At 47.8% G+C, this 144,179-nt stretch overlaps 1 protein-coding gene and 1 pseudogene across 3 annotated transcripts; both read right to left on the bottom strand.

Moving 5' to 3' along the window:
- Positions 1-77,802: 77,802 nt before the first annotated feature.
- Positions 77,803-137,702, bottom strand: LOC119964478 (transmembrane protein 275). 3 transcript variants are annotated; one of them, XM_038794025.1, is made up of 2 exons: positions 137,429-137,702; positions 77,803-79,927 (listed from the first exon to the last, which is right to left on the bottom strand). In XM_038794025.1, the coding sequence occupies exon 2, from the start codon at positions 79,850-79,852 to the stop codon at positions 79,298-79,300; it is 555 nt and encodes a 184-aa protein (XP_038649953.1). In that variant the 5' UTR covers positions 79,853-79,927; positions 137,429-137,702; the 3' UTR covers positions 77,803-79,297. The 3 variants fall into 3 exon arrangements, with proteins under 3 accessions (XP_038649953.1, XP_038649954.1, XP_038649952.1); XM_038794026.1 differs by lacking the exon at positions 137,429-137,702 and adding an exon at positions 137,005-137,120; XM_038794024.1 differs by lacking the exon at positions 137,429-137,702 and adding an exon at positions 100,360-100,434.
- LOC119965525 lies at positions 124,081-124,242 on the bottom strand (annotated as a pseudogene).
- Positions 137,703-144,179: the final 6,477 nt, after the last annotated feature.

The following is a 144,179-nucleotide window of genomic DNA, read 5'->3' as shown; positions in this document are numbered from 1 at the left end:
AAAGTACTTTGGGCAGAATTTTACAGTCACATGCCTGATGACAACAGCTGGGGCTGACCAACCTCCCTCAGGCAGCTGAACGCAAACAACATAGTCTGGAGCCAGCGCAGGCAGATCCTCATACGTGGCATGAGCATCATACATGATCTGTTGCTGGTCCCTGGATCGCTGCACTTTCTGCAGCACCGTGAGGTGGTCAAGGTCTGGGACATGGATGGCTGGAACAGTCGTCCTCAGGTTGCAGTTCATGAGCAACTGCGCCAGAGACAAACCAGTCGACAAGAGGTGTTGCCCTGTATGCCAATAGCGCCAGGTTGAAATCCGAGGCTGAGTCTGCAGCCTTGCACAGCAACCGCTTGACAATATGGACCCCTTTCTCTGCCTTCCCGTTTGATTGCGGGTAATGGGGACTGGATGTGATGTGACTAAAGTGGTAGGATCATGCAAAGTCGGACCACTCTTGGCTGTAGAAACATGGACCATTGTCACTCATTACCATGAATGGCATCCCGTGCCTGGCAAACATCTCTTTGCAGGCTTTGATGAAGGACTTGGACGTGAGGTCCGACAGTTTCACCACTTCCGGGTAGCTGGAGAAGTAGTCAACCAGGAGCATGTAATCACGCCCATTGGCGCGAAATAGGTCTATCCCCACCTTGGACCACGGAGAGGTCACGATCTCGTGCTGTTGCACCATTTCCTTGGGCTGAGCTGATTGAAACTTCTGCCATGTTGTGCAGTTGAGGACCTTGTTGGCAATGTCCTGGCTGATGCCAGGCCAGTAAACTGCCTGCTGAGCTCTGCGTCGACATTGCTCGAACCCCAGGTGACCCTCATGGATCTGTCTGAGCACCATGGTTTGCATGCTTTGGGGAATGATGATTCTATCTAGTTTAAGAAGGATCCCCTCAACAACCATCAGCTCGTCCTTAACGTTGAAGAACTGGGGGCACTGCCCCTTTTGCCAGCCATGGGCGAGGTGCTTCATCACGCGCTGCAGTAGGGGATCTTTGGCAGTTTCTTCGCGTATTTGGACAACTCATTCATCATTGGCTGGGAGGTTGCTGGCACACAACTGCACCTGTGCTTCAATGTGGCAAATGAAGTTGCCCTGTTCCCACGGCGTGGTGACGGATCGGGATAGAGCATCCGCGATGATCAACTCCTTACCCGGTGTGTAGACGAGTTCGAAGTCATATCGGCGGAGACGAAGAAGAATTCGCTGCAGCCGAGGTGTCATGTCATTTAAATCCTTCTGGATTATGTGGACTAAAGACCTGTGGTCTATTTCCACCGTGAACTTTGGCAGGCCATATACGTAGTCATGAAACTTGACTATTCCTATCAGGAGACTCAAGCACTCCTTTTCGATCTGGGCATACCGTTGTTCGGTCGGAGTTATGGAGGTGTATGCCACTGGAGCCCAGAACAAGGAGTTGTCTCCCTGGAGGAGCACCGCCACAATGCCGTCCTGGCTTGCGTCTGTGGATATCTTGGTATCCTTGATTGGGTCAAAGAATGCCAGTACTGGGCTGTGGTGAGCTTCGCCTTCAGCTCAAGCCACTCCGCTTGATGTGCGGGAAGCCACTGGAACACTGTCGACTTTTTTATGAGATGCCGGAGGGCTGTGGTGTGGGATACCATGTTGGGAATGAATTTCCCGAGAAAATTCACCATTCGGAGGAAACAGGGGACCGCCTTTTTGACATCTGGGGTCTTCATGGCATTGATTGCCAGCACCTTGTCAGCGTCAGGTTGCACAACCTGCTGTGAAATGTGGTCACCCAGAAACTTGATAGTGGACCAACCAAATGAGCATTTGGCCCTGTTGAGCTGGAGGCCGTTTTCATGAATCCTATGGAAAACTTGTTTGAGGCGAGCGATGTGATCCTCGAGCGTTGTGGACCAGATGATCATGTCGTCCACATAGACTCGCACTTCCTCGATGCCCTCCATCATTTGCTCCATTATGCGATGAAATACTTCGGAAGCTGATATGATACCAAAAGACATGCGGTTGTAGCGATACCTGCTGAATGGAGTGTTAAACGTGCACAGCTTCCGACTGGACTCGTCCAGCTGTATCTGCCAGAACCCACGGGAGGTGTCCAGCTTGGTAAAGAATTTGGAATGAGCCATCTCACGGGTTAACTCTTCACGCTTTGGGATCGGGTAGTGTTCTCGCATTATGTTGCGATTCAGCTCTTTGGGATCAATGCAAATGCGGAGTTCACCAGAGGGCTTCTTGACGCAGACCATGGAGCTGACCCAGTCTGTTGGTTCCGTGACCTTTGAGATGATACCCTGGTCTTGGAGCTCCCGTAGCTGTGTTTTCAGACGATCCTTGAGAGGAGCCGGCACCCGGCGTGGTGCATGGATGACTGGGATGGCATTCGGTTTGAGCAATATCTTGTAACAATATTCCATCAACCACGTTGTGGTATTGCATGAGAATGTCGTCTATCTAAGCCTGGAGATTTACATTGGGCAAGAAAATCGCCGGTGTCGAGGACATGGCATTGAAGTGATGAACCAGATTTAGGAGTTTGCATGCGCGAGCACCAAGCAGGGATGCCTTGTCAGGCCGGACGATCTCGAATTGTAACATCGCTTTGATTGCCTTGTGAGATACACCTAGCTGACACGATCCACTGGCAGCTATGGCATTGCCATTGTAGTCAAGGAGCTGGCAGGCTGGTGGAAGAATGGTAGGTTGGTCTTGGATGCTGTCGAGGTCCGACTGCGATATGAGGTTTGCAGATGCGACAGTGTCCAATTTAAATCGATGCGAGACTGGTTAACCGTGATGACAGCACACCACTCGTCGTCAGGATCCACACTGAGGATTGAAAGGCAGTTTGCAGGCGCGGTGGAAGCCAGCACGTGCGTGGTGATTATGCGCACCCGATATGGAGACTCGAGGCAGTCAGCATCGGGGTCCATTGGGCTGTCGGGAGCCGAATCCTGTATGCCTTGTTGTACGCAGCGGACACATCTGCGATGCAGCTGGCATCGCTGGCTGTTAGTTGGTGTAGCGGACCTGCACAAGGCCCCGTAATGCCCTGGCTTTCCACACTGTAGACATCGCCTTCCTTTGGCTAGACATTGCCACTTTAAATGGGCGGAGCCACAATTTGAACACGTCATGACGCTGACGTCAGCATGTTCTGTGCACCATCACGCATGCGCAGGTCGGCCGACATGCGCACATACGCATCGGGGTCTTCGGCCTCGTCTTCCACCTGGTCGTGGCGCACATGCGTAGGGACCCGGGAAAAGCACGCGAAACGGCCACGCTCCTCAATGCTCAGGCCTTGCATTTTTGCGATGGCCTGCACCCTTTCTGCCTCGTGGGAGGCTAGTTTTGCATTTTCTGCCGCCCTGATGCGGTGTAACGATTTCTGGCATGCTCATGGACAACACACGTTTCGATGGCGACGGAGAGGGTCAACTGTTTGATTTTGAGTAGCTGCTCCCGCAGAGAGTCGGACTGGACCCCGAAAACGATCTGATCCCGGATCATGGAATTAGCCGTCGAGTCATAATTACATGACTGCGCTAGGATGCCGAGATGGGCCAAGAAGGACTGAAAAGGTTCATCCTTACCCTGAAGCTTCTGTTGGAAGATGTACCGTTCAAAGCTCTCATTCACCTCAATGTCGCAGTGGTTGTCGAATTTCAGCAGAACCGTCTTGAACTTCGTCTTGTCTTCGCCATCGGCAAACGTGAGCAAGTTATAGATGTGGATGGCGTGGTCCCCTGCAGGCGACAGGAACAGCGCAATCTTTCTGGCATCCGATGCTGCCTCGAGGTCGGAGGCCTCGATATATAGGAGGAACTTCTGTTTGAAGACTTTCCAGTTGGCGCCGAGGTTGCCGGAGATCCGGAGTTGCGGAGCCGGCTGGATCTTTTCCATGCCGCTGGATGGCTGCGTGCTGGTCATTGCAGATTCACTCGAGGTAGGTTTGTTACAGTTAATAGCTCCCCGGTACCAGGATGTGTTATCTGTGTTGGTCTAACATCGACTGCAACTGGATGCAGTGAAATGAGAAACAGGCTTCCAACACAGGAGATGGTCCAACACTGTTTTATTGAACCTGCTGAATTCTGTACATAATCTGCTGTGGGTTGACACTCTATTAACCTAACTGATAACCTCCTACTGGATTGACCAGACTAGCTCTCTGCCACATGGTGATGATGTTCACTGGCTTGTACACTGTGACATCTCCTTAGCCGTGTCCTGTGAGAGAGGGAGAGCCTTAATGCCCTGTGGGCTTTATAGTGGTGGTGTCCTGTCTGGTGATTGGTTGTTTTGTGTCATGTGTGTTCATTGGTTATCCTGTGTGTCAATCACTGCCTGTCATGATATACATGAGCGGATATTATGACAGCCTTTACACAGAAAATGAGAATATTCAGAAAGATGAGAAGTGACTCTCTCCTAGTGCTTTGTAATCCTGTACATGGTTGAGTGTATAAATAAACATTATTTTGAAAAAGGAACTGTGCCTCCAGCCAGATCTCTTGGTAAGAGTAAGACATCGGAGGGGGTGGAAGTGGTATGGGGGGGTTGGGCACTGCGGTGGCGGACATCAGCGGAATTGGTGGGGGACCGGTCACAGGGTGGCGGACATGTGAACATTGGGGAGGGTTTGGATATAGGGGTAAGGTGGATATGGACATTGGGGAGTGGAGGGGTCAGACATGGGGGGCTGGAATGCTCGAACATGAGGGGGGTTGGGGAGTCAGTCAGTGTGGGATGTCAGACATCAGGGGGTGGGGGCTTGGAAATGGGGGTGGGGAGAGTTGGGCATGAGGGGGTTGAGACAGCCAGACATTGGGCAGTAAGACACTGGGGAGGATGGGGGTCAGACATGGGAATTGGGGAGGTCAAGCATGGGACTGGTGGGGGCTTGGACTTTGTGGAGTGGGGAGTTGAACATGAGGGGTGGAGTGTCTGACATGGAGGGGTTGAACATTGGAGATGGGGGCGGGACTCTCTGAACCTGAGGCTAAGTGTTGACGCCATTGTAAAAGCTGTCGTGTTTCTTGATGGCATCAACATCGCCTCAGGAGCAGCAATTCTGACCCCTTCAGGGGGCCAACACAGCACTGGAGCAACCAACGCTGCTCCAGCTGTCGATCCCCGTCGTCAGATGGGCGCTGCAGGTCTGCACATGTGCAGTGGATCCGGGGCCAATGCGTGCATGAGCAGTGGCTCTCTTCTCCGCTCCGGCCCCGATACAACATGGCGTAAGGCTACAGGGGCCGGCACGGAACAAAAGAGGCTCCCTGCCCAGAGGCCGGCCCGCTGATCGGTAGGCCCCGATCACGGGCCAGGCCACAGCGAAGGCCATCCCCGGGGTCGGAACCCAATCCCCCACCAATAGGCCGCCCCCAGATGCATCCATGCCGAGGTCTCGCCGGGTAAAAGCAGGTGTGGACGGCGCCGGTGGGACTCGGCACTTTTAGCGTGGCCGCTTGGCCCATCCTGGGCTGAGAATCGTCGGGGAAACCCGTAGAGCGGCCTACGACCGGCGCTGCACCGACTGCACCAGCACCAATGGCGCCGATTCTCCTCTTTCCAGAGAATCGGCGAACCGGTGTTGGGGCGGCGTGGCGCGATTCAGGTTGGTCCCGGCCGGGCCCCGGGATAAATGAATCCCGCCCGGGGGGGTTTGACATTTGGGGGATGGGAGCTTGGATAATCGGTGGGGGAGTGAGGGTGGAACATTGAAAGGGGTGGGAAGGTACGAAGGTATCAGACATTGAGGGGGTATATTGGTGGGGGCCGGGCCTTGGGAGGATGTGGCGAGGTTGGGCATCGGGTGGGTATGGACGTTGGATCTCGTTGGCAGTTGCACGTCGAGTCAGGGGTCCAATCTTGTTGGGTGGGACATGGGGAGGGGTCTCAGGTCGAGTTGGGGGAGAGTTGTGGGAGGATTGGGTCTATGGGTTTAGACTTGGTCGTGTCGAGTCCAGGTGAGTGTGTCTAGTCGAGTCAGGCTGGTGGAGAGGTCAGGTCGGGTCAGGTCGAGGGGTGGTATCTAATTGGTTTGGGTCGGGTCAGAGGGTTAAGTCAACGGGGAGGGGAATGGGAAATACCCTGCGTAGGTGTTTAGTGTGGAACGGTGGGGAGTCCCCTGTGGGGTCAGGAGTGTTGGTGTGAGGGGTGGGGGGGGGGTGTGGGTGCATCCTGTGAGAGGATCAATCTGGGCATTTAAAATAGTTACACTGAATTTAGAAGTAATTTTATTTCTTATAACTTTTCCTGAAGAACTATCAGAGGAACAATTGTTTTTTTTTAAAAAAGCAACATTTTATTAAGGCATTTATGGTTTTATAATAACAAAAGACACAAGTGCAGATATAAACATAATTCAAAGCGTAAAACACCCCTCCATCTCCCACAGTTCTCAGCTAAGCTAGACCGACGTAATAATAATAATAAACACTTATTATCACCAGTAGGCTTCAATGAAGTTACTGTGAAAAGCCTGGAGTCACCACATTCCGCCGCCTTTTCGGGGAGGCCGGTACGGGAATTGAACCCGTGTTGCTAGCATTCTTCTGCATTACAAGCCAGCTTTTGAGCCCACTGTGCTAAACCAGCCCCTACGTAGTCTAACTCCCTCCCCCCTACGCCCCCCCCCCCCCCCCCCCCCACCCCCCCCCCCCCCCCGCTCCCTAAACCCCCCCCCCCTTTATTGAATCTGCTGACGGATCCATTTTCTCCGAAGAAGTCGATAAACGGCTGCCCCACCGAACAAACCCGAATGATGAACCTGGGCGAACTTGATTTTCTCAAGCCTGAGAAACCCAGCCATGTCACTAACCCATACCCCTGTTTTCGAGGGCTTCGAGTACTTCCACGCTAGTACAATCTCTCTCTGGGCTACCAAGGAGGGAAAGGCCAAAACACCAGTCTCTCTCGCCCCCTGGACTAGAGGTACAATTGTGAAGCCATCAGAAGTTAGCAATTTAAAATCACTTTATCAGGTAGTTCCCAGAGCAAGGTGAATTTCATGCTTCTGGACAATTGCATTGAAAATTCTGACCTGGGAACCTCTGTGAAGGATTCACCAGTGCACCTTTCGCATAATCTTTGGCATTCCCCTCAACTCTGACACTGGGGAACCCGTAGGTTTTGGCCCAGTGTGCCATTCAAAAAAAAACCTGTGTTTGCAAAGCAAAAAGAAAAATCTTTCAAAGGAAGCTCTATACAAGAAGGACAGGAAGCAGGCAACCAGGAAATCACTTTTTTCAGTGTAACCAAAGAGAACAAAAGCTAATACTGGAGCGTTGACATTGAAGTCAATGGACATCTTGCAGAATTTGAACTGGATACAGGAGCATGAGTCTCAGTTCTGTTTGATAGAGTTAAGCGACGGCAACAGATCACACTGAAAACTTCATCAATCAAACTTCAAGATCCAGGAGGAATGAAGCTAAAGTGAAAAGTTAGCTTGATGCAACATTAAGGCAGAGACAGAACAATGTCTGAGATATGTCATTTTGAACCAGAAATGTTTCTTGTTAAACAGGAAAATTTATGTATGAACATCATCCTTAAAGTTGAAGAGGTCAACGACCAAGAAGGAGACAATAAATTTAGAAGAGAATTTCCAAAAATGCGTACCACATCACGCTAAAGGCAGATGCAAAACCCAAATGCCTGTTTGCACCCAGGAAGGTCCCACAACCACTCCTAAATTGAAGATTGAGGCGATGCTTCAACATGATTGGCAGGACTGGAAAATCCCAGCCGTGGTCTCCAACTGTGTCACCTGTGTCATTCACAGACAGGAGCAGAAAGAGCCATTCTGCCCTCATCTTTCCTCTGAAGAGGATGGTTTTCCATGCACAGCATTTTGGGTGTTGTCGTCTATGACAATGGGCCACAATTTGCTAACGAGTGTTCCTAATCCTTTACAGCATCGCATGGATTTGTCCACATCACAAGTTTGCCGAAGTACCCACGGGCCAATGGAGATACCAAGAATCAGGGACATATCATTAAAGACCACTTTAGAAGAAAACAAAACTGTTGAGTTAGCTCTACTCAGTTACTTCTCTACCCAATTACAGAATGGCTTTGCCCCATGTAACATTTTGGGACTTGTGCCTGAGCTATGGAATGATGTAAGTAGCAGGGATGTATTTCCTACTCAGTTTTCAGTGCCCTGCCACCCTGTAAATCATGTCCTTTATTTATGGCGTTTTTAGATCCATAGCTAGTTGGCAAATAAATGCCATCTCTAAACTCAAACAGACCATTGTTCGCAACAAACTACCTAGCTTTCAGGATAACAGCGACCACAACACCACACAACCCTGCCATGGCAACCTCTGCAAGATATACCGGATCATCGAAATGGATACTACCGTCACACTTGAGAACACCACCCACCAGGTACGCGGTACATACTCGTGCGACTCGGCCAACGTTGTCTACCTCATACGCTGCAGGAAAAGATGTCCCTAGGCGTGATAAATTGGCGAAACCATGCAGACGCTGCAGCAACAGGTGAATGGACACCACGTAACAATCGCCAGGCAGTAGTGTTCCCTTCCAGTCGGGGAACACTTCAGCAATCAAGAACATTCAACCTCCGACCTTCAGATGAACATTCTCCAAAGCGGCCTTCAAGACACACGACAACTTGGAATTGCTGAGCAGAAACTGGGAGCCAAGTTCCACACGCATGAGCATGGCCTCAACTGGGATCTCGGGTTCATGTCATTTTGTTACATGTAACCCCCAGGTTTGCAGAATCCGACTAACTATCCTGGCTTGAGACAATTCACACCTCGATTACTTGTGATTATCCTTCACTCCACTCGTACTGTTTGTACCTGTAAAGATTTGTTTACCTGTAAAGACTCACATTCCAACCATTCTTCGCATTCCAATCTGTAATTTTAGTGACCGTTAAGGGGCATCTTGACAAATACATGAATAGGATGGGAATAGAGGGATACGGACCCCGGAAGGGTAGAAGATTTTAGTTCAGACAGGCAGCATGGTCGGCACAGGCTTGGAGGGCCGAAGGGCCTGTTCCTGTGCTGTACCTATCTTTGTTCTAATGAACTTGCAATTGTATCTCTGCCTATATATGCTGCATTTATGAGGCTGCCTCCACTTCACCTGATGAAGGAGCAGCGCTCCACAAGCTTGTGATTTCAAGTAAACTTGTTAGACTTTAATCTGGTGTTGTGAAACTTCTTACAAATAAATTGGCAGATATTGCCCATATTGTCCATTGAGTTTGCAGCCGACATGTTTATCTCAGAATTCTATATTTGTGAGACCTGACAGGAAAGAGTGGCTGACTCTAACCTAGCTCTCAGTGCATTGAGGTTACTGTGCCTAGTTACGGTCCATTTGAGTAATTGGCAAAAACTGACTGCAAAATGCTGTTCTTGTGATGGTGTGAATGCGTCTCTAATTCACTTGTCTCTCAGTCCGGAAGAAACAATCTCGAACATGTCCGTACTTCAGAATATTCTTTATTACGATCGGGGCCGCTCTCTAGGTATTCCGGAGAACCACCTCGGAGAGTGCCAAAGTATTGCTCAAAACATCCTTTTTTTATATGTATTATTAGGGGGTTGTCCCTTACATTCACTTGAGCTTGCCCCCATTACAAAGCATAAATTTGTTATTGCCATAGTTCCAATACATGATATTACAGACTTTGGGGTTATCTATTGGCACATGAGTACGTAGCAGTCTTAGCTTAAACAGCAGGTGTTAGCCATAGCTGCAAGCGGCTCCCACATTTCATATTCTGTCATCCGGCCATCTTCCTTGTTTCTCAAGGCTATTCTGCTTACAGTCATGAGTCCCTTATCTCAAGTTAATTCTCCTTCAATGGCTTCAATAACAAGCTCCTCCACTTGTGATTTTCCACTAATGTACCCCATTCATTCTGGCTCTTTACATAGAACGATACAGCGCAGTACAGGCCCTTCGGCCCTCGATGTTGCACCGACATGGAAAAAAAAACTAAAGGATCTTAACCCTTGCTTCACATCCTCAGTGGCAGCGAATGGGCATGGTCCACAGCTCAAATTTAAAAGAATGTGCACACTTAAAGGGCCAGTGATTTCAGATGCTTTCCGTCTCTATCAAGTTTGAGAATTAATTTTAAATGTATGTTACCCTTTACCAAGGCTACAGGATATGTTTGGGACAGTTCAAAGGAACCATGCTGTTGTTTGTAATAGGTGTGAGAAGGGTTACCTACTCAGCATTTCAGGGAAATTTCCCAAAAGACAGCGGCGTACAATGTTTGTCAGAAGATGGCACAGACTCAACAGTCCATGAGTGTCATCTGTTATACACTGGGAACCCCCAGCATCTGAGAAATGCTCAGTGCTCCATCAAGCTGATACCTCCTTTCCACAGGGAATATGATGAACCTATTGTGTAAACCCATAGAAATAAAAGTTGTTTTTTTCCAAGCATGTGTCAACAGTAGGGGGGCGTTGTCGACCATCAGGGCCGGGGGGAGGCAGGAGGGGAGGGGTGCAGAGGGGGTGGGGGAGGTGGTGGTGGGGTTAAGTCAGTTTTCAAAGGGGGTGGAGTTAGTCGCACGCCTTAGCGAACCTTCATGGTTGTGAGCCCCTTGGGGTAAAGTGGTTTGGTGGCTGGTGTATGGGCAGCCCTTCTCATGTCCTCCTTGTTGAGCTGGTGGCGCTGTCACCTCGAAGGGATTGCTCTTCCAGGGTGACAGCTGGAAAATGTGTGCGAGCAGGTGAATCCACAGAGTCAGCACTGGGGGTGACTGTAGGGTCCCTGGCTGTGGTCCCGTGAGATGCCAGGCTCCATGAGTAGAGTGGGGAACTCTGAAAAGGGGCGGTTCTCAGCTTCATGAGGGCTGAAGACCCTCACACGGTAAGTGGGGGGGGGGGGGGGGGGGAGAGTGCAGTCAGAATGAAACTCCACACTCAGGCTGCACTTTGCAGCCTGAGGACTTGAGCTATATAGAAACGTAAGGCCACTGGTTATGGAGGCCAGGCTGTCAGGGATTATGTGTGGGTGGCTGACTGTTCAAGTTGGAAGCTTCATTTAATCCACAGCCCATGAGAGCTGGAGGAAATGAAGGTCCCCTGTAAGGATGAAGCTGACTGTAAATTGCATCCCCCTCCACCCCCTCTGCACCCCCCACCCTGCTCCTGCCCCCCCCCCCCCCCCCCCCCCCCCCTCCCCGGCCCTGATGGTGGACAACGCCCCCCACTGTTGGCACATGCTTGGAAAAAAACAACTTTTATTTTTATAGGTTTACACAATAGGTTCATCATATTTACATTTATCAGTGTGCTCCGCCTGCCACTAAAGGAAGCCATTGCCCAGTTAGCTCCCTGACCCTCCCTTGGTGGATCGATTATGCTAATTTGGTCAGCATTGCAATGCATGAATGTGCCACTGATTGGCACATTTGGGACAAAATCTGCTAATACATAATCCTTTGGAAGCTTAACCCCTGAGCAGTGAACTCCAAGGCTGATACTCACGTCTCCAGAACAGAGGTGACAGGGATGTTGGCATTTTGATAAATGTGCTCATCAATCACCCCATTTCGGACATAACGGTGGTTTATTCCTCAGGTAGGTAAGAACACGGGTCCATTGAATATATTCAATTACCCTCAATCCTCACCCTTGGGTGCGGGGGTGGGGAGGGGAGGGGGAGGGTGACGCGGTCCACTGAGGCTCCCGAGGGTCACAGCCTTTCATTCAGGTAGAGTTGAGAGGGGCAGCTGTGGGGAAGTGGCTATTGTGTGACAGGGGATGGAGTGAGGCTCACTGTAAAGTTACTCACACCGGGGTTGCACACAGGCTGATATCCCAGATCCTGAGAGGGTTGTGGACCAGGGCATTGTCAGGACTCCTCATCCCTCACTTTGATATTCTCTTCCTTTCAGTTTTGGATTCGAGAGAATCATGCAGATGGTCGAATTGGCAATTCTTTTGATTGTGATCAAGCAGCAGCAGTGACATCAACGTATTGCTGCACATGGCCTGTAACAGCATCCTTCAGAGTAAGGGGAGGCAGGGCCTGTTGATCTTTGGGAGCAGAGCCTCAGAGGAGACACGACCTGCCAAAGGTATACCACTATAGAACTGCTCACCTCCAAATGTCAGAGGTCCAGTGCTGGGAAGACTGTGTCGGTCCCAAGGAATAGTGGACTGCCTATGCTAGGTGATGCAAGAGTTGGCACTACATGGACTCGGAGGTCACCCATTGCCTGCCACTCTGAACCTCCATGCCAGCAGCTCATTTCAGGGCTGCACAGGTGAACACCCAGTCTGCTGCACACAAATGTCTAAGGGAGATCTCAGATGTGCTATTAGCAAGAGCCCACATGTATATCAACTTTGACTGGGACCACGTGAGCCAGACACCAGGGCCATGAGCTTTGCCTGCATTGCCGGCATGCCCCAATGCAGGGTGTTATCGACTGCACCAATGTGGCCTTGCGTTCCCCATGGCAACATGGGGTGTCATTTGTGAATCACAAAGGATACCTCCATCACTGTCCAGATCGTCTGTGACCACCAGGTGCATATTATGCAGATGTGTGCCCACTTCCGAGGGAGCATCCATGATAATTACATCTTAGGATGCTTATTGATCCCAGCCATGTTTGAGGGAGAGCAGCAGCTGGAGGGATGGTTCCTCTGGGACAAAGGCTCCCCACCCAGGAGGTGGCTGATGATGCCAGTGCGGAGCCACAAATACCCACTGAGACATCACTACAATGAGGCTCACGCACCAACACGTGCATTGGTCAAGTAGGTGACAAGTCTGCTCAAGATACCTGGACCATTCAGGGGGAGCCCTCCAAGCATGCATCATGCATCAGAGTGAATGGCTGCGCTGTGCACAACCTGGCACTGCAGCGGGGCGAGCAGCTGGACCAGGAGGATATTGAGGAAATCCACATATCCTCGTATGAGGAGGAGGTCAAAGAGGGCAGCAAGGGGCAACCTGCAGAGGAGATGGAGGAAGGGCCTCGGGCAATGGCCAGGCTCCGCATGAGGTGCAGGGCTATGGATGCCCTCGTAGCCTCTCAGTTTGGGGGCGACCTCTTCCACCATGGGTTCTGACATCCTCTCACTGTGGTACCTGTGGAAGGTCATCATAATGATCAGAACATCCATGGGCAAGGCGCTAAAGAGAGTGCCTGCATGCTGCAGGACAATGGTGATGATTTGCAGCCAGGACAGAGTGATGCTCCTGTTATTCCCTGCAAAATGTCTGACTCCTGCCTGCGAGAGAGCTGAATGTGACCTGTCACTGAATGGGGTGCTCTAGGGGCTCAGATAGGCTGATTGACACATGTCAGCTGCTACTGCCACAACTGAGGTCAGGGGTCCCAGTGCGTTCCTCTACCTACAGATGAGGTGGATAGACTCTTTCACGTTTTCAGCCTATTGCATTCTCATAACTGGAGAATGCTGGCAGATATGAGAGGACTAACGTTGGTGTTGGGGGTGGGAATGATCCTTCCATGGATGGGGGGTTGGCGAGGGGAACGGAGGAGGCCTTCAACAGTAGTGGCATGTCTTTACTGCACCGCCAGTGTGGGAGGTGGGAGAGACAGCGCTGCCGTTCTCACACTGCACAGGGATTAAACACTGAGTTTGTGCAGGGGTTTGCAGAGCGAGGTGCCGTGACATGACATCATGGAGGTTCCTTGGGGGTGAACAAAGTGATTTTTAATACTATTAAAATGGTGACGTATCTCTACTAGAGCGTAGGTTCACTCATTCCCACTCGGTGCCTTTGAATCTGTTAGTGCGTGTTCTCAGAGCTTTGTGTGTCCTGCCCAATGGAACAAGTTGGAAGAGTGAGTAAGCTGGGTGGGAGAGTGTAATAAGTCCACAGAGGCAGAAGTCCCTTCACCAGAATCCCTTTTATTAACAAAACCACCAGCCGCTCAACCAGGTGCATTCAGCTTGCTGTCTACACTGGGAGTGTAGAGGATCTGACACTCCCTGTAAAAAGGGGTTCCCTGATTGGCCCACTGATCAGGGAACTCATATTCCAATTGGCCAATCTGAAAGGCCTGCTCTAAGTCATTACAGAGGGGTCTTTGATTATGCTGCCCACTTTCCCAAGGCAGAGGGAGGTGTAGATAGAGTCAACGGATGGGAGGCAGGTTCATGTGATGGACAGGGCGGTGTTCACGACTCTCTGAAGTTTCTTTCGGTCTTGGGCCAAGCAGTTGCCATACCAGGCTGTGATGTAGTGAGATAGGATGCTATCTATGGTGCACCTGTAAAAGCTGGTAAGAGTCAGCATGGGCATGCCAAATTTCCTTAGTTTCCTGAGAAAGTATAGGCGCTATTGTGCTTTCTTGGTGGTAGCATCGACGTGGACAGATTTTTAGTGCTGTGCACACTTAGGAATTTGAAGCTGTCAACCATCTCCACCTCGGCCCCATTGATATAGACAGGGGTGTGTACAATACTTTGCTTCCTGAAGTGAATGACCAGCTCTCTAGTTTTGCTGGCATTGAGGACGAGATTGTTGTTGTTACACCAATCCACTAGGTTATCTATCTCCCTTCTGTATTCTGTGACAGGGCAGATTATTTACCGGGGGGATCATGAGGGGTGGGGTGGGGGGGTGGGGGGGGGGGGGGGGGGGATGGAGGTGACGAACAACATGACAAGTGTTGGGACCCTGTGAGGTGGCCAGGAGAGGGATCACCGTGGAGGTGTGATGGGTGTGTGAAGGGGGGCAGCGAGAGACATGAGGAGGCAGACTTACCCTGGCTGCACGAAGAAAGTCACATTCATCTTCTTTCAGCAGGGTACCCCCATCCACTTATGAGCAAGCTGACACTCACTATCATGGCCACAGCCTCCCAAGCAGGGTTGGTGACCTTGCTTGGCAGATGTCTGGTCGGTTGCAGGTAGACAATATCATAACCATGCTCGACACCGTCCAGACGTTTGGTGAGGGCTTGCTCCATGAATCATGGTGGTGTTTCCTGGCAGGCAACCCCCTGACTGGACCTGAAACAAGTACAAGGCACTGCTGGGTAAGGTGTTTAAAAGGAGCACCCCACTGATTATAGAGATTAAGTTTTACCGGAGCAAGTGAATCAGAGGCAAACTGCGATGAGCTTGGCGTAAAACACGTGGACAAAAATGTTTTTTTTCTGAACTGGTTGAATATACGGAGCACTTTGAAAAATTATCAGGAAATGATGCACTAAATTCCTGACTGCAACAGAAGACTCCATTAATTCCGAAAGATGTCCAGCTTCAATACCCAGAGCTGCCCAGATCTGGAGATCCCAGCTGGGGTGAGCTAAAAATGTAAACATTTCTGAACAAAACAAATGCTGAAAAAATGTAAATACTGCAGTGGGTCAGAAATTGCCCTTTAAATCGCAGTCCAAGAAAATCAATCCCTGAGTCAGCGGCTGAAAACGGAACAACTGAGCTTTCTTCAAAGAAAGAAAAAAAATAATTAAAAATTAATCAAGACTGTGGAGGCAGCTTTCCAAACCGGTAAAAGCCAGGATTTGACACTCGCAAAACCCGAGAACATTACGTCAAAGCAAGGAAGCCTCTAGCCTGTTGATTCAGGCAGCCATTGTTGAAAAAAATCTAAATGCTGAGATCCCCAAAACTTGGCAAGAACAGGGAAACCCTTTGTGTCAAAGTAGACGGCAATGTCACCTCAGATTTTCAGAAAACTCTTAAAGCTGAACCTGCAATTAAAAAATTTAAGCTATGGTTGAGAATCCACTCTTCCAGATTAATTTAGACTTACCCAGGGCCCAGATCAATCATAAAATAGGAGGCTGTGGAGAAGGAGATTCCTTCGATCTATAGTTTGCCTCAGACCTGGATCAAAAGACAAGTTCACACACCACTTTATTCAACATCACTCAATAGGCCTGATAGTCGATGATACAACAGTTGCAAAATTTGATGAAGTTCCAAATTCCTTTACGACTTATTTTAACATCAAGAGTAACAGAATCCTCGGAAGGGCTGCATTTAATAAACCTGCCCAGCCATCAGGAGGACCTGTTGACTCCTCTATCACTGAGCCCTTCAAAATGGCCGAACGTTGTGATTTTGGAATCTGAGGTGATCAGGAATAGCATAGTTGTAGGTGTGCTGGGTCACGCACCCTCAGACCTGTTTCAAGCAAATGAAGATCTAACCTTGAGAAAGCCATCCAGATTGTCAGGCAATCTGAAACCTATTTGCAGCACAGATCCACATTCAGGGCAGAAATCAAACCATCGTACAAAGTAAACCCAATTGTCTTGTCAGTTAGGCAGCACAGGAATAAGTACACCTCAGGTCAAGGGAAACAGTACCCTAACCAACACGTAGAGCGACCATGCCAGCACTGTGGAGCAAAGGCATGCTCAATGTCCTGTAACTTCAGCCCAATGCTTTCATTGTAACCAAATAGGACACTTTGGGAAGCTGTCAAAACACACAGAACATCCCAAGAGGATTCATGAGGGCAATTCAGCACACAAAAAGGACACACAACCTCTTGGGTGAGGTCAAAGCTGGTCATGGGAGCCAGTGTTACCATCCTATTGGACAAATAACCATGGCCAAGGAACCTCTCTCTAAGAGTAGCAGACAGACCACTGTATCGGCATGATTCTGGAACTACTAAGGTCTAGCGGCAACCAAATCTTTGAACTGATGTACGGCACCCGTAACCAATCTTTTTCTCTCTTAAGCAGAGATGCCTGCATAGCCCTGAGACACTTCAAAATGGCAAATGATATCAAGGTAACCCTGTCGTAAATTGTACAGGAGTAAAGTTCTGAGAGCTCAAACAGGAAAGTATCCTGTCTGGGATTCAGCTCTGAACTGTCTTCTCCCTTTGCAGAGCAGGTTTGTCCATCTTCATGCCAGAACCCCCCCCCCATTGGTCAGATCAGTCAGCCACTCAGATGGCTACCACGCCACCGCGAGTAGATGACAATCAAGTGAGGAACCAGCAGCGAGAAGAGCTTCAATCGCTGCCTCTGATCCCAGTTGGAGAGATAAACCCTGAGATCACATAGCAGACGCTGCAACTCCAGCCAGAATGACAGTGCCACAAATGATGCTGGAACCAAATCGCAGCCATCTATTGATTGGCAGCACACCACACATCCAAAGGTAAAAGTGAGCTTACTATCAAGTCGCACACTCACAACAGGAAGTTCCGTCATCTGTCCAACCATGCTTCACGGCGGGTCGCAAGAAGGAAGAAGGTGAAAAAACATGACAGAGCTGAGCCCAGAGTTTGTCCACACTGTAAAGAATGGGAGAAACCAATTGCCATCTATCACTATAATTGAGGAATCACCAAAGAATAATTCAATGCCAAAGAACGGAAAAAGAGGATGAAAAGGCACTCAGCTGCCAGAATAACTTACAATTCAAAAAAATTAACCTTCAGCGACTGATTCTACTAATCTTCTGACAGTAGTAAGGATCAGATATAGAAGGGTTATAAGGCCTCCAGACAACCTGAACCTGTGAACTCAGACTTGAGGGGAGAAGATGGGGTAGTTATGATGTACATATTTGGGATAACTTGTAAATGCACCAGATGACGATCTTGGGGTAGGTGTAGTATAAATGGATAATGTGGAACTCAGTGCAGTATCGTCCATGTAAGAGAACACATGACCCTCACCTAGGGGCCTGTGTAGCGTTAGGCAGAGCTGTGTGTAGAAGCAAGCATGGAGACAACTCCTAACTTGGATCTTTCCTGTACCTATTTATACACCTTCTAATACTTAATACAGATTGTCCATGACTTTACAGTGTTTGGGTGACAATGAGCAGCACTTGCGTCTTTTATAAATTGACATCCTATTTCGACTTTACAGCTTCGGTTTTACTTTACAATGCATGTTCACATGTGCGCATCGACATTCTGCCCTGCCCATCTGTGTGACTTGACAATGTGACTCCAACCACCGTACCATCTTTATTAAGTCGAACTGCCTTTTTTAGGTTGGAAACAAGTATTTTGTTCTTTTAATCCGCTTGTAAGCCAATGTCAGGTTTTATTTTGGCACAACCATCATGTCATCACTCAATGCATCACCGAATATGCTAATGCACTCTCAACCTCGCAAGGTTAAACAAACAACTGACAGTGATCGATGGCTTCAATATATCTCCCACACCAACCAAGGGACTTGTGCTAAGGTGTTCAGACATTACCTGCCGCCTCAGCGATTTGACAGGGCAAGAGTTGAGAACATTTAACACTGCGAGGCAGTGATGAGTGATTTCCAGCCTTGGTTTTCAGGAACCAATTGTGTCATGAGTCCGAGGACTCCCTATAAATAATTACTGATGAACTACCTAAGACTGTGAGCACCTTAATAAGAAGGTGAACTCCAGCTAACACCTTACAAAAAGCTACTTAAGTCTTCACAGGTCAAAAGTGAAATGATGTAACCTCACCAAAGACGTGTTATTTTCTCAACAAAACAGGGCAGCATGGTGGCACAGTGGATTAGCACTGCTGCCTCATGGCACCGAGGTCCCAGATTCAATCGCGGCTCTGGGTCACTGTCTGTGTGGAGTTTGCACATTCTCCCTGTGTTTGTGTGGGTTTCGCCCCCACAACCCAAAGATGTGCAAGTTAGGTGGATTGAATACACTAAATTGCCCCTTAATTGGAGAAAAATGAATTGGGTACACTAAAAAAATTTTTTTTTAATTTTCTCAATGAAACGTTAAACTAAAGGAAGGTTATTTTGGCAGGAAGCAAAATGAAAGTAGCAATGAAACAGTCTCATTTTATTTCTTATCTTCCCATTCCAATCCTGCATCTGTGTTTTCAACTCTTCACCAGCTGTTTCCCTCTCACCTTATTTTTTTAATCTTTATCTTCTACTTGCATTTATTTTCCTTAATCCTGGTGTGTTTCATCTATGTAATTTTCCCTTCCATTTTTTGGAATTTGCTTTAATTTTAGTTTGCGTTTCCCTATTTTCTGTGCAAGATCTTTCCTGCCAGTGAAAACTGGACACAGGGAAGAAGGAATAATTCAAGAACTAAAGCAGGTAGACAAGAGGCACAACCACTTGTGGACTGCTGGCCTCACTTATGCGAGAGCGGCAAATGGCTGATGACTGGGAGAGACCAGCAAAATAGACCTGAATGTCATGCTGCAATGCTGGCATCAAACCTCAGGCCATTCCTGGGGGAAACTATCAGGAGGGAACTGAGCCGGGGGGGGGGGGGGGGGGGGGGGGCAGCAGTGTTCCTAGGAACTACACTCCTCCTCCTCCTAACTTCCCATTCTGCTAAGTATTAATTATAAAACTTATCTTTTTGGTAATGTCACAACCAGACTCTGGGAGACTTTGATAGAAGAATGCTGGAAACCATGTTGTTGTAAACCAATGAACATTTATTGATGATTTACATTATTTACAGAGATGGACTTTAGCAGGATTCCATTAGGACCTTCTTCACTCAGGTTCCCGTTGCGTGTGATGTGACATCACCGATTTTGCACACTAGCCGGTTTAGCTCAGTTGGCTGGATAGCTGCTTCGTCATGCTGAGTGAGGCCAATAGCACGGGTTCAAATGAAGCCCCACTTTCTCAACCTTGCCTCTCACCTGAGTTGTGGTGATTCTCGGGTTGAATCATCACCAGTCAGCTCTGTCCCTTAAGAGGAAAACAGCCTATGGTCATCTGGGACTATGGCGACTTTACTTTAATTAGCGTGGTAGTTATTAAGCCTTTACACTACCATGGCCTTAAGTGGTCTCTTCAATAACCATTGGTCAGGACATATGCAATCGGGTTAAGCTGAATGTTGCTGGTCTTTCATTGACTTCTGGACGGAGTTTTTAAACACATGTTAGGCTCCTAAGTACATATTCTTGAGGTTTAATGGTTGTTGTCGGCATGTAGGCCTTGGATTATATTTCACCTTTATTGATAGAGCGGGCTATGCATTTCCAATGCAGAATGTGTGCTGGCTGCGGACATTGGATTGCATTTTATGATGCAAAATGTGCACAGAGCAATAGAATGTCCAGACTAAATACCCGTACCATCAATTTTAACACCAGATTTTGGTGATTGGGTGCAATATTAGTTTTTCAATTGGAGCCAGAGTGACTGGATTAAAATTCTCCTCCTTCACAATTATAATATTCCAAAGTAAAAGCAGATAAAGTGACAGTATAATATAAATGTAATTTAACTCTGATTTTTAATCTGACTTTGAGAATACAGGAATGTCTGGTGCGGGAAAATCTAAGTCTCCGGCTTGTGCTGTTGGGTGTTAATACTAGCTTTATAGTGCAGCACAGAGAAAAAAGACTTTACTCCACATCTGCTCTTTACTCCACATCTTTGCTTGATCTTACACATTTTTACTTGATCTTACTGTGGAGCATTACATGTAGAAAAATGTCCCACTTATTAATATTCACATCCCTTACTCAAAAAATGTGCGATTACCTCAAACAATCCTCAGGCCTGGTGTTCATAAATTCATCAGATATAGGAGCAGAATTAGGCTATTTGACCCATCAGGTAACCCATCATTTGATCTCCCCTCATTCTTCTAAACTCCAAAGAGTATAGGCCTAAGTTGATCAATCTCTCTTCATGTTGCAGCATGTGTTTACCCAGACCTAGGATCTCAGTTAATTGGGAAAGCAACCTCATTATACACAGACAAATAATAACAATAATATGGATATAATTTAATCATCAAAATAATATTTACTGAATAGGAATAAATGCTGTTTGGTATATGGCTTGGTGTGTTGTGGACGCTGTGCGACCCTTGCCTCCAATCTGAAAATGAATTTCTTACATAAATGAAACTTTCAGTAGCTGGATACTTGGGCTGTCGTTGCTTAGCAACTCTAGTTGTCAGGGCCATGGTTTAATTGTTTGTTATCTTTTATTTAATCCGGTGGGAATAGCTGATTTGTAACTTCTGGACTTTCAGATGCTACTATTGCAGATTGCCACAGAATGTGCAGACGGCACTCCATGTAGAAAGTTGTGTGTAACCTAAGTCACCGCCAACAAGGACATCCAACAAAGGTCGTTTATTCTTGAGCTGAACAGCTAGATACAACAGTTGGGCTCTGCCCGCGGTCCCAGGGATAACTCCCACCCTCCCACCACATGACCTCATTGGTAGCCACATCATCATGTTCTCACACGAACACTCAGTCTACATCATCCCCGTTTAGTTAGACACCCAGTGGCGTGCGGTGTAACATTATGTACAATAGGTAACTATATACAGATCATTGTGTGACATACAATTAAACAAACTGACAATGCACAACAAGTTACATATATATATATATATATATATTCAGGCACAGATTAAGCTGCAGCAACTAGAGCATAGCCCACTGTGTCTCCTTTTCCCTCACCCTGCCACTTTCTGTTGAAAATAAATACTGAAATTTGAAAGTCATTTCTAAGCTAAATGGTAATAGTCATGGAATCTTGTGTTCGGCCTGCTCAGGTGTCCTGAACATGTGATTACACTGGTTGGTGTTGTTGTCGTCTTTCCGTAGCCAGTATCCTCACTGTTCACAGCATAGGATGTTTCCTCTGTCTGTTCGTCAGGTGCAGGATTAGTTGAGTTGGTCTCTATCGGCGTCTGCATGTCCGCTGGTGCAGGAGGCTGGTGCCATAGGCCGGAAAACTGAAGTGCTATATTATCTGTTGGTGCTGATTCTACTACTTGCAGAAGATTGTGTACGTAATGAGCACTGTCTGATGTTACCATGCAACGGTTCGGTTGTGGGGCATGACTGTGCACTAGTTATGACCATGTGCGGTCTGAATCCTAACTGTCTGACTTGGTCTTGAAGGGCAGAGTCTGTGGGCATCTCGATCATAGCACATTTTCAATCTCCATTGTAGGAGGGCAGGATTCACATTGGTTCAGGTTTAGGTTGCAGCAGAGCCTTTGCAGTAATAATCGTGATCTTGGTGTGCCTGGAAAAAAGTAATTGTGCTGGCAGGGGCAGGCCCTGTCATGGTAGATTTCGCAGGCCGAGGAGTTCAGCATAATAGTCTGTGTGATCTTGTGCACATTTCTCCAGAAGGTTTTTGGCTGAGCAAACTACCCGTTCCACCAAACTGACTGTGGATATAGGGGGCTGCTTGTCATATACTCAAAGTGCCACGTGAGTGCAAATTTGTGAAATTCAGCGGAGATGAATTGGTGAGCGTTGTCTGTCATGAGTCTCTGGGGATGTTGCGTGTGACAAAAACTTGATGATGACTCTTTTACTCATCATGTTTGGCAGGTAGTCGAGGTTGAACCACCCGGAATCCAAATCAACTAAGATTAAATTAGTCTACCATTCATTCCACTCGCAGATGTCAGGTGCTGCGAAAGACCATAGGAGTTCTGGGACCTTGTGTGAGTGCAATGTTCCTTTGTTTTATGTTTTGTTTTATGTGACGCGAGTGTATTGCACAGTGCGCATCTGGAGATTTCCTTTTCCATGTCTGTGTTCATGTAAGGTCAGTGCAGTACAGTACAGTGATTCCTTGGTCCTGTATCTGGTTGTTTCCATAAGAACATAAGAACTAGGAGCAGGAGTAGGCCATCTGGCCCCTCGAGCCTGCTCCGCCATTCAATGAGATCATGGCTGACCTTTTGTGGACTCAGCTCAACTTTCTGGCCCGAACACCATAACCCTTAATCCCTTTATTCTTCAAAAAACGATGTACTTTCTGTGTCTGCTACTGGAATAACAGCCCCGTGTGCAAAACAAATGACTCATCGCCAGGTGCGTACTCAGAGACAATGGACTATTAACAAACTTTGCCCAAGGTCTGGATGCCATTAAAAAATCCCTGCTCTGCCCAGCTAGTCACAAACTGAAGAATTAGCAACAACAAGAAAAGGCTGTACATTACAAACTACTAACCATTTATGGCATGGACTGAGATAACGGAGGACTAATTAGTTGCATGTAATGAATTGTGACGTGAATAAAGGTGATTAGTGTATATAAATGAGATTACAAACTGATTTCGCTTCCAAATTTGTATATTGATCTGCGTGAACCTTAGCTCAAGTGAGAAAGAGTACTGTCCAAAGGCTGCGGAGCCTCAGGCCTTTCTCCCAGAATTCTGATATAATAAACTGCTTCTTTACTCATCCAAAGGCCTTCGTGTGAATATTTTCACCTCTAACAATTGGTTTAGTCTGGCAGGAGGTTGCTGAGCCGAACGCCGATCGAGCCGGTGGACAAGGCGAGTAGTCAACCTGGACAGTCAGAAGTTAGAGTCACGCGGCGAGACGGACGGACAGTGAGGTAACATCCAACGAATCTGGTATCAAGGCCAAGTGAGTAAAAGACTCAGTTTAAAATTTCTTATTTAGTTTTATTAGTCTGCTATACCATTTACTTTCGTACTAATCAGCTGCTCGAGGACCCATGCTGAGCCTGAATTAAGGGGGCAATTGAGCTCTCACCTGAAGGTCAGAGTTAGTTGGGAATCCGAGATGCACAGACTGTTGAGTGTTAACGGTCGCGGAACTTGCTGTGACACAGTGAGCAGCCAGGACCGCCACCCTCCGGGAGTGGATGATAGGTAAAAGCCTCTGAGCACCGTCGCCTAGCACATCGGATACGCGGGTGATAGAGACGACGTGGTTAACACATCATGGAAAAGAAAAGAGAAGCACAAGGCCACTTTTCTGGGGGCCCCCCGGGATCCATGAGTCTGGTGTACGGACAAGAGCAAAATACTCTGGTACAAAAAAAACAATGATCAGAGATGGGTGGGATCCCAACGCAGCTCCTGTAGAACAAAGAAACTGGTGGGATATGGCAAAAAAAAAGGCAGGAGTCATCTTAGTTCACCAGTTCGAAGAACAAATGACAGAAATTAAGTGCACCCCCGTGCAGCGTCACGCTAATAATGTGAATGACAGATATAAAGCCTTCACACCATTTGAAAAATAGGCTATTTTAAAGGAATTGAGTTCTCACTCGCCCATATTCACACCAAATCATTTTAAGCATAGAAATAAAGCGAGACAAGATAGTGGCAGTACAGATTGTACAAACCGGCAAAAGAATCACAGGAAACTGTTACAATTATGCCTAACGACTGTAGGGTGAAGAGTAAAGTAAATATAATATTAAGGTTAGAAACTTAACAATGGTTTCTTGTCTAGAAGAACTTCAGATTGTTTCAAATTTGCGAGATCGGATTTCAGTTTGAGATTAAGCCATTCAAGCCGTCCAGATAAACTTGACAGTAATTCAATTAATTTGAAAAAAAAACCAAATAAAAACTAGTAAGATCTCTTTCAAACACCTGTTAAATGGCGAACATTGAAGATTGAAATCAGTTTAAAGAACAAGAAAGAAATTTGAGTAACATTAAAGGAAAGAATAAATAAAGTTTGAGATCACTTATATGACAAAATGGCATAATTCCAAGTTCTCCACCCATTCTCCACCCCCTTAGGTTCTGTACAAAATTTAATCATTTCAGCAAGCAGGTCATCTGAAAAAAAAATATTCGTCTCTAAGAATAGCTAATGCCCATAAAATCAATCAGTGGAAATTGAATTAAATGGAATAAAACCGATAAAGTTTTATGATGAAGTAGAATGGAAGATCTTAGTCAGTATTTTAATTAAACAATTGTGAAATTGCTGTCTCTTTGAGAATCTGTAGCCATGAGAGAGGGCTAACAGTTAACTCTGATATTTGCGAGCTGTGAGCATGTGTGTGTTTGGTCTGTGAATGTTCACATATCTCTGCTGAGATTTATCTTCTGAGAAGTAACCTTGAGTTTATAATTTGGAACTTTAGAATAGGAACCAGAAGGATTTTTACCTAACTAATTTTGGTTAAAGCACTGAAGTGCTAGGTTTCCTTTGTGAGTGTGGTGATATTTGTTTGTCGTCTGACATTGTGATTTAAAGATCATAGTTTGAGTGTAATTAACAGACTTTTCTTTTCAAAGGTTATCATTGACATTACCAGGGTAATTTTGATACACGAGGAATTTTAATCAGGGTACAAAATCACATATGTAAGAATAAGAAAATATTAGTTTTATGGTGTTCACTGGAAGTTAGGATAGTTGATATACATATGACCAATCCGGTGTTGGATTAGTTCCGGGTTACAACTTCCCTGACACAACGCAGATGTATTAATTCTGAGATTGCAGAATTAAGTGTAAAGGACAGATGGGTAAATAAAATATGTCCATGATTATGCTTCTTGTTTGAACAAAAGAAGGGTGGTGACAAAATGACGTCTGGTAGAGAACTCTAACTCCACCCCTTTTCAAAACAGCAGAGAATTGACCCGTGCCTGTTAATGCCTGGATCTGGTATGTCTCTCTTATGGGGCCCCTGAATTGGATTCAGTTGAATTGGTTTTTGGAGCGGGCGAGGAGCCGTATTAGGGGTTTGCCCCTGTCCACACTCTGAGCTGTGGCTTTGTAATTCTGATAAAGTAATTTAAAAAAACAGCTGAAGATGTAATTTTAATTGGAACTTACAAATTTTGAGTTTTGAATTGTCTGATATATTCAGATTAGTTAACCCACTCTGTCCCAGGCAGAATGGATCTTTTGTGTTTTACTTTATGAGTGACTGCAAGTGGAACAATATTTGTAGTAGCTTCAGGAATTTGAGATAGTTGAGTTATTGTAAACTGGCTAATTAAACAAGCACAAGCACATCAGGGTCGGGTTCAAGCGCAACAGAATCAGGCGTGTAACCACAAGGAAAAAAGATATGAAAAGGTTGTAAAATATGAGAACTACTAACCCCTGAATAACAGACGTGTTCGGCCCATACAGGAAAAGCTTCATACAGACAACACCTAACACGTGGTAACGACCAGGACACTTTTACACTTTTCCTTTAAATTTTTAGGTTAAACATTCAAAAAAGGCTGGAATGACAGCAGCAGCTGTGGGGACTCGTGATGGCTCTTGAGATCTCAGAACAACTACAAGCACATAAGAGTGCAGGAACATCACTGATTTCACAATGGACACAGGATGAACATAGCTATATGAACTATGGTGCTTTATACACTTTTATTGATGGGATGTCATCCCAGCAGCCAGAGACTGAAACAATGTCAGAACTTATTTTAATGCGTGGCTGCAGCTACATTCGGGGAAAGATAGCAGATGCGTATACAAATTGTGTCTGTACTTCTCACGGGCTGAAATAAATATGTATAGTGTTTTAAGTAAGGTTGTTATGAAGCAGGCTGCCAATGACACGGGTGCCACTAGATTTTGAGGGCATGACAACCTACACAGGGTTAGAAGAGGCATAATCAATTATGCAGTGACATGACTGAACACATAAACTTCTATGGTAAAGTCACGAGACATACAAAGGTTAAATGCAAAGGTGGAACTTACAGGAATAAGGAAGAGAATGTTAGAGAAAGCAGAGAAAGGTCTAGCCAGCTTGGGAGAAGAGGGCCTGGATATACAATTGAATAGGACAACAGTGTTAGGTACACACACTAGGACATTCAACAATAATTAACAAACTCATCGACTAAGAAACGGAGAAAACCGGAAGGCTCTGACAGGGGTAGCTAAGCCACAAACTTGATCTGATAAAAAGGGAAGAGGTGGGTGCATGATTGAATAGACAGTCCGCAACTGGCTAAGCTGGCCAAATGACAAGGGACTCTGGACAACCATACTCTGAAGAGAGTAACCAGAATATACTCAGCGATCCCCGACTGCACAATGGATGAGATAATGGTGGTACAGATGGTCCTGATGATCCCTATCATCACACCGGACTCAGGGCCATTCCCTCACAACCAACTGGAGTACATTGGAATCGTACGGGCTAACACCTCCCTCATGTACTATCTCACCGAGACCTCTGCTATACACTGGAATAATATATGGGATCTCCCTCACGGGGTGTAAAGAGAGAGAGGACATTACTATGTGCCCCTACCCGGTAGGACAGGGAGAGTTGGACAAATGTTGGTTAATCAGAACTCATGGTTGTGTGATTACACCTGCCCCCATGCATTTAATGTTTACGGAGGAAAAGGAAAATACTGCATCTCCACCACCGTAACCTCCTATCGCTATAACTTTTGTACCCCTGAGGCCCACCACTATAGGCCAAGCAAGGATCATTTGAGAGAGGATTATAAAGAGCCAGAGATGGTCCCACATCTTGCAGAAACTTCGAGGGAATGAAGAATGATCGGTCAATCAGTTAAGCTTTACCACCAGTTATCGGGAAAAAAAAAATCATGCTTTGAAAAAAACCCACAGAGGAACTACTTCAGCGTGAAAGTTGGTGGCAGAGAGTGTGGGACTGTTAGATGAGCTTACTTGAAAACTGCTATGAATAATAACATTAATGAAAGACAGCAGAGTTAGTCAGGGAGGCAGGAATGATTGATATCAAGGCATTAAATGTGACATACATTGGCTCATTTGAGGGGTGATCTTTGAATCACATGCCCTGTGTACGTACGGAACATCTGGGAGGTTACATGCCCCAAAGGCCATATTAAAACGCACCCTGCAGTCCTCATATCGAACCATTGTGGTCATTTGGGATTCAGTAAACATCTTCCATGACCAAAAGGAGGGGATGTTGGTGAGAAAATTCTCTCTCTCACATTATATGATTGTGGGACATGTTGGTGGGAAATCCTGCTTTTTACAATATATAACTAATTCTTAACGATGTTGCAAATTGTATCTCACTCTGCAGTTTGATGTACCTTCTGTGTCTGCTACTGGAATAACAGCCCCGTGTGCAAAACAAATGGCTCATCGCCAGGTGTGTACTCAGAGACAATGGACTATTAACAAACTTTGCCCAAGGTCTGGATGCCTTAAGATATCCCTGCTCTGCCCAGCTAGTCACAAACTGAAGAATTAGCAACAACAGGAAAAGGCTGTACATTACAAACTACTAACCATTTATGGCATGGACTGAGATAACGGAGGACTAATTAGTTGTGTGTAATGAATTGTGACGCGAATAAAGGTGATTGCCTGTATGTAAATGAGATTACAAACTGATTTTGCTTTCGAATCTGCATATTAACCCGTGTGAACCTTAGCTCAAATGAGAAAGAGTACTGAGCAAAGGTTGCGGAGCCTCAAACCTTTCTCCCAGAAGTCTGATATAATAAACTGCTTCTTTACTCATCCAAAGGCCTTTGTGGGAATATTTTCACCTCTACCACTCTCCTCGTAATCCAACCCCTTCAACTCTGGGATTAACCTAGTGAATCTCGTCTGCAGACCCTCCAGCGCCAGTACGTCCTTTCTCAGGTAAGGAGACCAAAACTGAACACAATACTCCAGGTGTGGCCTCACTAACACCTGATACAGTTGCAGAATAAACTCCCTAGTCTTAAACTCCATCCCTCTAGCAATGAAGGACAAAACTCCATTGCCTTCTTAATGACCTGTTGCACCTGTAAAACCAACTTTTTGCGACTCATGCACTAGCACTCCCAGGTCTCTCTGCACAGCAGCATTCTTTAATATTTTATTATTTAAATAATAATCCCTTTTGCTGTTATTCCTAGCAAAATGGATAACTTCACATTTGTCAACATTGTATTCCATCTGTCAGACCCTAGCTCATTCACTTAACCTATCCAAATCCCTCTGTAGACTTCTGGTATCCTCTGCACTTTTTGCTTTACCACTCATTTTAGTGTCGTCTGCAAACTTGGACATATTACACTTGGTCCCAACACCAAATCATCTATGTAAATTGTGAACAATTGTGGGCCCAACACTGATCCCTGAGGGACACCACTAGCTACTGATTGCCAACCAGAGAAACACCAATTAATCACCACGCTTTGCTTTCTATTAATTAACCAATCCTCTATCCATGCTACTACTTTACCCTTAATGCCATGCATCTTTATCTTATGCAGCAACCTTTTGCGTGGCACCTTGTCAAAAGCTTTCTGGAAGTCCATATATACCACATCCATTGGCTCCCCGTTATCTACCGCACTGGTAATGTCCTCAAATAATTCCACTAAATTAGTTAGGTACGACCTGCCCTCTATGAACCCATGCTGCGTCTGCCCAATGGGACAATTTCCATCCAGATGCCTCGCTATTTCTTCCTCGATGATAGATTCCAGCATCTTCCCTACTACCAAAGCTAAGCTCACTGGCCTATAATTTCCTATTTATCTTTAGCCCCATTAGCTTGCCCATCACTACCGCCTTAGTGATAACAATTACCTCAAGGTCCTCACCTGTCATAGCCTCATTTCTATCAGTCACTGGCATGTTATTTGTGTCTTCCACTGCGAAGACCGACCCAAAAAACCTGTTCAGTTCCTCAGCCATTTCCTCCTCTCCCATTATTAAATCTCCTTTCTCATCCTCTAATGGACCAATATTTACCTTAGCCACTCTTTTTTGTTTTATATAATTGTAGAAACTTTTACTATCTGTTTTTATATTCTGAGCAAGTTTACTCTCATAATCTATCTTACTCTTCTTTATAGCTTTTTTAGTAGCTTTCTGTTGCCCCCTAAAGATTTCCCAGTCCTCTAGTCTCCCACTAATCTTTGCCACTTTGTATGCTTTTTTTCCTTCAATTTGATACTCTCCCTTATTTCCTTAGATATCCACAGTCGATTTTCCCTCTTTCTACCATCCTTCCTTTTTGTTGGTATAAACCTTTGCTGAGCACTGTGAAAAATCACTTGGAATGTTCTCCACTGTTCCTCAACTGTTTCACTATAAAGGCTTTGCTCCCAGTCTACCTTAGCTAGCTCGTCTCTCATCCTATTGTAATCTCCCTTGTTTAAGCACAAAACACTAGTGTTTGATTTTACCTTCTCACCCTCCATCTGTATTTTAAATTCCACCATATTGTGATCGCTCGTTCCTAACTATGAGATCATTAATAAATCCTGTCTCATTACACAGGACCAGATCTAGGACCGCTTGTTCCCTTGTAGGTTCCATTACATACTGTTCTAGGAAACTATCGCGGATACGTTCTACAAACTCCTCATTAAGCCTGCCTTGACCGACCTGGTTAAACTAATCGATATGTAGCTTAAAATTCCCCATGATAACTGCTGTACCATTTCTACATGCATCATGGGGTGCCATCTGGGGTGCTTTGTGGCAGTTGTGTGTTGTGCCTCCAGAAGGCAGTCGGGATGTCAAATCGCTGACCACACAGTATTAGTCCATCCTGTCTGATCAGCTCATCTCTGATGGTGAAGAATGTGCAGAGCATGTGAGGAAGCTCCCTTGAGGATTCTGGTCAGTTCCTCATGATGATATATTGCAGTTCCTGCATGTGATGTCCGCCTGTAAGGGCTGTTTGAGGTTCTGAACTCAACAAGCCTTGGCAGCACCTCTATTGTCATGATGTCTATGTCTTTCTTATGATCCACCTGGTGTGCAGTGGGTAAGAAGGTTCTGGAGATGGCATCAACCAAGTACAGCTCCTTGCCACGCTTGAGGGGCTGATTTAGCACAGTGGGTTAAACAGCTGGCTTGTACCTGCCTCCCCGAACAGGTGCCTGAATGTGGCGACTAGGGGCTTTTCACAGTATCTTTAGTGAAGCCTACTTATGAGAATAAGCAATTATTATATTATTATTTTATAGATTATATTATATTATTATATTATATTATTATTATGTAGATGATGCTGAGGTTGTAGCATTGTAATTTTAGCATCATGCATTGCAGTTGTGCAGATGCAGTGTGGAGAGGTTTTTTGATCATAGATTATAGAATTTACAGTGCAGAAGGAGGCCATTCAGTCCATCGTGTCTACACCAGTCCCTGAAACAGCACCCTACTTAAACCCGCATCTCCACCCTATCCCCGTAACCCAGCAACCCTACCTATAGGTATGAGTGGCTGATGATCTGGTTTCAACAGTTGCAGGAGGACCATATACGAAGTCATGAAATTTCTGACAGGCGAAGACTAAAGCAAGAAATTCCCTGTCAACCCATGCGTAATGTATCTTCGTGTCACTGAGAGTCCTTAATGCAAAAGTATTGGCCTGCCATTCTGGATGCAGACTGCTCCAGGTCCGTACTGGGAGGGGTCTGCTGATATGACTACAGGTCCTCGAATGGCCAAATATTGTAGCACACGTGGGGTTGCGAGCACTTGTTTGAGTCTGTTGAAGACCACTGTGGGTGATGTTGCCAGCATCATTCTGCGTGCTAGTGGAGGAGTTGACAAAGAGGTCCAGTGACTTGAATATAACATGGGATTAACTTAGAAAGACAATTGGTCATACCAAGAAAGCACTGTAAAGGGTGCTTGTCCAGGGGAATGGCCATCCATCATTAGCCACTGTTTTACCTGGATCGGGCTTTACACCACTGGCTGTGAGGAAATGGACCATGTAACGAACCTGGTTAACCCTGAATTTGCATTTCGTAGAGCTAAGCATTAAAATATGGCTCTGATTCTGTCAAGGACAAGACAATGACGTGCATCAGGATCTTGCATAGTATGACCCCAAACAAGGATGTCATCAACAATGATCTTGCAAGGCTGGCCTGCAACACAGAAAACCTTATTGGCCGTCCCATAGGGGATAAGAAGAAAATGATATCTGCCAACCAGAGACATGAAGGTGGTTAGTTCTGAGGACTCCTCATCGGGCGGGATCTACCGGAACCCACATTCAACATCCAGGATGCTGAATACCTTGCCATTTGGCATGTCTGCTATCATCTGTTTCACTGTTTTCACCAGGTGATGTGGTCTGAGCCGCACTTTGTTCAGGTGCACCTGGTCACTACATATCCTGACCATGCAGCCCTTTTTTTATTGTGACCACCATTGCTGAAACCCATTCCGTGGCTTCGTCTGTAGGGGTTATGACACCTAGTGCTGTCATCCAATCCAGCATATTGACTACTTTCTGCTTCATGGCGACTGGTACTCTTCTTGGAGTACAGACTCCAGGTGGTACTGAATCATCTAATCTCATGTGATATACAACTGATAGCTTGCCAATGATGTCACAGTTAAAGAGGTGTCTAAATGTTATAATCTCTGGGGCTTGGAGTTGTAGAGAATGCACTTCTGGACCAAGTTGAGTGAGCCCCAATGCAATGTTGTCCGAGCAGTGGCTTTACCTTCTAGTCCACTATATTGAACTTGAAATTTCCCTGTGTGCAGTGGAGGGTTGTTGCACCTGTGGTGTGGATTTTCTGAACATCATAAGCCACGAGATGTGCTTGGGTGCTGGGATCTGGTGCTGCATATGGGTCTATTTCTCATAACCTTTGGCTGGATAGTACATTATCCTTCGCTGCAATGTCAACCTTGACTTTAAGTCTGCTGTTACTGTTATTTATGTTGAGGGTGGTGAATATCTCTTTCCTGAGACAGTGTCAATACTATTGCAATAGAGTGTTCTTGTAGTTGCTGTAGCTTTAGTTCTTTGGTTTAACTCCCAATTCATTCACCTTACTGATTCTCCTACCCCTGGAGGATTGAACAGCTGCCATGTTGCTGATGGCAGGGGAGGGTTGCTGTCATCTGGATCTGCAACAGTTTGCAAAATAGTTCAATTTCCCACATTTGTTGCAACTTTTACCATATGCAAAGCAGGCTGTTCTGCTCAGTGGGTGCTGGCCGCTGCAGATGGAGCAGGTGCCCCCTCTACTGCAAATGCCTTGGTTTCCCACCTAAAATCTCGGCTTAATTTTTCTGATTAGTCATTTAATATACAGATATTGATGGCTGCTTGTAACGTTCAGTCTTTTTCTTGCAGCAGCTGCTTGTAGACTGGATCATTATACATTCCACAAACTACTCGATCCTCATTAGTTTTTCAATGCATGTTCCGAATGCACATTTCGTTGCCAATGTTTTTAGGGCGGCCAGGTAAGATTGTATGGATACATCTGCTCTTCGGTTCATTGAATTGAATGCATTTCTATAAAGGATTTTTGTTTTTTAACCAGGAGCCGGATGTTCTCAAACTGTTACAGGATTATCTCAGGGACTTAATTTTCCTCCTCTGTCTGGAAAACAAACAACTCACATTTTTCGACGGCCTTGAGACCTATGAGGTTTAATAGGGTAAAAGCTGGTCCTTTTTCAACTTGTCAGAGAGTGCAACATCGCAGTGAAAAGCCTCTCCTTCTGAAACTTATCCCAATGATCCACAATATTTTCACCAAAGGAGAGTGATACGGCAATGTACTTGTGCCATGCTGCCAACTCCTGAAACCACGTAGAATGAAATGAAATGAAAAATGAAATGAAAATCACTTATTGTCACGAGTAGGCTTCAAATGAAGTTACTGTGAAAAGCCCCTCGTCGCCACATTCTGGCGCCTGTCCGGGGAGGCTGGTACGGGAATCGAACCGTGCTGCTGGCCTGCTTGGTCTGCTTTAAAAGCCAGCGATTTAGCTGAGTGAGCTAAACCAGCCCCAGATAAAGAACAACATCAAAGGGCTCGTCCGGGATTTGAACCTGGGATCTCTCACATTTTCATGCAGCACAAACCCCGAAGTGAGAATCTTACCCCTAGACCAACGAGCCGGTTGTGGGTTTCATGTTTTGGGTTTCCTAAAGCACCTAAACAACATCAATGTTGTGGGTTTCCTAAAGCACCAACAACTTCCAATAAAGATATTTTATTCCTGAGTTCAACAGCTATGTACAACAATTGTGCCCACACATGACCTCTTTTGTTACCCCATTATCACATTCTCATGTGACGACCCGATCTACACTAAGATGACAGAAAAATGCGAACACAAAATTGTTCCCAATGAGGCGGGAAATCATGCAACCCATTTTAAATACTGTGGGCTGTATTTTTGATAAGAGCATCTGGGAGATATTTTGAAGCGATTTATATGTGGTACAGATGACTATCTGAAGATTTATCGTTCAAGATTCTCTTGCATGCATCTTTATTCAAGCATGGAAACAGGAACCTATCCACCTCCAGTTGACACTTTGAAAACAATATACTTTAATATGAGATTCAGTGCTCGTCTCTGCAAAACAATAGTACTGTAAAAATAGGCACATTATTTAAATCCTCAGGTTGAATGGAACCTAAATGAAGAATACCTTCCCAAAGTTGGTGGGCAAAGCATCTTTCTGACAATTGGTTTGCGTCCTTCTTATGCTTAAGAATTCCAGGTATCTGAGAGACAGAAATTTAAACTAGTTTCATCTCAGATTGTTAATTAAGAGCGTTGTGCACAATGCACAGGGACCTGTTGTTTGGACCACAACTTGTTTTGAGGGCAGAGAATATTGATGGGCTGGGAAGTGGAGAATTGTAGGAACATTCAGAAATGATGTACAGGGACTGTGGAGTGAAGCCCAGCAAGAAGCACCTGGGAGGACAGGAAATAGAAGACCGACTCGGTGGGGAGTAGAGAACTGTTAGGGAGCTAAGCCTGGATGCACGATGGTACCAGTGATTTGATCACCATAGCAAAGCAGCAATTTGCGAAAGATGGAGAATAACACATTGGAATGGGGTCTGCAATGAGTGGAGCATTGTCCAGATGGCGCAGAAAGGGTACAGAATTTAAAAATGAAAAACCTTTGGATTTCAACTGAGCTGCCCATTTTGTTGAGTTAGGAACACAGTAACCTCAGTATATACAGCTGCTGGAGAGATACTACTTTTCTTCCCCAATCTGATTTTTCAGTTAAAAGGCAAATTCTGAAAGAAAAAAATACTCAGAAAATTAGGATATGTCTTGAAGCAAAATAATGTTTTTCGGTGATTCACAGACAACTTGCTGTTCACAGAACATAATAATAATCTTTCGTAGTGTCACAAGTAGGCTTACGCTGCAATGACGTTACAGTCAAAATCCCCCACTCGCCACACTCCGGCGCCTGTTCGGTTATACAGAAGGAGAATTCAGAATGTCCAATTCACCTAACCAGCATGTCTTTCGGGAGGAAACCGGAGCACCCGGAGGATACCGACGCAGATGTGGGGAGAATGTGCAGACTCCGCACATACGGTGTCCCAAGCCGGGAATTGAAGCCAGGTCCCTGGCCCCTTCCCATTGATCCTCTCTCTCCTTATCCAGCACCAAACTCAACAAATGATGGCAGATTTAAGTACATGATGGCAATGCCTCACACAGTGGCCCGGGAATGCACTGAAATCTTTAGTCCGCCAGTGCAGAAAGCAGGGACAGTCTTCACTCAGGAAAGGCCCCTATACATTTGAAGAATGCAGAGAAATCAAACACCAGGCTCCAAAGCAAAGAGTAGGCCTGTCCACTGGGCAATTGTCAAAGGCAGTTCTACCGTACAATTGATCCTTTTATGGGCAAATTGTAGTAGGCTTATTCCAGAATTTAGTCTTTTTGCAAATTTATTTTAATATGTATATATTCAGATAGATCAGAAGGGTTACCTTTGAGTGGATAAAAGAGGGGCCGGTAAATGGGAAAAAGAAACAAAGTAATGATGAAGCAAAAATGATAAATTGGAGCAGGCAAAAAGGGATGAACAAAATGTCGACTCAGATAAACTTGCAAGAGTCAGAATTGAGAAACTAAAAAGAATAATTGAAGGACAAATGAGAGTATTTCTTGAACTGAATCTTGACTTCAGCCAGTGCATGAGAAGGAACTGTTATACCAGGGTTTGGCATTATTAGAAGATTTAGGACAAAGCAATAGAAGGAGAGTATTACTAATTGAAGAAAAGATTCATTGTAAGTTTGAGTCAATGTTTTGGACCTTTAGTTTCTATGAATCACTGCCTGGGTATGAGGCATTTGCTATTTACAGTTTAAGCAGAATCACAAGTGACACAGTAAAATGGTACTTAACAAGTTCCAGGCGAGCGACCACATGGAAGCGATGACTGAAGGAAAAACTCAGGCTTATTTTACTTGCTATGTTCCAACTCCTACTCCCCGAAGGGTCTCCTGCGCCCGGCCCGTAATTGGACCAGGGGTATTTATGTCCCATGAGGCCTTTGGCTTAAGGGTGTATCTCCGCCCCCTCATCTAGAGAGATCATACTCAGGTAAGGCCACAGGTTTTCTGATGTTGCTGGCACTTGTGGCCTCCAGTCAGGTTATAACAGTGGTAGTCACATTCAACACAGGCTCCAGACTCTCCGATTGATTGGGGAGCTATCTCTTGCTCTTTCCTTGTTGTTGACCGTAGTCTCTCTTCTCTTCTCTTGGTTGCAAGCCAAGGGTCTCAAGACTCTTCTTCTTAAGCCTGTTTTGGGTCTATCCTTGTGTCATATTAGGCGTCTGATTAGTTTGCACTTGAGCAGGATGAAATCTCATTTAGCCAACCTGGTTAGTTTACAGTTACTTCATTATTGATCTGATTAGTTTACCATTGTTTCATAATTATTCATTACTGTCTTGTTAACTTACGTGTCCCCCGTCCACGATGTGTTTTTTAGTGAGCAGGAGACCCTTCAGCTAATTTGATTAACATAGCACAGCTCCTTGTCTTTGCAATTGCCTAATTATACAGGGCAGCAGACAAGATGTGTGGTGATTGTAGATCTGAGTAGATGCAATACAACTGAGCAAGCACTAGAGGGAGCACGGGAGAGTTATAAATACACTGGGACAGGAAGTGAGGACACACTTCACGGAAGGGAGAACTCGTAGCAGGACACAGACACAGGCAGGCAGCATTTGAGGCAGCCGTAAGTTAAGCTCTGAAGAGAGAACAAATTCACAATAAAGCATCTTCTCCATTTTGAGACTACGAGCTTTATTAAGACACGAGGAACAACACATGGTACCAAGAGTGACTTCAGACGCTTACTGCAGGACAACTCAGCTGCAGACACAGAAAGAACAAAATGGCATGGAAATCTCCTACTGGACATTGGACTTGGAAGACATCGCTTATTCAAGGATGTGGCTTGGAACCCCGCCTCAGCTGGACACGACCGGCAATGTAAGAAATGTCTGGAAAATATTTAAACAAATGTTCGATTTTTATATCATAGCTAATGATGTAGCAGCAGCCTCAGACGAAATTAAAATAGCAATGCTCATCGCAGGACATGAAGCTAGGAAAGTATATAATGGATTTAAATACTCAACAGATGAAGACAGCAACAACTTACAAACAATACTAAACAAATTTGAAGAGTACTGTAAGGAATTTGAACAGCACGGTATGCTCAGAGGCCAAACTGCACAGAGACTGAGTGATGAAAACTCTACAAACAGAAAGGCTTCAGTCAAGAAATCGCGAGTGAAAAGTACAGATCAAAAAGAAGAAATAACTTGAATTTTTCACGAAGCCAAAACGCTGAAATCCAGTCCAGATTGAAAGGAAATGGTAACTTACAACTTTCAGAAAGAAGGAACGCTGAAATCCGCGATAAAATGGTGTCGGAGCACATTTTACAGTCTCTGGAGGACAAAGAACGTAAGTCTGCATCTGCACATGCGCAGGAAACAGTAGCCGTGCATGTGCAGTTACAATCACCCGTTTTGCGTTCTGCGCATGCGCAAGCCACGCATGCGCAGTCTCAAAACATTTTGGTCGCGGATCATTATGCGCATGCGCAAGCCGCGCATGCGCAGTGGACACAAAACCGCACAGTAAAGGTAGGCCGATTTGTGCATGCGCAATTCATTCCTACGCATGACGTCACGAGCGTCATGACGTCTGAGCATCCGGACCACGCCTACTTAAAAGGGAAATGCCCGATAATTGAAAACAAGATACTTAAAGCTGTAAAACCAAATTTTCTTGCCTCAGAAGACAAAAAAAACGCCTGAACTTAAACCAGCAGTTGAAAACAACTCGCACAACACCCTGGAAAAAGCAGTCTGCACCACCCAAAGTGAAGAGAACAAAAAGAAATCCGAAACAAAAAAAGATGATTTGTTTTTCGAAGAATACTACTCAGACATGGCTGAGTTATTCGGATATGCTGATCACAGCATCAGCGACACGGTCGCAAAGCTCAACACGAATCTACTCGTGGTAGATGAATACAACACCATGGTGCCATGGCAGATCGTCGATACATTGGATGACAACAATACCCAAGACAACGCCACACAGGGAGCACAGAAAGACTCCAGAGAGAGAGCGATGACAGGCTCCACAGTGAGAGTGATGAAAGACTCCAAAAGGGAAGCAAGCAAACACTCCCTGGCGAACACCATGCATGAACAAGACCATGAAGGTCAACCCGCCGTATCTGAGCAACCGCAAGCAGACTATGAAAGTCTACCAAGCTCACATAAACAAGAAGAAGACAATGTACATCTACCCACTGCATGCGAAAACAGTGACAAAGTGATCACACTCGACATACAGGAGGTACAGGATCACAGCGAGACTGACAGTTCTCAGCTTGTCTGTACAGAAGTACAGAGTAGGGCCACCCAAGAGTCCAGTGAGACCACGCCAATAGAAACCATCCAGATTTTGACTCCAGAAGAGGAGCACCAAGAGTCCAGTGAGACCACGCCAATAGAAACCATGCAGAGTTTGACTCCAGAAGAGGAGCACCAAGAGTCCAGTGAGACCACATCAACAGAAACCATGAAGATTTTGACTCCAGAAGAGGAGCGCCAAGAGTCCAGAGAGACCACGTCAATTGAAATCATGAAGATTTTGACTCCGGAAGAGGAGCACCAAGAGTCCAGAGAGACCGTGTCAAATGAAATCGTGAAGAATTTGACTCCAGAAGAGGAGCACCAAGAAAGCAAAGACGACGAATCAAATCCACCACAAATGACTGATGTCACCAGCATCAATGCAACATCAGATCAGCCTCACCATTCTCAAGACGAAACGTTCAATGCAACAGATTCCACAAAGGACACTCGCACCAATAACTGTGACAATGACTCAAATTATCCACACGGGACACTCATTGAGCATAACAAGAAAAACAAAAGCCACAAGAAGCACAGCAGAAACGAGAACAACAACAGCAAGAACAAAAGCAACATGAAGCGTGATAAGAACAACAAAAATCGCAAGAAGCACTGCAGAAACAAGAACAACAACAGCACCAACAAAAACTACAAGCACAATGACAAAAACTACAAAAAGAACAACAAAACCAACAAGAAGCATAACAAAGATAGTGACAACAACAAAGACAGAAACGACAAAAAGAGCAACAAGAATGGCAACGAAAACAACAAAGACAGGAACGACAGAAACAACAGCAATGAATCAACGACTTGTACAAAATGGTACAACTCTGCACATGAAGGACAATGCCACAGCACACTGCAAAGCAATGACAGACTACAAACATGCCATGAGATGACAACGAATCGCACAAACTCACATCTGCTCCAGAACAAGCAAGCACACCAGCTTTCAAGGCAGATGACATACTAAATCTATACCACAAGCACAGAAAAAAAGTCCATGTCAGTCAAAATCAGTGGTTCGACCATGCAAACACCATGGGATGACGTATTGGTTACTTAAAATAACAAGAACACCAATAACATTCACAACGGAATTGCAATATCAATATCACCTCGTCAACAACAACAAAAGAAAAAAAAACTCAGTGAACAAATTCATCAAATTTGGACTCATAAATGTTTTTGTTAAGAGTGGACTCATAAATATAAATTGGCTTTGTAAAATATGCAATAGCACCATCACTTGTATGGATACACATATCATAAGTAACTGTTTTGTACAATTTTCTTTAACCATGTACAGAAAATATGTAAAGAAAAAAAGGGGGATGGGGTGATTGTAGATCTGAGTAGATGCAATACAACTGAGCAAGCACTAGAGGGAGCATGGGAGAGCTATAAATACACCAGGACAGGAAATGAGGACACACTTCACGGAAGGCAGAACTCGTAGCAGGACACAGACACAGGCAGGCAGCATTTGAGGTAGCCGTAAATTAAGCTCTGAAGAGAGAATGAATTCACAATAAAGCATCTTCTCCACCTTTGAGACTATGAGCTTTATTAAGACACGAGGAACAATACAACATGCTTATTCATGTTTCCAATCAGCCAAAAGTCAGAATATTCCCTGACACAAACTCTTACAACAGGCTGACATTTTCTTTCCACTGTTCCCTCATACATTGGAATCTTACATTACTTAACAATCATGTCTCGCTTCTCGGCATTTTCCAAATTCATAATTCCATTATGTATCTACCTATTCCCCACCTCCCTACCTGTTCTCCATATCCCTTTAACCCTTTTTTGTATCAGAAAAATATCTATCTGCTTCTTGAAACCAGTTAATGACTCAGATTTCACCGCAATATAGGGTGGCGGGTTCCACAAATTGAGTATTGAGAATATACTGAGAATGTAGAAAGTGCACTCAATACATTCATATTCTGCTTGTAGAAGTCAATATTTTTCCCTCTTCTGGACTGTGATAGAAAGATTCAACAACGCTCGTTAAGAAAACATAACAAGACTTTATTTACGAACAGACTGCAGTTTATGGCTGAAAGTTGAGGTCGGAGAGCAGGGAGTATCTCTGCTGATTCCTACTCAAGTCCGCGCTTTCACAGAGAATCAGCTCAATCTTTATACATTATCATTATTAAGATTGCGTGACAACAGTTTAGTCAGGAATTCGATTGGAAATAGAAACGGGAGCAATGTCATAAAACAGACCTTTTTTGTCACATCACTCATACCATTATCTTGTCCTTGGCGGGAACATTGAAAGGTCGGAGGAGATTTATTTCTTCCTGAACTTATCTTGTTTTATTCCTACGGCCCTGGGTTATGACGAGTTAGTTTTATCAGGAGTTGCCAAGGTCCGGTATTTTGGAATGGCTTGACCTTCTCTGATCTTATTCAGACTTCAAGTTATGCAGAGTTGGCCTTATCAGTCTTACAGTCTGAAATGGTTAGGGCAGCTTTTCTTACATTGTATCAAACATTTTGACCGGTCTTCCCATTGACCAGTTTTCCCATCATGCCATTACTTAATTTGTACCATATCACATGCTAATACCTGTGAGACATATTTTTCTTTAAGCTTTAAGCTCCAGTGCTTGGACTTCCTTTTATATCTTCCTATGCTATACAAATGATGTACATACAGGAAAAAAGTATAGAACACTTTCATGCTTCAGTCAGGTCCTGCCAAACTTGCAATATCAACTATTGTGGCCCTGGACCTGTAGTTGCATACCTTGGGCTGAATTCTCCGCAGCCTGATGCCGAAATTGCGGCTAGCGCCGGAGCAGAGAATCCAGGATGACGCCGTAATTGGGCCCGGTGCTGGTTTGGCGATTCTCCGGGCACTGAAAGCCGGGATCACGCCACGCCGCCGGGGGACCATTGCCAGAGGCCCGCTCAGCAATCCTCTGCTCCCGATCGGCTGAGTTCCCGACGGCATGGAACTAACCTGCTATTGCCGGTCAGGATGCTCGCGTGGCGGCTGCGGACTCAGTCTGCGGCCACCCTGGTCAGGGTAGGGTGGATTGGAGACTAGGGGGGGGGCTTTATAGGCGGCCAGGGATTTAATGTGCAGGGTTTGAGTGTCAATTGGGGGGTCTCTTTCCTCGGTCTGAGTCGGTGAAGGAGCACGGCGCGGCCACTGGAGGCCGCCGCTGTGCGCATTCACGGCCTCTGACACGGAAGTGCGGGGGCCTGTATCTGCAGCAAAAGAGGCGAGATTCACTCCGGGCCCCAGCTAGCCCACTTTTTTCTAGGAATTTCTGGAGTAAAACTCCATCATTTTTATGCCGGCATGGGCCATAATCTGAACAATAGAGAACCCAGCCCTGAATCATTAGAAATATCGCAAGTAATAATGGGCAGATCAAAGACTATAATCTCCTCTGCCTTTTCACCAGTACAGTCATGGTACTGGGGCCAAACAACAGCAGAAAATGAGCCAGGAATGATAATCCTGGATCCTTGTCCTTGTCGGATAATCCGCTGCAAAAGACAGCAGCTGCTAGAAACACCAAGCCACTATTATGTGGGTGTATTAGACTGGTGGGATAATGATTTAATTTGTCATTTACATTGTCCATCATTTTCATCCTAGCATCCTGGATGTTGAGAATGCCAGATTATTACAACATTGAATGTTACCTTCTGGTGAACAATGGAATTGGAGCAAGGTTTCACACACTTTTCACCGAGATGGACCATACAAACATGCACCTCCTAACCGCACAAGCGGTTGATAGGGACACAGCTGAAACCCCAATCAATGCCAACCATCGGTATACAATTACCCATTGAGCATCGTTAAATGAGGCACAACACATCAGGTAGTTCCAATGGATGAAACAAGAATCAAACCAACGAAGGGTTCATCGAAGCAGAATTGCAGACGGTTAAATTCGACCAACTTCTCAAAATCGATGCATGTTTTGAGCCCTCCTCCACCACCCCCCTTAAACCCCAGGCAGCTTTCCCCTTTAAGCTGCTGCAGTAGCCCTGCCCACAACAGCAGCAGCCAGTTCATATCCCTTTGGTCGATGATAAGCAGCCAGGTTCAGAGAGATACACTGTTAACAACACATGGAAAGAATATTCAATGAAAAAATAAAATTTGTCAGCGTTAGATTAGCTAATTATACCACTATAAGTCCCGCTTTCCCACACATCTGGTGGCATTGCCATCAAATATGGAAGAAGTCCAATAGCTAGATCCAAGAGGTCTTTTTTTTAAATAAACTTAGAGTACCCAATTATTTTTATTTTTTCCAATTACATTTTTTCCATGCAATTTGGCATGTCCAATCCACCTAACCTGCACATCTTTGGGTTGTGGGGGTGAAACCCACGCAGACACGGGGAGAATGTGCAAACTCCACACGGACAGTGACCCAGGGCTGGGATTCGAACCCTGGTCCTCAGCACCGCAGTCCCAATGCTAACCAGTGCAACACATGCTGCCCCAAGAGATAGGTTTCAAGGAGTATCCTAAAAGTGGAAAGACTGATCGAGAGACGGAGATGTTTCAGGAGGGAATTATGGCACAAGCAGCTGAAGGCCTGCCTGCCATTGGGCAGCAATTAAAATTAAGCTATTCAGGCGATCAGAATTGCAGGAGTGTAGATACCCTTTAGTTTGTGGGACTGGAGGAGATTAGAGAGGGAGGGATATGAAAATTTTAAATAAACCTTAACTTGGGGTCAGTTTAGATCAGCGATTACGGTGCTGATGGGTGTACGACCTTTGGTGCAAGTTAGGACAGGGTGACCAGAATTTTGGATGACCGCAAGTTTATGTGTGTAAAAAATGGGAAGCCAGCCAGGAGTCCATGAGAATAGTCAAGTCCAGAGGTACTAAAAGCATAAAGTCTGGTAATGGTGACTTGCCACAGACAGTATCACAGTGAAGCAGTCTGGGAACCGTGTCCTGCCACAGTCAGAGTCGCAATCTGCGAAAGGTGTCATGTCGCAGTCAGCGTCGGTAGCACGGAGACAAGTGGTGGCTTTCTGAGGTGATGCCACAGTTCAAAAGGTGACATGGAACCAACGGGAGCTGCTGATTGATGAGTAAGTCCTGGTGGGTATTTCAATACTCTGTTAAATTGTGTTTATTTCAGCAAGGAGGGGGACATATTTGATTTGTTTTAAGTCTTCTAAAGTTGTAAATTTAAAGGGTTTAGTATGGCAGGAGAGCTCAAAGCCATGGTATGCTCATCCTGCTCCATGTGGGAGGCCGGGAACATTTCTAGTGCCCTGGGCCATCATGTGTGCGGGAACTATGTCCAGCTGCAGCTTCTGGAAATATCAGAGCTGGACCAGTGACTGGGGACACTGTGGAGCAGCCACACCCCCAGTTTGAGAGCATAGTGGATAGGATGTGTCGAGAGGTGGTCACGCCGCAGCTGAAAGGACTTGAGGAAGGAAGGGAATGGGTGACCACCCGGCATTCCGAGAGAAACAAGCAGGTAGTTCAGGAGTCCCCTGGGGTCCCGCTCACAAATCGGTATTTTACTTTGGAGGCTGGTTCCTCCAGGGAGTGCAGACAGAGCCAAGCTTCTGGTACCTTAAGCAACCTATCATTACAGGAGGAGAGGAAGCGAGAAAGGGCAATAGTAATAGGGGATTTAATAGTCAGGAGAACAGATAGGCGCTACTGTGGCCATCAACATGACTCCAGGATGGTGCGTTGCCTCCCTGGTGCCAGGGTCCAGAATGTCACTGAACGGCTGCAGGGCATTCTGAAGGGGAAGGGTGATAACGCATGGTACATATTGGTACCAATGGTATAGGTAGAAAGAGGGAAGATCTTGCATCAAGTATTCAGGGAGCTAAGCAGTAGAGTAAAAAGAAGGACCTCTGGATTCCTCCCAGTGCCACATGCTAGTGAGCACAGAAATAGGAGAGTAGCGCAGATGAATGTGTGGCTTAAGGGTTGGTGCAGGAGGGAGAGTTTGCTAATGCTGTTGGGAGGAGTTTAAAATTATTTGGCAGGGGGAGGGGCACAACTGATATCAGAATAGTGACACAACATAATACAGTAAACCAATCAAGCCAGAGGGAGTACAGTGTATTAAGTTTCAAGGGAGTAAGGCAAGGCTGGATGGCCTCTACTTTAATTCCAGGAGTATTACAGATAAAATGGGTGAGTTAAAGGTGAGGATTGATAAGTGAAATTGTGATACAATAGACATCACGGAGAGGAAGGGACAGAATCAGCAGTTCAGCACCCTGGGATTTAGAATCTTCAGGTGAGACAGAGGAAGGGGTAAAAGAGAAGGAGGCATTGTACTATTAGTTAAGGAGTTAGTTACTGCATGAAGGAGTGATGATGTCATGGAGGGGGCATTGAATAAAACTTTGTTGGTAGAGTTTAGGAATAAAAAAGGGACAGCCACATTGCTATGTGTCTATTATAGACCCCCAGTAGTCAGTGGGAAATTGAGGAACGGGTTCCTTCGGCAATTAGGAAGGCTAATGCAATTAATTGATGAATAAGGGCTTCAGGGGTTATGGGGAGAAGGCAGGAGAATGGAGATCAGAAAAATATCAGCCATGATTGAATGGCGGAGCAGGCTTGATTGGCCAAGTGGCCTAATTCTGCTCCTATGTCTTTACATCTTATAGTCTTATAAGTTTAGCATTCACGTCAAGAGGGCTAGAATACAAGAGCAGGGATGTACTTCTGAGGTTGTATAAAGCTCTGGTCAGACCCCATTGTAAGCAGTTTTGGGCCCCATATCTAAGGAAGAATGTTCTGGCCTTAGAAAGGGTCCAGAGGAGGTTTCCAAGAATTATCTTTGGAATGAAGAGTTTGTCATATGAGGGGCAGTTGAGGACTCTGGGTCTGTACTAGTTGGAGTTTAGAAGGATGAGGGGGGCGGGGAGGGGGGGGGGGGATCTTACTGAAAGATAAGGATACTGAGTGGCCTGGATTGAGTGGGTGTGGAGAGGATGTTTCCATAGTAGGAAAAACTAGAACCTGAGGCCACAGCCTCAGACTTAAGGGACGATCCTTTGAAACAGAGAGAGGAGGAATTTCTTCCGCCAGAGGGTGGTGAGTCTGTGGAATTCTTTGCTATAGAAGGCTGCGGGGGCCAAATCACTGAGTGTCTTTAAGACAGAGATAGAAAAGTTCTTGATTGATAAGGGGTTCAGGGGTTATGGGAAGAAGGCAGGAGAATGGTGGAGCAGACTCAATGGACCGAATGGCCTAATTCTACTCCTATGTCTTAAATATGAGCACAATTCGCTGAGGTGTGTAAAAATAATGACAATAGGGTAATTATATCAGGTGATTTCAACTTTTCAAACATTAATTAGGATAGTTATAATGTTAAGGGCTTAGATGGAGTGTTTTTAAAAAAATGTATACTTTTTAGGTCAATATGTAAAGCGTCTAACAATGGATGGCACAGTGCTGGACATAATTTTGGGGACGGATATCTGACAGGTGGTTGGGTTGATAGTGGGGTGCATTTTAGTGATAACAACCACAACATGGTACAATTTAAGCTGCTTATGGACAAAGAAATAGACAAGCGCCAATTGCATTGGGAGAGAGCAGATTTTAGTAAAATAAGGCAGGATCTGGTCAACAGCTGGGAACAGCTACTTGTGCAGATTGAAGTCACCCATAATTACATAGGTTCCTTTATTGCATGTGTCTCTAATTTCCTGCTTCATACCATTCCCAACATCACCGCTACAGTTTGGGGTCTATATACAACATCCACTAAAATCTTTAGTATATTGGTGTTTTTCAGCTGTACCCATACAGATTTCACATCGTCAGAGCCAATATCTTTTCCCACTATTGCACTAAGTTCCTCTTTAATCAACAAAGCAACACCCAGCTTTTTCTTTTTTGTCTGTCCTTCTAAATACTGAATACCCTTGGATGTTCAATTTCTATCCCTGGTCATCTTGCAGCCATGTCTCTGTTATCCCGATTATATCCTACCCATTTACATCTATTTGTGTGATTAACTCATCCACTTCATAGTGAATGGTCCATGCATTAAGGCACAAAACTTTATGGCTTGTCTCTTTACCATTCATTCTTTTGTTCATTTTCGTGTTTTCCCCTCCTCTGGCTCCTAGCAAGGTTCCCATCTCCTGTCATTTTAGTTAAAACCCTCCCCAACCACTCTCGCAAATACTCCCCCTCAGACATCAGTGCCAGTCCTGCCCAGCTGTAACCTGTTCCATTTGTATTGGTCCCACCTCCTCATGAAAGTGTCTCAATGTCCCAGGAATCTGAAACCCCCTCCATTACACCATCTCTTCAGTCATGTATTCACCTGATGTATTTTGCTACTTCTACTCTGACTAGCACGTAGCACGGGTAGTAATCCTGAGGTCACTACCTTTGAGGACCGACTTTACAACTTACTACTGAACTCCCTAATTCGGCTTTCAGGATCTCATCCCTTCTTTTATCAACGCCAATGGTTTCAGAAACTCCCGGCTCCACTCTCAGTGTCGCTCATTCTCGTGCTCTTTTATCCTCCTGCATCCACTGTCAGTCTAATTTTTCTCGCACTCTTTTATCTCATGGCTCATTCTTTCTTGCACTTTTTTACCCTCCCGGCTTTGCTCTCAGTTTCTCTCTTTATCGCACTCTTTCATTGTCCCGGCTTTGCTCTGAGTCTTGCTCTTTTTCGTGCTCTTTTATCCTCCCGGCCCTGCTTTCAGTGTTGCTCTTGCGTTCCTTCAACTAAATTAACAACAAACATTTAATTCAAGTGTATCAGTTGTTACACTAACAAACATTAGTATTCATAGCCTCACTTCAAAAGTGCTGTAACCACTTGTCGCTGTCAATCAAACTGTGAAATTGCAAGCACCAAATTGTAATAATGGATGGTTGTAAAAGCAGTAATGCACCACAAATCCAATAATGGAAATCTTCAGGTTTATGTCAACAGAGTGAAAGAAAGGAAATCTTTTTTTTACTTACTCCAAACATTATTATCAAAGATTTAAATCGCTGGACTTGATATTTTAAGAGCTCCCTTTGGCAGATCCCTTTGATTGGTGCTTCTAACAATTTTGATACTGTTTTGGACAGGAATTTCAAATTCCAATTAGCTGATGGAGTTTATGTGCCTTTTGCACAGGGCATCTTTTCTACCCTAAAGTGCCTTGGGACCAGATTCAAATGGGTACCTTACTTTTCCAAAAGGACACTCTGGCTATCTAAACAGATCCATCAAGTTCAGACCAGCTTTTATCTGGACCATTCTAAGCGTTTCACACTTCCAGTCAACCAAAACCCCACTTCAGTGGTGGCAGCTAATGATTTAAATGGCCAGCATGGACAATGCGCATGCAAAATGCATCCACCCTCTTTCCCATCCCCATATAAATGGGAAATACTGGAATCGGGGCTTGGGCTTCTGAATTTTGGGCATTGCTGCTAATTTTGCCCATTATAGCAAAAATCTGATAATAACAATAATCTTTATTGTCACAAGTAGGCTTACATTAACACTGCAATAAAGTTACACAGGGAGAATTAAGAATGTCCAATTCATCGAACAGCATGTCTTTCGGGACTTGAAACCCACGTAGACACAATGAGAACATGCAGACTCCACACAAACAGTGACCCAAGCCGGGAATCGAACCAGGGACTCTGGAGCTATGAAGCAACAGTGCTAACCACTGTGCTACCATGCTGCCCACTAGGCTTCAGTCTGATCATTTAGAGACACTGGAGGGGTTCAAAGAAGTGGTGGTGATGTAAATATATGTAGAACCTAACATGTTTTTGAATGATATCGTCGTGGGGCAGCACGAAGAAGGGAAATACGAGAGAGCCAGGAATAGATCCTTGGGAGATCCCAAAGAATGGAAATGAGAAGAGCAGCCATTGCAGGTGATTCTGTTGCTGCAATTCAATAAACAATAGTGAAAGAATCCCAACCAGCTTGGTCATAGAGGGAAAGGTTGCAACAAGAAGATTTTTCATTGCTTTTAGCATTGCAGTGCTGTGAAGAACCTAAATTAAAGCTGTTTGTGAGAATGATAGTACAGCGTTAAAGTTACCATACGCATTTGTCACTGAACAATGAGGAAGCTCCGTTGAAGATAATTCTTGTTCATTTCCTCTTCTTTCATCTCTTTCTCCAAAATCCTTTCTCGTTTCCTCGAGTATTTTGCCTCTTTTTCTTTATTTTTCTTATTAAAGTACCTTAAGATCTCAGCGACCTGGTCTAGACATTTGGAAAGATTCAGAGCCTTGACGGGCATCTTTTATCTCAGACCGTTATTAGATAAAATCGGCAATGAATGATTTTTTGAAATGAACTCAGAAATTGTGCACCTCAAATCCCGTTTGTTGCTACAGTAACCAATTTACAAATACAGTATTTCCTTCTATTATAAAACATTGACTATGATTTATCTACTTTAATGTTACCAATATCCTTGATGGTTCCTAAAATAAAATATCACTCTTCAGTGAATGTATTGTTTTATATCTTGTATTGCCTGAGTCTAGTTGAATATTCCTTTTTGAGGAAAACTTACTGTGACTGATTGTCCCCTTGTACCTTCCTTATATTACATATTACCAGAATGGCAGGCACCGCCGGCCTGATTTGAGCTCTGTGCTAGTGGTTGGGTTTTAAATTAATTAAAATCTCCACCATAATCCCAACTAATAGCAGTAAGGGAGTCGTCAATGGGTGACTAAGTCCTATCCCTAGATTCCTCTTCCATTCAATCAGGGAAATGTGTTCATAACATCCCAGCCCCCAACAAACTATCAGAGAAATGAATGTCTCAGATTGATATTACTTTCACCCTTAAACACTATCAAAGCAGATGACTTAGGCTCATAAATCCTTCCTCCTGCACATAAGGAATATTTGCTACTGACTCTGCCAAACATTTTGTGACCAAGAGATTTCCGAATCAACACAGCATTAGCAGGTGACCATGTCACTCTATTTACATTTTTAAAAATTATTTCATGGGATATGGGCATCGCTGGCTAGGCCAGCATTTATTGTCCATCCCTAATTATCCTTGAGAAAATGATGGTGAGATACCATCTTGAACTGCTGCAGTCCTTTTGGTGTCGATACACCCACAGTGCTGTTAGAGAGTGTGATGAACGGTATTAATAACTGCCGTAAACGGTACCTGACCTTTAATACCTTGCCCCTTTAAGAGGCTTGGAACCCTGGGGGACTCCGCCTCTGGCTACGCCCCCAGGAAACGGTATATAGGATAAGGCTCCATGTGGTGAGCATACTTTTCTCGGATGCTGTTCTGTTCTCTGTAGATTAAAGCCTTTTAATTACCGACCTCGCTCTCGCGTCTTAATTGAGGGTGCCTCAGAGAGGGAGGTCCAGGATTTTAACCCAGTGACAGGGAAGGAACAGTGATGTAGTTCCAAGTCTGGATGCTGTGTGACGTGGAGGGAAATTTGAAGGTGCCCTTGTCCTTGTAAGTGGTACACTCAGCAGAGTGTCAAAGCTAACTTGGTGAGTTGCTGCAGTGTATCTTATACATGGTACACACTGCTGCCACTGTGCATCGGTTGTGGGGGAAGTGGATTGCTCTGTCCTGGGTGCTGTCGACCTTCTTGAGTGTTGTTAGAGCTGCACCCATTCTACCCAACTGGAGAGTACGCCATCACACTCCTGACTTGTGCATTGTGGATGGTGGACAGGCTTTGGGAAGCCAGAAGGTAAGTTACTCACCTCAGGATTCTTGGCCTCTGACCTGTGCTTGTAGCCACATCGCAGGTGGTTATTGGAGTAAAGGGGTGGGGAAGAAGTCCTGGCAGTCTGGTGCTTAGGCAGCCTCTCACAACCATCTCTGAGATTACAAATTCCAAAGGAATTATCAGCTTCCTTGGGAAAGGGCCAAAGAGACCTGTAAGCAAATGACAGTCTTTAAGAGTTTCAGCCAGACAGGATTGGTGGCAATGGCTGCCAGTGAGCACCTTAGGGCACTTGCAAAAAGATCTTGGGTCCATGAATTTCTGTCTCCAATTGTTTAACTCAATGTTCCAGTGCAACATTCACATGTCTCAAGTTGCAGAAGCTAAGAAATGATGATGTTCTGATATTTTATGTCCCAAAGATGCAAGAGTAGGAAGTACAGTCTTTTCCAAACGTTCCGCCCCACAAAATCAAGCGATGATGCATTTGCATTTCAACAGGGTTTTTCTCTTCAGGCACTACCTCAATTTAAACATGATTAAACTGTGTTTCCAACTGCTGCCTGCCCTGGCACACTTCCAACTCTTGTCAATTGTTTGTAAATCAACTAACGTGAACATCTTCAGCTGGATCTTGGTAGGATTCCCAGCTCTGGTGGAATTCCTTTGGGACACAGTGGAGGAGCAGAGGGATGTTTTAGCATAGTAAAATGGCTGCAGTAAGATTCTGGTGCCCACTGAAAAGGAGCATAGCCCAAAAGATATTTTTTAAGTTTCAGTAATTTCACCCTGACCAGCATAGTCAATCACACCTTGAGTGATTGTATTAGACTAAGAGGTCCTTTTAAATTGGAACCTCCCCTTTCCCAAAAGAATCCCAGGCATCAGGAACACTGTAATATTTCTGGTACCAGTGTTGGTACCAATGGTAGGAAAAACATTTTCTATGGCATATTACCTGTGTATGTTTTGAAAATGTCCAGCCATATTAGATTTGATACATTCTACACACATTCACGTACTGCCTGATCTGCCTTCACCAGCTGGAGTTTCAGTGAAGATGCTCCAGAAGAATGTCCCAGCTTGCACGTTTTGCCATCAGTGGCTAGCCGCTTTGCACTCATGTTAAGCTACTGAGAAGCATGGAATCCCAAGCAAAGTGAGCCCATCCTCCTGTGCTCAAGGAGTCTTTCTGTCATTCACTCCAGTTACAAGACAGAAACTGGCGCTCCATTAATGCTATAATTATAATGTTATATTAACAATGTTGTACTATAATTGCAGCATCATTGCCTGTGAAGCACAGATGCGCGAAAAGGAGCATAGCCCAAAAGATATTTTTTAAGTTTCAGTAATTTCACCCTGACCAGCATAGTCAATCACACCTTGAGTGATTGTATTAGACTAAGAGGTCCTTTTAAATTGGAACCTCCCCTTTCCCAAAAGAATCCCAGGCATCAGGAACACTGTAATATTTCTGGTACCAGTGTTGGTACCAATGGTAGGAAAAACATTTTCTATGGCATATTACCTGTGTATGTTTTGAAAATGTCCAGCCATATTAGATTTGATACATTCTACACACATTCACGTACTGCCTGATCTGCCTTCACCAGCTGGAGTTTCAGTGAAGATGCTCCAGAAGAATGTCCCAGCTTGCACGTTTTGCCATCAGTGGCTAGCCGCTTTGCACTCATGTTAAGCTACTGAGAAGCATGGAATCCCAAGCAAAGTGAGCCCATCCTCCTGTGCTCAAGGAGTCTTTCTGTCATTCACTCCAGTTACAAGACAGAAACTGGCGCTCCATTAATGCTATAATTATAATGTTATATTAACAATGTTGTACTATAATTGCAGCATCATTGCCTGTGAAGCACAGATGCGCGGAGAAAAATCTGTCAGACTTAATCATGTTTCCAGCCCTCTCTCATCCCCTTTCCCTTCTAATTGGCATCAGCCTTCATTTCTGATTTTGAAGTTAGGATATTGCAGCTAATCCTGAGGAGGCAGTGGCCCAGTGGTATTGTCACTGGACTAATAATCCAGAGACCTAGGGTAATGCTCTGGGGATCTGGATTTGAATCTCACAATATGGTGAAATTTGAATTCAGAAAAATCTGAGATTAAAAGTCTACCGATGATATATGCGGGCTGATATGCTGTGCTGTTGCATGGCCCCTTTGAGAGTTGAGTCGTGATAGTCGGTGACGTCATTGGCCACTTTCCGGGCTTAGAGTCAGTCTAGGCCAGGCCTCTGTACAGTTAACAAAGATCTAATAAATCTCTGTTGGTTATTGTGTTCATCCCCCGTGCTTCAGCATTTCCACTAATTTATCCTGCAAGTACCAGACACAATAACCATGAAACCTTGTCGATTGTCGTTAAAAACCCAGCCGGTTCACTAAGAGCCTTCAGGGAAATCATGAGACTCCAGGGGCGAAATTCTCCGGCCCCCAGCAGGGTCGGAGAATCGCCTGGGGCCACCTAAAATCCCTCCCCCGCCGTGGCAGAGATTCTCCGCCACCCGGGAAGTGACGGCGGCGGAATCTCGCCACTCTGATCGGAGAGGCCCCGGCCCGGATGGGCCGAAGTCCCGCCGCTGGGAGGCCTCTCCCGCCGCCGAGGTTTAAACCACCTCTGGAACGGCGGGCTCAGCGGCGTGAGCAGGCCCCCGGGGTCCTGGGGGGGGGGGGGGGGGGGCGGGGGGCGATCGAACCCCGGGGGGTGCCCCCACGGTGGCCTGGCCCGCGATCGGGGCCCCGACTCAGACTCCGGGCCAGTGCCCTGGCTGCACTATTTTCCTCCCCGTCCGCCACGGCCTCCGCCACGGCGGAAGTGGAAAAGAACCCCACATCGCGCATGCGCCGGCAGTGACGTCAGCGGCCAGCTGCCGCTGACGTCACTGTCGGCGCATGAGCGGACCGGCGAAAGCCTTTCGGCCAGCCCCGCTGCCGGGGGCGCCGGTCTTTTGCGCCGGTCTTCTGGTGCCAACCGCTCCGGCGCGGGGCTGGCCCCCAAAGGTGGGGAGAATTCCCCACCTTTGGGGAGGCCCGACCCCTGAGTGGTTGGCGCCACTCCCCTACTCCGGGACCCTCCGTCACGCCGGGTAGGGGAGAATGCCGCCCCAGATCCAGCATTGTGGTTGACTCTTAAATGCCCTATGAAATGGCCTAGCAAGCCAGCCAGTTCAAGGGCAATTAGGGATGGGCAACAAGTGCTGGTCGAGCCCGCGACGTCTGCATCTCATAAATTTAATAAAACTAATTGGCCGTGATTCTCCGCTCCCCAGGCCGGGTGGGACCGCTCTGGCATTTTGCGACACGCCGCTCGGAGAATCGCGGGTCGCTGTTTTTCACGGCAACCCGCGATTCTCCGGCCCGGATGGGCCGAGCGGCCTGACGTTCCCGACCTGTTCACGCCGGCGGCAACCACACCTGGTCGCGAAAGGTAAGTTTGGGGCCTGTGGGGGGTGGAGAGGGGATCGAGCACCACGGCCGTGCTCGGGAGGGGACTGGCCCGCGATCGGTGCCCACCGATCGTCGGGCCGGTGTCTCTAAGAGATGCACTCTTTCCCCTCTGCCACCCCGCAAGATCATGCCGCTACGTCTTGCGGGGCAGCGGAGGGGAAGACGGCAACCGTGCATGGCCGGCCAACCTGCGCATGCGCGGCTGACGTCACGAAGGCACCGCCGGCCACGTCATTATCGGCGCGCCGCCTTGACGCCAGCGTCAAGGCCCGGTGGCCGACTTTCACGAAATGCCACTCCTAGCCCCCCGACAGCGTCGGCCGTTGCGGAGAATTCCGCCCATTGTCTCTTATCCAATTAAGTGACAACCTTATTTACTGATGATTATATCAATAAAGTGACTATCTAGTTATTCAGAAAATAACATTGACCTTTGCTTCTCAAGAGTAAATGAAGCCTTTTATCAAGTTCCGTAACAAGCAACTATCAGCTAGAATCAGGAATTCTGATTAACACCTAACCTGTAGATAGTACAACAGAGATGCTATTATCAGAGCAATCGGCAGCCCTGTTCATGGATTAATGAAACAGCTGCTGCATGCAATGGTAAAATGTGGTTTTGTTTCGTTTCATACTTTTCAGGATGAGAAATTCCCTTGAGAAGAAATGGCAAAGACCTCAGAAATGGAGATAATCTGTGATGTAAATTTCAGGAGAAAGCGCATAAATCTAGGAGAATTCGACCAGTCATCAATTGATTTATGGCATGGTTGGACCTTAAGACGAGGAATGAAAAATATAATCATCCAGGCAGCCCGAAAATTTGTCTTTGCCAAATTAGAAAGTGCATGTGTTACAACATGGAACTAGAAATTCACAGACAACAAATAGGCTGGTTGATGCACTAACCTCATTATATTTTCCTCCATTTTTTGCTTCAAGTATTTGTCCATTTTCCCTTGTCTCTGCCTCAACTAATGCCTACAGCAAATCTTTCTAACAGTTCTCCATGAAGAGATTTCTCAGAAGCTCTCACAGCTTAATACATTTTCTTCTGCTGGGAAGTTTAATTTAGCTTTCAAAGATGATTCAATGTGAGACATCACATTGAGCAGGAATTGTTAATTCAATGCAGCTTCAAAAGGTTCAGAGAGTGACGAATTTCACAGGCAATTTTAAAATCCAAACACCAAAAGAATACAGGAATTACGAAATGAGGACGTTTAAAAAAATTGAAACATATTGCCAATTTAAATTATAATATTAACAGCAAGCATTCAATGCATTACTTATCAATAAAGAAACCATTGCAGAGAACCAGCTGTGCACTATATATTTCAGCTTCAGTACTCGCCAAATCAGGGGGCCTCGTGAAGCAGTGATTAGTTGTCCCTGTCTATGAGCCAGAGGCTTTAGGTTCGAGTCCCACCCTAGGACTTGATGGCCAAAGAAGGTGCATTCACAACGTGGTCAACAGGTTGAATGTGAACCTGCAAAATAATTCCAGCACGCCAATGGCTGACGGTAAGATTTATGGGAGAGACTCTTGGTCAGACATGTTTGATGCAGAATGGTGTCCATCAAGCTATAAGCCTCTGGGAACAGGCTAGTGACTTGTTCCAGGAAAAACCTCTCTGTGGGAACAAAGGATAATTTGCCTTGTGCACCACTATGTTCAGGAAGAGAAACAACTCTCCAAATCCCACGCAAACCATGTATAAAAGTATTTTAAAAATTGATACAGGACATTTCCCATTTGTGAAGTGTGTCATTGATTCATTTGTGTCTTTACAGAAGTCAGCACTATGTCAAAAATAATTTTTATGGCAATTCATTTATAGTTTTACTGCCTATTTTTTCATTTTGTAGTGCAGGACTTGAATACTGCTGACAAAGGAGATTTTGGTGAAGCTTTTCGTGCCTCACTCATCAGGTCAATCGCATGAATTTACCAATGACAGGAGAAGCAACAACTTTATACTGTATGAGAAGGGTTGTTCGGTAAGTGGGCTCTGATTGGCAGGGGCATTGCCAAGGGGAATGCACCAATTAATGGCGACTGACAGTTAACTGCCAAGCACTGTTTGAAAATTCAAACCAGGCAGCTTGGCTTTGATTAGTCAAGGCATTACGCTGAGGAGTGAACCAGCGAATGGCCAACACTTATTTTAGCTGAAAGAGGCACAATAGGCTGGATTCTCCACTCCCTGAAGTCGAAATCGCGTTTGGCGACGAGGCAGAGAATCCGTTTTGACGGCAATATCGGGGTGGTGCCAGTTTTCGGATTTTCCGCCCCCGAAAAGCAGCGTACTCCAGGAGTACGCTGTGCCAAGTATCCACAGCCTCAAGCCATTGCTTGAGGCCCGCCCTGCGATGCTCCGTCCCCGACCGGCCGAGTTCTCGACGGTGTGGGACTCTCATGGTTTCACCGTCGTGAACGTAGCACGGCGGCTGTGGACTCAGTTTGGCGGCGCCACAGTCGGGGAAGGGCCGATCCGTGGGCGGGGGGGGGGGCTTTACAGAGGTCTGGGGGCACTGTGAGAGGGCGGTCCAGTGTGCGCATGCGTTGCCACGGAACCGGAAATGCTCAGGGCAGTATTGGCAGCTACAGCCGCGAGCTCTATGCTGTCTCCCTGCTAGCCCCCAGCAAAATTGGGAACTGGTGGCCGTTTTTCACCAGTCTTCCTGCTGTAAAACACCACCGTTTTCACACCGGCATGGGGACCTAGTCTCCCAAACGGAGAAGCCAGCCCAATGTGTGTACACGTTCTTTCTGACTACAAAAAGCTATGCAGCTTCCAGTACATGAAAATGTGCCACAATGTGAGTCTGTCTGACAATCTTTGATTGGTTGCTAGTATCATTTTTAGCACACTGAGGGTTAGTCAGCAAATGTTGTCCAATTGCAGAATCATATCTAATGTCGGGCACTGTGTTTTGAGTTTTGCAAGCATGGGCTGCTTGAGTATGGTCTGAACCTTGCCCATAACGATAATATAATAATAATCTTTATTGTCACAAGTAGGCTTAGATTAACACTTCTATGAAGTTACTGTGAAAAGCCCCTAGTCCCCATATTCCGGCACCTTTTTGGGTACACAGAGGGAGAATTTAGAATATCCAAATGACCTAACAGCACGTCTTTCGGGACTTGTGGGAGCACCTGAAGGAATCTTATACAGACACATGGAGAACGTGCAGACTCCGCACAGACAGTGACTCAAGCCGGGAATCGAACCTGGAACCCTGGAGCTGTGAAGCAACAGTGCTTCCCACAGTGCTACCTTGCTGCCCATTGTGAACAGCGGAAGGGACATGCTGTTTTATATGATCCGTCAGTCATTGGGATGTATGGTCTACAGACCTACCACTACACGGGCACTGAAATTCATACACCACGTTACTCGTTTGTTTGATAGGCAGAACATCTTTTTGGCTTGATGGCAGCACCCTGTTAGTGACTAAAAATACGTACTTTGCTGCTGCAAAGTAGAACGTGAAACAACTAGTTTCACCTGTTGCTCGAATGTTTGAGATATCTTACTCTTACCGGGTAATCTAAGGTAGACTGGGCACTTTTCAGGGCAAAAGGGGACAGCCTTAGGCCCGTCCATGAGTTCATGTGACATACAGTGCGACATTCACTGCTTCATTCCTCAAAGCAACTTTCAGTAATAAATTAATCCCAACTTTGGAAAAGCATCCCCTGCTGTGTTTTTCACAGGCACCATACATTTCTGTGGCTGTTTTCCAAAGAATGATTGAAATATCTTTTCTTCATTTTAATGGTCTAATCATGTGCCTCATGCCCAAAGGGAACAAAATAGAGAGTGCCAGAGTTGGCGACAATTTATGAGATCAGCTATCATGCCATCAGACTGGGTTATATTCAAAATGGAGGTCCAGAGGTGAAGGACCAATATTCTAACACACTGTACAATCCAATCACGGTGACAGGAAGAGAGAGATGTCTTTATGTTCATGTGTTCTGAACTTTAAAGGTATTGCAAAGATGAAAATTGACGAAACCATCCAGTCATTCTTCTGTCTTGTAGAACATAGAACATAGAACAGTACAGCACAGAACAGGCCCTTCGGCCCTCGATGTTGTGCCGTGCAATGATCACCCTACTCAAGCCCACGTATCCACCCTATACCCGTAACCCAACAATCCCCCCATTAACCTTACACTACGGGCAATTTAGCATGGCCAATCCACCTAACCCGCACATCTTTGGACTGTGGGAGGAAACCGGAGCACCCGGAGGAAACCCACGCACACACGGGGAGGACGTGCAGACTCCACACAGACAGTGACCCAGCCGGGAATCGAACCTGGGACCCTGGAGCTGTGAAGCATTTATGCTAACCACCATGCTACCGTGCTGCCCCAAAAAGAAATTCCAGGAACATTTGTTTTTCTGCACAACTTGTTTGAATATTAATAACAATACATTGTTGCGCATTCCACTGTGGAGCACAGTCTGACGTACACCTCTGAAATACCCTTATGGATTAATCAACCTTCTGATGAATTACAGGCACATGAAAGGCAAATTTGAATACATTTGCTTCAAACTTTTATCACAAAATGCATTGAAAATACAACATCAAAGTGAGAATATTGGAGTGAAACAGTGTGATTATTACAGCTAAATACTCAGACTATGTCAAGTAGTTAAAAAATGCTTATGATGATGTAACTGGAGGAGTGATTAAACGCCACATTGATGTCACAGAAAATAATTATTACCGCATCCTTCCTGCAGGGATAATGAATAATGCTGGGGTATAATTAAACCCCTTCGTTTCACTAACAGAAAGACAGTGAAGGTAATGTTAAATTTTGTTGCTGGCAGCTTGTTGCACACAGTTTAGTTTTCCATTGTAGTCAACTTCTAGCTGATATGGCACCACCTTCTTGTCAGATGAGGATAAAAATTTTAATTATCCAAAGTTAACCTGAAACGCTTTATCATTGATACTTTTCTGTCATGGTGAATAACTTCAATAATTTTTATCACTCTCTTAAATATCTTTTGAAGATATTGAGGATAAAATTCAACCTTGGCAGAGGTGCAAAGTGGCCCGTGCCAAATCGAGTGCCTGTGAAAAAGTCAACTTAATATCCCTTTCCATTAAATCATTTGGCAAATTGAAATACCAGGGTGAACAGGAAGGAGTGAAGGGAAGGTGCCAAGCTTAATGGGAGGGGAATGTAAAAAGTGCCAACTTGAATAGGGTTGGAGGAAGACAACCAGGTCAAACTGAGGGTCAGAGGGATTCTCATTTTAATGGTTTAAAGGAGGTGGGATTCCCCATTAGCCGACGCCAAAATTGGAAAAGGCAATTGGGCGGAGAACCGGTTCTGTCGCCAAAATCGCGGCAGGCACCAATTTGACGCCAAATTGTAATGCTCCAGCACCTCGACAGTGGCGTCAATGCGTTCTGGAACACATGTACAGTAGACATTTGCATATCATTAGCAGGCCCAGTCCGGTATTCTCCGGGGCCTCCGCGATTCTCTGCCTCCAATGGGCTGAGTTCACTTGTGCTTTTACAAATTGTAAAACCGGTGTGGCAGCTGCTGAGGGAGAGAAGCGGGGTAGAGAAAGTGCCCAACATCGCCATTGTTTACTGACAGTTGCGCCGCTGGCTGGGGGCTTTTCCCAGGGCCGAGGGGGAGGAGCGGAGGTGGCCAGGAGGTGGGCTGTGGGGTCGGTTGGGACGAGCATTGCCGCAGCTGGCAAGTCAGCCATGCAGCTGCGCACACTGCTAACAGCCCACTTTGAACTTAGTTCCACGCGTTGTATAGGTGTCCCTTCCGGGCCACTCCCCCCCCCCCCCTCACCCCCCCCCCCCCCCCCCACCACCCCCCCCCTCCCCCCCCCGAGCCCCCGAGGGTCCCTCTGGCCCCAACCAACCCATCAATTATATGGGCGCAATCGAACACAACCAGTGCCATCTTGTTAGTTGGGATGAATGTGTGTGGGCAGTGCAATGCATATGTGCGGCCGCAGCTTGTCAGCCTCCTGAGTGTCAATACGGACCCAGAGAATCCTGCACCGTTTTTCTTTGGAATCAATTGTGTTCCATGTGGTGTCAATGCTAGCCCCTCAATAGTAGCGGAAGCGGTCCAGTTGTGACGCACGTTTTTCTGTCGTGAAAGTCCTCGTATTCTGCGTTGGTGTCTAGTCTCAGAAACGGAGAATCCCGCTCAAGGTGTTTGACAGGACAATGGTGGAGAAGGAGCAGAGTGCCTGTATGAATATTTGATGTTTAGAGGGAATGGAGGACGAGAGGTGAAACAAAGATAGGATAAAATTTGAATGGGTGCTATCTCTCAATGAACCGAGTACATGGATTGGGGGAGTGACTATTGAGTTCATTTTCGGTGGAATGATGGGCTAGTTGGTCTGTTGAAAACCCACCTGGTACATTTTTATTTTCCTTTCCTGACTTAGGATGGTACGGTGAGGGAAAATCCAGAACTTAGCCAAAGGCAAGAAAGGAAAGAAAAATAAAAAGTGAGGCTTATCATAGAACCAAAAGAGTCATACAGCAACAATGGAAGCCATGAGGCCCACTGTACATGGGCTGGCTATTTAGTCGGGCCATCCAGTTAATCCTACTTCCCTGCTCTTTCCCCAAAGCCCTTTAAATAGTCTCCCTCACGGCTGTTTCTCTACCTCAACCTCGCTTTTCTTCTCCATTCTTCTGTTGGGAAAGCTACTTTGCCTCCTGATAAATTAGTTTGGAGTTGAACTATCCCACTTCTCTGCCTTCTTCCTATGCTACCTTGGGTCCCTGTCTGTGCAGAGTCTGCATGTTCTCCCCATGTCTGCGTGGTTTTCCTCCAGGTGCTCCGGTTTCCTCCCACAAGTCCCAAAAGACGTGCTTGTTAGGTGAATTGGACATTCTGAATTCTCCCTCAGTGTATCCAAACAGGTGCCAAGCGTGGCAACTGGGAGATTTTCACAGTAACTTCATTGCAGTGTTAATGTAAGTCTACTTGAGACACTAAGAAAGATTATTATATCTCTTCTTTCAGGCTATTAGTAGAGACAGAATGTTCCTCTCTGCCCCAGTCGGTTAAGTAACTTCATCTTGTTTTGGCCTTGGCTCAATATAAGGGCTAACTTTATGATACTAATCCAAAGGGGCAGCAGGGTAGCATGGTGGTTAGCATAAATGCTTCACAGCTACAGGGTCCCAGGTTCGATTCCCGGCTGGGTCACTGTCTGTGTGGAGTCTGCACGTCCTCCCCCTGTGTGTGTGGGTTTCCTCGGGGTGCTCCGGTTTCCTCCCACAGTCCAAAGATGTGCGGGTTAGGTGGATTGGCCATGCTAAATTGCCCGTAGTGTCCTAATAAAAGTAAGGTTAAGGGGGGGGTGTTGTTGGGTTACGGGTATAGGGTGGATACGTGGGTTTGAGTAGGGTGATCATGGCTCAGCACAACATTGAGGGCCGAAGGGCCTGTTCTGTGCTGTACTGTTCTATGTTCTATGTTCTAAAGCGGTGGGACAGGCAGAAGCAGTTCAAATTGTAATTTTTTTGATACCTTTTTGTGCATTTAACGTACAGTATGAGTTATATCAATGCTTCTTTGTTATGGAGCCACCTGTAAATGCCCCTGTAATAACTATTTGGATTGGATTTGTTTATTGTCACGTGTACCGAGGTACTGTGAAAAGTATTTTTCTGCAAGCAGCTCAACAGATCATTCAGTACATGGAAGAAAAGGGAATTAAACAGTTCAAGAAAATACATGAAAATACACAATAGGGCAACGCAAGATATACAATGTAATAAGCATTGGCATCGGTTGAAGCATACAGGGTGTAGTGTTAATGAGGTCAGTCAATAAGAGGGTCATTTAGGAGTCTGGTGACAGTGGGGAAGAAGCTGTTTTTGAGTCTGTTCGTGCGTGTTCTCAGACTTCTGAATCTCCTGCCCGATGGAAGAAGTTGGAAAAGTGAGTAAGCCGGGTGGGAGGGATCCTTGATTATGCTGCCCGCTTTCCCCCGGCAGCAGGAGGTGTAGATGGAATCAATGGATAGGAGGCAGGTTCATGTGATGGACTGGGCGGTATTCACGACTCTCTGAAGTTCCTTGCGGTCCTGGGCCGAGCAATTGCCATACCAGGCTGTGATGCAGCCCAATAGGATGCTTTCTATAGTGCATCTGTAAAAGTTGGTAAGGGTTAATGTGGACATGCCGAATTTCCTTAGTTTCCTGAGGAAGTATAGGCGCCGTTGTGCTTTTTTGGTGATAGCGTCGACGTTAGTGGACCAGGATAGATTTTTGGTGATGTGCACCCCTAGAAATTTGAAACTGCTCACCATTTTTATAAGATGATTAGGGGAATAGATAGAGTAGACAGTCAGAGACTTTTCCCCCAGGTGGAACACACCATTACAAGGGGACATAAATTTAAGATAAATTGTGGAAGATATAGAGGGGATGTCAGAGGTAGGTTCTTTACCCAGAGAGTAGTGGGGGCATGGAATGCACTGCCTGTGGAAGTAGTTGAGTCGGAAAAGTTATGGACCTTCAAGCGGCTATTGGATAGGTACATGGATTAGGGTAGAATAATGGAGTGTAGGTTAACTTCTTAAGGGCAGCACGGTAGCATTGTGGATAGCACAATTGCTTCACAGCTCCAGGGTCCCAAGTTCGATTTTGACTTGGGTCACTGTCCGTGTGGAGTCTGCACATCCTCCCCGTGACTGCGTGGGTTTCCTCCGGGTACTCCGGTTTCCTCCCACAGTCCAAAGATGTGCAGGTTGGGTGGATTGGCCATGAAAGATTGTCCAAAATTCTATGATTAACCTAGGACAAAAGTTCGGCGCAACATCGTGGGCCGAAGGGCCTGTTCTGTGCTGTATTTCTCTATCTATCTATCTATCTATCTCCACCTCGGCTCCATTGATGCTGACAGGGGTGTGTACAGTAGTTTGCTTCCTGAAGTCGATGACCAGCTCTTTAGATTTTGCTGGCATTGAGGGAGAGATTGTTGTCGTTACACCACTCTACTAGGTTCTCTATCTCCCTCCTGTATTCGGACTCGTCGTTATTCAAGATCCGGCCCACTATGGTCGTATCGTCAGCAAACTTGTAGATGGAGTTGGAATCAAGTTTTGCCACGCAGTCGTGTGTGTACAGGGAGTAGAGTAGGGGGCTAAGTACGCAGCCTTGCGGGGCACCGGTATTGAGGACTATTGTGGAGGAGGTGTTGGTGTTCATTCTTACTGACTGTGGTTTGTCAGAAAGTCAGGGATCCAGTTGCAGAGTGGAGAGCCAAGTCCTAGGTTTTGGAGCTTTGATATGAGCTTGGCTGGAATTATGGTGTTGAAGGCGGAGCTGTAGTCAATAAATAGGAGTCTGATGTAGGAGTCCTTGTTTTCGAGATGCTCTAGGGATGAGTGTAGGGCCAGGGAGATGGCGTCTGATGTGGACCGGTTGCGACGGTATGCGAATTGAAGTGGGTCAAGGCGTTCCGGGGGTATGGAGGTGATGCGCTTCATGATCAGCCTCTCGAAGCACTTCATTACAACTGATGTCAGGGCCACCGGGCGGTAGTCATTGAGGCATTTTGCCTGGTTCTTCTTTGGTACCGGTATGATGGTGGTCTTCTTGAAGCAGGTGGGGACCTCGGAGTGGAGTAGGGATAGGTTAAAGATATCTGTGAATACCTCTGCCAGCTGGTATGCGCAGGCTCTGAGTGCACGACCAGGGATCCCGTCCGGGCCCATCGCCTTCCATGGGTTCACTTTCAGGAAGGCCGATCTGACTTCGGAAACTGTGATGGTGGGTATGGGTGAATTATGGGCTGCTGGGGCATTCGACAGCGGATTGTTGGTTACCTGCTCGAACCGAGCATAGAATGCATTAAGTTAATCGGGGAGGGGTGCGCTGCTGCCAGAGATACTGCTCTGCTTTGCTTTGTAGCCCGTTATGTTGTTTAGTCCTTGCCAAAACCGGCGAGAGTCTGTCTGTGACTCTAGCTTAGTTTGATATTTTCTCTTGGCATCTCGGATGGCTTTGCGGAGGTCGTAGCTGGATTTCTTGTATAGGATAGGGTCGTCTGCCTTGAACGCCTCAGATCTGTCTTTCAGTAGGGAGTCAATCTCCCGGTTGAGCCATGGTTTCCGGTTGGGGAATGTACGTACTGCTTTCTTTGGCACGCAGTCGTCCACACATTTGCTGATGAAGTCTGTGACGGTGGTGGCATACTCATTTAAGTTAGTCGCTGAGTTCTTAAATATGGACCAATCCACTGTCTCTAAGCAGTCACGTAAGAGCTCTTCTGTCTCCTCGGACCAGCACTGCACAACCTTCTTAGCTGGATTCTCCCACTTGAGTTTCTGCTTGTAAGCCGGGAGAAGGAGCACAGTCTTATGGTCTGATTTCCCAAAGTGCGGTCGGGGGGTGGAATGGTAGGCGCCCTTGATTTTTGAGTAGCAGTGGTCAAGAGTGTTGTCGCCCCTGGTGGGGCAGGAGATGTGCTGGTGGAATTTTGGCAGAACACTCTTGAGGTTGGCTTTGTTGAAGTCTCCGGCCACAATGAACAAGGCCTCCGGGTGTTCTGTTTCATAGTTGTTTATGACTGTACAGCTCATCCAGCGCCTTCCTCACTTCTGCCTGGGGTGGGATGTAGACCGCTGTGATAATGGCTGAAGTGAACTCACGTGGAAGATAGTATGGGCGGCACTTTACGGTCAAGTATTCCAGGTCTGGGGAGCAGTAGGTCGCCAGGGTCGCCACATCCAAGCACCAGGTGTATTAACATTAACTGCTTGAGCAATCAGAAAACCTTTTGGGATTTTGAAGCATTTTTATTTTCTAAGTTATCTTGAATTATTGTATTGTACAGTTTTTTGAATAAATATTGCAGAAATATTCAATGTACCACCTTTAAAAGGAACATAGGAACAGGAGTCAGCCATTTAGCCTCATGAACATGCTCCACCATTCAATTAGTATTAGGCCAAAGCTGATCTCCATTTACACAACTTTGCACCATATCCCTTGATTCCCTTAACTAACAAATGTCGATGTCTTAAACCTCCAATTGCCCCATCATCAACAATCTTTCGTGGGAGAAAATTACCAACATCTCTAAAACACTGTGTGATAAAATACCCTCTGATTTCCATCATAAATTAATTAGTTTTATTTTAAGATTATTTCCTCTCTTTGTTGCTTTTCTCCACCAAAGAAATATTTCTTGGCTTCTACCTAAAAAGATAAATCGTGTTTTACTAATTTGCTAGAGTTCTTTGAAGATGTAACACGCCAAGTGGATAATGGGGATCCTGTAGATGTAGTATATCTGGACTTCTGGAGGGCATTTGATAAGGCGCTGTATAGAGTATAATACACAAGGTTAGATTGCATGGAGTTAGGGGTACTTTATTAGCTTGGATAGAGGAATGATTAACCACAGAAGGCAAGGTCTGGGATAAATGGGTCTTTTTCTGGATGACAAGATGTAATTAGTGGAGTGCCACAACTATTTCCAATCTATATTAATGACTTGGATGCAGAGATAGAGGGCGGAATTCTCCACTTCCACAATAAATCGAGAAGGCCGTTGTGAACTCGGCTGAGTTTCACGACGGCCTCGGAGGCCGCTCCTCACACCTAATTCACCCCCACCCGGGGGGCTAGGAGTGGCGCTCCGTAAATCTTGGCCGCCGGGCCTTGGCGCTTGCATCAAGGCGGCGCGCCGAGAATGACGCAATGGCGGCGACTATGTGCCATCAGCCGCGCATTCGCAGGTTGGCCGGCTCCAACCCACGCATGCGTGGCTGACGTCACGATGGCTGATGTACCAACCCACGCATGCGCGGTTGCCTTCTTCCCCTCCACTGCCCCGCAAGACGTGGCGGCTTGATCTTGCGGGGCGGCAGAGGGGAAAGAGTGCGTCGTTTTGAGACACCGGCCCAACGATTGGTGGGCACCGATCGCGGGCCAGTCCCCTCCCGAGCACGGCCGTGGTGCGCACTCCCCTCTCCGCACCCCACAAGCGTCAAACGAGCATTTGGCGCCCATGTTCACGACGGCAGCGACCTGGTGTGGTTGCCGCCATCGTGAACCGGTCGGGAATGGCAGGCCGCTCGGCCCATCCGGGCCGGAGAAACGCCGGTCGCCGTGAAAAACGGCGACCGGCAATTCTTCCTACCGGGTGGGTGGGAGAATCGCGGGGGGCGCCAAGGGGGCGTGTCGTGAGTCGTCCGGCCCTCCCACGATTCTCCCACCCAGCGTGGGGAGCAGAGAATTCCGCCCAGAAGGTACTGTGGCCAAATTTGTAGATTACACTAAAATAGCTGGGACAATAAGTTGCAATGAGGAAATAAGACATGAATAGGTTAGGTGAGTGGGCCAAAATTTGGTAGAAGAAGTTTAATGTGGATAAGTGTTTGACTGCCTTGGTTGAAAAATACAAAGGCAATTTATTATCAAAATGGAGAGAAACATCAGAGTGCTTTGGTGCAGAGGCATGTGGGTCCTCGTGCATGAATTGGAGAAAACTAGCATGCAGGTACAGAGGTAATAAGGAAGGCATGTGGAATTGCTCCCTTTATAGCTAAAGAAATAGAGTATAAAAGTAGGGAAGTGTTGCTCCAACTGTACACGGCATTGATGGGATGGCACCTGGTGTACTGTGTACCGTTTTGGACCCCTTACTTCAGGCTGGATATAGTTGCACTGGAAGCAGTTCAGAGGAGGTTCACTAGATTCATTCAAGAGATGAAGGGTTTGTGTTATGAAGAGAGATTGAGCAGTTTCGGACTATCCTCTCGAATTTGGAAGATTGAGAAGAGATCTAATTGAGGTATATAAGATGATAAAAGGTATTGACAAAGTAGACCTAGAGCAGGTGTTTCCACTTGTTGGGCAATCTACAAAGAGAGGTCGTAGTTTTAAGATAAGGGGTAGCAGATTAGGCCTTTGATCTGTGGCCATTTATTGGGCATACCCTACATTACACATAGTAATGGTCTTCCTAATTCTATCAACTCAAATGCTCATTTAGTCATTTTTGCTATTCATTTGTGATGGTGTAAAATGAATGGCCGTAAGTGACCAGCCTTTTATATATTATTTCAATTGGAGATATGAAAGGTGTTAAACAGGCTGCCAACTCACTATCATTCATTCAACATCATATAAAGCCGTGATCTGCCCCAATAACTTTTATAAGTAGAACATTTCAAAGTGTTGCGCGCTAAACATATTTTTACTATTTTATTGCTGAGAATTGTCGTCCATTATGAACCACAATTTAATATATGATTATTAATCGTTCTAACGCATCACTTTATCATTATTTTCATATCTTATTTCCCTTACTGGCACTGTATGATCTATCATTATCTTATTATCATATTCATTCGTATAATCCTCTGATGAGTTAGCTTTGGTTCACTTCAGCTACATGAGGTGCACGCTGAGAAAAAAATAACACATTTTAGCCAGTTTGCCATTAAACTGTTGAGATGGTTTGATTCATTAAAAAGCATTACTTGAATGTGTTATAGATTAGATGAAGGTTTAAAGTCATGTTGTCCTGCAAATATGGCATGACTGAGTACTGGCATTGACAAATAACAAAATGTACACTTATACTTAAATGAAGACTGGTCTTTTTAGGAAAGCACACATGTTCCTTCCCATTATTTCTATGGAATTCTTTACTTAGCAATCTTTATAGCACACTTACCATAATTTTAAGATATTAAAGTGAATTACAGAATGTATTTTATAATGAATAATAATTCACCCTGGACACATTATAAACACTTCCAGACTCCCCTTGTTAGTGGACGTATGTGAGTGAATTTTGGACAGATTGTTGCAGTTTTCTTTATACTTCGATCCCATGCTCCTGATCTGCAGGCACCCAGTGCAGAGAGGGGTGAGGGAGGAGGAGGACCTCCTCGTGAACCTGCTTCTGGGCCTGGCCAAACTCGCATTAAGGCCTTCCATTCCCGATCGGCACAATGGGGATTGGTATGCCTTATTCACCCTCCTATTCATATTTTGGTTTGATGTTTTAAGTTTCATTTGTAATTTTTTGTTCAAGGCAGTATCCCTTTAACGGCCTGCCCCTTTAAATTTTCCCTCAGTATATTAAATTTAGTTCAATTGGTTATCTGTTTAACTCAAAATAGGAGCAGGCAAGCTAAGGGAGAGGGTAGAGCTGCCATGGGGCAGTAAGTTCAGGTATCTACAGGTTAGGGACTTTGCATGAAAGGTCTGGAAGGGGTTCCCTAGATAAAGTATGAGTTAAGGGGCTCAGAGGGAAGTTTGAGAAAAGGTGGGGGATGTTTGTGACCGTGTTTGAGGAGCTGTTTGTCGCAGGGGGGTTGGGGGGGGGGGGGGGGGGGGGGGGGGGGGGTTGATGGGGAGGGGGGTGATAAAGGAGAAAAATCTGTACAAGCTGTATAGTTGATTGTTGGGAAGAATGTTTCCCGGGGTGTTTATTTGTTGTAACCTACTTTGATACAAGTTTGAATAAAATACGTTTAAAAAAGCAAAATAGGAGCAGGCAGAATTCACCTTAAAACAGTCGTGTTCAGCCCCGATGGCAGGCGGGAGCTCAAGGATGCCCAGTATGCGTTGGACTACCGCCTGAGTGTACCCCTGCTCGGGCGGAATTTCACATTCGCCGCAAGCACCAAACTCCTCCTCAGGAGCCAGCACTCCACAGCCCGAGCTCCTCACAGATAGCCCTTTCTCACTGCACGGAGGGGTTTCCTGTATGGGCTGGCACATTCTTCACTTCCTTGCCCTCTCCCACATCCCGGACATGCCTTGTTACCATCTGGTGGTGGAGGTCCTCAGTGCAGATCCTCCTGATCTATGGGCAGCCGGTGCAGAGAGGGGAGGGGAAGGAGGAGGACCTACCCATGAACCTGCTCTTGGACCTGACCTAACTTGCCGGAAACAGGTCCAGGCATTGGGCGACCAAGGGGGGTCATCCGACCCAACTGCCTGCCCCTATTCCATGGCTATATTTATGACCGAGTGTCCCTAGAGATACAGCACAGGGTGTCTACTGGCACCATTAAGGCCTACTTTGCATGATGGGCACCGTGAGGCTGGGGTGCCTTATTGATCCCCTCAACCACATTTTGCTTTAATGTTTCAAATTTGCTTTGTGATTTGGCTTTTGCTAATGCAGTGCCCCTTTAAGGGACTGTCTCTTTAATTTGTCCCTCAGTTCATTTGATTTAGTTTACTTGGTTATTTCAAAAATAGGAGCAGGCAGGTTCCTTGCATTGGGCCATTCCTGCCTTCAACATAATCGGGGACAGTTTTCCCAATACTGGGAATTTGATACGGGTACCACGGCCTGCCTGCCATTGTATCCTCTCTGACGAGCTCAATTAAGTTCCTCCATAGCGTGGAGCAATGAAATTCTTGGGACCAAAATTCCTCAAGCTGTAATCCCAGTAGTTAAAGTCGGCTTCTGGTCACCAGTCCTAGTGGTCATCTAGTGCTGACTCTGCTGAGGTTTTAGGAGTTAGTGGAAGGGTGTCTCAGTTATGCAGGAGAATCCTTGTGGAAATTATCAGTGCCTGAACCAGATATAAGGGTAAACCTACCCATACTTTGTCCATGTCTCGGCCACCTATAGTCTCCGCCATCTCTCAGTTATAAACATTCTTGTTTTTGTTTTATCAATATCACTATGATTGAAATGCTGTTGTTCCTCCTGAGTTCTAAGTACTCGGTTCTCCCTCTCAATATCTCTACTGTTAGAATCAATGTTAATTTGATTGTCTCCTAATCTAATTCTTTATTTTGATCTCAAAACTGTGGAGCTGCTTTCTTCCCTGATTATTTCATGTTTCCTGCAGTCTTCAGCTTATTAAAATTCAACATAGTTTTCACTCTTCCCGGGTTAATAGTGTCCATAAAACCATAAGTCCATATTGTTTTGTTACCTGTGTGGTCGGTAACATGTGCTACTCAAACCTTGGTTAGTGATGAGGTCTTCTGAATCTCGATGAAGACTCGAACTCGTCCAGTAGTAACAAAAGGTTTATTGAGTAACTATTACAATAATTGCATGAGTTCTTTACTTTAACTTTGACACTAGCGATAAGGTTAACAAGATCTAACTACAGGTAACTATACGTAACTCCAGTAGTCATCTGAACAAGTCTGCTATTGCCCTGGTCACAGTGCACCCAAGAGAAAGAGCGAGACCCAATGTGGTTGTCTTTTAATATCCCTGTTGGTCCGGCCCTCTAGTCATCATGTGGTGCTACTAATTACACATATAGAGATCACTACATCCCCATTTTTTTCATGTTACATATTTTCTGTATGTTGTAAAGAAAATTGAACAAACATAATGGATGCAGTTTGCAAATGCATTACATAAATCAATGAGTTAGTCCGTCAAATGTGAATACATTTAGTCTTAAGTTTTTTTTTCACTTGCGTGAAATAGGTAGACAAATGATGTTATGTACAAGTTGTGATGATCTTGATGATTATACAAAGCCAATTAATATTTGAGTCCAACCTTAATTTAAAAAATTGTGAGTCCAAACTTTATGAGTTTGTTCGGTTGAGTTGCTTTCTTCTTCTGTTGTTGAAGTGGTGATGTTGATGTCGTAATTTCCTTGTGAACGTCGTCAGTGTTCTTGTGTTTAAGTGACCATCAAGTTATCATGAGGTGTTCGAATGGTCGAATCACTTTGTTGTCTGATTTCGACTTTCTATTTTTTTTTCTATACTTGTGGTAACGATTCTGCGTGACACCGTTGTCTGACCTGGACTTTTTCATGTGCTTACGGTATTGATTCTGTATGTTATTTTTGTCATCTGGCCTGGACTTTTTCTTGTGCTTGCGGTATTGATCTAGTGTGCCGTCTGCCTTGAAAGCTTGCTTGTTCTGGAGCAGATGTGAATTTGTGAGATTCTTTGTCATGCCATGGCATGTTTGTAGTCTTGTCATTGTTTTGTAGTGTGCTGTGACATTGTCCTTCATGTGCACAGTTGTACCATGTTGTACTGGTCGTTGTTTCATTGTCATTGTTTCTGTCGTGTCCGTCTTTCTTGTTTTTGTTGTCGTTGTTTTTAACATTTCTGTCTTGGTCGTTTACGTTGTCGTTCTTGATGTTGTTGTTCTTGTTGTTTCTGTTTTTGTTATGCTTCTTGGTGGTTTTGTTCTTGTAGTTTTTGTTGTTGTGCTTGTAGTTTGATGTTGCTGTTGTTCTTGTTTCTGCAGCGCTTCTTGTTGTTGTTGCTCTTGTTGTACTGCCTGTTGTTTTCGTTGTTGCTGTTGCTGTTCTTGTTTCTGCTGTGCTTCTTGCGGTTTTTGTTGTTCCTGTTGCACTCAATGAGTGATGCGTGTGGATGATGTCAGTCATTGTCACAGTTATTAGTCAGTGTCCTTTGTGGTATCTGTTACTTTGAGCATTTCGTCTTGAGAATTGTGAGAATGATCTGATGTTGCATTGATGTCGGTGACATCAGTCATTTGTGGTGGATTTGATTCCTCTTCTTTGCTTCCTTGGTACTCCTCTTCTAGAGTCATTTCTGGTTCACTTGAATCATCATTGATTTCTTCGTGCTCCTCTTCTGGAGTTATTGCTGGTTCATTTGAATCACCTTTGGTTTCTTGGTGCTCCTCTTCTGGAGTCAACATTTTCAAGATTTCTATTGACGTGGTCTCTCTGGACTCTTGGTGCTCCTCTTCTAGAGTAAAAATCTTCATGATTTAATTTGACGTGGTCTCTCTGGACTCATGAGTAGCCCTCCTCTGATTGTTGAGTGCTTCTGTGCAGATGAGCTGAGATCTGTCAGTCTCGCTGTGATCCTGCACCTCCTGTGTGGGAATTGTGATTTCTTCATCACTTGTCTCACATACAATTGGTCGACATTCAGTGTCTTCTTCTGGTGGCTCAAATAAGCTGGGTAGACTTCTTCTTGTTGGTTAAATGAGCTGGGTTCTGGTGGCTCAAATAAGCTGGGTCGACTGTCATAGTCTTTGTTGTTCACATGAGCCTGGTAGATTTTCGTAGTCTTCTTCATGCATGGCGTTCACCATGGAGTGTTTGCTTGCGTCCATTCTAGAGTCTGTCACTGACTGTGGAGGCTTGCGTCAGTCTCTTTGTGGAGGCTTGTGTCGATCTCTCTGTGGAGTCTGTCATCGTTCTCTCTGTGGAGTCTTTCATCGCTCTCTTTGCGGAGTCCTTCATCGCGCTCTCTGCGGAGTCTGTCCTCGCGCTCTCTGTGGAGTCTGTCATCGCTCTCTCTGTGGAGTCGTGCAGTGTTCTCACTGGAGAGTCTATCTGTGCTCTCTGTGTGGCGTCGTCTTCTTTTTTTTTTTCTTTTTTTTTCTATGCTCCGCAACTAGGCCTAACCACATTTGCAGCCCTGAACTCAACCTCCGTCCTGTCCTGCTCCCCTATCTCTCCAGCCAAAGTGAGTGAGGGCGGGCCTTCGGCATCACTCTTATATGTCCCCGTGCTGCCCCCTGGTGGTACTTCCATTTCCCATCAGCCCCTTCTGTACACACTCAGGCGAGGATCACTACACCCGCCTCCTGAAGTCAATCGAATAACTCATCAGATGCTTCAAATGTTCTTTCCATGTCTGACTAAAAATCACCAGATTTGCTGTCATCCAATGTATCGCCGATCTGCCATGGCATCATGATATTGGAATCATCTACTATGAGTAGATTCGTATTGAGCTTTGCAACCGTGTTGCTGATGCTGTGATCAGCATATCCGAATAACTCCGCCATGTTTGAGAAGTATTGTGTGTATTGTTTCAGAATTGTTATTGTTCTCTTCATGTTCAATGAACAGATCATCTTCTTGGGTTTCGGATTTGTCCTTGTGCTCTTCACTTTGGGTGGTGCAGCTGCTTGTTCCAGAGTGTTGTGAAAGTTATTTTCAACTGCTGGTAGAAGTTCAGGCACTGCTCTGTCTTTTAAGGTAAGAAAATTGGGTTCTGCAGCTTTACATTTCTTTTTGTTCATTTCTGTGCATTTCCCTTTTAAGTGGGTGTGGTTGGGTCCTCTGACATCATGGCGCTCGTGACGTCATGCGTAGGAATTGATTGCGCATGTGCAATCCGACTTTCCTTTACTGTGCACTCTTTTCGCATTTTTGCCGTTTTTTTTCTTTTTGAGAAGTGCGCATGTGCATACTGGCCGGAATGCTCTCGCTCAACGTGGCTGCCAATCAAAAAGTGCTGTTGCATCGAGTGAGATCCTGCCTCTACCTCGTGGTGTGTGTTCGCGCCATTTTTACCGATTTTGTTTTCTAGATACTGATTCTGTGTTTGTTAAGACTCACAGTATTGATTTGGATTTTGTTCATAAGCAAGACATTTTTGTATAGCAGTTTCTAGAGTTAGATACCAATCTTGTGAAAGTTCTTCCTTCAAATTTTTGTCAGATAGTCCATAAATTAATTGATCCATTATCATAGTGTCACTGAAATCAGCATAATCATAGCTTGTGGTATTAACTTGAGATTTGTAATAAAATCAGTGATGAGCCCTCCGTTTCTCTGGCATTTATGACAAGAGTTAAATCTTTCCAGCATCTCATCAGAATGACTCTTACAGTATTCATCAAATTTTTTGAGTATTACTTCTAATTTGGTCTTGTCTTCACCTTCTAAGTAATTAAAGAATTATAGATTTCTCTAGCTTCATGTCCCTCCTATTGAGAGTGGTAATGCTATTTTTGTTGTGCCAGAGACCGTGCTTAGATCATTAGCTGCGATAAATATTTGGAATGCCTGTTCAAATCTTTTCCAGTTATAACTTAAATTACCAGTTGTTTCCAGTTGCCCGAGAGGTCCAATGAGTCCAATAGTTAGTCGTCGAGGATCCATTTGCTGCGGAGTCTTCCACAGTCGAATACCCGGTCTGAATTTTCTTTCTTTTTGTCTAACCTAATCTAACTAGTTCTGTTAAAGCCAAAACACCTGGTACCATGTTTTGTTACCTGTGTGGTAGGTAACATGTGCTACTCAAACCTTGGTTAGTGATGAGGTCTTCTGAATCTCGGTGAAGAAGACTCAAACTCGTCCAGTAGTAACAAAAGGTTTATTGAGTAACTATTACAATAATTACATGAGTTCTTTACTTTAACTTTGATACTAGTGATAAGGTTAAAAAGATCTAACTACGGTAACTATACTTAACTCCACTAGCCATCTGAACTAGTCTGCTATTGCCCTGGTCAAAGTGCACCCAATAGAGAAAGCGAGACCCAATGTGGTTGCCCTTTTATACCCCTGTTGATCCGGCCCTCTCGTGATCAAGTGGTGCTACTGATTATACATTAACCCCTTGTGTACATGCACATATAGAGATCACTACACAAAAGACATAGAGCACAATTAGGTCACTCGGCCCATCGAGTCTGCTCCGCCATTCAATCATGTCTGATATTTTTCTCATCCCCATTCTCCTGCCTTCTCCCCATAGGTGGATTGGCCATGGTAAATTGCCCTTAGTGTCCAAAAAAATAAGGTTAATGGGGGGGGGGGGGGGGGGGGGGGGTTGTTAGGTTACTGGTATAGGGTGGATACGTTGGCCTGAGTAGGGTGATCATTGCTCGGCACAACATCGAGGGCCGAAGGGCCTGTTCTGTGCTGTACTGTTCTAATTCTAATTCTAATAACCCCTGATCCCCTTATTGATCAAAAACCTATCTATCTCTGTCTTAAAGACACTCTGTGATTTGGCCTCCACAGCCTTCTGCGGCAAAGAGTTGCACAGATTCTCCATCCTCTGGCTGAAGAAATTCCTCCTCATCTCTGTTTTAAATTGCCGTCCCTTTAGTCTGAGATTGTGTCCTCTGCTTCTAGTTTTCCCTACAAGTGGAAACATCCTCTCCACTCTATCCAGGCCTCGCAGTATCCTATGAGTTTCAATAAGATCCCCCCTCATCCTTCTAAACTCCAACGAGTACAAACCCAGAGTCCTCAACCATTCCTCATACGACAAGCTCTTCATTGTGAACCTCCTCTGGACCCTTTCCAAGGCCAGCACATCCTTCCTTAGATACGGAGCCCAAAACTGCTCATAATACTCCAAAATGCGGTCTGACCTGAGCCTTATATAGCCTCAGGAGTACATCCCCTAGTCTTGTATTCTAACCTCTCAACATGAATGCTAACATTGCATTTGCCTTCTCAACTGCTGACTGAACCTGCACGTTAACCTTAAGAGAATCATGAACAAGGGCTCCCAAGTCCCTTTGTGTTTCTGATTTCCTAAGCGTTTCCCCATTCAGAAAATAGTCTATGCCTCCATTTCTCCTTCCAAAGTGCATAACCTCACACTTTTCCACATTGCATTCCATCTGCCACTTCTTTGCTCACTCTCCTAGCCTGTCCAAGTCCTTCTGCAGCTCCCCTGCTTCCTCAATACTACCTGGCCCTCTACAGATCTTTGTATCATCTGCAAACGGAGCAACAGTGCTTTCAGTTCCTTCTTCCAGATCGTTAATGTGTGTTGTGAAAAGTTGTGGTCCCAGCACCGACCCCTGAGGCACACCACTAGTCACCGGCTGCCATCCTGAAAAAGACCCCTTAATCCCCACTCTCTGCCTTCTGCCAGTCAGCCAATCCTCTATCCATGCCAGGATCTTAATCTTAACACAATGGGCTCTTAACTTATTTAACAGTCTCCTATACGGCACCTTGTCAAAGACCTTTTGGAAATCTAAATAAATCACGTCCACTGGTTCTCATTTGTCTAACTTCCTTGTTACTTCCTCAAAGAACTTTAACAGATTTGTCAGACGTGACCTCCCCTTGACGAAGCCGTGCTGGCTTAGTCCTATTTTATCATGCACTTCCAAGTGTTCCGCGACCTCATCTTTAATAATGGACTCTAAACTCTTACCAATGACCGAAGTCAGAGTAACTGGCCTAGAATTTCCCATCTTCTGCCTCCCTCCCTTCTTAAACGAACTACACTTCTCTTGGTCTCTCAACCATTGCAATATTAACATTTGCAACTTTATTTACCTTTCTTTGCTATTTTCAATGTTACCCAGATGAAAAATCACAGTCTCCTACATGAGATCTTCTGCAGCCCAGAATTGTACACTCTTTGACTGCCCCTCACCGTCACAGAGAATTGCAGGTGTCATATTCCTGAATGGATCGTGCATGCCAGGTTTGTTCAACTATGCCCCAGTACCTTTGGGTTTCTGATGCTCCCATTGTTAATGACTGAGCGTTAAGCAGGAGCACTGCCTTTTTAATACTTCTGCTCTTTGATGTGATGACCAGAGAACCTTTCCATTATTAACAACCACTTTTCAAAGTAGCACTGTTACTTACCATAGCTTATCAAATGTAAATAATAGATTTTAATAGGGTCCTAGCACCCAACCCACCTAGAACATAGAACATAGAACAGTACAGCACAGAACAGGCCCTTCGGCCCTCGATGTTGTGCCGAGCAATGATCACCCTACTTAAACCCACGTAACCCGTATACCCGTAACCCAACAATCCCCCCATTAACCTTACACTACGGGCAATTTAGCATGGCCAATCCACCTAACCCGCACATCTTTGGACTGTGGGAGGAAACCGGAGCACCCGGAGGAAACCCACGCACACACGGGGAGGACGTGCAGACTCCACACAGACAGTGACCCAGCCGGGAATTGAACCTGGAACCCTGGAGCTGTGAAGCATTGATGCTAACCACCATACTACCGTGAGGCCCCTTTTAAAAAAGGAACCCCAACCAGAACTGTTTATATGTATCATCAAACAGTTTAGAACATAGAACATAGAACAGTACAGCACAGAACAGGCCCTTCAGCCCTCGATGTTGTGCCGAGCAATGATCACCCTACTTAAACCCATATACCCGTAACCCAACAATCCCCCCATTAACCTTACACTACGGGCAATTTAGCATGGCCAATCCACCTAACCCGCACATCTTTGGACTGTGGGAGGAAACCGGAGCACCCGGAGGAAACCCACACACACACAGGGAGGACGTGCAGACTCCACACAGACAGTGACCCAGCCGGGAATCGAACCTGGGACCCTGGAGCTGTGAAGCATTGATGCTAACCACCATGCTACCGTGAGGCCCTGTTACAAAAAAATGTATGTCTAGATGTTCTTTACAGATACAATAAAACATTTATTTGAAATAGATTCTGTGTTGACAAATACAATGGATAGATACATCTTATACAATGACAAGATTGGAAAGATTGCTGACAGAAGTAGTTAAACAAAACAGAACTTCTCAGCACTTTCAAACCACCCCTTCCTTTCAATAATAAATACATCATTCATAATTATAAATTAAAGGCTGAATGGCAATGGCTAATGCCTATTACTTCTCTTACTTCACCATTCCAATTACTTTGCAGCATTGTTATATCACAGGATTACTGCAGGCAATGACATACATAGGGTGGAATTTTCCCCAAATTGCACAGTGTTGGATCTGGCAAGAAAAACTCTGTGAAACTCATCGGTTTCACGGCCACTTTTCCTCACCTGTTTTAATCGCACACTGCGCAATTTCAAAGTCCTGGCGAGGATCGCAGAGCTCACTGAAGGGGCTGGGCCTAAACAGCCTGGCAATGCCGTGATTCTGAGATTGGGACACCATTTTTAAATGGCACCCCAAACTCAAAGTTACATTTACCCCCTCACCCCCACAGAGATTGGGATGTTCCCCCCCCCAAAGCATCGTGGCACCCCGCCTCCACTACAACATTGACATAAGGGCACATCCCACTCCCCCCCCCCCCCCTATTTCAGTCATTAGTGGTCTCTCTTACCCCCTTGCAGTCATCGGGCTGGTTTAGTGTTAATCTGAACCTACCAATCAGAATCTTATTGGAACCTGCATTTGAATGTTTTAAGTTCAGAATCTAGCGGCCTCCAACGTGAGGATCAATCCTGCTGATTCAGTAATGTGGATTCAGACAGATCATCACACCAGTGAACAAGGATCAGTACTGTATTGAATAATTGAAATATTTTTAATTTTTCTGTTGATTTTAATCACTTACAGTTGTTGGGGCGATAGGTGGCATGGAGCCAGAGTGGTTAACATTGCTGCCTCACAGCACCAGGGACCCTGGGTCAATTCCAGCCTTGGGTGACTGTCTGTGTGGAGTTTGCATGTTCCCCCTGTGTCTGCATGGATTTCCTCCAGGTATTCCAGTTAGCTCCCGCAGTCCAAAGATCTGCAGGTTAAGTGCATTGGCCATGATAAATTACCCCCGACTGTCCAAAGATGTGCAGGTTAGGTGGGACTATGGGGATAGGGTGGGGGTATGGGCCTAGCTATGGTGCTCTTCTACAGGGTTGGTGCAGACTCGATGGGCTGAATGGTCTCCTAGCACCCAACTGTAAGGATTCAATGGATTCAAAAAGGGAACCCCCAATGGAGGAGGGCTACACCCCTGCTGGTGTCCATTTGTCACTTCCCACTTGGCACTGTCCACTTGGTTATGCCAAGGGGCAAAGCCCAAACTTAGCCATCCAACCCCCGGGCCTCCAGCCACCTCTGCTTTTCACAACCAGCAGTGATTTGTTCAGGCGTGACATCACGCCACAAGTGGGTCGACTACGTCGTGTGCAGATGTGACGACATCAATCCCTTTAATTGTATTAAACTTTATATATAATAATGGAAATCGGATTCATGGCCTCACCGGGCGCGAACCTGATCACATCACCAGCGGTGGGGGGAGGGGCCGGCAGGGGAGCGGGAGGGGAGATCTCAAACTCGTTTTGAGCCTTTTGTGAGATTTAGTGACCATAACGGGATTTGTGCCTGTGGCAAACCCTAACCCTAATCCTAACGGGTCAGCTACATCACGGCTATAGTTCCCATTCCCTCAGAGTGCCTCCTCCAAAGAACTCTGGCTGCTTTTATTATCCCAATGAGGCTAAGGAGGAGACGTGAACAAAGCAAATGTATAGTCACATTCCTCCTGCCCTCAATGTTTCCTTCCTTGCTGAGGTGATTTAATCACTTCAGCACTAGGGGAACATTTATACAGTGCATAAACCGAGGAAGGGGTTCGAAATGAAAATTGAAGCATACAGGGAGAAGTGGGTTTTGACAAAATATGTATCTGTCTACAAAGTTAATCTTCTCACAATATCGTATTAAATTAGTTACCTCTGAATTAAAATAAACGATTCCTGTACTTGTCCCAAATTATTTTTGGGGGGTAGGGGTAGAAAAATGCACATCTGGTGACAAAAATTTGTACTTTTGGCATACATAGTTTATGGTCCATACATTGCTCAAGCAATAAGTTGGACCTTATCAACAGGTCACTTGTAATTTGCAGATATGCTTGCGGCTGTCTCATGATTTGGGACGTGTTGAGGTTAGTCAGAGGGTGCTTTTGTTTTCAAATTTCAAAATTCTGCTTAACAAGAAGCATTTTTACTGAATCGCTTCTGGCCTGTGTGCATTTCACTCTCAGAAGACAGCAGGAGACTAGAAATGTCACTGTTCAAATAAAATAAATTGTAAAAATGGAGGCGACTGCAGTTCACACAGAAAGGTGGGTTGATACGTTCTGTAGCGTAGGTTGTTCAAACTTAGACGTGAGTTGCTGCTGGTGGAAGGTTCAAGAGGCATGGCCATGACATCGTACAGTAAGGGTAGCATTGAACTCAGAGCTCAGGCCAGTTCTATGATGATGTGCCCAAGTCCCGGGGAAGGTTCAGTTGTATCGCCTCAGCGCCAGCTGTATACTTGACTCCAGTGTTGTTGCCATCCATTGTAAAGAGTTTGCATGTCTTTGAGTTTTCATGGACTGGGGTGGACTTCTTAGAAGACACTGGTGAGTTTGTGGGGCTGAGCTGGACTGCAGTCGTGTCTTGCACTGTGTGCTCACTAGTCTCAATCTCAAATGTGGCGTGACCTGGTTTGATAATGCCAATATTGGAGCCAGGTTTGGACTTCCTTTGGCCATGGGCTGGAGGTCTCCGACTGCAGATGCAGCAGGCTGCAAAGAAGGTGAAGGCAACCACCAGCAAGATGGGGCCAATGATGATGGGGGGATTGTTCACTGGCAAGAAGGTGCCAAATGCAAAGGCTCCCACGAGAGTTATGTTAATCCCTGCCAACATGATGCAGAGGCCACAGGCACAACAAAGAGCTGGAGATGGAAGGCCCTGAGGCCTTGTCTTCTTCTGCCCGGGCTTCTGAGGTACAGCAGTGTTAGTTTTCTCGGTGAACATCATGCTTTCAATCAGGCAGGGTGTGCTAAACCATTCCCACTCAAAGCCGCACGTTAGAATGGCATTTAATTCCCTTAGCTGTGAAAACAGAAAGCATATACATCAGCTAATTAACAGATTCAGGCACATCTCAATGATGAAAAGTTCAATTTGCAATCATTGCATACAGGGTATAAGTTGTTAATCCATGTTTATAAAGTGTTTCTTCAAAAGTAAAAAATAAAGTTCTATGACGCAAAAGGAGTAGGGAATATAATTTAATTTTAAGTACTTGAGGGACACTGGCAGGAGGTGGATATTTACTGAAGGAACTTGTGATGAAAGACCATGTACCCAAAATCATGCACCAAAGCTTGATATGCAAGCACAAAATTTCAACGATTGACTGCATGTACAGAATTGTACAAACAGCAAATTTTACAAATCAGTACAATTGTACGTACATACAACTAGATCTCCAAAGGCATTGTTCAAACAGATTAAGAGGATTTCTTTTTGTTCTGGATTAATGTGGTTGTTGATTTATGGGGAATGAATACGGTTAAGTTGCATTTCTATTGCAAAGAATTCTGAAACTTAAAAAAAAAATTTTTTTAGAGTACACAATTCATTTTTTCCAATTAAGGGGCAATTTAGGGTGGCCAATACACCTACCCTGCACATCTTTGGGGAGAATGTGAAAACTCTACATGGATAGTGACCCAGAGCCGGGATCAAATCTGGGACCTCGGCGCCATGAGGCAGCAGTGCTAACCCACTGCGCCACCGTGCTGCCCCAAATTCTGAAACTATTAACACAACGGGCGAAATTCTCCGACCCCACGCAGGGTTGGAGAATCGGCCGGCAGCGGCGTTAATCCTGCTCCCGCCGGGTTTTTTATTCTCCGACCGGCCAAAAACCGGCGTTGTGCAAATCCCGCCGGCAGCCTCTGAAAACAGCTGGCGCCGGCGGGATTTCATTATATTTTTCTTTCACCAAATCTCCGGCCTGGATGGGCCGAAGTCCCGCCGACGTGGCCATGGGTCACGTCGGCGAAAAACAGAGCAGCTTTAAAACGGTGTCAACCATTGATGATGGTTGACGCCGTTCAGTGTCCGAGGGCGAGTGCGGGGGGGGGGTTGCGGCGTTGGGGGGGGGGGTTGTGGCATTGGGGGGGGTACGACGTTGGGAGGGGGTTGCGGTGTTGGGGGGGTTGCGGCGTTGGGGGGGGGTTGCGGCGTTGGGGGGGGTTGCGGCATTGGGGGGGTGTTGCGGCGTTGGGGGGGGTTGCGGCGTTGGGGGGGTTGCGGCGCTGGGGGGGGGGGGGGGGGGGGGGGGGTGGTGGGGGAGGGGGGTAGGGGTGGTGGGGGAGGGGGGTAGGTGCGGTGCGGGGGTAGGGGCGTTGGAGGGGGGAGGGGTGGGTGGGGGGGGTTTGGGGGGCAGCGGCGTGCAGAGAGGGGGGGGCGACGGATGCCCGGGGCCAACACACCGTCACCCCCCCTCTGCACACCGCTGCCCCCTACCCCAACCACCCCCCCCTCACCACCCCTACCTCCCTCCAACGCCCCTACCCCCCTCACCACCCCTACCCCCAACCACCCCTACCCCCTCCAACGCCCCTACCCCCTCACCACCCCTACCCCCTCCCCACCACCCCTACCCCCCTCCAACGCCGCCCCCCCATCTCTCGCAATGCCGCAACCTCCCACCCTCAACGCCGCAACCCCCCACCCTCTCAACGCCGCAGCCCCCCCTCGCAACGCCGCAACCCCCCCTCAACCCCCATCATCGCCGCAACCCCCCACCCTCAATGCCGCAACCCCCACCCTCTCAACGCCGCAACCCCCCCTCACAACGCCGCAACCCCCCCCACTCAACCCCCCCTCATCGCCGCAATCCCCCACCCTCTCACGCCGCAACCCCCCACCCTCAACGCCGCAACCCCCCACCCTCTCAACGCTGCAACCCCCCCTCGCAATGCCGCAACCCCCCCCCCACTCAACCCCCCCTCATCGCCGCAACCCCCCACCCTCTCAACGCCGGGTTCCCCCCCCCTCAACGCAAGGTCCCCCCCCCTCTCCTCTCAATGCCGGTACACACACCCCCTCCCCCTCCCTCTGAAGGCCGGTACCCACACCCCCCCTCCCTCTGAAGGCCGGTACCCACACCCCCCCTCCCTCTGAAGGCCGGTACCCACATCTCCCTCCCTCTGAAGACCGGTACCCACACCCCCCTCCCTCTGAAGGCCGGTACCCATACACCCCCCCTCCCTCTGAAGGCCGGTACCCATACACCCCCCCCTCCCTCTGAAGGCCGGTACCAACACCCCCTCCCTCCCTCTGAAGACCGGTACCCACACCCCCCTCCCTCTGAAGGCCGGTACCCACACACCCCACTCCCTCTGAAGGCCAGTACACACCCCCCCCCTCCCTCTGAAGGCCGGTACCCACACCCCCCTCCCTCTGAAGGCCGGTACCCACACACCACCACCCCCTCCCTCTGAAGGCCGGTACCAACACCCCCTCCCTCCCTCTGAAGGCCGGTACCCACACCCCCCTCCCTCTGAAGGCCGGTACCCACACACCCCCCCTCCCTCTGAAGGCCAGTACACCCCCCCTCCCTCTGAAGGCCGGTACCCACACCCCCCCCCCTCCCTCTGAAGGCCGGTACCCACACACCCCCCTCCCTCTGAAGGCCGGTACCCACACCCCCCCCTCTCTCCTTCTCCCCCCCTTCCTTCCTCCTCCTCCCCTTCCTTCCTCCTCCCCCCCCCCCCCTCCTTCCTCCTCCCCCCCTTCTTTCCTTCCTCCGTTAGTGGGGGGGGCGGCGTTAGTGGGGGGGGGGGGTGCGGTGTTAGTGGGGGGGGTGCGGCGTTGAGAGAGGGGGGTACCGGTGTTGAGGGGGGGTTGCGGCATTGAGAGGGGGGGTACCGGCGTTGAGGGGGGGGTTGCGGCGTTGAGATGGGGGGTACCGGCATTGAGAGAGAGGGGGGCGGCGTTGGAGGGGGGTAGGGGTGGCGGGGAGGGGGGTAGGGGTGGGGAGGGGGGTAGGGGCGTTGGAGGGGGTAGGGGTGGTGAGGGGGTAGGGGTGGTGAGGGGGGGTAGGGGCGTTGGAGGGGGGTAGGGGTGGTGAGGGGGGGTTGGGGTAGGGGGCAGCGGCGTGCAGGGGGGGGCGACGGTGTGTTGGCCCCGGCCATCCGTCGCCCCCCCCCTGCACGCCGCTGCCCCCTACCCCAAACCCCCCCCTCACCACCCCTACCCCCTCCAACGCCGCCCCCCTCTCTCAACGCCGGTACCCCCCTCTCCTCTCAACGCAGGTACCCCCCCTCCTCTCCTCTCAACTCAACGCCGCAACCCCCTCCCTCCCTCCTCTCAACTCAACGCCGCAAACCCCTCCCTCCCTCCTCTCAACTCAATGCCGCAACCCCCCTCCCCCCCTCTCCTCTCAACGCAGGTAACCCCCTTCTCCCCTCTCCTCTCAACTCAACGCCGCAACCCCCCCTCCTCTCCTCTCAACCCAACGCCGTAACCCCCCCCCTCCTCTCCTCTCAACTCAACGCCGTAACCCCCTCCCCCCTTCTCCTCTCAACGCAGGTAACCCCCTTCTCCCCTCTCCTCTCCTCTCAACGCCGCAACCACCCCCTCCCTACCTCTCCCTCCCTCCCTCCCTCTCCCCCTCTCCCTCCCTCCCTCCCCCCCTCTCAACTCCGCAACCCCCCCCCCCACAAACGCCGGGTCTCTCTTTCTCCTCCCCCCCCAAAGGCCGGGTCTCTCTTTCTCCTCCCCCCCCCCAAACGCCGAGTCTCTCTCTTCTCCCCCCCCCACCCCAAATGCCGGGTCTCTCTCTTCTCACCCCCCCCCCCCAACGCCGGGTCTCTCTTCCTCCGCCCCCCCCCCAAATGCCGGGTCTCTCTTCCTCCTCCCCCCCCCCCCCCCCCGCCGGGTCTCTCTTCCTCCTCCCCCCCCTCCCCCCCCAACGCCGGGTCTCTCTTCCTCCTCCCTCACCCCCCCCCCCAACGCCGGGTCTCTCTTCCTCCCCCCCCCCCCCCAACGCCGGGTCTCTCTTCCTCCTCCCTCCCCCCCCCCCACCCCGGTCCCTCTTCCTCCCCCCTCCCCCCCCCCAAACGCCGGGTCTCTCTTCCTCCCCCCCCCCCCCAACGCCGGGTCTGTCTTCCTCCCCCCCCCCCCCGCAACGCCGGGTCTCTCCTCCTCTCCCCCCCCCAACGCCGGGTCTCTCCTCCTCTTCCCCCCCCCCCAACGCCGGGTCTCTCTTCCTCCTCCCCCCCCAACGCCGGTCTCTCTGCCTCCTCCCCCCCCCCCCAACGCCGGGTCTCTCCTCCTCTCCCCCCCCCAACGCCGGGTCTCTCCTCCTCGCCCCCCCCCCAACGCCGGGTCTCTCTTCCTCGCTCTCCCCCCCCCCCCCAACGCCGGGTCTCTCTTTCCTCCTCTCCCCCCCCCCCCAATGCCGGGTCTCTCCTCCTCTCCCCCCCCCCCCAACGCCGGGTCTCTCCTCCTCCCCCCCCCCCCCACCCCCACCCCCGTCGTCTTTCTCTCCCCACCACACAAACGCCGGGACTCGCCACTTCCGCAGCGGGTGAAACTGACGCGTATCGCGTCAGTCCGCTGCTGGCCCTTTCGGGAACGGAGATTACCGGCTTAAAAGAAGGCCCTGACGCCGGAGTCAGCCGCACCGCTTTTTCCCGCCAGAAATGGGCGTCACGTCAGTCCGCGGAGAATTTCGCCCCATATTGCCATTCCACACAAAGACAAGGGAAAACAAAAAGTTAAGACACAAGCTGGAACCTCAGAAGCAAATACAGAAGGCATATTATGATCTGTACAACCAAGAGTCTTAAACCGTCTTAAGCGATGTTGTCAGGATTGAGGATCCTGATGGATGGTCTAGAAAAGCTACTGTACTACGAGAAGCAGGTCTAAGATCATACACTGTAATGACAGAACAAGGACAGATTTTGAGAAGAAATCGTCAGGCACTATTGAAAACAAAAGAACCTGCTTAAGAACGGCAAGATGATGGTGTTAGTGAAGACATCTATTAACCTGAACCAACACAAACTTTGGAAGAGTCAGACTTGAATATACAGAACGACAATCAAAACAGTGACACAACCTTATCAGATGTTCAAAGTAGTAACACAGGTTCACCAAGCATACCAAAGTTGAGAAGGTCGACAAGGATAATAAAGAAACGAGAGTGGCTGAATCTGTGATTGGACAATAAAATTTGTGAATTTTGTAAATTACATTGTTATTCATATCATGTATATTGTTTGCAGAAATGATGTGCAATATGTTTTAAAAATGTCAAGGAAAGGGGATGTAATGATATGCAGTAACAGTGAATTTAAAAAATAAATAAATTTAGAGTACCCAATTTATTTTTTCCAATTAAAGGGCAATTTAGCGTGTTCAATCCACCTAGCCTGCACATCTTTGGGTTGTGGGGGGGAAACCCACGCAAGCACGGGGAGAATGTGCAAACTCCACACGGCCAGTGACCCAGAGCCGGGATCGAACCTGGGACCTCGGCACCGTTAGGCTGCAGGGCTAACCCACTGCGCCACCATGCTGCCCATGTAACAGTGAATATAACAGTGTATATAACGGTGTATATGGCCTTCGACCACTAATAATAATAATCGTTATTAGTGTCACAAGTAAGCAATGAAGTTACTGTGAAAATCCCCCTAGTCGTCACACTCCGGCGCCTGTTCGGGTACACTGAGGGAGAACTCAGAATATACAAATTACCTATCAGCGCATCTTTCAGACTTGTGGGAGGAAACCGAAGCACCCGGATGAAACTCACGCAGACACAGGGAGAACGTTCAGACTCCGTGCAGACAGTGACCCGAGTTAGGAATTGAACCTTGGACTCTGGCACTGTGAAGCAACAGTGCTAACCACTATGCTACCGTGCTGTCCACTTGAGAAGGGGAGACTTCTAGTAATATTAGGAGTTTGCAGAATGTAATTATGACACTGTCAGGGAGTGAGTACCAGAGGTGATAGTGTCCATGGACATGGAGAAGGCCTTTGATGGGGTAGAGTGGAGGTCTCTGTTTGAGATTTGGGAGGTTTGCGTTTGGGCCGAGGTTTGCGGCATGTGTCCGGTTGTTGTACCCGCCCCCAATGGCAAGTGTGAAACGAATGAGACGAACAAGGGGTATTTTGGGTTGAACAGGGGAATGAGGTTGGGGTACCCGCTGTTGCCGCTGTTGTTTGTGTTGGTGATTGAGCCCTTGGCGATGGTACTTCAGGCCTGGATTGAATGGAGGAGGTTTGTCAGGGGGTGCAGGGAGAACCGGGTGCCGTTGTACGCCAATGACCTATTATTCGTGTCGGACCCGTTGGAAAGCATGGGCTTACTGGAGAGGTTTGATGCTTTATCGGGTTATAAATTGAATGTGGGGAAAAGTGAGGTGCTTCCAGTGAATGCGTGGGACGGGGATTGAACTTGGGACTCTGTCAGTTAAGGTGGTGAGGGAGTGGTTTCGGTACCTGGGGATCCAGATGACGGATGAGTAGGCCATAATGCATAGGTGGAGCCTGACGGGGTTGGTGAAGGAGAACAAGGAGACCTTAAAAGGTGGGGTACGCTGCACCTGACATTGACAGGAAGGGTGCAGGTTGTGAAGGTGAAAGTGCTGCCAAAATTTCTGTTTGTGTTTCAGTCCCTCCCGAATTTCTCCCCAAGGGCTTTTTGGGGAGGGTGGGTGCGCAGGGAGGGTGCCAAGGGTGAAGAGGGCATTGTTGCAAATGCAGAGGCTGAAGAGGGGTTAGAGGTCTCGAACTTGTTGCATTTTTATTGGCCAGCGAATGTGGAGAAGGTGAGATGATGCTGGGAGAGGGAGGGGGTGCACTGGGCAGGTAAGAGGAGGCATCTTGTAAAGGTACCAGCCTGGGGTCTCTGGTGAATGCCCCGTGTCAGCTTGCTCAGGGGAAGCATACGAGTGGAGGAGTCGTCTATAAAAATCAGGAACCAGCTGAAGAGGCACTTTAAACTGGGTCACATGTCAATGTTGACGCCATTGTGTGGAAATCATAGGTTCATACCAGGGGGGATGGATGGGAGGTACAGGCGGTGGAGAGAGAAGGGTTGGTGTGGGTTGTGTTTTTGGAGGGAAGGTTTGCTGGGCTAGAGGAGCTGCGGGTGAGGTTTCCAAGAGGGAGTGAATTTAGGTAATGACAGGTGCAGGACTTGGCGCATTAGCAGCTGCCTTCGTTACCTCAGATACGGGAATATACTCTTCTGGAGAAATTGCTGCTTCCGGATGAATGGAGGATGGCAAGATTGGGGATATGGATGTATTGTTATGTTACTTTGAGTAACATAAGCCGCTACTTGCTGTAAGGGCTGTCGAAGAATACTCCAGACTTCGAAGTACGTTGAATGTATTTATTGATCAATTGACAAAGCTCCTAAATGAGTTCTACACTCTACTGACCTGACTCAAGTAACACAGTAAACTTGACTAGCTATATAGACTGACTCTAAACCACATGTGGCGGCGTGACGGTGATACTTGCAACACACATCCTGCTGTCTAGGTTTCTGCCAGAGAAAGGGGCTGAGGGCCTGTGTGTCTTATGTTTTATAGTCGCCATGTGATGCCCTCTTGTGGTGATGCCACTGCTGGGTGTTCTGATTAACCATTGGTTGTGTCTGGTTCTGATTACCCATTGGTTACATGTCTACGCATCATTACAATGGCTGGGTGGGAGAGCAGGGAAAAACAGTAGTGAAAAGGATCAAGCGAAAGTGAGAGGAGGAGTTAGGGAGGGAGATAGGATGGGGAATTTGGTGCAATGCGGCGAGTGAACACTCAACCTCCTGCACAACAATGGGCTTGATACAATTTGAGGTGGTGCACAGGGTCCACATGATTCAGGCTCGGATGAGTGTTTTTTTTTCAGGGCTAGCAGCAGACGGGTGTGAGAAGTGTGGGAGGGGGCCGACGAATCATGCTCATATGTTCTGGGGAGGGTGTGTGAGGAGTTGGAGAACTTTTGGGAGGCTGTGTTCGGGACTCTTCAGAGAATTGCAGGGGTTGTGCTGAAGCGGGACCCTGTGGTGGTGATCTTTGAGGTGTCGGAGGTGCCGGAGCTACTGGAGGGGAGATGGGCCAATATTGTGGCCTTTGCCTCTCTGATTGTCTGGTGATGGATGGTTTTGAATTGGAGGTTAGCTGGGCCCTGGGGGTCGCAGCACGGCTGGGGGATCTGTAAGAATTTCTCAGGTTGGAGAAAATCAAGTTTGCCTGAAGGTGGTCAGATGAGGGCTTTGAGGTACAGTGGATGCCGTTCATGGTTATATTTGAACATAAGAACATAAGAACTAGGAGCAGGAATAGGCCATCTGGCCCCTCAAGCCTGCTCTGCCATTCAATGAGATCATGGCTGATCTTTTGTGGACTCAGCTCCACTTTCCAGCCCGAACACCATAACCCTTAATCCCTTTATTCTTCAAAAAACTATCTATCTTTATCTTAAAAACATTTAATGAAGGAGCCTCAACTGCTTCACTGAGCAAGGAATTCCATAGATTCACAACCCTTTGGGTGAAGAGGTTCCTCCTAAACTCAGTCCTAAATCTACTTCCCCTTATTTTGAGGCTATGCCCCCTAGTTCTGCTTTCACCCACCAGTGGAAACAACCTGCCCGCATCTATCCTATCTATTCCCTTCATAATTTTATATGTTTCTATAAAATCCCCCCCCCCCCCCCCCCCCCCCCCATCCTTCTAAATTCCAATGAGTACAGTCCCAGTCTACTCAACCTCTCATAATCCAACTCCTTCAGCTCTGGGATTAATCTAGTGAATCTCCTCTGCACATCCTCCAGCGCTAGTACGTCCTTTCTCAGGTAAGGAGACCAAAACTGAACACAGTATTCCAGGTGTGGCCTCACTAACACCTAATACAATTGCAGCATAACTTCCCTCATTTTAAATTCCATCCCTCTAGCAATGAAGGACAAAACTCCATTTGCCTTCTTAATCACTTGTTGCACCTGTAAACCATCTTTTTGCGACTCATGCACTAGCACACCCAGGTCTCTCTGCACAGCAGCATGTTTTAATATTTTATCATTTAAATAATAATCCCGTTTGCTGTTATTCCTACAAAAATGAAGAACCTCACATTTTTCAACATTGTATTCCATCTGCCAGACTCTAGCCCATTCACTTAACCTATCCAAATCCCTCTGCAGACTTCCGGTATCCTCTGCACTTTTTGCTTTACCACTCATCTTTGTGTTGTCTGCAAACTTGGACACATTGTCCTTGGTCCCCAACTCCAAATCATCTATGTAAATTGTGAACAATTGTGGGCCCAACACTGATCCCTGAGGGACACCACTAGCTACTGATTGCCAACCAGAGAAACACCCATTGATCCCCACTCTTTGCTTTCTATTAATTAACCAATCCTCTATCCATGCTACTACTTTACCCTTAATGCCATGCACCTTTATCTTATGCAACAACCTTTTGTGTGGCACCTTGTCAAAGGCTTTCTGGAAATCCAGATATACCACATCTATTGGCTCCCCGTTATCTACCGCACTGATAATGTCCTCAAAAATTTCCACTAAATTAGTTAGGCACGACCTGCCTTTTGCGTCTGCCCAATGGGACAATTTCTATCCAGATGCCTCGCTATTTCTTCCTTGATGATTGATTCCAGCATCTTCCCTACTACCGAAGTTAAGCTCACTGGCCTATAATTACCCGCTTTCTGCCTACCTCCTTTTTCAAACTGTGGTGTCACGTTTGCTAATTTCCAATCCGCTGGGACCACCCCAGAGTCTAGTGAATTTTGGTAAATTATCACTAGTGCATTTGCAATTTCCCGAGCCATCTCTTTTAGTACTCTGGGATGCATTCCATCAGGGCCAGGAGACTTGTCTACCTTTAGCCCCATTAGCTTGCCCATCACTACCTCCTTAGTGATAACAATCATCTCAAGGTCCTCACCTGTCATAGCCTCATTTCGATCAGTCACTGGCATATTATTTGTGTTTTCCACTGTGACCCAAAAAACCTGTTCAGTTCCTCAGCCATTTCCGCCTCTCCCGTTATTAAATCTCCCTTCTCATCCTCTAAAGGACCAATATTTACCTGAGCCACTCTTTTTTGTTTTATATAGTTGTAGAAACTTTTACTGTCTGTTTTTATATTCTGAGCAAGTTTACTCTCATAATCTATCTTACTCTTCTTTATAGCTTTTTTAGTAGCTTTCTGTTTCCCCTAAAGATTTCTCAGTCCTCTAGTCTCCCACTAATCTTTGCCACTTTGTATGCTTTTTCCTTCAATTCCTTAGATATCCACGGTCGATTTTCTCTCTTTCTACTGTCCTTCCTTTTGTTGGTATAAACCTTTGCTGAGCACTGTGAAAAATCGCTTGGAAGGTTCTCCACTGTTCCTCAACTGTTTCACCATAAAGTCGTTGCTCCCAGTCTACCTTAGCTAGCACTTCTCTCATCCCATTGTAATCTCCTTTGTTTAAGCACAAAACACTAGAACATAGAACAGTACAGCACAGAACAGGCCCTTCGGCCCTCGATGTTGTGCCGAGCAATGATCACCCTCCTCAAACCCACGTACCCACGTACTAGTGTTTAATTTTACCTTCTCATCCCCCATCTGTATTTTAAATTCCACCATGTTGTGATCACTCCTTCCAAGAGGATCCCTAACTATGATATCATTAATACATCCTGTCTCATTACACAGGACAAGATCTAGGACCACTTGTTCCTCATAGGTTACATTACATACTGTTCCAGGAAACTATCACGGGTACATTCTATAAACTCCTCCTCAAGGCTGCCTTGACCGACCTGGTTAAACCAATCGACATGTAGATTAAAATCCCCCATGACAACTGCTGTACCATTTCTACATGCATCAGTTATTTCTTTGTTTATTGCCTGCCCCACCATAATGTTACTATTTGGTGGCTTATAGACTACTCCTATCAGTGATTTTTTTTGCCTTACTATTCCTGATTTCCACCCAAATGGATTCAACCTTATCCTCCATAGCACCGATGTCATCCCTTACTATTGCCCGGTTGTCATCCTTAAATAACAGAGGTACACCACCTCCCTTACCATCCACTCTGTTCTTCCGAATAGTTTGATACCCTTGAATATTTAACTCCCAGTCTTGACCATCCTTTAACCATGTTTCAGTAATGGCCACTAAATCATAGTCATTCACGATGATTTGCGCCATCAACTCATTTACCTTATTCCGAATACTACGAGCTTTCAGGTAAAGTACACTTATGTTGGCTTTTATACCTCTGTTTTAAATCTTAACACCTCGATCAGTAACCTCTCCTAAGTTATATTTCCTCTTAACTTTTCTCCTAATTTTCCTTGTCGTTGAACCCATATCTTCATATAACAACCTGCAGTGTCGCTTATCATTTATGTCTTTACTTCCCGTTTTATTCCTTTTAGTTTACTGCCCTATTCACTGAGCTCCCCTCAATCACTGTACCTTGTACTGTCGCCCTTTTTGATTTTTGACTATGGCTTCTCTGCCTTACACTTTCCCCCTTACTGCCTTTTGTTTCTGTCCCTGTTTTACTATCTATCAACTTCCTGCTTGGTTCACATCCCCCGCCACATTAGTTTAAACCCTCCCCAACAGCTCGATCAAACACCCCCCCAAGGATTTTGGTTCCAGTCCTGCTCGGGTGCAGTCCAGTTTGTACTGGTCCCACCTCCTCCAGAACCGGTCCCAATGCCCCAGGAATTTGAATCCCTCCCTCTTGCACCATCTCTCGAGCCACACATTCATCCTATCTATCCTGACATTCCTACTCTGACTAGCTCGTGGCACTGGTAGCAATCCTGAGATTACTACCTTTGAGGTCCTACTTTTTAGTTTAACTCCTAACTCCCTGAATTCAGATTGTAGGCCCTCGTCCCATTTTTTACCTATATCGTTGGTGCCTATGTGCACCACGACAGCTGGCTGTTCACCCTCCCACCCCGCAGAATGTCCTGCAGCCGCTCCAAAATATCCTTGACCCTTACACAAGGGAAGCAACATACCATCCTGCAGTCTCAATTGTGTCCACAGAACTGCCTGTCTATTTCCCTTACGATTGAGTCCCCTATCACTGTAGCCCTGCCATTCTTCTTCCTGCCCTGCTGCGCAGCAGAGCCAGCCACGATGGCATGAACCTGCTGCTGCCTTCCCCTGGTGAGCCATCTCTCTCAACAGTATCCAAAGCGGTATATCTGTTTTGCAGGGAGATGACCGCAGGGGACACCTGCACTGCCATCCTACTCTTGCTCTGTCTTTTGGTCACCCATTTTCTATCTCCCTCAGTAATGTTCACCTGCGGTGTGACCAACTCGCTAAACGTTCTATCCACGACGTCCTCAGCATCGCGGATGCTCCAAACTGAGTCCATCCGCAGCTCCAGAGCTGTCAAGCGGTCTAACAGGAGTGCAATTGGACACACTTCTTGCACGTGAAGGAGCCAGGGACAGTGGACGTGTCCCTGAGCTCCCACATCGCACACGAGGAGCATGACATGGGTCTGGGATCTCCTGCCATGTCTTTAACCTTCGGTTAACTTATACAATTACAATTCCCAAGAAAATAAAAAAATATATAAATATACCAATGAAAAGAAAAAGAAAAAAGAAAAAAGAAAGAAAGAAAGAAAAATAGCTTTGAGGAGCTATTTGTCATGGCGGGGGGGGGGGGGGGGGGGGGGCAAATTAATAGGGGGAAAATGTACAAACTGTACACTTTGATTGGATGTTAAGCTTGTGTTATTTTGTTGACAGTGTTTGGAATAAAATCCTTTACAAAATAGACATAGACGCGTATTTATTACCCACAGCAGCAGAAGATAGAGAGGTTATTGTGCGTCTGTACCAATGCTTGATGTTAAGCTCCTCACTCTTGCTTTCAAATCTCTCATGCCTCGGCCTACCCTGTGAGGGAAATCATTTCCAGCCAGCAATTCCTGCCTACACCCTCAATTCTTATTACCCCAGAAGGCATTCTTTTGCCATACTTCCTTCACTATGCTTTCATCATGCTCTTTACCATGTAGAATCCTCTTTCAAAACTATTTCCCTTTGCTTCCTCTTATTGTCTTGTCCAACCCGGCATGGTGATTGTCACATTAAGGTCAGCCTGACTGAGTAAGGGTCACATGGTCTGAACAATCAAAGAACATCTAGCATGGGGATCTCTCTGAAGCAACATTGTAAATAAAGTTTGTTTGTTAAACTTAAGAAGCCTCCGGCACTAGATCTGCACTCCATATTCATTCAAAGAACAAAGAACAAAGAAACGTACATCACTGGAACAGGCCCTTCGGCCCTCCAAGCCTGCGCGACTATGCTGCCCGTCTAAACTAAAATCTTCTACACTTTACGGGGTACGTATCCCTCTATTCCCATCCTATTCATGTATTTGTCAAGATGCCCTTTAAACGTCACTATCGTCCCTGCTTCCAACCACCTCCTCCGGCAGCGAGTTCCAGGCATCCACTACCCTCTGTGTAAAAAACTTGCCTTGTACGTCTCCTCTAAACCTTGCCCCTCGCACCTTAAACCTATGCCCCCTAGTAATTGACCCCTCTACCCTAGGAAAAAGCCTCTGACTAACCACTCTGTCTATGCCCCTCATCATTTTGTGGACCTCTGTCAGGTCGCCCCTCAACTTCCTTCATTCCAGTGAGAACAAACCGAGTTTATTCAACCTCTCCTCATAGCTAATGCCCTCCATACCAGGCAACATCCTGATAAATCTCTTCTGCACCCTCTCTAAAGCCTCCACATCCTTCTGGTAGTGTAACAACCAGAATTGAACACTATACAAATTAAGGTTCTATACAGCTGCAACATAACTTGCTAATTTTTATACTCAATGTCCCAGTCAATGAAGACAATCATGCCGTATGCCTTCTTGACTACCTTCTCCACCTGTGTTGCCCCTTTCAGTGACCTGTGGACCTGTACACCTAGATCCCTCTGACTATCAATATTGTTGAGGGTTCTACCATTCATTGTATATTCCCTACCTGCATTAGACCTTCCGAAATGCATTACCTCACATTTGTCGGATTAAACGCCATCTGCCATCTCTCTGCCTAAGTCTCCAAATGATCTAAAACCTGCTGTATCCTCTGACAGTCCTCATCGCTATCCACAATTCCGCCAATCTTTGTGTCGTCTGCAAACTTACTAATCAGACCTGTTACATTTTCCTCCAAATCATTTGTATATACTACAAACAGCAAAGGTCCCAGCACTGAGCCCTGCGGAACACCAATACATTGGAAAGCCCTCCAATCAGAAAAGCACCCTTCCATTGCTACTCTCTGCCTTCTATGACCTAGCCAGTTCTGTATCCACCTTGCCAGCTCACCCCTGATCCCGTGTGACTTCACCTTTTGTACCAGTCTGCCATGAGAGACCTTATCAAAGGCCTTACTGAAGTTCATATAGATAACATCCACTGCCCTCCTCGAACGAAAAACTCTATCACGTTAGTGAGAATTATTAATTTGAAAGTTAATCACTGGAAAGTCAGGAACACAGAGGATCTTTCTCAACCAATCGAACTCCCTTAACTTTCTATTTAACCACCAGCCAGATAGAGCGGGCTGGATTCTCCAATCGCTGACGGTGAAATAGCGTTCGGCGATCGGCCGGAGAATCACAGTTCACGTCCAAATCGGGGGGGCGGGGGGGGGGGGGGGGGGGGGTGCACCCTCCAAAGTGACGTGTCCGGGGAGTATGCCACACGACATATCGACGGCCGCAGGACATTGCCTGAGACCCGCCTCCAATGCTCTGCCCCCGACCGGCTGTGTTCCCGACGGCGCTCCGTCCTCAACCGGCCAAGTTCCCGACGGCAGGAGTCCCTCATGGTCTCATCCATCAGGAACTCTGCGTGCCGACTGCGGACTCAGTCCAGCGCCGCCACAGTCTGGGGAGGGCCGATTCACGGGCAGGGGGAACTCTATCAGGGGCTGGGGGCACTGGGGGTCCGGGGCGCGAGAGCTGGCCAGAAGGGGGGCATTATTTTGCCCGCCGGGTCCACGAGTGGCCGCCGCCATGTTGCAGGGCACGGCTGTTGCAGGCTGCTGCCGTGCGCATGCGCGGCCATGGATCCGGCAATTCTCCAGGCCATATGGGCAGTTGGAGCCAGGTGCTCTGCGCTGCCTCCCTGCTAGCCCCCAGCAAAATGGAGGATTGGTGGCCGTTTTGCACCATTTCTTCTGTGGTAAAATGCCACAGTTCCCACGCCGGCGTGGGGACATTGCCTCAAAATCGAAGAATCCAACCCAGTGTTTTCAAACCTTCTGTTATATGAGAAGCTCAATGTGTTCTTTTTCTGATTTCTGTTGTCAGGGAAGGCTGGTTACATCTACAAACCATCAGAAACAAAAGTGACATGGCCAATTGAGTTAAGTTATTCATTTTGTCCTCTATCTCGCCAGCCTAAGTGTAACTTGGGCACAGCAAGCACAGAGCCCCTGTTCAGCCACTTAGCTGAGTAATGTTGCCTGCAGCAGTGACATTGAAACGAAGGAGAAACAAATAACATCTCATTTTATAACTTATACCAGGTTAGGCCAGGAGGCAAATTGATGACTTTGGTCAAACCTCACGTAGAATACTGCACCCTGTTTTAGGCCTCTCACATGGTGGGTACAACAGAGACTTCAGAAAAGATATAAAGAAAAGTCACAAGTCCTCATCTTCTTAGGCAGCCCTTCGGAGTCAAGTATGACTACCACACTGAACAGGAGGTCGCAACTAAGTGTAGATTCATTTTAAGGGTGGAGGATGTCTGGGCGAGAGGCCTTTTTAAAAATAAATTTAAAGTACCCAATTTATTTTCCAATTAAGGGGCAATTTAGCTTGGCCAACCTACCTACCCTGCACATCTTTGGGTTGTGGGGGTGAAGCCCACGCAGACACGAGGAGAATTTGCAAACTCCGCGTGGATAGTGATCCGCAATCGGGATTGAATGCAGGTCCCAAACAGCAGACCTAAACATAGCACCACCATGCCGCCTGCAAGAGGCCTGTTATATTACAGAATTGTAATATAAATATTACTCATTTGCCTTGCCGAGTTGTCTTGAATTCTAATGATAAATAGTAAAAGTCTTCCAGGTGATGACAAATTATTTATTGAGTAATAAAATACTTGTGGGTTCTTTCATTTTAATACTTTGACCAGTGAAACAAATAAGTAAGATTAGATTAAACTAACAAATATGATAACACACTACTCTCTGATCTGCCCACCTAGTTGAGGGTAGCGGCCAGAGCAAAGTCGGACGCATCGCTCTCCACCTGGAACGGAATGGACTTGTCCACAGCGTGCATCACGGCTTTGGCAATATCTGCCTTGATGCAGTTGAAGGCCAGGCGGGCCTCAGCCGCCAGGGGAAAAATGGTGGATTTAATAAGTGGAAGGGCCTTGTCCGCATAATTAGGGACCCACTGGGCATAATAAGAGAAGAACCCCAGGCATCTCTTCAGGGCCTTGGGGCACTGGGGGAGTGGGAGTTCCAGGAGGAGGCGCATGCGGTTGGAGTCTGGCCCTAGGACTCTGTTTTCCACAATATAGCCAAGGATGGCTAGGCAGGTTGTGCGGAAAACGCATTTTTCCTTATTGCAGGTGAGGTTCAGGAGGTGTGGATGAAGTGCCGGAGATTTTCGTCATGGCTGCAGATGGTGACATTATCTAAGTACGGGAACGTGGTCCGCAGCGTGTATTGGTCAACCATTCACCCATTTCGCGTTGGAAGACCGAGACCCCATTGGTGACACCGCAGAGAACCCTGAGGAAGTGGTAGAGGCGGACATCTGCCTCGAAGGCAGTGTATTGACTTCTAAAGATGAACTCATCTCTCAAGCCTGATCGCCTGGAGCTGGACCCACAGGCAGCCTACGCCACAGAAACATTTGAGCACTGGTTAAGCTGCTTCGAAGCGTACCTCGGATCCTTCAACGAAGACTTCACAGACCTCCAGAAGAAGCAGATCCTCCACACACGGGTGAGGCCAAGAGTCTTTCTTCACATCAGGGACGCCCCCTCGTATGCAGAGGCAATAATGCTGCTGAAGGGACAACATGTGAAATCCGTTAACGAGGTGTATGCTAGGCACCTCCTCGCCACGAGGCGGCAACGCCCTGGGAAATCACTTGCAGAATTCCTGCGTGCTTTGCGTATACTCTGCGGGAACTGAGATTGCCGGGCTTTATTAGCTACCCAGCACGCGGAGCTGCTGATCAGGGACGCTTATGTTGCAGGCATGAAATCAAACTATATCCGCCAGCGATTACTAGAAGGGGGGACACTCGGCCTCCCAGAGACAGTGCAACTCTCCAACTCGCTGGAGGTGGCCTCCCAAAACATGGAGGCCTACACCTCTGACCGCGCAGCACCCTCGTGGGCCTCGTGGGCGCAGCCATCAACCGACCCGGGTGCGACGCAAGCCTGTGCCGTGCAGCGGCCCGCCAACGCCGAGGTGCTACTTTTGCGGCCAGTCAACGATGCCCGGCACGGAACACGACTTGCAACGGCTGTGGGAAGAAGGGCCACTTTGCAAAAGCCTGCCAGACCTGATCTCCCCCTAAAACTTGTAGGCCCTGCAGCACTGCATGCTGCCTGTCGGGGCTGTCCCCAGCTGCCAAGCCACCCGCCATGTGCGACCCGTGGGCGCTGCCATCTTCGCCACCATCTTCAATTTCGGCCGCCACGTGCGACTCATGGGGGCCGCCATCTTTAACGCATCCTCCAACCGCCACGCGCGACCCAGGGGGGCCGCCATCTTGGACGCCATTGCCGATGCCTCCCGCTACGCATGACTCATCTTGGAACCACTCCGCAGCCTCCTGGGTGCCCAGCTCACCCGACCATACGCTGGCCACAGCTACCCCTGACCGGCCTACCAACCGCCTTCCGAAGCTCGCCTCCATCACGCTCGACCAGTCTCGGCCGCACCACCTCAAGAAGTCTATGATGACCGTCCAGATCAATGGGCATGAGACGGCCTGCCTTTTTGACTCCGGGAGCACAGACAGCTTCATACACCCAAATACGATAAGGCGTTGCTCGCTCCCAATCTTACCCATGACCCAGAAAATCTCCCTGGCTTCCAGATCCCACGCAGTAGAAATCCGGGGCTACTGTGTCGCGACCCTTACTGCACAAGGCGTAGAGTATGCTAAATTCAAACTCTATGTCCTTGCCCATCTCTGCGCTGCCCTATTACTGGGGCTCGGCTTCCAGTGCCACCTCCAGAGTCTTACATTAAAGTTCGGGACCAGAGGCCAGGAGGCTTGCTGTTTACTGTATTAAATTGATATGCCATCAATAAACACACGACGAGTGATGAACGTAACTGAGGCTTTAATGCACTAAACAGCAAGCCTCCTGGCCTCTGGTCCCAAACTGGGTCGGAGGCGGAGACTTGCCACCTTTGTACATGAGCCCGAGGGGAAGAGCCAGAGGCGGAGCCAGCCGGGATAAGCCCAGCAATGTACAGCATAACACAACACAATGCAATACAATGGTTTACCACACCTGATAAATCACCCAGCCGAAAGTCAAATTGTGTTCTCAATGCACTTAAATTCCAACGGCTCTCTTTGGCAGATTCCATTTTAGGAGGCAATTGTTTGCACCTTGATAAACATCACCTGGTGTGGCTCAGGACCCTGCTTTGTCATGGCAATCTCAGCCGTGTTTGCTGCAGTGTAAGATTATGGGCTGAGAAGGTGCATCATTCGCTGGACCCCGTTTACTCTGTTTTCAGAGAGTGTCCACAAACATCAGCAAGTGCATAGTAGTTAAGCTCTGATTGGATTTTCAGTGCACCGGCCGGTGTGGGATTCCCTCATTGGCTGGAGCACCGGCCGGTGTGGGATTCCCTCATTGGCTGAAGCCTTGTGCCCAGGCGCAGTGTGTTTCATTAGAAATCTGCCTCTGCTTGTGATGTTTTGGAACATAACATCTTGCAGTAGTAATGATGGCACAACTATCAGTGTTTACCACCATTACTGTATAAAACCAATAGAAACTTCTGGGGCTGGATTCTCCGAGCGCCGCTCTGAAATCGCGTTCGGCGTGGGGGCGGAAAATCGGCATCAATCCTGAAATTTTGACCGGTGGCCGCTCCTGCGATTCTCCGGTCGCCGGGAAATCACTCGAGAATTGCACACACGCGAACTACGCGGCGCGGGTAAGGGGATATCGAATGAGCCCCCCCCCCCCCCCCCCCCCCTGTGGTTCTAACCACCTATCGGCCGTCGGGAGCATCGGGTGGCGGCTGTGGACTCAGTCCGCGGCCACCCTGGTTGGGGGGGGGGGGGGGGGAGCGGGGGGATTGTTCACCGGGGGGCGAGGGGGGGGCAGGCAAGCGATCACGCGGCATTGATCCGCGGGCGCGTGCGATCTCGGGGGGACCTACTTCTTCCATCACAGTCCGCGGTGTGAGCCGGCCATGTCACACGGGGTGGCCACTGCAGGCCGCCGCCATTTTCATGCACGGACTCCCGCCCAGAAGTGCAGGGCCCCGTACCCGCAGCTAGAGCTGCGAGAACCACTCAGGGGCCTTGTCAGCCCCCTGCCGTTGGGAGAATCGCTCAGGACTTTTTAAAGGGAAGTACAGAGTGAATCGCCAGCGTTTTTACACTGGCGTGGGGTCATGGCCCCATTATTGCAGAATCCAGCCTCTGCAGTCCACATTTGCACATTTAAATGAGATAATTTTGAATTGTTGCCAGTGATTGTACGCCTCCAGGGAATGTACGCCTCCATGGAATGCTTTGTTAAAAGCAGTCCCCAAACTGTAATCACTGAGCCGACAACAACTTGTACGTTAATACTATTAGTTTCATGTCAAAAGTTAAACCTTTATGAATGAGGAATATCTGTTTTTTTTAATGGCATTGTAATTCCCAATCATCCAGGAACAGTTCTGCTCACACACTTGGCTTATGTTGTGTTCGCTGGTATACGTGCTTTCTTCACCACTGATTACATGGATTGTGTGTGTGTCCCAGCCACCTCCTTGGTTGACAAGCTGACGTGGAGTGGTCTGCCCTTACACAGCCATTACGCACTATGGGTTGACGGGCTTAACAAGGCAAGTTTGGGGCCTCCGCCCCTCACTGTGGATAAAGTCGCAACCTCTGGAGTTCCTTGCCAATTCGATTGGCCAGCAGCTCCATCAGTCCCATCCACTCCGGCCCAACTGCCCACTCCAAACGTTTTATGGCATGGGCAGCAAAATTATCAGGGTCACTTGGCTTGGTAATAAATCTAATTGATGCATGAATATCTATTCAAAATGATGGAAGGACTGCCAATTTTGATGCTCTTCCCCCCCCCCCCCCCCCCCCCCCCGCCCCATTTTATGGGGGTGAGCTCAGGGGTTGAGAAAATGGTGGCGTAAGCACCCACCCTTATTTCACGTGCAATCTGGGAAATAACGTACAGCAAAGTGTAACTTCATAAGCAGAGTTTTCTGACTGCCGTTTGGGTTGTTTCTTCTGTGGTGAGCAGAGCCCTGTATTCCAGAGAGAACTTCACAAATCTGCTTCAGCTTTTCTGCAAATCTGTTGTATTTTAATAATCACAATTCTTTAATCATTGAATTTGACATCACATGCAGCGGAACTATGTAATCATGAAGTGCGCCCTCCGCCGTTGCAGTGGTACCAAACTCAGTTGTTTATCAGCAAACTAAAATCATAATTACTTCTGAAAAACTGCTCTGGCCCTGAAAAACTAATGTTATATTTGTGCAATGTCCAGTTTCTTAATTATGAAAAAAAAATTAATTTAATTAAAAATGATAAACAAAAATTAACTTGAGATTTTTTTTTTAAACAAGTTTGCTTATGATATTTCAGCTTCTAGCGTGCCCCATTCATTTATTTTGTCATCTGTGAAATTTAAGTTAGAGTCACCTGGTTTTCAGTCTGTGGGAATATTTCAATGTAGATAGAACATAGAACAGTACAGCACAGAACAGGCCCTTCGGCCCTCAATGTTGTGCCGAGCCATGATCACCCTACTCAAACCCACGTATCCACCCTATACCCGTAACCCAACAACCCCCCCCCCCCCCCTAACCTTACTTTTATTAGCACACTACGGGCAATTTAGCATGGCCAATCCACCTAACCCGCACATCTTTGGACTGTGGGAGGAAACCGGAGCACCCGGAGGAAACCCACGCACACAGGGGGAGGACGTGCAGACTCCACACAGACAGTGACCCAGCCGGGAATCGAACCTGGGACCCTGGAGCTGTGAAGCATTTATGCTAACCACCATGCTACCCTGCTGCCCTAAATGTGATTGGCTATGTGATTGGCTATTTAACCTGCTTGATAACATCATTGCTGATGGACACCAGAGTATCCCCTTGGCTAGGCACCAGATTTAAACTGGCATGGGTAAAAGGGAAGTTCTTGCCACAGTGATGGCTAGGCCTCTGTGGGTAGCTTTCCTCGAGGCCAGCAGAGAGCGCTTTGCTGCTGACCTTGAAATCCAATGCATAGCATTTACCCTCACACCTGTGATACCACTCGGAGAATCCTCAATTCAGCCATGTTGTGAAGGAGAAAGAACAAATGTTGCTCTGTGAGAAAGAAGGCGACAGCAGTCAAACAAGGTCTCCCGTCAAATAGCATTGGCACATTGAGGAACACATAGGTTGCCCTCTCTTCCTCTTGGTCAGAAATATTTAGGAACGCAAAGTGAGAAGGCACAAATAGAACATAGAGCATACAGTGCAGAAGGAGGCCATTTGGCCCATCGAGTCTGCACTGACCCATTTAAGCCCTCACTTCCACCCTATCCCCGTAACCCAATAACCCCTCCTAACCTTTTTCGACACTAAGGGCAATTTGGTTGGTGATACCTGCTTCTAATTCCATGAACTTGCATTTGTATTGTGTCTTTTAACATAAACGTGTTTTAAAGATGGGTGTGAGGAAAAATAAATGCTGAACAACATAACCAAAATCTCACTCAAAGAGTACATAAATAAGTTCATAAAATATAGGAGCAGAATTAGGCCATTCGGCCCATCTAGTCTGCTCCGCCATTCTATCATGACTAATATGTTCCTCATCTGTTACCTACAATGTTAGAGTCCAAGAGCTGGATTGCGAAATCAGCCAGAGCATTTTCCCCATAGAACACATGATCTCGGAGCGGGAGTAGGCAATTTAGCCTCCTGAGCCTAAATAGTACAGTTAAGGGCATTGACCCTGTTCTCTGTGACCAGGGTCAAGGATCCTGAAGGTTGTGTTGGCTATCTGATGCTCGGGTTCAGGATATCTCATCTGGGCTGCAGAGGAACTTGGGAGGGTAAAGGTCCAATTGCGGCGGTCCACGTTGGCACCAACAACATGGGTAGAACAAGGTGAGAGGTTCTGCTAAGCGGGTATGAACTGCTAGGAGCTAAATTAAAAAGCAGAACCAAAAAGGTAATAATCTCTGGATTACTACCTGAGCCATGAGCTAATTGGCACAACAGCAATAAGATTAAGCAGGTAATGCGTGGCTCAAAGAATGGTGTGGGAGAAATTGGTTTGAATTCATGGGGCATTGGCACCAGTACTGGGGAAGGAGAGAGCTGTTCCGATGGGACGGTCTTCATCTGAATCAGCTGGGACCACAGACCTAGCGAATCGCGTTACTAGGGCTATAGATAGGGCTATAAACAAAATAGTGGGGCGGGGAGGGGTGAGTTGGAGGGGAAACTACAAAAGCCACTTTAAAAAAGGAGGTAAGAGTGCAGGTTAGCAATATGGTGGATGGTTACCAGAATATTTAAATGGGGAACAGAACAGAGGGCAGCACAGTAGCACAGTGGTTAGCACTGTTGCTTCAGTACACCAGGGTTCCAGGTTCGATTCCCAGCTTGGGTCACTGTCTGTGCGGAGTCTGCACGTTCTCCCTGTGTCTGCGTGGGTTTCCTCCGGGTGCTCCGGTTTCCTCCCACAAGTCCCGAAAGACGTGCTTGTTAGGTGAATTGGACAGTGAATTCTTCCTCTGTGTACCTGAAAAGGCACTGGAATGTGGCGATTTTCACAGTAACTTCATTGCAGTGTTGATGTAAGCCTACTTGTGACAATAAAGATTATTATTATTATTAGGTGAACGTCTTTATGTACCAAGGAATTAAAGAAGAGTAGGGAAATTTAACCTCAAAACAAATTTAAAAGCTTTGTACCTAAATGCAAGAAGCATTCGTAACAAACCTGATAAGCTAACGGTGCAAATAGAAACAAAAGGTTATGACTTGGTGGGGATTACTGAAACGTGGTTACCGGGAGACCAAGTCTGGGAATTGAATGTCCAAAGGTACGCAGTATTTCGCAAAGATAGGGTGAAAGGAAAAGGAAGTAGCGCTGCTGGTGAGGAAAGGGATCAGTGCTGTAATGAGAAATGATATAAGCACTGGAGATCAAGCTGTCGAATTAGTCTGGGTAAAAATAAAAAAGAACAAAGGGAAGAAGTCCTTGATAAGGGTAAACTGTAGGTCCCCAAACAGTAGTTCTACAGTAGGGCACAGTATAAACCAGGAAATATTGGGGGCTTGCAAGAAAGGTACGGCAATAACAATGGGTGATTTGAATATGCACATAGACTGCAGGAATCAAATTGGCAAGGGTAGCCTGGAGGCAGAGTTCGTTAAATGCATTAGAGATTGTTTCCTGGAACAGTATGTTGGGGAACCAACCAGAGAGCTGGCTACTCTGTAACGAGGAAGGATTAATTAATGACCTCATAGTTAAGGATCCTCGAGGGAGTAGTGACCAGAGTACGGTAGAATTCAAGATTCGGTTTGGGGGTGAGAAAGTGGAGTCCCACACTCGTGTCTGGAATTAAACAAAGTTTACATTGGTATGAGGACAGATTTGGCTGGGCAGGAAGGCTAAAAGGTAGGACAGCTGATGAGCAGTGGCAGTTGTTTAAGGAGATACTCAAATCCTCACAACTAAAATATATCCCAATGAGGAAGAAAGATGGGAAGAGGGGTAACAAACATCCATGGCTAAACAAGGATGTCAAGGACACTATTAAGACAAAAACTAAGTTATATCATATTGCAAAGGTCAGTGGCTGACTGGAAGACTGGGAAACTTTCAAACATAAACAAAGGGATACTAAAAATGAAAGAAAAAGCGCTAAGGTAAATTACAAAATAAGACTAGCACAGAATATCAAAAAGGATAGTAAAAGCTTCTTGAGGTACATAAAAGGGAAGAGACATACAAAGGTGAATGTTGGCCTCTTGGAAGATGAAACTGGTGAGTTAATAGTGGGGAACACAGAAATGGCAGATAAACTAAATCTATATTTTGCCTCAGGTTTCACGGTGGTGGACATAAGTACCATTCCTATAGGAACGGGCAATTCAGAGGTAATAGAAAGGGTGGAACTTGGAACAATCAGCATCATAGGGAAACTGTACTCAAAAAACTTTTGGGATTGAGGGCAGACAAGTCCCCAGGGCCTGATGGCCTCCACCCTAGAGTGTTAAAGGAAGTGCCAGCAGAGCTGGTGGATCTATTGGTTATGATATCCCAAAATTCTGTGGACACGGGAAAGATTCCAGTGGATTGGAAAAATGCTAATGTAACACCCTTATTCAAAAAGGGAGGGAGGCAGAATGTGGGAAATTACAGACCAGTTAGTTTACATCAGTTGTTGGGAAATTGTTAGAATTAATTTTCAAAGACAACAGGACACTTTCAAACATTTGGAAAGCCAAAGAGCTATCCATCAGAGTCAGCATGGTTTAATGAAGGGCAAATCATGTTTGACTAATTTGCTTGAGTTCTTCGAGGACGTAACAAGCAAAGTGGATAATGGGGATCCTGTAGATGTAGTATATCTGGACTTCCGGAAGGCATTTGATAAGGTGCCACACAGAAGGTTGGTTCACAAGGTGAGATCACATGCAATTAGGGGTAACTTATTAGCTTGGATAGAAGACTGGCTGATGACAGGAGACAAAGAGTTGGGATAAATGGAGCGTTTTCTGGATGGCTAGATGTAACTAGTGGGGTGCCACATGGTTCAGTCCTTGGGCCCCAGCTATTTACAATCTATATTAACAACTTGGATACAGGGATAGAAGGTTCTATAGCTAAATTCGCAGATGACACAAAAATAGATGGGACAGTAAATTGCAATGAGGAAATAAGAACCTTACAAATGGATATAGATAGGTTTGGAGAGTGGGCCAAAATGTGGCAGATGGAGTTTAACGTGGATAAGTATGAAGTCATTCATTTTGGTCGGGGAGAGACTTTGGGGTGCTCCATTGCAGAGGGATCTGGGTGTCCTCGTGCATGAGTCACAGAAAACGAGCATGCACGTGCAGCAGATAATAAAGAAAGCGAATGGAATGTTGGCATTTATAGCAAAATGAATTGAGTATAAAGGTAAGGAAGTGTTGTTGCAACTATACAGGACACTGGTAAGACCACACCTGCTTCACAGCACCAGGGTCCCAGGTTTGATTCCTGACTTGGGTCACTAATTGTGCGGAGTCTGCACATTCTCTCTGTGTCTGTGTGGGTTTCCTCCGGGTGCTCTGGTTTCCCACCAGTCCAGAAAGATGTGCTGTTAAGTAATTTGGACATTCTGAATTCTCCCTCAGTGTACCCGAACAGGCGCCGGAGTGTGGCGACGAGGGGATTTTCATACTAACTTCATTACAGTGTTAATGTAAGCCCACTTGTGACAATAATAAAGATCATCATGTATTGTGCACAGTTTTAGTCCCCTTATTTGAGGAAGGATGTTGTGGCATTGGAGGTAGTTCAGAGGAGGCTCACGAGATTGATTCCAGAAATGAGGGGTTTGTCGTATGAAAGGAGATTGATTTAGGCCAGGAGTTTTGAAGAATGAGGGGAGATTTAATTAAGGTTTACAAGATGCTAAAAGTTATGCATAAAGTAGACGTGGATCTGATGCTTCCTTTTGTGGGGCATTCTAAAACAAGAGGTCATCATTTTAGAATAAGTGATAGCAAATTTAAAACAGATTTGTGGAAAAACTACTTCTCCCAAAGGGTTGCGAATCTGTGGAATTCGCTACCCCAGAGTGCGGTAATGGGTTGAAGGGCTATGGAGAACGGGCAGGATGGTGGAGTTGAGGACAGGATGAGATCAGCCATGATCACATTGAGGGTATTTAGGCTCGGGAGGCTAAATTGCCTACCTCCTCTCCTAGATCATGTGTTCTATGGGGAAAATGCTCTGGCTGATTTCGCAATCCAGCTCTTGGACTCTAACATTGTAGGTAGCAGATGAGGAACATATTAGTCATGATAGAAAGGCGGAGCAGACTCGATGGGCCGAATGGCTTAATTCTGCTCCTATATTTTATGAACTTATTTATGAACTCTTTGAGTGAGATTTTGGTTACGTTGTTCAGCATTTATTTTTCCCCACACCCATCTTTGAAACACGTTTATGTTAAAAGACACAATACAAATGCAAGTTCATGGAATTAGAAGCAGGTAACACCAACCAGCCTGCATGCTGGTTCCCCAGTGCTATCCCGCTCCTGGGCTATTTTTGTAGAGATGGAATGGGTGGCTAATTAAACTAGTTATTGGCCACTTAAGGCCAATTAAGGGAGGTGGACCAAGATTTCCCAGTTGACCACCAGGTAACTGGTGGCAGCAGAGCCAGTCCAGTTGCTTGGAGATGGCCTCCCACTAGCAGATGATTAAGGGAGACAGCAATCCAGGAGGCCTAGAGGCCCTCACTCCCAGCCTGGCTGCAGCTGCAGGCCACCCTTAAGAGTGGCTCTCCCTGAAAAACCCCTCCCCACTGGTAAACTGGCTCCAAAACCCATTCTTCCTGCTTTAAAAAAAGTTACAGTGAGCTGGGAGACCTCTGAGTGGCCCTCCAACTCCAAGAGCCTGACAGCCGTCCTCAATTGGACAGCAAGCCTGCTCTCTGACCATTAGTTGGCTGCTCCAGGGAAAGTTACAAAGTGTGGATTTCCTACTCATCTTTTAGACTTGTGTCACGGTTTAGAAGCCTGCAGGGAAAATCCTGCCCATAAATTCATAAAATGATATCGTACATAAGGAGGCCATTCAGCCCATTGTGTAATGGACTAGCTCATTAGTAGATCTATCCAGTTAATCCAACTCCTTTGCTCTTCCCCATATCTCTTTATTTGCTGAGATTCCTTAAGGTGAGCAATGTGAGGGTTATCTTTGCTGCATGGCAAGTTGTGGACCGAACAGCTTAGGTTCAATCAGTCATGTACGCTCCATAATTAAGGCTGGGATAATAGAAAGCTGGTTTGCACTGAGATTCCTTTTTTCACAAATTCAATACTATATTCATGCTGTCAAAATTGGGAAAATCCAAGCAAATGTGAGGTTCGTCCACCTTGGCTCGGGTTAGAGTGAATATTACTAAAAATGTACTAAACATGCAAGTGATATTTATGACACAACATCAGCACTACTTACGTTTGATTTTCTATTATGTTGACACCTTGTTCAACAGATCTTCTATGGAGTCCAATTTGAAGTTAGACGAATCATTCAATCTGACACTGGTCTAAAGTCTGAGGGTGCACAATTTCCAACTCACTTACATACAAATAAAGTGGCTCAATAGAGATAAAATTCAGCTGGGACACGAAACTAGATCTTGTCCATTACATGCCCTGTAATTCAATTCTATTGAAATCGTTTGTCTCCTTCTGCCCTTCGTTCACTGCTCTGGAATATTTCCAATGTCCTTTCAGTTTATTTTTCTCATATCCATCTTTATCTCTTAAAATCTGCCATGAGCAACAGCCATAGCTCAGTGGGTAGCACTCTTACCTCTGAGTGTCCAGGTTCGAGGCCCACTCCAGGTTGTGAGGACAAAAATCAAGACTGACACTCCATCGCAGTACTGAGGGAGTGCTGCACCCCAGGAGGTACTGGGCAGGATTCTCAATCCCGCCAGCTCCCTTTTCCGGCACGGCGTGCCCTACCGGCAGCGGGAGTCTCTGTTCCCGCAGCCAGCCAATGGGGTTTCCCATTGTGGGCCATCCCATGCCGTCGGGAAACGCGCGGGTGACGGTGCACTGTCGGCAGTGGGGAGGATCCCGCAGACTGTTTTTAGAATCATGGGCGGGTTTCTGTGCCCCGCCGCACCAGAAATCTGGTGCAGCACGCCGTCGGTGACGGCCGCGGTGGCGAGATCGCAGTCCGTATGCAACGGCATTTCGTGCCAGAAATGAGCCCTCACAAGCTCCTAGCCATTAATGGCTGTCTTGCCGTCTGATTCGCGCCTCAGCAACTCACCACTAACAAGGTTTCTAAGCGCTCCCTCACCACCACTAACTCCAAGTCAACACACAAGCGTGGCAGCGCATAGACCTCACTTTGGCAATGGCAATCTGGCCAGACTTCTCAATTCCTTTGATGATAGACGGGACATCGTGTTCCCGCGAGGGGATTGGAGGACCAGCAGCAGGGTCAGCAATGCCACCCGAGAGGCAGTAGAGTGGGCATCAGTGCAGGTAGCATGACCAGGAGGACCACTGTCCAATGTTGAAAGAAAACCAATGGCCTCCACCAAACTGAGGGGTAAGTTCCCACCTCTCTCTTGGCATCAGTTCCACCTGTCACCCCTCAAATTCCCAACCCCCCACCCCCAGCCACAAATCACTGGTTGACACCTCAGCACCCCCTGGCACCAACCAACACCTTCATGTCCAGCTGTGGTGCCCACACATGGCACCTGCTGTGGACCTCCCTGATCCATCAGGTGCGCAGCTCACAAAGCACTCTCTTTGTCCCCGCAAGAGAAGATAGCCTATAATAAGCAGCAAGAGCCAAGACAGGGGCGGGGTACCAGAGATCCGAGTTCTTGCCCCTATGAGGAACGGACCCTGGAGATCATGGGGTTGACCGAGGAGAGAGCAGTCACTGACAGCGAAGTTGGCTCATGCCACGCAGTTGAGGTCCACTGTCTATTCAACAAGATGATCTGTTTTAAGAGAGTTGTTCATGCCAGACAAGATGATCCTTTCCTCTCACTGACCACATGTCCATTCCATTGCAAGATTTCCATCTGATGGGGCCAGGCCATCTGGAATTGATCGCCCCCCCCCCCTCCCACCACCCAAATGAACACCTCGGAGGAGAGCTCCGAGGAAACCACCAGCGAGGTGTCACAGCTATTTCACCCACCGTCCACAGAGATACACACCTTGGTGGGCAACATTAGTGGGCAGGGTTCTGGGGCACAATCTGGTGAGCATCACACAATAGCTGGAGGCCATTAATGACGATGCACATCTGGTAGAGGCAGGAACATCCAAGCAAGTCAGCAGTTGGAGGTCTGCTGGATCCCAGGACTAGCTGAGTCCCGGTCAGATGCAGAGACTCTGGACAAGGTTTAGCAGAGCTGTGGATGTCAGCAACATTCCAGCAAGTCCCAAAGGCTACGGATGCAGGCGATGATGCCGACAATCTGTGACACCGAGGCCAACACTGCTGGGGAAGCGACCGCAGTGGAAGCCTGGAGCACGAGGTCAGCATCTTGCATGGTCGTGTCCGAAGCATGACTCAGTGTGTGGTGACCATGGCTGAGGGCCTCAACATCTTGTCCCAGTCGATGAGGGACATGTCCCAGGCGCAGGTGGACATTGCCGAGGCGCTGCAGAGCATGGCCCAGTCACTGAGGAACATCGCTGAGGGCGTCGCCATCTGGTGCAGAAAATAGGGAGGTGCCAGGACTGACAGAGCCAGATGGCACAGAGCCTCTGGAGCTCACTCCAGCTGCCCCTCCATCCCATGGAGACCCCCAGGGACCTATGGGCACCGTCAGTGAGGATGAAGTGCTGGAGGCCGACGTGGAGCCTGTCACCCAGGTCTCTAGTTCTTCCGAAACCCCCTGCCCCTCCACCTCCTGACACTGGTGCACTTTAAGGGCAGTGGGCAGAACAGGCTGGCACTGCGAAGCCAATGACACCAGTAAGCCGGTCAGAGCCCTCCGGCTCCAGGCCCTCCAGAGCACATACACCAATGGCATCAAAGGCCACAGGGTGTGAAATGCAGCAGGCTGCCCCCACCTCTGATGTGCATCATAGGGATACACCTAGATCTAGCAGTAGACCACATAAGACCAAGAATATTGAGGATCGCTGAGTGGGCACTGGGGGCACTGTATGTAGCTAAGGGGAATGGAAATTTCAAATGTTCATGATTAAAACACCTGATACATGGGAAACCTCTCTCACGCTAATCTTCACAGCCGGCCTGTCTGGATCCCCACCCTGTGTTGACCCATCGTCCGGGCACAGTGGTCCAAGATCAAATGCCCCTGATGCATTCAGAGAAAGGGTGTGAGCACATTGTCAGCTGGAAGACAGGAGTCAGACTTCAGCACAAACTGAGGAGGATCAGAACTAATCTCAAAATGAGTCATCCTCACTCTCCTGCCTCGTATATTGACCCGCTGACAGTGCCAACACAGGCCATCACCCAGGGGTTATGTTACACAGACTCTGGGAGGGTGGTACAGGCTAGTCAGGTGGGGGGGGGGGGGGGGGGGGGGGGGGGGGGGGAGGAAAGAGGAATGGGGTGAGGAAGGAGGAGAAAGGGAGAAGAAGGGGAATGGGGAGGAGGAGGAAGGAGGGAAATGGGGGGGAGGGGGTGTGCTGACGGTGAAAGCCTTATTCTATGAGAATCTAGTGAAGTTCAGGGCCTCCCTGGTTCTCCATACATGCCAGACTCTCGCCGTTACCTGTCATCCATCCTCCAGCTCCTCCCACGGGACCTCCACCACCTCCTGGTCTGCCTCCTCCTCATCCTCAGATGAGGCCATATGTCATCCTCCTCCAGCATGTCGCCCCGCTGTTGTGCCAAGTTGTGGAGGGCACAGCAGACCACCACAAAGCGGGAGACCCTCTGGGGGTGTACTGAAGTGCACCGCCAGAGCAGTCCAAGCATTGGAACTGCATTTTGAGCAATTCAATGCACTGCTCAATGACAGCAGGGGTGGCAACAAGGACCTTGATATATCGGGTCTCTGTCTCAGTCTTTGGCCTCCATACTTACGTAATAAGCCAGGAGCTCAGCGAATACCCCATTTCCCTCAAGAGCGAACCCTCCATCCTGGGGGGGCTCCTCAAAAACGCTGAAATCTCTGAATATCCCAGAATGTAGCAGGCCTGGGAAGCATGCACACATGTGCGTGATCCGGAGGTGGTCATCGTATATGAATTGAACATTCAGAGAGTGGAACTTCTGCCTGTTATCGAACGGCACTTCTTGATGCCGTGGTGCGCGCAAGGCAACAGTCCTGCCATTAATTATCCCCTGGACCTGGGGCATCCACAATCGCCTGGAGCCCAGGCATCTTGGTGGGCCTGGTCCAACTCAAAGTTGATATAGTCAGCTGAGCAGGCATACAGGGCATCCATGATCACATGTACTTGGGAGCTGTAGCCTGTGAAATGCCGCACCAGTCCCCGCTTGAGCCTGAGAATAGAATCATAGAATCATAGTATTTACAGTGCAGAAGGAGGACATTTGGCCCATCGAGTCTGCTCTGGCCCTTGGAATGAGCACCCTACTTAAGCCCACGCCTCCACCCTATCCCCATAACACAGTAACCCCACCTAAGCTTTTTGGAAACTAAGGGCAATTTATCATGGCCAATCCGCCTAAACCTGCACATCTTTGGACTGTGGGAGGAAACCGGAGCACCCGGAGGAAGCCCAGGCAGACACGGGGAGAACGTGCAGACTCCGCACAGACAGTGAACCAATCCGGGAATTGAACTTGGGACCCTGGAGCTGTGAAGCAACTGTGCTAACCACTGTGCTATTGTGCTGCCCCTAACGGTGGCACAGAAGTTCAGGGCTGAAGTAACATTCACGGCCACCTGGAGCGGGTGTCCCCCTCTGCCACAGAATGCCAAGTCCACGAGGAAATGGCACATCTGCCGCACTGTCTCATTGTTGAGACAGAGGGCGGGATTCTCCCAATGGGCGACTAAGTGCCGACGCCGGAATGAAAACTGGAGTGTTTCACTCCGGCGTCGGAGGCCGCTCCTCGCCCCCTATTCTACCACCCCGCGTCATTTACGCACGCTGGGCCTTGGCGCCACGTAAAAGCAACGCCACGTAAACTATGCGGCCGGCGCCATGTAAATGACGTCACCCGCGCATGCATGGTTGCCGTCCTCCCCGCCCCACAAGAAATGTCGGAGTGATCTTGCGGGGCGGCGGAGGAAAGGAGTGCGTCCTTCAGAGAGGCCGGCCCACCAATCGGTGGGCACCGATCGCGGGCCAGACCCCTTTTGAGCCCCCCCCCAGTGCTCGATCCCCCCTCCCCCTCCCACAGGCCGCCCCCACAGCGTTCCCACGCTGTTCACGCCAGCAGCAACCAGGTGTGGTCGGCGCCAGCCGGAACACGTCGTATTGGGCAGGCCGCTCGGCCCATTGTAAAGGCGAGCGACGATTCTCCGAGCGGCCAGCCGTAAATCTCGGCACGCCGGTTTGGGGGGGGGAGGTTGGGAGAATCGCGTGTGGGTGCCGGGATGGCGTGGCGGAACTCGCCTGGTGCCCCCGCCATTCTCCCACCCAGCATTGGGGGGGGAGAATTGCACCAAGAGTCTCCTGCGGTACATGCTGCCCATCATCTCTTCAAAAGACCGATGATATGTGTACAACTTGGGCCGTCACCGGCGTCCCCCTCCTCAGCCTGATGGGTGGCCGGGTTTTCAGGGTGTGCGTTGGCCCCCTACACATGGGGTGCCACATCCAGCCTGCTATGACGCTTCTGCCTTCTCCGGTGTCTGGCCACCTGGGCTACCACCAACACACTGAGCACACCCTCTGCGGGATCGGCACCACCATTCATTTTGGTATCTGTAAGGAATTGGAGAAGGAGGGAGAGCAACAATTAGTTCAGGTTTCCACCCTGGGACCCTCAAATCCCCCAGACACACTTACATGTCCCGCCTTCTCTCAGAGTACCATCCAGCGAGCAAGTTGTCCTGGAGAACATCACTCTGCACACTCACCCCCAGGGCAGCAGGAGCCCCTAGATGCTAGACCCCTGCTGGGAACATTAAGGAGACCATGCTTAGGTGCCCTCCCCTGATCCACACACTCACCCTTTGGTCATGAGGATATCCACAATGTTGAAGCCCAACTCTTGAGTATTTGATTATTGGCTGCTGCCTCTGTGGCAGGGATTTTCAAAGTGGGTGTCGCGATCCATGAGTGGGCCATGGGCGGGTGTCATAAGGGCCGCGGAGGCAGGATCGAATTGCTGCTCGTTATGCCCATCAGCCGCTAACACATTTTCCCAACAGCAGCATTTAGAAGCCTGCAGGGAAAATCCCACCTAAAATGTCAATTCAGTCCTCTGCTTAAACAATTACAATGAGGACAGATTTGACAGTTCAGAATTCTAGGTCATTGCACCAAATTCATGTTTACCAATTTTACTTCTTTAATTGTTTTAAATGAGTAATTTCAGTGCACTGTAATTGGTTTCGGAGACATAGGAGCTGATGGACGTACATTTATCAGAAAGATCATGCTGGAGTGAATGCAACTCAGGGGAAGTGACATATGTCAACCACTGTAGGTGAGAACAAGACAAGGCTTCATAGCTTAAAATCCTTCCCTAATTTGTGTTCAGCATTTCTGTCCAGAATGTGATAAAAACCGGCCACTGATGAGTGAAGGGTGTTTAAGGTGGCATTTAATTAACCTACCAAATTGTTAAAGCACGGGAGGTAACTTCTGTGTTGAAGCGCAGGATTGGGAATCTCATAAATATCGTGGTTAATCGATTTATATTTCTATTGATTAAGGGAGTGAGTCACCAACTCTCATTAAATGATTGAGGTGAAATTGCACATTGGCTCGGAGGCAAATTTATATGGTCCAATCCGAAATTCTGTTCTAATTGCAAAATATAATTGAGCATTGGAACTGTTTAGAAAGATCCAGACTGTTTTGTGATTCTGCACATATTTGTTTTAAATCCCTCTACACCACTGACCACAAAAACTGTCATTCCCATCTCTCTCTATTTTAATTAAGTGCTTGCTCACTGTGCTGATTTCACATGTCTGTGAAGGCTGATGTATTCAATCACACAACTCAGCCAGCTAACATAACCCTCAGCGGCTCCAACACTTGGAATATAGAAGACACCATGTGGCTGAGAAAGGGGAGGCAGGATGACTGAATAAGGATATGCCGTTACTTTCTCTTACCCTTCATTTTAGCTGTGAGAAACGTTTCCCAGTACAGTGATTAAAAAAAAGAAATGGCTAAACTTTTCAGATTGATGGCTTTCCATCACAGCCATCACAACTGTTTAGCTCACTGGGCTAAATCGCTGGCTTTGAAAGCAGACCAAGGCAAGCCAGCAGCACGGTTCGATCCCCGTAACAGCCTCCCCGAACAGGCGCCGGAATGTGGCGACTAGGGGATTTTCACAGTAACTTCATTCGAAGCCTACTCGTGACAATAAGCGATTTTCATTTTCATTTTCAAGTGATTGGCCTGATCAGCTGACTATTTCGAGTATCGTCTTAAATTCAGGTACTTTGCATTCCAGCTCAATTATCCTGTCCTCAGTCAATGTTGACGTAAGTTCAACGCACCAGGAGCTACTGGAAAGTGATTAGGAACAGGAACACTAGAAGATTTTCTTTCTCTTCCTTGTCTGGGGAAAGGAAACTTTAGTGTCCCAATCATTGCCTAGATTCAGGGAAAACTGGGGAAGAGAATGGGACGTGGATTTCGAAGGTCGGCCGGTGTGGGTCCCGAAGGTTGGCCCGTTGGTAAAAGTGGGTCCCGGGAAAAAACGTTTGGAAAGCACTGCTCTAGAGGTCAGGCAAAATGTTCAGGCTTCAAAGTTTAATTGAACTGTGATTAAATAATCATTGTCTGAGAATACTTTGTTTATTAAAATGGTCAACAGTAACTTGATACAAAACAATATAAACAAACTACTTAACAGTCCATATATCACACAAACCATTAACCAACAGGGAAAAGGCATCGTGCCATTACCACGGGCACCTTTTCACTACAAAATATCGGTACAAATGCAAATACACAGCAGTTCACGTAACCATTAAACCGTCAACAGTACAATAGAGTCACCAACAACCTGCAAAAACATTTATTCAACAACTTCATCAAGTTGCTCATTCGGGTCAATCCACCTCTCTTTCCTCCATCCACAGCTCCCAGCAGTAGACTCTCAGTGGAAAGCTGCTCAAGGGTCACATAACTATCCGGAAAGTCACACCAACACAGAGCACGCCAGAAGAGAGAAAGTGCTCCCATCCACTTCTCCAGCGCTGGTAGCTTACATCCCCACTTTCCTTACTCCAGGCCACAAAATCCAGGAGTGGCAGTAAATAAGTACACATCCTCCAGATATTAAACAGTCAATAGTACAATAGAATCACCAGCAATCTGCAAAAGCATTTCTTCAACACCTTCATGAAGTCGGTTATTCAGGTCAACCCGCCTCTCTCTGCCCCTCCCGCAGCCCCCAGCAGTAGACTCTTGACAGTGGAAAGTCACTCGGGGTCGCGTAACTAACACCAGAAAACCACACTGATGCAGAGCACACCAGAAGAGAAAGAGAGATTCCCCACCCTTCTCCAGCACTGGAAGCAGGTAATCTTACATCCTCCCTTTCCTTACTCCATGCCACAGAAGCAGAGGGGTAGCAGTAAACAAGCACAAATCCGCTGGGCATTAAACATTAACAATCAACAATAAAGTCACCAGCAATCTGCAAAAGCATTTTGTCAACTCCTTCATCATGTTACTTAGTTGAATCGGTCCTCCTCTCTCTCCCCCTCCTGCAGCTCCCAGCAATAGACTCTCAACAGTGGAAAGTCACAATGTAAATGCACACCGATGCAGAGCATGCCAGAAGAGAGAAAGAGCACCTCTTCCCCTTCTCCAGCACTGGCAGTAGGTCACCTTACATCTTCCCTTTCCTTACACTAGGCCACAGAAGCAAAATAGTTGGCATGCAACAAACATACGGCCACCAGGCATTAAACATTGAACAGTCACCAGCACAATAGAGTCACCATAAATCTGCAAAAGCATTTAATCAGTGCTTCCAACAAGTTGCTTATCCAAATCAATCTGCCTCCCTCTCTCGCCGTTGCAGCTTCCAGCAGTGGACTTCTCAACAAGGAGAAAGTCACACCGACACAGAGAATACAGAAGGGAGAAAGAGCTCCCCTTCCCCTTCTTCCGCTCAGGTCATCTTACGTCCTCCCTTTCCTTACAGGTGACAAAAGCAAAGGGACAGCAGCAGGCAAACACACAGCCTCCAGGTAGCTGCAGCTGCATTCAAATCAATCTGCCTATATCACCCCTCCTGCAGCTCCCAGCAGTAGACTCACAACAGTGGAAAGTCACACCAGAAGGGAGAATGCACACCTCTTCCACCTCTCCATCACTGGAAGCAGGTCACCTTACATCTTCCCTTTCTTTACTCCAGGCCACAGAAAAAAAGGAAACAGCAACAGCCTCCAGGCATTTGCAGCTACAAGCATCAGCAAGCAGCAAATACAACCTGCAGCATCACCTGAGAGCTGTGAAGCGCTCTCATAATTAACAAGGCCAATTCCCTATGAGCAATAGCCTTCAGCTGTGAAGATAGAGGCTGCTCACAGTAAAAGGGAGTTAAAGTGACCGTCAGCATATAACCAAGAACAGGGCTCTGTACTAAAAGTGTTTGGTAGGACAGACAGGCAGCAGCTGTGTTTGCCCCTATTATGGGTATTTAAAGATGGCATGAACGTTTCACAGACAAAAGGCCCCCTGAATCTTGACCCCATCCTGTCTACCCTCCCTGCCTGGCCCAGGGGCTACCCATGACCTGGGACACTTCAGCCTCGTAACCAAACCAAACCTCCCTGGGGGGCTGCCCAACCCCCCCCCCCCCCCCCCCCCCCCCCTCTCCCTCCTAGCCATGGGTCTGCATCTCCCTTGAGCAGCATGCCGGGAAATAAAAATGGCTACTCATCTCCTCCACTCCTCTCAACAGCCATTGCACCAGCTTCAGTGCGGGATTCTCTGGGAATTGGCAGGGCGGGCTGAAACGGCGCAGTGGAGTGGCGGGAAACACTCTGGCATTGGGCCGCCCCAAGGGTGCGGAATCCTCCGCGCCTTCAGGGGCTAGGACGGCGCCGGAGTGGTTGGCGCCCTGCCAGATGGCGTGGAAGGCCTTTGGCGGCGTGCCAGATGGGGCCGAAGGGACTCCGCCGGGAGCGGGGGCGTCAGCGTCTGCTGATATCATCCCCGCGCATGCACAGGGGGATTCAACTTCGCCCCGGCCATTGCGGAGGCATACACGGCCGGCGCGTAGGAATAGAGTGGCCCCACGGCACAGGCCCGTCACCAGATCGGTGGGCCCTGACCGCGGGCGAGGCCACCGTGGTGGCACTTCCCGGAGCCAGATTCCCCCCGTGACCCCCCCAAGAACCCCGGAACCCACCCGCGCCTCCAGGTCCTGCCGGTAAGGGACCAACTCCAATTTACGCCGGAAGGACAGCATAGAACAGGTGGGACTTCGGCACATTGCGGGCTGGAGAATTGCCGGGGCGGGGGGGGGCGCTGCCAGCAGCCGCCGACCGGCTCGGCGCGATTCCAGCCCTTGCCAAATCCCCAGTGCCGGAGAATTCGGCAGCTGGCGGGGGCGGGATTCACGCCAACCCCCGCCGATTCTCCCAACCGGTGGGGGGGGGGGGGGGGGGGGAGGGGGGGGTCGGAGAATCCCGCCCCATGTCTTTGAAAAGAACCACTGAGCTACACCCACGTGATTTCTCGCTGGGAAGCTGGTTAATTCCTGGGAGGCCATTACATTTGACTTCAATCTCACAAATAAGACTGAAATAAGACTGCAAATGTGGGTTAATGATGTGCTCGCCATATTTGGGCGAGATCCGGAACTCGGCATCAGGAGCGGGCCGGTTAGATGCCGCGAGTCTCGATTTTGGTCCACCCCACTATTTAACCGGCACACCCAGAACCGTGCTGGGCGCAGTGGTTAAATAACACCTGTTAACTGTTTTTCCCTCCACAGATACTGCCAGACCTGAAGAGTGTTTCCGGCATTTTCCGTTTTTATTTCAGATTTCCAGCATCTGCAGCATTTTGCTTTTATTTTAGAGTTCTCCCTGGCGTCCAGGCCAATATTTATCCTTCAATTGACACCAGAAAAACAGATTATCTGGTCATTATCACATCGTTGTATGTGGAAATTTGCATTACACAAATTGATGTTTCCTACAGTGAAACAATGTTTACCTTTAAAAATTACCCCACTGGGGCAGCACGGTGGCACAGTGGTTAGCATTGCTGCCTACGGCGCTGAGGCCCCAGGTTCGAATCCTGGCCCTGGGTCACTGTCCGTGTGGAGTTTGCACATTCTCCCCGTGTCTGCGTGGGTTTCACCCCCACAACCCAAAGATGTGCAGGTTAGGTGAATTGGCCACGCTAAATTGCCCCTTAATTGGAATAAAATAATTGGGTACTCTAAATTTATTTTTAAATTAAATAAATAAATAAATTACCCCACTAGCTGTAAAGAGCTTTGAACCATTCCATGGTCATGAAAGTGCCACACAAATGGAAATCTTTCTTTCTCTTATTCCTTCTTTCATCTTACTTCCTGTCCCATTCTCCAAATCTCCTGTTATCTGTGTTTTATGTTCTATTGCGTTACTTCTGCTTCAGATTGGGGCAAGCTAATCCCTCAGCAGCACCAAATCACAAAGATTCAAAAACCAGAGCGAACCCAAAGATATTCTAAAACCTCCTCTGGAGCAAAGTTCTGTCCAAGTGCAGAGGTTTGGCAACAGTTACCTGTTGAACCATGGAAAAGATATAAATTCCAACACTGTGCTTCTCGAACCACTCCGCAGATATTAGCCATATGAGTAAAAAGTAAGGTACGGTAAAGTCACCATAGTCCCAGATGACAGGAGGGTGCTTTCCTCTTTGAGGGGGGGAGGGCTGACTGGTGGTGATTTAACCTGAGGGTCACCACACCTCAGGCGAGGGGTGACGATCAAAAGGCACGGCCTTCATGAATAACCTCAGCCGGTACGGGAATTGAACCCGTGCTGCTGGCTTTGTTCTGCGGTAATTTAAAATGGCTAATTTCTCAACTACAAAGAGTTGCTATCTTACCACCCCACACGGCTATCTAGAAATATTTGATTGATTTTTTGTATTTCCATATTTTTGTGAGTGCCAGGAAGAGTCCAGCATGAGTTTGTAGAGTCAAGCAGAAACTATCTATCTTTATCTTCAAAACATTTAATGAAGGAGCCTCTACTGCTTCACTGGGGAAGGAATTCCATAGATTCACAACCCTTTGGGTGAAGAAATTCCTCCTAAACTCAGTCCTAACAATATCTTCATCAGAATCTAATATACATTACCACCTGCATACCTGAGGGACATTTCCTGTGTCACCCCCAGACGTAGTTCCCAATGGCAGGATCTACTGGTCCCGTTGCTGTCAATGGGATTTCCCATTGAATCCACCCCCCGCTGCTGGGAAGCCCATTGCGGGGCTTCACCGTCGGGGGGTGGGGGGGGGGATGGATGAGTGGATGATTCCGGTTGTGACGACGACCGGAAAATGCCCCCCCCCAATTTATTTTATGAACTAGCTCACGGTGAGTTTTTTAAAAATATTTTTATTCTCCTTTTTCACATTTTCTTCAAAATTTACGCCCCACCAACAAACAGTAAATGGTAACGAATACAATGTCAATCCCCTTATTAACAACAGCGATCCCATCCTCCCACCAACCCCCAAACAACGGCCCGCATGACAATATAAGCATCAAATAAAAAGAAACCTCCCAAGGAGAAAATGCAAAAGGAATCAGGAATCTCCCATGGTCACCATTAACATATATAGTCCACCCCCCCAAACCCTCCCCCTAATATTCAAAGCCATCCAAACAAACAGTTACTACTCTTGGCGGCTCACTCGCCTTTGTATAGGCCTCCACAACCGAAAGTGTACTGTGAATGACACCCATGAATTGTAGACACCACCCCCCCACCCCCCCCCCCACCCCCCCGCCTCACACACACACACACACACAGATTCCTCCCCTCCACTTCCTCTTGTAAACTCCTCCTCCCAGCATCAGTACCTTCCCCCAACTTTTCACCCTGGCTAGACTCATCGAAACCTGTTCTACCAGGCTCCAATGGCCACAAAAACCTCCCCCCAACTCACTCCCGTTCACTGGCCGGCTTAAACCGGCCAGCGTGGAGGCCCCCACCAGGGTCTCCTTCCCCCTTGCCCGGTCCCAGGGAAACAAAGAAATCCCCTTTAACACACAACCCCAGCATACACACCCAAGCCCTAAAGAACCATCATTCCAAGTGAAAGTCCCAAGTCTTCCCTTGTCCAAATATACAGCTATGAGTCATTTAGTACATACACCAACACGCAGTGAAAAAATAAAGTTACATGAGGCTACATCAGTACAAGACCCGCTCTCAGTCCCATTTCTCAATTCTGCCACAATCCATCTGCCTTAGCAAACCTCTCCGCCGCTTACACCGTCCCAAAGTAAAAGTCCTTGGATTTGAAGGTCACCCTCAGCTTAGCTGGATACACTATGCCGCACTGCACCTTGCTGTTGTACAGTGCCTTCTTCACCCGGCCAAAGGCCATCCGCCTCCTCGGCAACTCCACCGTAAATTCCTGGTATATGTGTATACCAGCTCCATCCCACTGCACCTCCCGCTTCTGTTTTACCCAGCACAGGACCTTCTCCTTCACACTGTACCTACGGAAACAAACAGTTACTACTCTTGGCGGCTCACTCGCCTTTGGTATAGGCCTCAACGACCGATGAGTCCAATCCAGTTCGTATCGAGAGGGATCGTCCCCCTTCCACAATAGCTCCACCAACATCATGGTAAAATACTCCGTCGGCCTCGGGCCTTCCACTCCTTCGGGCAGACCCACAATCCTCAGATTCTGCCACCTGGATCTGTTTTCCATGTCTTCCATTTTGGCTTGCAGACCCTTTTTGGTCTCTATCACTCTCCGCATCTCCTTCCCCATCGAGGTGGGTTGATCACTGTGCTGCGATAATGCCTCTTCCACTTCCTTCAGTGTCTCACCTTGCTCCCGCACCTCTGCCGCTGCGCTCGATATAGCCGTCCTCACTGGGGCAATCGCCTCCTCCACCAGCACTTTCAGTACCGCCCGCATCTCCTTCATTGCTTCCATGTGCTTTGTGAACTGTTTTTCAAGTTCCACGGCCATCACCTTGGTCATTCCTTCTGCCGTGAGCAATGCGGCCTTCCCTGGTGCCCCAGCCTCCGCTTTCCTTACAGCTCCCGCACCAACTTTTCCACTCACCGGTGGACTTACATTAGCCCCTTTTTTACGGCCTTTTTTTTTTAAACGTGGACATTTCTCCTCACTGTGTCTTCCTACAACTTTTTCAGTATCCGTTGCCCCTGGGACCAGGCATTAAAACCCCGAAAATTCTATTCCCGAGCGGGACCCCTCCAACGTGCGGCTGCCTCCCGCCCGCCGTCACCGGAAGCTAGCTCACGGTGAGTTGGAGAATGTGCAGCTTCTAACAATCGTGTGCAATATGGAATATGCTATAAATAAGCTACCTGAAACTTGTGGTAAGGTTGCAGCCATTATGGCTTTGCATAAATCATCTGAACTCGTCAATTTGATTGGTGAGAATGAAAGACTTCAATTAGGTAAGTAGATTGGAGAAGATGGGGCTGTACCCCATAGAAATGTGAAGGCTGAATTTTGAGAGAGGGGTTCAAAATTATGAAGGGTCTGGACAGAGTAGATAGGGAGAAACTGATTGGCAGTGGGGTTGAGAACCAGAGGGCACTGATTTCAGATGACTGGCAAAATGAATCAGAGGTGAAATTAAGGAAAACCGTTTTTTTAGACAGCGAGTGGTTAGGATCTGGAAGCCACAGCCTGACAGTGTGGTAGAGACAGATTCAATCATGAAAGTGAAATGGGAATTAGATAATTAACTGAAAAGAAAATGTTTGTAGGGCTACAGGGAAAAAGGCATTGGTGTGCGGCGAAATGGGAGAGCCAGCACAGACACGATGGGCAAACTGGCCTCATTCTGGGCTGCAACCATCCTGTAATTTGTCACCAGTTACCCATTATGATCCATTTTCCACATTTTGAGATGTTTTTCTGAGCTGCGTATGAATCCTTTATAAATGATTAATGAAGCTGCGGCTGAAGTTATCTCTGTAACCAAGTAATATGAGTGATTTTTACTGCAGTGGGTGTCAGAAGATTTCTGTCAATACTTCTCTTGGCTTTGAACATTTGGAATCAGACAATGGTCCAGATACCATATTTTATTAAGTTAGAAATGCTTTAATAAGTAATGTTCATTCATCCAGAAAGGGCAATGGTAGAAAGATCTTTTCTTTCACAGAGACTACCCGTGGCTCCAGGGTACCATTAGAGAACGAGCCACCCAACAGAAATCTGACCGATAGAGAAGCCAAAATACACTGCGGATGAAATGAAAATAGAAAATGCTGGAAATACTCACAGGCCAGAAGGATCTGTGGAGCGAGAAACAGCTATCATTTCAGGTTGAGTGTGAGTGAAAATATTTTATAAATGACGAGAAGGCCAAATGGCCTCCTTCTGGACTGTAACCAATTCTGTGAAGAACGCCTGCCATTTGGTTAGTTCGAACCAAATTCTAGGCGTTTGAGTTTGCGCCAACCCTCTGAAAGAGCACCTAGGCCCACTCCTATCCCCGCACATCTTTGGGCACCAAGGGGAAATTTTAAGTATGGCCAATCCACCTAACCTGCACATCTTTGCGCTGTGGGTAGGGGCGGCACGGTGGCGCAGTGGTTAGCACTGCTGCCTCACGGCACTGAGGACCCGGGTTCAATCCCAGCCCCAGGTCACTGTACATGTGGAGTTTGCACATTCTCCCCCTGACTGCGTGGGTCTCACCCCCACAACCCAAAGATGTGCAGGGTAGGTGGATTGGCCATGCTAAATTGCCCCTTAATTAGAAAAAAAAATAATTTGCCGCTCTACATTTATATTGAAAAAATATTTGTGCTGTGAGAGGAAACTTGAGCGCCCAGAGGGAACCCACACAGACACAAGGAGAAAGTGCAAACTCCACACAGACAGTTACCCAAGGTCGGAATTGAACCCATATCCCTGGTGCTGTGAAGCAGCAGTGTTAACCACTGTGCTTCTCTCGGGTTTAGGATGAATCAGCCTTTACAATGTCTTAAACCAGAAGGAATTAATGTCATGTAGGGGAAAACATTAGAGAATTTCATTGACTAAATAACTTCCATTTTTGTTCGATGGTATTCCAGGATTTTTATCAGTGCTTTACAGATTGGATTCCAATTTCAAAACTGTCCATTATTTAGTGAAAATCATGCAGTTTATTTTGATTATGCGACATTCATATTCTCCACTTATACATTCAATCAATTTAAACATGCAAAGGAGGTGATATTAGGTCAGGTGGCCAAAATCTTGGTTAAAGAGCTAGATTTTAAGGAGTGTTTTAAACCAACAAAGAGAGACAAAGAGATAGACAGGTTTACAGAGGAAATTCCAGAGCTTATGGCCTTGGCAGCTGAGGGTCACCAATGGTGGAGTGATTAAAACTGGGATGCTCAAGAGGTCAGAATTAAATACAGTCAGGCTCTTTCTTTCAACATCTTATTATGGTTCATCATTTGATTTTGGAGAGCTTCTTAATGAAACAAAATTGCAGCGCTCAGTTAATGATGTGAGCTTCATCTCACCCAGGGGTATTTTATCATTTTCTAAATCAGTTGTTTCTTGTTGATCATTTGACACACTGGCAATCTTTCTTTTTTTTAAATTACTTTATCAGAGTTGCAAAGTCAAAGCTCAGATTGGACAGAGGCAAACCCCTACTCATCCTCCCCGTGTGTGCGTGGGTTTCCTCCGGGTGCTCCGGTTTCCTCCCACAGTCCAAAGATGTGCAGGTTAGGTGGATTGGCCATGATAAAATTGCCCTTAGTGTCCAAAATTGCCCTTAGTGTTGAGTGGGGTTACTGGGTTATGGGGATAGGGTGGAGGTGTTGACCTCGGGTAGGGTGCTCTTTCCAAGAGCCGGTGCAGACTCGATGGGCCGAGTGGCCTCCTTCTGCACTGTAAATTCTATGATCCATCCCCTTGCCTGCTCCAAGACCAATTCAAAGATCTTAAGCACAGATACTACACTTGATCTTAGCCAAAAGGCCGCGAAGCGATGGCACACTGGCAATCACATAACCTCTTTGCCTCAACACTCACCTGCAAACACCAAGTGTCACTATGAGCCGAGGATCTACCTACCCCTGGTGTTGCGAAGGATGGGTGTGGCCACATTGCCACAGTCCTAGCAGTCGGACCATGCTATACTACCTATCACCCGTGAAAATGTTTACACAGAAAAATACTTTTATTTAATTTGGAGTACCCAATTATATTTTTCCAATTAAGGGGCCATTTGGCATGCCCAATCCACCTTCCCTGCAAATCTTTGGGTTGTAGGGGTGAGACCCACGCAGACACGGGGAGAGAAAAATACCTTGACTGCAAGACCATCAGGCAGTGTTCTGCATGCCTCAGAGGATGATTAGTGCACCGCATGTCCAGCAAACTTTGGTTCCTGAACAGTGTGCCTGTACTCTCGGAGTCTCAGCACCATAGAGGCAGCTGCCAAAAATCAAACACTTAAGAGCAGGGCTTCACCAGTTCTTGTGACCAAAGGGTAAATGTCTGGTTGAGCGCAGGGCAGCTCAGCACGGTCTCCCGAATGTTTCCGGCAGAGGTCTGGGGTCTAGTGGCTCCTGATTTGGCCGGGGTTGAGTGTGCAGAGCTCTTTTGCCATCACAACTGGCTCTCTGGATGATCCTCTGGGAGAAGTTGGGATAGTCGTGATAAATGTCAGGGAGGCTTGGGGGATTTGAGGGTCCTGGGATGGAAGCCCTAACTGATCGTCGGTCTCTCTTCTTCTCCAATTCCTTCCAGATAAAACTATGTTTGCTGGAAGCGATCGGGCGGAGGCTGCCCTTGCGTTGTTTGTGGCAGCTGAGGCAGAGAGATGCCATAGAAGGCAGCAGCGACAGCACAGGCTGGCGTTGGCACTCCGCACACCCTGAAGACTCGGCCACGCATCAGGCTGAGGAGGGAGGCCAGCGACGGCCCAAGGTGTACAGGCGCCATTTGCCTTCCAGTGAGCTGACAGACATCAAGTGCCGCAGAAGAGACAGTGCGGCACCGGTGCCACATCCTCGCAGACGAGGCACCCGTGGAGGAGGAGGATACCCACTCACAGTGGCCGTGAAGGTCAGCTCTAAACCCCTATGCCACAGGGTCATTTCAGGGCTTGAGCGGGGGTCTGTGTCATATCACAGTCATCAACCCACAGGTGCATCTGGAAGGTGATGGATGCTCTATATGCCCGGGCATCAGACTATATCACCTACAACCTGGACTAGGCCCACCAAGTTGCCGGGGCTGCACGATTCGCCAGCATCAGGTCCAGGGGTGATCGATGGCATGTATGTTGTCCTAAGAGCACAGGGGCAAGAGGGAGTCCCTTTTATTAACAGGAAGGGGTTCCACTCCCTGAATATTCAAATTGTGTACGACCCCCGCCTCAGAATCGTGCACGTGTGCCGGCTACCCTGGGAGCTACATCCTGTGGCTCCGGGAGATTCCCGGTGTCTTTGAGGATCACCCCAGAATGATGGGTTGGCTCGTGGGGGACAAGGAATACCCACTGAGGACATGGCTGAAGACACCAATGTAGCGCCCTGAGACCGAGGCGGAGAACCGATACAACGAGGCTCAAGTCAATACCCGCGCTGTCATTGAGCGATACATCAGGCTGTTGAAAATGTGGTTCCGATGCCTTGACCACTCTGGCGGTGCCTTGCAGTACATCCCCCAGAGGGTCTCCCGCATTGTGGCAGTCTGCTGCGCCCTCCACAATCTGGCACAGCAGCGGTGAGCCATGCTGGAGAAGGAGTAGCAGGAGGTGGCAGAGGGGCATGCGGCCTCATCTGAGGAGGAGAATGAGGAGATCCAAAAGGGGCTGGAGCACAAGCCCGAGGAGGAACCGAAGATGGAGGATAGGCAGCGGCAAGAGTCTGACATGCCAGGAGGACCAGGGAGGCCCTCAGCATCTCCAGATTCTCCTGAGGCGAGGCTGTGTCCCTCAATGCAACAGCCCTCCCCGATTTTAACCCTCCCTACATTTCCCTCCCTCCCCATCCCCACACTCCTATTTCCCTCCCTGCCCCCAATCCCCCCTTCCCCCAATCCCTCAGCCCTCCCCCAAACCCTCACCCTCCTCCACGTTTCCCTCTCTTCCTCATTCCCGCACCCTCCATTACATCGCCCCCACCCTGATCACCCTGTTCCCCCCTCCTAGGGCCTGTGTATCATCACTCCAGGGTGATGAGCCTGTGTCAGCACTATCAGCGGGTCACCATACAAGGCAGGAGAGTTTTGATATCTCACTGTGAGGAAAGCTCCGGTGGCTCCTCAGTTTCTGCTCAAGTCTGACTCCTGTCTTTCTGCTGACATCATGCTCATACCCATCCTCTGAACAGAGTCTGCATTGGGGCTTTTGATCTTAGACCACTGTGCCCGGGGGGGAGGGGGGAGTGGGAGAGCAGAGGTCAACAGGGGACAGAGGTGGGGGCAGGCCCGCTGTGAAGATAAATGTGACAGAGGATTCACATGTATGAGGTATGACATGTTTTAATCGTGAATATTTTCCTGTGACATATTTTCATTTCCCTTAGCTACAGATAATGACGTCACCAGTTCCCACTCAGTACTCCTCACTCTTCTTGGTCTTTTGTGGTCTAGTGCGATGTTTGGGTGTGTCCCCTGGCTGCACATCAGTGGTGGAGGTAGCCTGCTGCTTTCCGCACCCTTTGATACCCTTGGCGGATGTCCTCTGGAGGGTCTGGAGCCGGCGAGCCCCAGCTGACTTACCGGCGTTCCACCGTGTTCTGCCTGCTGCCTTTGAGATGCGCTGGAGGCCACCATAGTCTCCTTGGTGGCAGGCGCCAGGTTGGCCTCCAGCGTTTTCTCCTCCCTGATGGTTCCCGGAGGGCCCTGGGGGACCCCATGTGATGGTGGGGCAGCTGGAGTGAGCTCCAGACTTCTCTGCTTTTTCTTGCGCTGCCAGTCCTGGAGGCACCCCATAGTCTGCACCATGGTGTCAACGTCCTCAGCGATGCACCTCAGTGACTGGGCCAGGCTCGTCAGTGCTTCGGCAATGTCCACCTGTGTCTGGGATACTTCCCTCAGCGACTGAGACATGATGTTGAGACCTTCAGCCATGGTCATCACAGACTGAGCCAGGCCTTGGACAACACCACTCAGGACACAGACGTTGTGCTTCAGGTTTTTCACGGTGGTCACCACCCTAGGAGTGTTGGCCTCAGTGCCATGCAGCTCCTATGCCTGCAGCCTTTGGGGCTCCTCCAATCGGCCTTTCAGTCGCTGGAATGTTGCTGCCACCCTCTCCGGAATCTCACAGCTTGGCCTATCATCTGTATCAGCTCTGGGAGAACACTGTCCAGAGGCTCAGCACCTGGTTGGGACCCAGCTGTGTTCTGGGATCCAGCAAACCTCCGACTGCTGTCTCCCTTGGATGTTCCTCCCTCCACCTGATGTGCATCAACAACCAGTGGTGCTCACCAGATTGTGCCCCAGGAGACTGTCCACTTATGTCACCCACCGATATGTATGACTCTGCGCTGGTGGAAGGTGGGGGTTGATAGCTTTAATGCCTTGATGGTGGTCTCCTCGGAGGTCCCATCTGAGGTGTTCTTGGATGGCAGAGGGAGGAGGGGCTGGAGGGGCTTGATGTGACTCCGACGGCCCGGCCTCATTAGATAGAGATCCTGTGAGGCAATGGACATGAGGCCAGTGAGAGGGAAGGATCATTCTGCCTGGCCTGAACAACTCACAAGACAGGTAGACAGGTCATCTGGGTGAAGGGGCAGTGGATCCTCACTCCTGTGGTGCAAAGCTCGCTGTCAGTGACTGTTCTCGCCACAGGCATAGCCACAATTTCCAGGGCCTATTCCTCGTAGGGGATGAAGACTCAAATCTTTGGGATTCATCCCCCTGCCCCTTAGCCCCTTTCCATTTATTGTGACCTTTTTCTCTATCGGGAGCAAACAAAAGGCTTTTTGGGTCGCACGCTTGATGAGTCAGAGGCGTCTATAGCAGGTGGCATGTGTGGGCACCCCACCTGGACATGAAGGGGTTGGGCTGGTGGGTGCCAGGGGGTTCTGAGGAACAAGTGCAAATATCGGATATTGAGAGGGTGTGGGGTGTCAGCCTGTGAATATTGGGGGGAGGGGGTGTCAGTCAGTGTATATTGGGGCAGGGGGTGTCAGTCAGTGTATATTGGGGGCAGGGGGTGTCAGCCAGTGTATATTGGGGGAGGGGGTGTCAGCCAGTGTATATTGGGGGGCTGGGGGTGTCAGCCAGTGTATATTGGGGGCAGGGGGTGTCAGCCAGTGTATATTGGGGGAGGGGGTGTCAGCCAGTGTATATTGGGGGGCTGGGGGTGTCAGCCAGTGTATATTGGGGGAGGGGGTGTCAGCCAGTGTATATTGGGGGAAGGGGGTGTCAGCCAGTGTATATTGGGGGAGGGGGTGTCAGCCAGTGTATATTGGGGGAAGGGGGTGTCAGCCAGTGTATACTGGGGGAGGGGGGTGTCAGCCAGTGTATATTGGGGGGAGGGGGGTGTCAGCCAGTGTATACTGGGGAGGGGGGTGTCAGCCAGTGTATATTGGGGGAGGGGGTGTCAGCCAGTGTATATTGGGGGAGGGAGTGTCAGCCAGTGTATATTGGGGGGAGGGGGTGTCAGCCATTGTATACTGGGGGAGGGGGGTGTCAGCCAGTGTATATTGGGGGGAGGGGGTGTCAGCCAGTGTATACTGGGGGGCTGGGGGCGTCAGCCAGTGTATATTGGGGAGGGGGGGTGTCAACCAGTGTATATTGGGGGAGGGGGAGTGTCAGCCAGTGTATATTGGGGGGGAGGGGGTGTCAGCCAGCGTATACTGGGGACAGGGGTGTCAGCCAGTGTATACTGGGGACAGGGGTGTCAGCCAGTGTATAGGGGGGAAGGGGGTGTCAGCCAGTGAATCTTGGGGGGAGGGGGGTGTCAGGCATTGTATATTGGGGGAGGGGGTGTCAGCCAGTGTATATTGAGGGGAGGGGGTGTCAGCCAGTGTATATTGGGGGAGGGAGTGTCAGCCAGTGTATATTGGGGGGAGGGGGTGTCAGCCAGTGTATACTGGGGGAGGGGGGTGTCAGCCAGTGTATATTGGGGGGAGGGGGTGTCAGCCAGTGTATATTGGGGGGCTGGGGGTGTCAGCCAGTGTATATTGGGGAGGGGGGGTGTCAACCAGTGTATATTGGGGGAGGGGGAGTGTCAGCCAGTGTATATTGGGGGGGAGGGGGTGTCAGCCAGTGTATATTGGGGGGCTGGGGGCGTCAGCCAGTGTATATTGGGGAGGGGGGGTGTCAACCAGTGTATATTGGGGGAGGGGGAGTGTCAGCCAGTGTATAGGGGGGAAGGGGGGTGTCAGCCAGTGAATATTGGGGGGAGGGGGGTGTCAGGCATTGTATATTGGGGGAGGGGTGTCAGCCAGTGAATATTGGGGGGGAGGGGGGGGTGTCAGACAGTGTATATTGGGGGGGAGGGGGTGTCAGCCAGTGTATATTGGGGAGGGGGTGTCAACCAGTGTATATTGGGGGGAGGGGGGGTGTCAGCCAGTGTATATTGGGGGAGGGGGGGATTCAGCCTGTGTATATTGGGGGGAGGGGGTGTCAGCCAGTGTATATTGGGGGGAGGGGGTGTCAGCCAGTGTGTATTTGGGGAAGGGGGTGTCAGCCAGTGTATATTGGGGGGAGGGGGTGTCAGCCAATGTATATTGGGGGGGAGAGGGTGTCAGCCAGTGTATATTGGGGGAGGGGGGTGTCAGACTGTGTATATTGGGGGAGGGGGTGTCAGCCAGTGTGTATTGGGGGGAGGGGGGTGTCAGACAGTGTAATTGGGGGGAGGGGTGTCAGCCAGTGTGTATTTGGGGGAGGGGGTGTCAGCCTGTGTATATTGGGAGGGGGTGTCACCCCTTGTATATTGGGGGGAGGGGGTGTCAGCCAGTGTATATTGGGGGGGAGGGGGGTGTCAGCCAGTTTATATTGAGGGAGGGGGTGTCAGCCAGTGTATATTGGTGGGGGTGTGTCAGCCAGTGTATATTGGGGGGAGGGGGTGTCAGCCAGTGTGTATTTGGGGGAGGGGGTGTCAGCCTGTATATATTGGGGGGAGGGGGTGTCAGTCAGTGTATATTGGGGGGAGGGGGTGTCAGACTGTGTATATTGGGGGGAGGGGGTGTCAGCCAGTGTATATTGGGGGAGGGGGTGTCAGTCAGTGTATATTGGGGGGAGGGGGTGTCAGCCAGTGTATATTGGGGGAGGGGGTGTCAGTCAGTGTATATTGGGGGGAGGGGGTGTCAGACTGTGTATATTGGGGGAGGGGGTGTCAGCCAGTGTATATTGGGGGGAGGGGGTGTCAGTCAGTGTATATTGGGGGAGGGGGTTGTCAGCCAGTGTATATTGGGGGGAGGGGGTGTCAGTCAGTGTATATTGGGGGAGGGGGGGGATTCAGCCAGTGTATATTGGGGGGAGGGGGTGTCAGCCAGTGTATATTGGGGGAGGGGTGGCTGCGAACCTGAGGGGTGGCAGGTGTAACTGATGCCAGGAGAATGGTGGTAACTTTCGCTTGCAGCTAGTTGAAGGTCATTTGTCTTTTCCTGCAATGGACGCTGGTCCTCCCTGTAATGGTAACAGCGCTGACAGCCGCTGCCACTGCGTCCCAGGCAGCATTGCTGACCCTGCTGGTGTTCCACCGACCCCCTCGGGGGAACAGGATGACCCGCCTCTCATCCACAGCATCAAGAGATTCAGGTTTTTAGGTGTCCAGATCACCAACAACCTGTCCTGGTCCCCCCGTGCCGACACTATAGTTAAGAAAGCCAACCAACAACTACTTTCTCAGAAGACTAAGGACATTTGGCATGTCACCTGCAACTCTCACCAACTTCTCCAGAAGAACCATAGAAAGCATTCTTTCTGGTTGTATCACAGCTTGGTATGGATCCTGCTCTGCCCAAGACCGCAGGAAACTACAAAAGGTCATGAATGTAGCCCAGTCCATCACGCAATCCAGCCTCCCATCCATTGACTCTATCTATAATTCCCGCTGCCTCAGAAAGGCAGCCAGCATAATTAAGGACCCTACGCACCCTGGACATACTCTCTTCCACCTTCTTCCGTCAGGAAAAAGATACCAAAGTTTGAGGTCACGTACGAACCGACTCAAATTAAGTTGATCTTTTCTCTTCACCTTGCTATAACTGTAACATTATATTCTGCAGTCTCTCCTTCCTTCTCTATGTATGGTATGCATTCTTTGTACAGCATGCAAGAAACAATACTTTTCACTGTATACTAATACATGTGACAATAATAAATCAAATCAAGAAGCCTTGTGAGGTGGTCATCCCCAAAGCGGAAAGCCGGTCTCTGTGCTGCCATGCTTGTGTGTTGACTGTGAGTGAGTGCTGCGGGACTGATTAAAAGCAGCCCCCCCCCCCCTTGCTGGTGGCGAGCTGCTGAGGCACAGGTAGGACGAATCAGACAGCAAAGGAGCCAGTAATGTCAAGAATCCCATGAGGGATCATTTTTGGCACTAAGTGCTTTTGAATATGGGTCATATTTTCACCAATTCAGCTATCGCGAAACTCTCCGCCAAACGTGACCAAAACCGGATTTTGACACTTTTCCATTGAATCACGCCTCAAATTCCATTGCACTTTTTGTAATATTCAATTTGAAGGGTGCCATTCAACCAAAAAGGTTCCAGGTGCTATTTTGGGCGAGTTTGGCTGGGTGTTTACCGACAGCTTTTGGGTGAGATTCACACTGGTATTCACCCACACTGTCATTTTGTGGTACCTGGGGAGTTTCTCCCCCATCTAGCCCACACTTCGGGTGGGATTTGTCGACCTCCCCACCACGTGTTTTTCGGTGGGGGAGGCAACCCGCCAGCAGGATCTACTGGTCTCGCCGTGCCAGTGCCTTTTGCAGTGCCAACTTGGGTACCCTGGCACTGCCAGCCTGGGACCCAGGAGGTATCTGTGTCACCCTGGCAGGCCAACCAGACACCCTGGCAGTGCCTGGTTGCACTGCCAGAGTGCCCAAGAGCCAAGAAAGTGCCAGGGTACTGCCCTGTCCTGTCCCCGGCCACCAGGGAGCCTCCGCTTGGGGGAGGACTCGCCGGTGCGGTTGGTGACTCCCGGGCGCTAGCTGAATGTGGCCTCAAGTAAGCCATGCAAATTCAAAGGAGCCTAATGGCTCATTTCAATATAATTAGCTGGATCGTGTCTGGATCGAGATCATAATCCAGATCACGTTGGGTGCCGCGAGTTGGGTGCTACGTTAGGCTTCATGCCTGGCACGTAGCCCAATTTGGGCCTCTCCTGCAGTGTACCCAGCATGCCTCGATCAGCACCAGGCACAACGCGGTGGTAGAATTACATCCAAAACGTTTTGCCCTCGGGCCGTGTGCCTGACATGGAATGTTTATTATAAATATCAAGAATATTGCAATTCTATTGAGGCACCTCTGAAAAGGCTGCGTGGAGAAAAGTTTAATTTTATCGGACTTGCTGTAATATTCAATTTTAAATATAATGTAAAGTGATTTTACTAATTTTTTGAATAAAGCATATTTTGGGATTAAAAATTACCTCAATACTCACCCAACCTTAAATAATTTCTTTACGTCATCAGTCCTCAAGTCTCTATTTAAAATTAAAATACTCTTTTAAAGAGACTCATGCCTCCTGGCCTAATTGCTACCATGGTGAGTTGTTAGATACTAATTGACCTTAATTGATATTTGCTCTGAGCATGTATAGTTTATGTTGACAGGCTGCAAGCAGGATAAAATGACTAGATTCAAGCGTATGTTGCGACACAGTGATGAATGAAAGTGTTCAGACGGTGTCTCAATGTTCCTTTGGGTGCTCAGATACTTTGGCTTGATGCAGAAGTGATTTTTATTGGTTTCAAAGATCTTAGGTCTTGCTGTGAGACTGCCAGTAATGGCTCATAAGAAAACATTTTATTTGAAGGGTGAATTCTCACCATTGATACTCCCACACAATCAGATAGTTGAATCAGTTTCTGGAAAAAGTTCTTAGTCAAAGCTCCGGCAGAAATCACATTGTTTAAATTAATTCAAATGCGTTAGAATATGCAGAAATATTTCAGTATTAAAAAAGTGTTTCAAACATTTTGTTCAATGTAGGTAGAATGGAGAATGCAGGAATGGAGAAGAATGTTCCATGCAACAATGACGAGTCAAGGAATTGTTCGATATAATTCAAGTCCAACAAACAGGTTGAATGTCTTTTTTCCAATGACTACAAATACCTTCAGTAAAATGAGTTAAGAGCCAAGATAAAAGCAAATTACTACGGATGCTGGAATCTGAAACAAAAACAGAAAATCCTGGGAATTCTCAACGGGTCTGACAGCATCTGTGGAGAGAGAAGGGAGCTAACGTTTCGAGTCAGGCTGAGATTTTCCAACCTTGTTTGAGTTAAGTGCTTTCTTGAATCAGTTATTGATTCCGCATAACTTAGCATAAAACTGTCTACTTTAGCCAGGCAAGCATCAAAGATGGTTTGTGAATAATTTAAAATTCCACAACTGATATTTTTTATTCATTCAAGGAAGATGGGCTTCATTGGCTGGGCCAGCATTTATTGCCCATCACTAACTGCCCTTGAGAAGGTGGTGGCAAGCTGCCTTCTTGAACAACTGTAATCCATGTGATATAGGTACACCGAGAGTGCTGTTCGGGAGGGAGTTCCAGCATTTTGACCAACGACAGTGAAGGAACGACAATATATTTCCAAGGCAGGATGGTGTATGGCATGGAGGGAAACTTCTAGGTGGTGTTGTTCCCAGGTCTGTGCTACTCTTGTCCTTCTTGATGGTGGTGGTCGTGGGTTTGGAAGGTGCTGTCTGAAGAGTCTTGGTAAGTTCCTGCAGTGCATCTTTTAGATGGTACACACTGCTGATACTGTTTGTCGGTGGTGGAGGGAGAGAATGCTTCTGGATGGAGTGCCAATTAAGTGGGTTGCTTTTTCCTGGATGGTGCTAAGCTTCTTAAGTGTTGTTGGAGCTGCACTCATCCAGGCAAGTGGAGAGTATTCATCACACTCCTGACTTGTAGATTGCGGACAGGCTTTGGGGAGTCAGAAGGTGGGTTACACACCATAGGATTCCAAGCCTCTGATCTGCTCTTGTAGCCACAGTATTTACATGGCTAGTCCAGTTCAGTTTCTGGTCAATGGTAACCCCCAGCATGTTGATAGTGGGGGATTCAACAATGGCAATACTATTAAATATCAAGAGGCAATGGCTAGATTCTCTCTTGCTGGATGTGGTCATTGCACCTATGTGGCGTGCATATTACTTGCCACTTGTCAGCCGAAAACCGGACATTGCCCAGGTCTTGTTTCATTTGAACATGCACTGCTTCAAAACTTAGGAGTTGCGAATGGTGCTGAACATTGTGCAATTAGTAGTGAACCTACCCACCTCTGACGTTATGTTGGAAGGAAGGTCGTTGATGAAGCAGCTGGAGATAGTTGGGCCGAGGACACCACCCTGAGGCAGTGATGTCCTGGAACTGAGGCGACTGACCTCCAACAACCACAAGCATCTTCATTTGTGCTGGGTATAACTGCAATCAATGAAGAGTTTTATGTTTCTATCAACCGTGACTCAGTTAGCAGCAGTTTTTCTTCTGAATCAGAGGTTGTGGTTCAAGTCCCTCTCCAGAAAGGCACGTACAAAAATCTAGGCCGATTCTTCAGTGCAGTACTGAGGGGGTACTGCACTATGAAGGATGCAATCTTTTGGATAAGCAGTCACAGCATAGACTAGCTGCTCTCTTTGGTTGATAGATTAGATCCTGTGGTACTTTTCGCAAGAAGAGAAAAAACACTATCCAGGAGGTCATAGAACATAGAACAGTACAGCACAGAACAGGCCCTTCGGCCCTCGATGTTGTGCCGAGCAATGATCACCCTACTCAAGCCAACGTATCCACCCTATACCAGTAACCCGCCCCCATTAACCTTATTTTTTAGGACACTAAGGGCAATTTAGCATGGCCAATCCACCTAACCCGCACATCTTTGGACTGTGGGAGGAAACCGGAGCACCCGGAGGAAACCCACGCACACACGGGGAGGACGTGCATACTCCGCACAGACAGTGACCCAGCCGGGAACTGAACCTGGGACCCTGGAGCTGTGAAGCATTTATGCTAACCACCATGCTACCGTGCTGCCCCCAATATTTATCCCTGGCCAATATTTATCCCTCAGTCAACATCTGGTCATTAATCACCTTGATGTTTGTAGTAACTTGTGTGCAAATTAACTGCTCCATTTCCCCCATTCCACCAGTGTCTGTACTTCACTGGCTTCAGAGCACCTTGGAACATCCAAAAGTTGATGAGGATCAAACCACAGCAGAGGATGTCTGTAGTCTCAGAGAGCAGTGTTTTTTAAAACTAAATTTAGAGTACCCAATTCATTTTTTCCAATTAAGGGGCAATTTAGCGTGGCCAATCCACCTAGCCTATACATCTTTGGGTTGTGGGGCCGAAACCCATGCAAACACGGGGAGAATGTGCAAACTCCAAACAGACAGTGACCCAGAACCGGGATCAAACCTGGGATCTCGGTGGCGTGAGGCCAGTGCTAACCACTGTGCCACCGCGCTGCCCTACACAAGCATGTTTTTAATTGGAAGGTGCACCCTATGACCATATACTACATTGCTACAAAACAATTTTTGCCAAATTACCCCCAACAAACTACACCAATTAAGAAACCTTAAAATCAACTTAACTAGGTTTTAGCATCCTATCAGCCCTGGAAAATAATAAAGAGGAATTGAAAAACCATTCCTTCACCAATCATACACATGTCGAAAGGTAAAAGTATCACCCCTATATGCATTCCACAACGCTGGTATATGAGACCCTCATTTTGTTTATTACCTTGGTGATACTGAGACCTGTCTGCGACCAACTTAACAGAGTCCTTGCAAAACCTGCCCCCACGAGGATAATTCATTCGCTTTGGTGGAATGAATCGCCAGAAGTTAAAATCAAAATCGTTGCCACATCGGTGCAAAGGCTGGTCAGTTTCAGGCGGTTGAATGCGGTAGTTTCCAATTGCCATTCAGCATGTACATCATCAGGAAGACAGGCACCAAGGTGAGGCGGTGGGTCACCCCTTTCCTGCTTTTCCTGGGACCTACTCCGCTTCCCTGTCACTACATTTCATACTCCCGGAAAACCCTCCAGCCAACAACCGCGTTCCCATCCCATCAACCCAAGGGGATGGGCTGGCACCCTGGGGTCGCTTCATTGGCTGATAGGAAATGATAAGAATTAAAGATATGGACGGAATCAAAGGGGGGAAGAAATAAAACAAGATCGGGGCGATGGAGATTGAAAAGGGATCAGAGAGGAGAAGGAAAGGTTGGAAAAAATGAAGGGAGAATGCAATATGCTATAAACGCAGAGAAGATAAAAGTGAGGGCACAAAACAACCGGGTTATCAGTCGAGTTTGAGTGGGAAAGGAGAAAAGAACATTTGATAGGATTGAGGGTCTGTGTCCGGGACAGCGTGTTGAATAAACAGGTCACCCCACCGGCAGCAGCCAGTTTAAACGCTGATTTAGAAAGATAGTGAGGTTATTCACAAGAACACTGTTCTCTCCTAAAACGTCGAGGTTTCTCAAGATCCTTTGAAGCTCTAGAAGGAGCTACGGGAGATCCAAATGAGGACAGAACATGTAAACATGGGGTTCAGTAACTGTTCACACAAATCTTACTTTGCGTCCACATCGAGCCGAGTAGCTGAGCGACAGCAGCTTTGGACCCAGGTCCCTGCATCCGGCGACCAGCTCGAGTCAATATCTATTATTGCCTTTTCAGCCCCAGACAAAACACCGCAGTGTTATTATCCTCCTCCCAGTCTGTGAACTGCGAGGGAAACTGCTTTGCCCTGGCTCCTTTCTGCTTTAACATGCTCTGCCTGTCAGGGGGTCAGCACTGGGGGGGGTTATCACAGAGATGGGGGTGGGCTGCTGTATGGAGCACTGAAGACGGACAATGTAACCGTTTAACATACAACAAAACCGGCTCAGGTTTGCTCTTCCCGTCAGAAGTGGTCACGGGGAATGCATGGAGCTGTCTGCATGCAATCTCGATCCTTTATATTTACGCCTTTGCTTTGAAGATAAAGTCATTTCTCACCTTTGTTATCGCTCCGAGATCGCGGACTGCAATGGGAGCCCTTCACTCCGAGACCCCGCTCACACACACACAGCCGCTCCTCCTCTTGGGGTTTCCATCACCACCATCCCCAATCCCTTACCCCACACCGACAACAGGGGGGATAATCCAATTAGCCCGATTGGATAGGAATGGGATTCACCCGCAACCCCAGGAGAGGAATGTGAAAGGGGGCCTTCTCCCAGAAGTTGAGCAACATCTGTAAGGCACAGAAACAGGAAATGCTGCACCCCCCCCCCCCCCCCCACCCCCCGCCCCCAGCAGGTCTGGCAGCATCTGTGGAGAGAGAAGGGAGCTGACGTTTGAAGTCTGGATGACTCTTTGCCAAAGCCAGTTCCTTAAGGCGGTGAAATGAATAACACCCAGCACAGATACACACGAACTAAAATCGAGGCGGTCCTCAAAGATGTCAGCTGGAAATATCAATCTTTATTAAGGTCCAGTGGATTGTTCTCCCGCCTCTGCCAATGTGTACCTTGCTCACAGCTATATCTATACAGTGTAATGTATATATGCGTTACCCTTCCGGGAGCAGTTTGGACAAACCTGCTCTCAGACATGGGGATAATGCTACACTCGAGTTCAAATCTGAGAATGTGCTTTACCCCCAGAGCTGGGGAGCTGCCCCCTTCTCCCCTGTGCCCCCCCCCCCCCCCCCCCCCATCTCTGCCGGCCCTGCTCTGTTGTGCCAGCACCCAGCTCACAGGCTACACTCGAGTTCAAATCTGAGAATGTGCTTTACCCCCAGAGCTGGGGAGCTGCCCCCTTCTCCCCTGTGCCCCCCCCCCCCCCCCATCTCTGCCGGCCCTGCTCTGTTGTGCCAGCACCCAGCTCACAGGCATGAGGCTAGGCTTTCCTGCTGCAGTGTGCTGGGTATGAGCAGACTGCAGGTGCTGCCACCCCAGCGGGACATCAGGACATGGTGTCTGTGTATAAACCGTCCTGCTGCCCCCCCCCCCCCCCCCCCCCCCAGCCAGCTGGGTGGCTCAGAGGAAAGTTCGACAAAGCCTCACTCCCTCTATCCAACCTGGGAACTATTGCGTTAAAATACCTGTTGGAAATGCACCGGGAGAATCGGAGGGAATAGGTTGGGAGCAGGTTACACCTCAATTATAAAAACCTCCCGCACACACACACACACACACACACGCCGCCGATCTGCCCGGATCAGATTTAATATAAATGTGCGAGTAGATATCGCCAGTAGCTTTGTAACTGGGACGGTCCATTTCCAGCTGAATTGCTCTTTTGTGCAAAGCGCATCGCCTGCTGCACTTTCATCTGTGCAACCTTTTCCAAAACAAGACAAGTATCCACCTGTCTGTGAAATGTCCACTTCCACTCCTTTCCCAGCCACGTTGACACTTATATGCCTGGCGTACCTGGATAATCTCTCCCCGGTATCTGACATTTCTTCCTCTTCACCCGCCTCTGAAATAAGTGTCCACATTGTCACTGCGAGATTGCAGGGTGGGCTGTGTGTATGTGTGTTGTGTGTGTGCACAGATAATGGATGGAAATGTTGCATTAAAGGATAGACAGAGTCCCTCGGAATCCTTTTCGGCTGCCTGATTATTTCTAGCTTTTTTTTTCTCTTTTTCCAGATTTCCACCAGTATTTTGTTGTTTGAAGCTATTTTTATTCTCCATAAATAGGCGAAGAATGTCTGGGGCACACGCCGTCAGTCTTGTGCCTCAAAACAGTGCTATCTTTGGATCCCATTTTGCACGGGTTAGCGAGGCTCTGACCTGATTACGACAGGCAACTCGAGATGCTTTTGTGAGGGCCTGGTTAAAATGGCATTCCTTGTGTCAGGATTTTTCATCACCATCTCTCAATTTCTGTTCGGTTGCTCAAGTTAAAAATCAGCCTTGATGTGTGTACCAGATGGCATTTAATGTGAAACATCCCACTCCCGACTTCACTAATTTGTTGCCATTATTGCTGCCCTGTTGATGAAGTGAGCGACACCCACTCTTCCTGCCACTTGTACCTATTCAGCTGAGAGTTGGAGCTGAAATTCATTCACACAATAATGTAGTGAGTCACAGTTGAACAGTGCACAGACCGACCTGCAGGGAAGCCATCATAAGTAGAAGTATAAAGTCTCAAATAGTGGCTTATTGCCAAGACCATGGCAGCACTGATGGTGAATGGAACAAAATGGTCACACAGGGCAGGAGTTAGAAGAGAAAAGGTTGTTTGGTAAAATATACAGTAAGAAGTCTTACAACACCAGGTTAAAGTCCAACAGGTTTATTTGGAATCACTAGCTTTCGGAGCACTGCTCCTTCATCAGGTGAGTGAAGAGGTAGGTGACACAAACATATAGGTTATCAAAGCCAATGATACTTTGAATACCGGAATCTGCACATCATGGTAAAATGTAGGCAGACAGAAGACTGCAGAGGTAAAGCTGTGGCATGGAACAATTTGAAGCTAGGCAGTGATTCCAATACACCCCGTACATTCCTTAGCCTTCACCCTTACACTAATGGCACAGTGGTTAGCACATCTGCCTCACAGCGCCAGGGACCCAGGTGACTGCGTGTGGATTTTGCACTTTCTCCCCGTGTCTGTGTGGGTTTCCTCCGGGTGCTCTGGCTTCTTCCCAAAGATGTACGGGTTAGATGGACTGGCCATGATAAATTGCCCCTTAGTGTCCAATTCCTTCACTTGCTATCAGCCTCTTGTTCCATCACTACCCCACCTCATCCATTGAAACATCTGCTTCTTCCCTTCTGCTGTAACTCACTTAATGCTTTTCCCTTCATCTTCTGCTTTATCATTCCCATTCACTGACCAGTTTTCAAGTTTTCACCACGCTCCCTGTGTTGCCTCTACCCCAAGTGTTTTTCAAACTTTTTTTCCAGGGACCCATTTTTACCAAGCAGCCAACCAACCGGACCCAAGCCGCCCAACCTTTGTGACCCACGCAGGCCGACCTTCGTGATCCACGCCAGCCGAGCTTCGCGACCCAGGCCGGCCAACCTTTGTGGCCCACGCCGGCCAACCTTCGGGACCCAAGGTGGCCGACCTTCGCAACCCATACTGGCTGACATTCGCGACCCACGCCGGCCGAATTTCGCGGCCCACGCCGGCCAACATTCGCAACCCATACCGGCCGACCTTCGAAGCCCACGCTGGCCAACATTCGCAACCCATGCCGGTCGACCTTCGTGACCCACGCCGGCCGACCTTCACGGCCCACGCCAGCTGACTTGCATGTCCCACCATTTTCTCTTACCTTGTTTGTTGCTGACAAAAATGGAGGAGATGGTTTTGGGTCCCTTTGGCCCCCCGAACGTGTGAAAAAAAAAAGGCTGCGACCATATAAAAAAAAATGCAATTGCACTGCTCATGCGCACCGATGATCGGGCATGCATGCGCAGTGCGGCTGAATTTTTAAAATATGTTGGTGGCCATTTTGAAGGCCGCTTGCCGCCGGCATAGTTAAAAGCTGGCTGCTGCGGCTGTTGTGTGCGCATTTGGGCGATTGGGAGCGCCGCGACAGACAGCTCCGCAGCCCCCCTGACACCCGCCCGTGACCCACCCGCGGGTCGCACCCCCAAGTTTGACAATGCCTGCTCTACCCACTTCTACCCCACAAAGGGGCTGGTTTCGCTCACTCAGCTAAATTGCTGGCTTTTAAAGCAGACCACGCAGGCCAGCAGCACGGTTCGATTCCCGTACCAGCCTCCCTGGACAGGCGCCGGAATGTGGCGACTAGGGGCTTTTCACAGTAACTTCATTGAAGCTTACTCGTGACAATAAGCGATTTTCATTTCATTTTTCATTTCATTTCATTTCATTTCTTTCATCCTCTCTATTTCCTCAAAATGGCTTTGTTTGCTTTCAAAATTCAACCTGTTGCTCTTCTAAAAGATCAGATCAGAATAAGGAGATACATTGGTATCTTCACCACATATGCAGCAATCTAGCAGAGGGGATTGCCCATCCTTCATAGAACCTGCTTTAATCTAATTCCATTCATTCCAGTTTAGACAGTGAAGATGAAGTGGGTAGCCAAAATCTGCCTGGAATCAGAGCTACTGCAGCAGCTCTTTGCTGAGTGCTAGCAGAACAATCCCTGCCTACTTCACTGACAGCCATTTCCAACCTCTCCCCCAGTCCTTTTATTCACAAAAAAAGTCCATCTGTTTGAAAATGAACATTGTTATTTATGTCGACTAACACTGCAGAATCACCAGCTACAAAAGAACCCTCTCAGCGCACAATTTTAATAAGTTTTCATTTCACTTACTTAAATAAATGACTACCATAATACATATCACCCTGGCGTGAGCCCAAAGTGCCACTTTTATGGTCCAAGCAATTCAGCAGCTGTATAGGACATTCTGGTCCAGCTTCATTTCTGGCACCACGGTTGGCATTGAATAGGGTGAGGCAGGAGAAAGAGAAGCACATTCCATTCCCACTGTATAATTTCTCAGCTCTAGCGATTTAACTCAGCACTTGATCTGCAGGTCGGAAGACTGTAGGGCACCTACAATCTAACTGAAGCCCCTATCCATTCAGTCTCCCAGGATGTACAAGGTGGAGGAGATGGCAGACTCCAAAATCTGCATGACCACAGTAGGACAAACCCTGAGAAGTATAACTACTGGTGCCACTTTGTCCTTCAAGAAGGGCTGAGGTGTAATATCCATTGATGTAACCACATATTGTATTGTTGACTGGAGGGTGTCAATGCCATGCACTAAAACTCCACACAAGTTGATAATGGACACCTGTACACTGTTTGACATTTCAGTAACACTCACGAGTGTCCAATACATTCAGCAATTGCTGATGCACTGAAAATATTTTTCTTTTGAAGTCCAGGCCCATAACTGTTTTCCCTTGTCTTATTCAGCAGAGGAAGGTGGTGGCATCGTGATTTGTTATTGGATTAGTAATCCAGAGATCAGGGGTAATGCACTGGGGACCTGGGTTCGAATCCCACCATCACAGATGGTGGAATTTGAATCCAATGAAAGGAAAAGTCTAATGAGGACCATGAAACCATTGTCATCAAAAATCCATCAAGTTCACTAATGCCCTTCAGGGAAGGAAATCTGCCATCCTGACCCTGTCTGGCCTACATGTGACTCCAGATCCACAGCAAACTCTTAAATGCCCTCTGAAATGGCCTAACAGGCCACTCAGTACAAGGGCAATTAGGAAATACAATAAATGCTAGCACAGCCAATGATGCCCACATCCATGAATGAATTAAACAAAAGAGCTTGTTAGTGAGCCCATGACCATGGCCATCCTTTCCAACTGAATTTGGGCTCGGTAAATCATACCCTCTAACTCACTATCTATGCCACGGGCATTGCCAGTTGCTCAAAGTGACGCCAAATAGTGAGTTGTTTGTGGTGCATCCGGGGGATCAAGAGGAGGGGATTGGTAGGCTCCCACTGAAGCAGGCAGGGAAGAGCTTCAGGTACCTAGGCAGGGCCGGTCCAAGGCACCGGCAACTCGGGCAGTCGCCCGGGGCGCCATGTGCTAAGGGGCGCCAGACACTCAGGTCCCGCGCATGCGCAGTTGGGCCGGTGCCAACCAGCGCATGCGCGGTGGCCGCCCTCCCCCAGGTCCGCCCCCCCCGCTCGGTCCGCTCCCCCCGCCCACCCCCCTCGGTCCCCCCCGCCCCCCCTCGGGTCCGGTCCCCCCGCCCCCCCCTCGGGTCCGCCCCCCGCGGCCCCCCTCGGCCCCGCCCCCCCCCTCGACCCCGCCCCCCCCCCTCGGGCGCCGAAGTTCAGCTTGCCGGGGGCGCCAGCAACCCTAGGGCCGGCGCTGTACCTAGGGGTCCAGGTGGCGGGGAGTTGGGGGGCCCTGCACAAGCTCAACCTCACAAGGTTGGTGGAGCAGATGGAGGAGGAGTTTAAGAGGTGGGATATGTTACCGCTGTCACTGGCGGGGAGGGTGCAGTCTGTTAAGATGACGGTGCTCCCGAGGTTTTTGTTCCTGTTCCAGTGCCTCCCCATCCTTATCCCGAAGGCCTTTTTTAGGAGGGTCAACAGGAGTATCACGGGATTTGTGTGGGCGCATGGGACTCCGAGGGTGAGAAGAGTGTTCCTGGAACGGGGCAGGGATGGGGGGGGCTGGCGTTGCCCAACCTCTGTGGGTACTATTGGGCTGCCACCGCAGCGATGGTGCGGAAGTGGGTAATGGACGAGGAAGGGGCAGCATGGAAGAGGATGGAGGCGGCGTCATGTGTGGGCACGAGCCTGGAGGCGCTGGTAATGGCGCCGTTGCCACTCCCTCCAATGAGGTATACCATGAGCCCAGTGGTGGCGGCTACCCTCAAAATTTGGGGGCAATGGAGACGACATAGGGGAGAAGTGGGGGGCTCGATGGAGGCCCCGATACGGGGGAACCATCGGTTTGTCCCAGGGAGCATTGATGGCGGATTTCTGGGCTGGCACAGGGCAGGGGTTAGGAGGTTGAGGGACCTGTTTGTGGAGGGGAGATTCGCGAGCTTGGGGGAGTTAGAGGGGAAGTTTGGGCTCCCCCCGGGGAACATGTTTAGGTACATGCAGGTGAGGGCGTTTGCCAGGCAGCAGGTGGAGGGGTTCCCCTTGCTGCCCCCATGAAGGGTGCGGGATCGGTTGCTCTCGGGGGTGTGGGTTGGAGGAGGGAGGATTTCGGACATATACCGAGTGATGCAGGAGGTAGACGAGGCCTCAGTGGAGGAACTGAAGGG

The sequence above is a fragment of the Scyliorhinus canicula genome, chromosome 4, assembly GCF_902713615.1.
Source record: "Scyliorhinus canicula chromosome 4, sScyCan1.1, whole genome shotgun sequence".
In the NCBI taxonomy this organism is placed as follows: Eukaryota; Metazoa; Chordata; class Chondrichthyes; order Carcharhiniformes; family Scyliorhinidae; genus Scyliorhinus; species Scyliorhinus canicula.
Note: the sequence above shows the minus strand (reverse complement) of the source record. Positions and strands in the feature narration are given on the sequence as shown.